Consider the following 144,179-nt stretch of genomic DNA (forward strand, 5'->3'; position numbering starts at 1 on the left):
CTCAATATTAATCTAAATGTTTAAATGGGGAACAATGTGTGGGGTCATTTATAAACTTCTTTCAAGGCAGATTGATTCGCAAAGTGAATATGTTTGCCCTGTGCATGGTTATATTAAAAAAGCTGAATAAGTGTGGTGCAAACAGAATTGCAACTTTTTTTTCACAATGTGAATGTCTATAAGAGCTTTATAAATATGTCAAAAATCGTAAATTGCGAATATTTATGCGCACACTCTGCGACTGAATTACGCCACAACTTTGGAGGCGGAGAAAATATTCGCAAAACAGTTTTGCAAAGTGCGAATTTAAGTTGCTGTCAATGCTATTTTCACGCACAACAACCTCGCACATTGGGTGCGTCGAGCAAACTCCCGTCTCATTTGCGAAAATTTATTCACAATGCGAATTCGCAAAAAAACGGAAAGACGGGCAGAGCAGTGCAATATATTAGCGGTCAGGAAAAAACATGGGCAATACAACCATTTGCGAAAAAATATGCGCTGCACGAACTTTATAAATGACCCCTTGTGGGTCAACTTTCTTGTGAATTTGGAAAGGTGTCCCAGCATTTGTAGCAAGATTAACATGAAATTTAAAAAATATATTATATATATATATAGCTGCCTTGAGTGTTCTAAATGGCTCTGAGTGCAGGAAATACGGCATAGGATTACTGATTTCTTACAAGGTTTGTATCTCCTTGTGCAAGAATAAACTGGTGTGTGGGTCTCTACATTTTCTCACTTAAAATAATGAGCTTCACTGGCTGATCAAGTGTTACCTTTGCATATTTTTGTGTATGTAACGAATAAATTGTAATTGTAATTAAAAAGTATCCATGATTGAAATATACCAATTCTGTTAATGTTAACAATAGTTTTTTCGAATTGGGGTTGGCCCATTAATTTATAATTCACCCACAATGAAAAACCTGTGTAAAAGACTTTAGGTCTAGGCTGAAATGATCCCAATCTGTGTATTAGAAATGGAGCAGGAGCAAGACAAATAATCAATACTTGTATTTTATCTCCTGCAGATAATAATGATTTGTGTCCTGTGTAGCTGAATCACAGGAAAAACAGTGCTCTAATTTAGTTAACCAAAATCCTAATCCAAATATTTGTTTTATCTCAGGTTTTTGTTTTTCCCTTGTGTGCTCTCTGGCTTTAAAGGGATACTGTCATGGAAAATTTGTGTTTTCCAAAACACATCAGTTAATAGTGCTGCTCCAGCAGAATTCTGAACTGAAATCCATTTCTCAAAAGAGCAAACAGATTTTTTTATATTCAATTTTGAAATCTGACATGGGGCTAGACATTTTGTCAGTTTCCCAGCTGCCCCTGGTCATGTGAATTGTGCCTGCACTTTAGGATGGAATTACTTTTTGGCAGGCTGTTATTTCTCCTACTTAATGTAACTGAATCAGTCTCAGTGGGACTTGGCTTTTACTATTTAGTGCTGTTCTTAGATCTTCAAGGGAGCTGTTATCTTGTGTTAGGGAGCTGCTATCTTGTTACCTTCCCATTGTTCTATTGTTAGGCTGCTGGGGGGGAAAGGGAGGGGGGTGATATTACTCCAACTTGCAGTACAGCAGTAAGGGTAAGGCCAGACGCGGAGATTCGGGGAGATTTTGTCGCCTGTCGACTTATCGCCACGTCTTTTGCGCGACTATCTCCCCGAACTGCCTCAGTGTCTTTTCCCCATAGGCTACAGCGCAAAATCGCCTGCGCTAATGCACACGCATTGGCAACTTTAGGCGACTATTGAAAACGCATCGCCGCGTGTGCATTAGCGCAGGCGATTTTGCGCTGTAGCCTATGGGGAAAAGATGCTGAGGCAGTTCGGGGAGATAGTCGCGCAAAAGACGTGGCGATAAGTCGCCAGGCGACAAAATCTCCCCGAATCTCCTCGTCTGGCCTTACCCTAAAGAGTCATTGAAGATTATCAGAGCACAAGTCACATGACTGGAGGCATCTGGGAAATTGACAATATGTCTAGCCAGATTTCAAACTGAAATATAACAAAATTCTGTTTGCTCTTTTGAAAAAATTGATTTCAGTGCAGCATTCTGCTGGAGCAGCACTATTAACTGATGTGTTTTGAAAAAAACATGTTTTCCCATTACAATATCCCTTTAAAGTGGTAGATTTCAGGCATTTTAAATGTCCAGATTAGTGCTGGACGAGTAAATTCACCAGACACTAATTTATGGCGACTCTCCGTGTTTTTCCACACACAATTTAATCTGCAAAACTGCTGTGATGATTCACCAGCGAAAAATCTGGTGCGTCAAAAAAAAAATTGTGTTTTGCTAAGATTCGCCCATCACTTGTCCAGATGTGGGCAAGGGTCTCCCTAAGCTCTTAACAAGGTTGTATAGGAAAACAGTCATGTACAGTATGTTTCAAGGATACCAAGGACCAAAAATAAGGTTAAATCCCAAATCTTACCGTAAATGACCTTCAAGCTGGGCTTTTAGGTGCATGTAGTAAAGCAAATAAACTCTCTTAGGTTAGTGACACACGGGGATATTTGTCGCCCCAGCAATTTTTAAAAAGCAAGTTTCGGCGACAAGTCGATCATCTTTTTGCACGCAAAGACTTCAGGCAAATTCAGCTTCCAAGCGATTTGCAACCCATGGTGCACCTCAGTGCTTTCTCCACCCACACAGGCTGGACATCCTTCAACAAGATCAATGAGCTCAACTGTATCAAAGAAATGCTTTAAAAAAGGAATTTTCTGCTGCATATTGTTGCACAAGTTTTGTGCGTAGTTTCGTATGCGAATAATAAGTGAGCATGTGGTCGCTGGAACAAAGAATGTGAAATTTTCTCCCTAGAAATTACGTCCATATGTTCTTGCATACTTATGACATGCTGCGCACACAAGAATTTGCATACTATCGCGGCTACTCTTATCTCCTACTCCTATCTCCTTGTGTGGTTTGCTACTGCAAATTTTCACTACTTCTGAATAAACATGCTATTTCTGATAAATCGCTCCAAAAAGGGTCTCTGTGCGTTTTGGGACTACAAATTATTTCATTATGTGTGTAGTAGCTGACAAATTACATTTTTTTTCTATGGTAAGACAAAATGAATGACATGTCACTGAAACTCGCTATTAAAAACTCGGGTGACAAACCTCCCCGTGTGTCACTACCCTTACCCTGACCTTCAGGCTGAACCTTCTGTCAATGTTCCAAGCCTCTACAATGGGGCCAATGTGATCCACTGCTATAGAGGTTCCTTCATTTATGGTCACACATCAAGTGTCATCAGTAGCGATGGGCGAATTTGTACCGTTTCGCTGAAAAAGTGAAGTGCAAATTTTGATGCCTGCGTCAATTCTGATACTTGCATCAATTTTGACACCGGCGTTATAGTCAATGGGCATTCGAATAATGTTGACGCACAACTTTTCTGCCACTGGTTCAGAATTGTTTTGACGCCTGCAAATTTTCCCGTACGAATTTTGGCTGCAGTTTCATAAATTTATTCACCGGCAGCAAAACGCGGAAATTCGCCTGGCGAATTTATTTGCCCATCACTAGCCATCCGACTTTACCAACTCAGTGCTTCAGAATTACATTATACTATTGTGGAAAGAATTATATTCTGAAAGTCTCAGTCATGTGATTTGCAACAAACTCACTTTCGCCACAATTTTTGATAAATAAGCCTCTTAGATGCACCTTAACAGGAACATAGACATTCATCTCTTAAAAACTTCAAAGAGGATTCTAAGAGGCAAGAAGAGGTGTTTTTATAAGGATATACTGGTGTTCATTTCCCTCAGAGGTTTCAGTACATTCTTCTTTATAACTCATGTTCAAACCACAACAACTACAAATGATTTACAGACTTCACTCCAAGGTCACCAGGTAGCAAGTCATATACATTTCTCTCTCAAATCCCAGCATCGCTCACCAAGGTGAAAGGCTTTTAATCATATTTGTCAGTTTCCTGATACAGTTGGAGCTTCTCAGTTAAAACACCTGTTGTGATCACCAATCAGAACAAATAGCTTAATCAGATGCTCAGTTGCTTTTATTTGGCAGACCCATGAGCTGAATAAATGGGGACTTTCTAACTCAGTCGGCCCTGAGATCTTAACACAATCAGCCTGCAATCAGTGCAGCACAACAAGTGTCCAAGAAAGGAAGAACAGCATCTTAATGGACCCACTTCTAAATTACAGTCATATGAAAAAGTTTGGGAACCCCTCTCAGCCTGCATAATAATTTACTCCACTTTCAACAAAAAAGATAACAGTGGTATGTCTTTCATTTCCCATGAGTACTGGGGTGTTTTCTGAACAAAGATTTTTAGTGAAGCAGTATTTCGTTTTATGAAATTAAATCAAATGTGAAAAACTGGCTGTGCAAAAGTTAGGGTACCCTTGTAATTTTGCTAATTTGAATGCATGTAACTGCTCAATACTGATTACTGGCAACACCAAATTGGTTGGATTAGCTCATTAAGCCTTGAACTTCATAGGCAGGTGTGTCCAATCATGAGAAAAGGTATTTAAGGTGGCCAATTGCAAGTTGTGCTTCTGTTTGCCTCTCCTCTGAAGAGTGACAGCATGGGATCCTCCAAGCAACTCTCAAATGATCTGAAAACAAAGATTGTTCAGTATTATGGTTTAGGGGAAGGCTACAAAAAGCTATCTCAGAGGTTTAAATTGTCAGTTTCAACTGTAAGGTATGTAATCAGGAAATGGAAGGCCACGGGCACAGTTGCTGTAAAGCCCAGGTTGGGCAGGCCAAGAAAAATACAGGAGCGGCCTATATGCGGAGGATTGTGAGAATGGTTACAGACAACCCAAAGATCACCTCCAAAGACCCGCAAGAACATCTTGCTGCAGATGGCGTATCTATACATCGTTCTACAATTCAGCGCAATTTGCACAAAGAACATCTGTATGGCAGGGTGATGAGAAAGAAGCCCTTTCTGCACTCACGCCACAAACAGAGTCGCTTGTTTTATGCAAAAGCTCAAGACAAGGTAAGCCCCAGTCATTTTGGAACAAAGTGCGCTGGACTGATGAGACAAAAATTAGTTATTTGCATGGCAGAAGAAGAACACCGCATTCCAAGAAAAACACATGCTACCTACTGTCAGATCTGGTGAAGGTTCAATCATGCCGTCGGCTGTATGGCTAGTTCAGGGACTGGGGCCCTTGTTAAAGTCGAGGGTCAACAAAATTCTTCAGGTTAATGTTCAAGCATCAGTAACAAAGTTGAAGTTACACAGGGGTTGGATATTCCAACAAGACAATGACCCTAAACACACTTGAGAATCTACAAAGGCATTTATGCAGAGGGAGAAGTACAATATTCTGGATTGACCGTCACAGTCCTCCGTCTTGAATATCATCAAAAATCTATGGAATGATTTGAAGCAGACTGTCCATGCTCAGCAGCTATAAAATTTAACTCAACTGGAGAGATTTTTTATGGACAAATGGTCAAAAATACCCCCATCCAGAATCCACACACTCATTAAAGGCTATTGGAGGCGTCTAGAGGCTGTTACATTTGCAAAAGGAGGCATATTGCATATTTTATGTTAATCCAATAAACTTTGTCACTGCTGAAATACTACTGTTTCCATAAGGCATGTTATATATTAAAAGTAAATTGCTACTTTGAAAACTCAGCCAATGATAAACAAAACTCCAGAGAATTAAAAGGGGTTCCTAAACAGTTTGATATGCTATAATATACAGGTATGGAACTTGTTATCCAGAAAGCTTGGGACCTGGGGTTTTCTGGATAATGGATCTTTCTGTAATTTGGATCTTCATACCTTAAGTCTACTAAAATTGATTATATTTAGAAAACTGCTTATTTCAGTATGCTAAAGCTTATTTTAATCTTCATATTATTATTTTAATTTCCGGGATAGTTCCCCTTTAATTAAACCCGATAGTCTTCTTTGGCATCCAATAGGGATTAATTATATCTTAGTCAGTTAGGATGAAGTACATGCTACTGTTTTATTACAGAGAAAAATGAAATCATTTCTAAAATTTTTAATTATTCAGATAAAACAGAGTCTGTAGGAAATGGACTTCCTGTAATTCGGGGATATATTCATTAATCAATTTATGTCCTTACATATTTATGAGTTCCTCCTCTAGGGTTGGATATTCCCTGCTGCCATGCATTGAGCAACATATACAGTATAAACCCTCTGCCAGAATATACTGTACAAACACTGTGTACATTTTTGTATTGGCAATTTGTTTTTCCAACACAATATTATATTTTTTGCAAAAGTAGCACATTTAGATGCAGCATTGATTGGGCACAGACCTTGACACCCTTTCCATTATCAAGTGTGATAGTCTAGCACAAAAAGAGCTGAAATAGCATTTTCTTTAAAATTATTTTTATTGCTTTCTAGAAATAAAATATTACAGTTAAATGCAATGTACAGTGATTTGACGTTTGCTTTCCCTTTAATAAAATCTCTCCATGTTAATCATTGTCAGTCATTTTCTCCCACAAGCTGTCAAGCCTGTTTTTTTTTTTTTTGGGGGGTCCCCTCAGGTGAAAATATAGATGGTGATTTTTCCTGTCTGTGTGAGTATTCACTGCAAAGCATCATTACTCATTGAGCCTGACAATTTCATAAAGTGATATACAGTTGCTGTAGGAAGAACTCTGCACTGAGTAACATAGGCACCTGCATATTTACACATAACCAGTGATATCTCTTTTCATGACAGCACAATGCACTGCAAGTAAAGCATCCACAACATGTCTTCCCATGTTGCAGAAATTTCTTTTAGGGGTCCCAAGAAGTGGATGTTCTTTCTTGTACAAAAAGTATCTCAAAGAACAGCAGATAAAGAAAAAAGCTAGCCTCTGGCATGGGACTGTGGGATAGCAGGTATAGTAGGGAGAGATGGTGCCTATAGTAACAGTGGGATAATAGTATCTGGGAAGGGAGTGTGACTGTGGGATAGCAGGTATAGTAGGGAGAGATGGTGCCTATAGTAACAGTGGGATAATAGTCTCTGGGAAGGGAGTGTGACTGTGGGATAGCAGGTATAGTAGGGAGAGATGGTGCCTATAGTAACAGTGGATAATAGTCTCTGGGAAGGGAGTGTGACTGTGGGATAGCAGGTATAGTAGGGAGAGATGGTGCTCATAGTAACAGTGAGATAATAGTCTCTGGGAAGGGAGTGTGGCTTTGGGATAGCAGGTATAGCAGAGAGAGATGGTGCCTATAGTAGCAGTGGGGAAATAGTCTCTGGGAAAGGACTGTGGCTGTGGGATAGCAGGTATAGTAGGGAGAGATGGTGCCTATAGTAACAGTGGGATAATAGTCTCTGGGAAGGGACTGTGGTTGTGGGATAACAGGTATAGCAGAGAGAGATGGTGCCTATAGTAGCAGTGGGGAAATAGTCTCTGGGAAAGGACTGTGGCTGTGGGATAGCAGGTATAGTAGGGAGAGATTGTGCCTATAGTAACAGTGGGATAATAGTATCTGGGAAGGGAGTGTGACTGTGGGATAGCAGGTATAGTAGGGTGAGATGGTGCCTATAGTAACAGTGGGATAATAGTCTCTGGGAAGGGAGTGTGGCTTTGGGATAACAGGTATAGCAGAGAGAGATGGTGCCTATAGTAACAGTGGATAATAGTCTCTGGGAAGGGAGTGTGACTGGGATAGCAGGTATAGTAGGGAGAGATGGTGCCTATAGTAGCAGTGGGGAAAATAGTCTCTGGGAAAGGACTGTGACTGTGGGATAGCAGGTATAGTAGGGAGAGATGGTGCCTATAGTAACAGTAGGATAACAGTCTCTGGGAAGGGACTGTGGTTGTGGGATAACAGGTATAGTAGGGTGAGATGGTGCCTATAGTAGCAGTTGGATAATTGCCTCTGGGCAGGGGCTGTGGAATAGCAGGTATAGTAGGGAGAGCTGTTGCCTACAGTAGCAGTGGGAAGGGACTGTAGCTGGGAGATATCAGGTATAATAGTCCGAGATGGTGTCTATAATAGGCAAATATGAACAACCTGATAATAACCAAAGGCTAATATAATGCTCTTATTTTTTAGCAAGCATATCTGTTTGCATGTGTGTATAAGCAGATAGATAGATATAATTTGAATGAAATACATCATTTTTAAATAATTAATGTGTAGGGAAAAAAATAATTTGCCCCTCGTGAAAACATTATGAGCTTTCCATCAGGTTATAGAACCAAGATCTAAAATTGAATTTATAGTAAAAATGGTCTATGATGGATATTTTTTTCCAACATATTCTTAGGTTATAGTAATGCATCATTAAACATTAATTGTAACATTAAAATTTCCTTTTTATAGAATTTGAAAAGGCCCTATGGATTAATTAAATGCTATGATATTATAGACAGTGCAGTTATTAGTTGTGGTGGGATTTTTGTCAAAAAAAAAAACCATGCTGGGGCTGTTTTATTAATACAAAAACTATTGTTTAACCTATGGCCTTTCAGATGTTATTAAAGTCTAAGCTCCCTGACAGTTTGCGATTGTGGTGGGTGCTGAGAGTTGTACTGCAACAACAGCAAACGGACTACAGCTTGGTCATCATGAATATAATGTGTTACTGTCGCCATTTTGTTTTGCTTTATCAACTGTTTGTAATGCAGGGTATCCCAAACTCAAAACTTACTCCAAAGGTTCCAGTCTCGGCCCACTCGTCTGCCTTTAGCAGCCACCTCCGCTACTCAGATGCTGCCATGTCTTATTGTGGGAGAACTAATGAGAGAGTTCTGAGCAAGCAAGGGCACCAAGCATGGTGTTGTAGAATGGTAAACAAGGTTAAACTTAGTCAAAAGCCAGGCCGGGTCAGTTACAATCAGTCAATACGTTACAGAAACAGGAGACGTAGAAATGGTCGGGGTAAAAGGCCGGGTCAAACAAACCAAAATCACAGTACAATATCAGAATCCAAAATAGTAGTCAAAACAGGCAATAGTCAGGACAGGCAGCAGACAGGACGAGAATCAGGGACAGGCAGGATCAGTAACAACTAGAATACACAGAAGAAAGCACCCAGGAACTTGTATATAGACCTTTACGTTGGGCAATGATTTCCCCATAAACGGAAATTTCTCACCAGCTGATGAAGGCACATTTGGCATTTTACGGATAAAGCTGGAACTAGCCGAACGAAACGGCGCCAAACAGGACGGACGCGGCAAGTGTCCCTGTTGCGGGTGCAACTGGTGTCCCCGTCGTTCTCTTACTAGACCACCAGGGTGAGTTGTTACATTACCCCCCTCTAGATGGGTCCCTTAGGATAATCAGGAAACCTGTCATGGAACTGACGTTTGAGATGGTCAGCATGGACATCAGAGGCTGGTACCCAAGACCTCTCCTCAGAACCATAACCTTTCCAGTGTACAAGATACTGTACAGTGATCTTATTAAGACCTCTATAATCAATACATGGCCTGAGACCACCATCTTTCTTTTGTTCAAAAAAGATTAAATGGCAGTGGATGACGTTAAAGGAGAGTTCCTCAGAATGATCCCCTACAGACATGAGAAGCCTTATGGACACCAACCCATTCCCCAGGGTACTCCCATCAATAGCTAATAACTGAAGTTGCGGAACCAAAGGTTTAATGGGTATACCATGTTTCTGAACATGCAGTCCTTATCCAAATTTAAGAATACTGGGACTAAAATTTCAAAAGAAACAACTTGTTAGGGAGTAGAAATGGCATAACCCAAGCAGGACTCCCCAGACCTGCTTGGGTTCTGCCCTTTCCCGGCTTCTTGGGACAGGTACTGCGAAAATGCCCCCTTTCCTTACAGTAAAGACATAACCCATTAGCCCGCCTATGATCCCTCTCCTCAGACGACAGATGAGTAGACCCCAACTGCATGGGCTCCTGAAAGGGTTTAGGGGCAAAAGGCGAAGGGTTCAGAGCCTGGTTGGGGAAAGTACTAGAGGAGGGAACCGAGGAAATTTCCTCTTGGCGTCTCTCTCTATGCCTTCTGTCTATCTAGATGGCCAGATGCACAAGGGAGTCTAAGAAGGATGGGGTAGGAACACTTTCAAGACTATCTTTGAAAGCTGCAGTGAAACCTACCCCTGTTGTTCCAGCCTGTCTCTACCGACCAACGGCAGAACTCTGTGCAATAATCCTGAACACGCCGCTTGCCTTGCCTGAGATTATGTATAGTAGCATCGGCAGAAGCGGCATGGTCTGGATCATCGTAAATAATAGCCATTGCCTTAAATAAGGCATCCAAAGAGAGACGGGCTGGATCATTAGGGGATAAACTGAATTGCCAGAGCTGGGGATCCCCTTGCAATAAAGATATAACAAAATTTACCCTTGACTCCTCTGTGGGGAAGGAGTAGGGCACAAAACTGAAGTGGAGCTTACAAGCCTCCCAAAAAGCAAAGAACCTGCTTTGGTCTCCGCTGAATTTTCAGGGAACAGAAGTTTGGGCTCCACCATAGCGTTTATGGATGATGCAGTGCATGGGTGCAACAGATTGCTGCTGGATATTGTCCAATCTTTGCAGACATTGGACAATCTGGTCCTGTTCCCCAAGGCACTGAAGTAGGTTTGCCAGAATTGCTTTCGTAGTGGTAGAGGAAGCGGTTGTACCCTCAGCGTCCATGTTCTGGCCCAACATGAGGATATGTGTTTGACCTGGCCTGTGACCCCGACCATTCCTACGTCTCCTGTTTCTGTACCGTATTGACTGATTGTTACCGACTCGGCCCACCGAGACCACCATGGTTGAGTTGTTACACTGTTCCTCAATATTTATATTCAGAACTGACCTTAAAGGAAATACCTGACCAAACAAGCATCAGAACAAAAGGGGAGGGGGGATTACAGAACAGAAAGAAGCCAAAAGGAAGAGCATAAGAAAGAGGAGAGGTAAAGGGAGGAAACAGTGAGACAATGGTTCAATTATCCAAAACAAATTATCAATTATTATAAAATATGGAGAATATGACTAATGGGCATGAGAAAGAAAATTAGCTAAATAGGAGGAAGAGGAGGAAAAATGAAGAAAATAAGAATAAAGACCATGAATGTCAGAAATAATTGTAGGGGAAAAGAAGATTGTATCTGTATTCAGAATATTTGGGGCATCCTTTAAAAAAAGTCAAGAGTCATCAACATTAAAATTATGACTATGACTTTTTCAGTTTTAGCAACTTTCTGGGTCAGACAGATCTCCAAGATACAATAAAAAAAAGGCAGCTGCTTTCTCAGTGGAGACATTTAAAGGGGTGGTTTACCTTTAAGTTAACTTTTAGTATGTTATAGAATGGCTAATTCTAAGCAACTTTTCATTTGGCATTTATTATTGATTTTTTTTATAGTTTTCAAAATGAACTGCCTTCTTCTTCTGACACTTTCTAATTTTCAAATGGGGGTCACTGACCCCATCTAAAGACGAATTCTATTCAGGCCTCTCCTATTCATAGGAGTCTCTTAATCAATTCAATGCATGGTTTCTAATGTAATTTGGACTGTAGCAACCAGATTGCTGAAATTACAAACTAGAGAGCTGCTGAATAAGAAGCTAAATAACTCAAAAACCACAAATAAGAAAAAATGAAAACCAATTTCAAATTGTCTCAGAAAATGAATCTCTACATCATAGTAAACGTTAACTCAAAGGTGAACACTCCATGTGTAATGAGGCCAGTAATGTCCTGCTCACTCTTTTGTAGGGATGGACGAATTTTTTAGCCTTGTTTCGCCGCGGAAATGACGGCCATAGACTTGTATAGCGTCGTGCGTAAAAAAAAAAGACAATTTTTTTGACGCCCATTAGACTTTAATGGGCGTCGGCAACATTTAGCTGGCGGCAAATTTTTTGCCGAACGGAACGGGTCAAATTCGCCCATCCCTACGTCTTTTGTAACACATACATGTGTAGTTTAACATGGTAATATTAGTTAACAGCAATTCTAACAAACTTTGTCAATCCTTTAAGGCATATCTCCATTGGCTTTTTCCCAATTCTAGGCAAATAATAGAGTTGAAAGAGTTATAGAGATCCAGGCAAGTTACGTACATGAAAGAAAAATGTATCAGCTGCCCAAGGCTGGCACTTTCATCCCAGCTCTGCAGCTTTTCCTTTGTTGTTGTTACATTTATAATATTTTGGCAAGAAATAAGAAAAAAAAATAGCTACTCTCCCTGGAGCTTCCTGCTGAGCTTCCTTTTTTGATTTAGCCACTTTGTGTGTGCTGTGGTGGGTTGCTAGGCAACCATGTGCGTAGAGGTTGTTTCTAAGCTTCTTGATCATCCAAAATGGCAGCACTTTTCCCTCCATTTTTAATTATGGTTGAATGACTCTCAATATGGATGTATTTCTTCTCCTGTACACTACAAACAACTGACACCAGGATAAAGAAAGAATAATGTAATCCCTGTGGAAAAAATAAAAGGACATTAGGCAATGGAACTGTGAAGTAGTGTAGTAGGAGCATAGTAGTATTTCTCATTTTCATTAAAGTGGGTGTCCACCTTTAAATTAATTTTTAATATGATGTAGAGAGTGATGTTCTTAGACAATTTGCAATTTGTGGTTTTTCAGTTATTTAGCTTTTTATTCAGCTGCTCTCCAGTTTGCAGTTTCAGCAAATTCCCCTAGCAACCATACACTGATTTGAATAAGAGCCTGGAATATGAATTGGAGAGGCCTGATTTGAAAGATGAGTAATAAGAGCATTTGGTTTTTTTTAACTGGGGTCCCTCATTTGAAAGCTGGAAAGAGTCAGAAGAAAAATAATTCAAAAACGTATGAAAATTTAGAAAATGAATAGTAAAATAATAAATAAATAATAAAATAATTAAATAATGAGAGTGCTTCAATAGGGGGTTTTCTCCCTCTTTTCCCTTTTTTCCGTTGTTCCTGCAGCCGTGTGCGGTGTTTAGTTTAGCAATGGCATTTACCGTACTTACGTGTATATATATATATATATATACATATATATATACATATATATATATATATATATATATATACATATATATATATATATATATATATATATATATATATATATATATATATATATATATATATATATTTATTACCTAGCATGCAACATGTGTGAAACGTTTGTCTCTATTAAACTATACTTCATTCAATTTATTTCGCTTACGTTAGGCACTTTTATATCATATCTGGTGAATATTGTTTTGACTTCAATCCTTTAAGAAAGTTATAGTATTAACGTTCAATATTGTGTTTCCATTTGAGAAGAGAATGTAGCTATTTTAGCACATAGTAACTTTAATTAGTTGCCTTAGAAATTTCAATGGCAACATACTATTGAGAAAGAGATACAATTTGGAAACATCGATTGATATTTAATGTAGGTTTAGGTTATGTGGCTTCATAGAGTTAGATATGCCACATTTTCATTACAGTTTAGTTTTCAGTCAGTTTGGAACATTTTGTGAAAATTGTATTTTATAATTAATGTTTTAAGAAGGTGTACGCTAAGGAGTTAAAGAAATCTAGGGAGAATTAGATATAGTGTCATCTAACATGTCATTCCCGGTTTAGTAACTTAAAAAGCCGTTATGTTACTTTGTTGATTATGCCTATGACTACGTATCGGTGAGATACGAAACGCGTCAGGACTGCATGTTTTAACCGACTGAAATAAAAAGCTGTTTTTACCTACGAGTGGCTCCAGGAGTGCTTGCCGTTTTCTTCACAAATAAATAATGAAGACCAATTGAAAAGTTGCTTAGGCCATTCTACAACATACTAAAAGTCGTGGTCGGACTTTGCCAACTGGACATGGGAAAAAAACCTGGTTGGCCCCGCAGGCCCAGATCCATGATTTGCAGGCTCCTTCCTGCCGCGACCATCTGAAAACCATAGAGCAACTGCACACAAACGCACACGCTCAATGGAGGGGTGGCAGGGGTGGCCGGCTCGGTGCACACGCGCTCGGCGCTAAGGTAGTAGCCCTGGTGGGCCTTGCACAGCTCAATATGACACTGATTGTAGACCCCCCAAATTGGTTGGACGTATATGTAATTGGGTGAAGAGTTTAGTAGATCTGGGTTGTATTTGAACAGACAGGAACATGACATGGTCATAATGAAATCAACTGCTATAAACAGTTGGGCACAAACTGCCAAACTGATACAGGTATCTTCTTTAATAAATGTGACAGTTTCCTGACTGTCAGAAAACCACTGATAAACAATGAAATTATCAGACTTCTGGATTCCCCAGTTCAAGGTTATAAATAAATCTGTCCCGTGGTGTTCAGCAGAATTCAGTATGAAACCATAAAGCCGTGAGAGGTCAACTCAAGGCAATAGCGTTTGAATAGAGATATTGTTATTTATTTTACTCAGATTTTCATATGAAAATCAGGTTTTTAGGTTTGGTTCAGTATTTGGCCAAATCCTTCATGGAAAAAGATTTCATGGAGAATCTATAAATGGGTTTGGTGCAGCTCTAATACATTAATGGACACTCTGAAGGTGATAAAAAATGATATCTCTGTTAGACTTTAGTGCTAGTGCTGGATTTATATCTGATAATGCCCAAGGCATGTCTTCTTTACCCACACCTCTCCACAGGTGCCAATGCAGAAAACACAGCACATTTCTCCCTTTTACACCATGTCATTTTCTGTTGTGTTAATAGCTATTCCGTTTCTTCATCCATGAATGAGTTTTTTATACATAGTAAAGCTTTGTTCTTTTTATTCCTCCCACCAGGCTAAATGTGGCATTTAAAGTAGGGGACAAATATGAATAGTTCCAAGGTGTAATTAAATCCTGCTCATATCAATTAATTCACTTTTCCGTTTTTAATCAGATTGAAAGCTAAAATCAACCTGTAGCCAATCAGAACCTATTAAAATGTTTTCAAAGTAGAGTAACTGAAGCCTAACAAGAAATATGACTAGCAATGCAATATTTTATAAACAGGTATGGGACCTATCATCCAGAATGCTTGGGACCTTTCTGGATATGAGATATTTTTGTAATTTGGATCTCCATTCATTAAGTCTACTAAAAAATGATTTAAAAATTAAATATGCCCAATAGAATTGGTTTGCTTCCAATAAGGATTAATTATGTAATAAGGCTAAAAGCTGCCTATAGACCAAGCCAGCAGCTTATTGGCGGGTGTGTGGTGCCATCTCACGGGCTTTCCCAATCAATATCTGCCTGAAAGTCAGCCAGATTTCGATCGGGCAGGTTAAAAAATCCTGTTGGATCTGAGTGTTTATGTTGGATGCATTATGAGCCATAGGGCCCACGATCGGATCAGCCCGATATCGCCCACGTCAATGTGGGCATATCGGGGAGAGATCCACTTGTTTGGCGACATCGCCAATGAGCAGATCTCTACGTCTATGGCCACTTTAAGTTGGGTACTGTCATTATTACAAAGAAAAGGGAAATATTTTTTAAAAATATCAATTATTTATTTATTTGGTCGATGGCAGATGGCCTTCAAATAATTTGTAGCTTTCTGGATCACGGGTTTCTGGATAACGGATCCTATAACTTTAACTGTACCAGCCCTATAACAGTAATGACCCACCACAGCTGTCCATAATTTAAAATGTAGCAGTCAGTGGCCAACCTGATTAACGACAGCAATAGATGAGCAATATAGTCTTCCTATCCAGCGAAGCCATTACATTCAATTAAATGTGTATGCCTAGATAAAAGGGGTAATGACTTGCAAACAATCTATTTTCGTGTAGTTCTTCAAGGAAAAGGTGTGAAGTGAAGAACGCAAGCAGCCGCAATGAAGATTCATGAATAATGGAGAGGGGAGGAGTATATTAGATCCCTCGCATGATTGTAGGTCAGGACAACTGTGCTATTTGCTTCCGATCAGCGGAACAACTATAACATCTGCCAAAAATCAAAACTCCCATTTGTAGACACAGAGCCATGTGACTTCTCCATAAATAGATAATGTTAGGAAGCAAAATATCAAGCAAGAGGATATCATGTCATCACTTCAGTAAAACTCAGCTGGCTGTGACTAATGTATCGATGGTTGGCTCTGCCTCCATTTTCTATGGGAACAGCAATATAACAAGCTACGGGCAATATAACATGCTATGTACATTAACACATGACAAATATGTGCCTCTTCACACCTTTTTATGCATGTTTCGTATGTCTGTTTATCTTCTCAAACAATAAATCTCACATATTTAACATATGAATCCACGCTAGAGTCTGATTATTCGCAGGGTAGGTTGCACCAAGTCAAAAATTATAGACACCTGAGCCTAGCTACTTTGTGCATAATTATTTCATCCCTTTAAGGACGCATCTTGTATGGTTCATTAACCATCTGATATTTATAGTGAAATTTGTTTAGCAGTGCATAATATATTTAGATTAAGTGCTAATAAGCTGTGCAGAATTCTTCTGATAATGCTACAGCCTTTGCAATGTTCTGGCCTCCTTAACCATTTTAGCCCATTGCAAATTTCGTACATTGACCTCTGACACCCATCCTCTTGAGATCCTCCATCATTTCATCAAGCCCTCATCCCTTCTGGGTCGCTGTTTAGCATCTTCTCAACCCCCCAACAGTTACATTCCATTTCAATTGGATGGAGAGATAGATGATAGAAGATAGATAGATGGATAGATAGATAGATAGATAGATAGTGATAGATCAGTAGATAGATACATAAATAACTACATCAGTAGATAGATGATAGAAAGATGACAATAGACAGTTGATATTTTAGCAGACGTGGACTATGTAACAAAAAGATAGATAGATAGATAGATAGATAGATAGATAGATAGATAGAAAGATAGAAAGATAGATAGATAGATAGATAGATAGATAGATAGATAGATAGATAGATAGATAGATAGATAGATAGATAGAAAGATAGATAGATAATTAAATAGATGATGATAGATAGATAGATAGATGATAGATAGATAGATAGATAGATAGATAGATAGATAGATAGATAGATAGATAGATAATAGATAGATAGTGATAGATCAGTAGATAGATACATAAATAACTAGATTAGTAGATAGATGATAGAAAGATGATGATAGACAGTTGATAGAGCACACTGGTATTTTAGCAGACGTGGACTATGTAACAGAAAAAAGCATTTAGATTTGTGAAGATTAGTACATCAGCTCAGCTTGCTCTTTCCTTCTACGAGTATTCTGTTGTAGGCACCAGGGGATTCTATTACAAATTCCACTGATGCCGACTTCTTTTTTTAACAGAATGACAAGCTCAGCCACGTGCAGCATCGTAACGTTATAATTTTTTTTATTCACCACATTCCGCTCACACAAGAGCAGACACAGAGAAAATATTACAGTCAAAATGTCTAGTCTAGAAGTTGACCTGTTTTACCAATATCTATTGAAATTGTATATTAATGTGGGGCCCCCTGCAGCCACAGGGTCTGTAGTTACGCCCCTGTTGGTTGCATTGATACTTCTCCTCTCTAGGAGAGGTAAACAGACTTGGCATCATGTTTATTTGACTTTGCAGATCAAACTTAATAACAAAATAGTCTATTCCAAAGCACAGGGCACTGCTTCACTCAGCAGGCATCAAATGAAAAAAGTTTTGCATTTGCCCAAACAAAGGGAATGGAATCCAGGAATAAAAATAGACGAAAGAATGAAAGAAAGTGAATCCTAAGCATCTTTATAAGATATTGCAATACATTAACTGAATATTTTCAGATAGTTTTAAAGTTATTTGTAAATATAACAGCTATTGAAAGCAGTGTGTGTCTGTCCCTTGATAAAGGAGAATTCAACCCTAAAGTAAAAAAAACTCTACCCCTACCCTACATAGACCCTCCTCCCCCTGGCCTAGCTGCTACCCCGGGCAAATGCCCCTAACCCCAGATTCTGTCCAGCGGAGTTTAGGGCAACCTTCGGTAATCTTCAGGAAGTAAGTGCCGTATCGTTGCATGTGCAGTTGGAGCAATTTTCTGTTTCGCGACTGCACATGCAGCGAAAGTCACGGAAATTGTCGAAGCACAGCTCTCATTCTGAAGATTACCGAAGAGCTGGAAGATGGCTGCCGCGAACTTCACTGGACAGAATTTTGTACCGAAGGGTAAGTAAAGAGTTAGGGGCATTTTCCCGGGGTAGCACCTTTAAAGGAGAAGGAAATGCAAAATTCAGGCCGGGTCAAACCAACAGTATTGCACTACAAAAGCAGGATCCAAGAGAATGGACAGTAAATGGGCAAAGGTCAGGACAGACAGCAAACTAGGGATGGTCAAGAACAGTCAGGAACAGACAAGACAGACTAGAAATCGCACCCAGAAACGATTGACCTACATTTGGCCATGAACAATTGGCCAGTGGCTCTTTAAATATTTGAATTTTGGGCCGAATGTGATGACGTCAGACACATCATTCGTGGCAGAGGCTCGGAAATATTGCGATGCGTGCATCTATTGCGCATCAGAAGAGGAAGTAGCGGGAGCCGCACCACTAGACCACCAGGTATTCTCACAGCTGCTGAATAAAAGGCTAAATTACTCAATAACCACATAAAAAAAATTAAAGCAAATTGCAAATAGTCTCAGAATACTACTCTCTACATCATACTTAAAGTTAATTCAAAGATGAGCAGCCCCTTTAAGATTTGTCCTACTGGATCTCACTGCTAAAACAATGAAGCAGAAGACAAACTCCTGATGGATCATGTAAGTCACGTGGAAACTATAATATCAGCAATAGAACCAGGTGGGCACAAAAGGACAGATTCTAATAGCAAATACATTGATGACTAAAATTCAAATCATTGGATATAGTTACTCAGAATTACATTTCTTTTATGAGGCTACCTTTGTTCTTTTAGTTTTACATCCCCTTTAATTTGCATTCAAGCCTGCAGCAAGCTGACATGTTATTATAATGTGGGTGGGCGGCAGATATAGAAAAGAAGCTTTATATTTGCTTGGCTCGTAGGTAAACACCTAGCCTGTTGCACATATACCCTAAACTCCCACTAATAATTAGTTTTATTGCAAGATACAAAAAATATATGGGTTGGTTTCACCTCTAATGTAATATTCTCAATCTGCAACTTAACGCATTTCTGCTCTCTTGCTCTCTCTCTTTCAGTAATACAAGACGTTAAATGGTTATCTCCTGAAATGATTCATCTTCTCTAAATAATGCACAGAGGCTTCTTCACTGTGATTCTTGTTTTACCGACAAACACATCTGCTCGGCCTGTGCCTCTCATGCCGGTATCTTCGCAAAGCCAATGGATCCATCCTTCGGGTGGAAGTCAGAAAAATCTGTTTTCGAGTGGCTCTCACCACACTGGCCTTCTGTATTCCCATGCACTACTGAGAGCTCGGGAACTGGGGACAGGCAAGTTGTAAGGGCATGTTCCATGCATTGGTGGTTTTAATGGATACATGCACACAGTTAAGATTATTCATGATTTATATATACTGTATGTTATTTCAATAAACAAATATTATTGGATTCAGTTACAGTACAGACAAAGCACCAGGAAATATGTGAATAGCACGGGAAATAGGAATAGTATTGGCAGCAGCAAATTGGCCTCAGTATTTGCAAGACCTATGGCAGCTGACCCTTGAGACAACTGTAACCAGTGGCACCTCTAGATCTGCTGCCGTCTAAGGCTGCCCCCCCTGCATTTACGTTTTGTGTGCACTGATACAAGGGTGGGGGATAAGGGACACAAGTGTATAAGCCTGGATTTGTGGGAAGGCTCCTATACTCTGGTGAACCATGGGTGGACCTTTGAATTTGATGGAAATTGCTAGTATAATAAACAAACGGGGACTGGACTGGAGAGTCCATAGTGCTGTTCACTTGTTTCCAATATTATGAGTGCAATCTGTCTAGGCTGGGGTGCAGAAAATAATAAAACAACTATAAGCCTGATTTGGCTTAAATTGACAAATACCAACTAGAGGGGTAGAGCATGGGTTACAGTGGACTCTCTTTCACCATGATGGGCTTTCACTAAGTGGAAAGAGCATGTGATTATGTTGTTAAACTACGCCGCTTTACTGCCAAAAGTGTAAAAGAATAGAAAAAGGATGCCAGGGGTTCTTTTCAAAACAATAACACAGGCTTTATTCAATGATAAAGCACCACACATAAGGTAGAGCAATAAATGTCAGGTACAATCAAAGATGTAGCAGATACAGCATAAATGGCACCACTGAAGGAATAGCAGTGGGAGTTGAAGTATACACCTTCCAGGTTGTCAGTACCTCAAGTGGACCAGATCCCTTACAGTAGACGTGGAACAGGGATAGAACAATTACCTAATTCCTGTGATCCCTTCACTACAGGCAAAGCAGAGCCTGGGGGAGAGCTACTCCCTTCTATCCCCCTTGTTGGCACTTGAAACTGTTCTTACTAACTGAAGCTCACTTACTCACTCTCTCTAGAGAGTGTTATAACAATGGCTATTATGGACACTAGCTAAACCTTGTTCACGGGGTACCTGTACCTCAACTTCTCTAAAGGGGTTGTCCCTTAAGGGCCTAACACTGGGGCCTTGTTGAAACCAGGCTCAATGGATCATCCACCCAGATCAACTGGTGCAGGCCAAAGAGGAAGGAACTATGTTACAGTGATGCAGGATCTGGTCATCAACATAGGGCCAATGAATTGGGTTTGCAAAATAATATACAAATATGTTACATGGGTTTAACCCAGCAATAGGCAAATGAGGCACTGGTAGGGAATGAAGCCATAACGGCCATTACACTTATAGGTCCCTACACAACTTTGTTAGTATACAGAGATTAAGGGGGTTATTTATCAAAGGTCGAGTTGTGTTTTTCCTGAAAAATTCTAGTTTTTCGTGTAGTTTCAGTTTGAATTTTTCAGGATAAAAAAATAGAATTTTTGAAGATTTATCATGCCCCAAAGCTGCAAAAAGCTTGAATCCAAATACTGTATACTCCAGCTGAAACCTATCTAGAGAGCAGATTTACTAAAGGGCGAAGTGGCTAAAGCTAGCGACTTTTCGCCAGAAATCACATCACATTTTCGATAGGCACAAACGAATGATCGAGCATCTTCGCTATGAAATGCTCGCACTGCCAAAGGACGCAACTTTGCATATTAGAGAATTAGCATAGTGGTAGCGAATTTGCGTCTGGCGATGTGTGTGAAGCGGTCACTGGCTACAATTCACCCTTTAGTGAATCTGCCCCAAGGTCATGTAGAAGTCAATGGTAGAGGTCCCTTGAACCATTCGAAAATGTTTTTAGCCGTCATGATTTTCTTGTTTATTTCGCTCTAAATCTCAATTCGTGTATTCACGTTTTTCCCCCCGATTGCATTCAATTCTAAATATGTACATTTAAGTGTTTTCATAAATAAGCAAACATTCGAGTTGTGAGTTTATTCGAGGTAGAAAAAAACCTCACAAACCTCGCAAACTCCACCTTTTATAAATAAACCCCTAAGCATGCTTTCTACAATATTAAAAGCTGAAATTCTGGTTAACAACACATAGAAATTCAGCTTTTAAAGTTCCAGTGTAGCTTTTTTGCTTTCCATCATTGGCTTCATCACAGAAATGGCACCAGCTCTGGCACCAAGATTGGACTTTAACATGGTCTACCAGTGTAAATGTTGATGAATAATTTTGAATCATTATTCAATGAGCAATTTCAGTTTCTGCATTCTGTTCTATAACTTACAACCTGTATGTATTTTTAGAACACATACTGGGTTATATTTAACATCTCAAGGTTCTTTTAAAGAATTGCATTTCCAGCAGGCACTGGAGGACTCGAATGAATGGAACAAATAATCTGTCTGTGCTGCATCAAGAGTCGGACCACAAGAGCAAGAGTGAATAGGAGCATGTCTGTCAGTGAGAGGGCAGCCCGCAAGCAATCAAAGCATCTAGAAGACTTATGGGTTTTATATGAAGGTCAATGAGAAGTTGAAATGTGTACGGAAGATGGGTTTGGGCTGCTTTGCAGTGATTTATGATATATGGGGGAAAAAAAGCAATTTAAAATGTATCCTCTTGCCCTTGACCTAATATTTTACATTTGTACAAAGCAGAAGAGCCAAGAGGAGAGTCCAATGGAAGACTAAGTACACGCATCTCAAGGTTATCCCTAATCAAACTAACCCATTTAGGGATTTCTGAGCTTCCTAGAGTTGAGTGGCAAAGGAAGAGAAACCATGGCAACAGTAACTAGGAAATAAATTTTTTTATACTTAATTCAGAATAGTGTATTAGTGAATGTTATTTCTTTCATCATGATTTTGACTTATTGACTGTTAGACACCATGCCCCTCCTGTTCATCACACTGCCCCTAACCTAGTCTAGTGTCACATGATCAGGATTATGAGATCCTCACCAATGGTCACCAGATCCACACACCCCCATACAAGGGAAGCTATCAGTCTGCTAGGAGGATATAGAAAGGTGTCTGCTTTTGTGGGAACCAGGGCCATACTAATAGGGAGAAGCCCATCCCCGCTAATGTTGCTGGGATAAGCAGGGGAACAGAGGGCCGGGGGATTTTGACTTATGCTTAGTTAAATGTATATATCTGCTGATGAAGTACAGATGGCTCAGGGGAAATAGATTAAATAAATACATTTTGAGGTCTGTTACAACTGCATTATAGTCAATCATGTTCAACCTATTGCAGTTTAAGGTTACAAAAAGTTTAAGAAGTAGCAGGAGATTGTAAGAAGCCACCTCAAAGTTCTGTGACCCTAAAAAGAACACAGGCTGACAGTTTATACATTGCAACTCCCAAATGCCAAATTGAATTTCAGCCACATTTATGAATTTCATGGCTTCAGTGTCTCACAATGTTTTCTGAATAATCAAGCCAAGCAAAACCATTTTAAAGTTGACCTGTCACCCAGACAAAAAAATCTGTATAATAAAAGTCAAATTAAACATGAAATCCAATTTCTATTTTTTATTAAAGCATTCATAGCTGTTGTAAGCTCATTTAAAAATCTCAGCTGTCAATCAAATATTGCAGGCATCTCCTCTATGCCTTAGGCAAAAAGGAACAGGGAATAATGGAATTCTTGGGGGCCGATTTTCCTAATGCTCGAGCCTTGAAACTCAAGCTTTTGGGTACAAAATCATGCACGAGTTCTTAAACTCAAGTGTGCTTTCCGCATCCAAATACCTCGGCTTGCTGCTGATCGTTGTTTTCTCAGACAAAAAAATAAGCTTGGCAGGTTTTTAAAAAAAAAATCCACTTGGGGGAAAGAAATGATCGTCAGCAAGTCAAGATTTTTATTTTTTTGTCAGAGAAAACAACGATCAGCAGCAAGCCAAGGTATTTGGATGTGGAAACTAAGTTTAAGAACTCGCACATGATTTTAGTACCCAAATGTTCAAGCTTCGAGGCTCAAGCACTATGGAAACCATGCTTCAGTTTAGGAACACGTGTGATTTTAATACGGAATGCTCAAGTCTAGAGGTTCGAGCATTAGTAAATCACCCCCCTCAGTCTTAAGCACTCTGAAAGAGGAGCTGAGACCTGTGGCCATTATTTAAATGCACCAGCCAGTGTGCAAAGTGCATAAAATGGTTGATTGTTGCGCACTACGTGTTGCAAGGTAAAATACTTTAGTAAATCTTTACTATTCTTGATTATTGATCCAACTAACTTTTCACTTTCATTGATATGATGCACAAGCATAATATCATAGAGCAGTAATAAGGAAACATAATTATAAGGCTATTTTAGCACTGTTATAAAACAGAGTAATACAACCTAATAGTAATTCCAAGTACTGAATCAAACTCAATTTCTTCTCATAAATCTCTGCAAATAACATGTGTGGTCCCATATCAGCAAATATTTCAATCCAAACAAACCTTTAATGGTTTATTTGCATTTCCTAGACAGCAGTTCCCCTTTAACATGCGTGAGCTGCCCGAACAGGCTTTATTGTTTGCGGTTCCTACTGAGGGGTAATATGATTTGGTTTTTAGCAGCGAATGATTTATTCATAAAGCAGCATATCCAGCTGGGGTGTGATAATGACTAACCAAATGACATGGATACAGAGCATTACCGCTGGCAGCACAGGAAAGTATTCCTATTCTGACATTTTGATATCATCTCTCTGTACTAGACAAGGGAATTCTTCTCAAAATCCTGCCGAGAGTTAGGTATCTGCAGGTCAGGGGGTATGAGATGAATAGTGGGTAGTAGGGTGTTGGTGCAGGTTGGGTCTACTCAACTTGAGCCTGGTCCTGGTCTTTAAGCAACTAAATATTGCCTCCAAGAATGGAATTCAAAAATAACCAGCTTTGAGGCCACAGAGAGCAACATCCACTGTTTGGGGATCACTGCTGTAGAGTATTCCATTTATGACACCATTTGGCTTGCCATAAACTAGGAATGGCTGACCATACAACCTATGGACTGCTAAGTCTGTTATTTCCTTGTAACAAAACAAAGGGACAGAGCGAGACTGGAATGTCCGGGGCCCACCAGGACTGACTTCAAGGGCCTGGCTCCCACTCCCACTGTGAGCCCCACCCAATAAGTTTTTGCCTCCCTTTCCACCTATGATCAAGGAGTGAGCTTGGATCCAGGGTAAGGAGAGGAAAGGAGACAGTACAGGTGCAGGAGCAGTCCTCGATACAGGCAGTAGAGCAGTCCTGGGTCAGAGGCACCCATAAAGGCTGAGATCCACCGGGTTTTTTCATGATGTCCCACTGGCCCAGTCTGACACCATAGAGGAACTATGGAAAATTATATAGAAGATATCTCAGCAGGAGACAATAAGGCCAAAACTGCATTCTTAGCCAGCAAGAACTTAAATAATATTAATAATAATAATAATAATAATAATAATAATAAAATAAAAGAGAAAGGAAATCTTTAAAAGGCTTACATATCTTGCCCAGCTACCAGATACCTTTTAATAGTTTATTATTGTGTTGAAGAAATAAAGTCTCCTGGTTAAACGCTTTTCATTCTTCCCAACCATCAGATTCTGCATGAACTCCCAGTAAGTTCCAAGCGCTGCAAGATTTAATGCCACTTTAAAGATGAAACATGCTGCATATTCAGAAACTGGAGCTGATTAATATTGAAAGACAGGTGAGCCAAATAGAGCGAACATATCAAAGTGATAGCTCAGCAAACCTTCCGACAAGCTGCCCAAGCTAAAACTCCTGATAAAGGATAATTTCATGTCTGTGGTGGTGGGGGGGGGGGGTTTGCGGTGGGCACATTAAGGGAACTTGCTGAATGTTGCTTCATTTTAGACAATGTAGCATTAATGAGCATCTGTAATTGGCTATTGTTTTAAAGTGCATTACAAAATATCTGGCTGAATGGGTCATTTGGTAAACGTGCTTTGTTAAATTCTCTCTTTAAGAGAGAGAGAGAGAAAGAGAGAGAGAGAGAGAGAGAGAGAGAGGTATAGGATCTATTATCCAGAATGCTTGGGACCTGGGGATTTCTGGATAATGCTAAATAAATCCCATACGTTATTGCAACCAATACAGTATGTGCCCTAGTTAAAATAAAATACAAAAAGTAGTGTCTTCTTATTACAGAGATAAGGGGAAAATGTAATTATTTGCATAATGGACAGGTGGCTTTCCCGTGATTCAGAGTTCTCTGATTAAAAGGTTTCCAAGGGTCCTTAATTATACTGCTCCGTACTATACACTATATGGCCAAAAGTGTCTGTAAACAACAGTATCAGGACACTCTGCCTATAATGACAAATGTTCAGATGAAACACTGTTGAGTTCCAAACTGCCTCTGGAAGCAATGGTAGCATTATTTGTAGGTAGTACGGGATTTTTACAGGTTAAGGGCTAGTCCACACGGGGAGATAGCGACGCGTTTGCGGTCGCCGCGACCGGCGCAGGCGACAGTTTTGTATGGGCGCCTATGTAAAAACGCCTGTGCTAACCACACGAGGCGATGCGCTTTTCAACAGTCGCCTGAAAATGCCTCGCCAGGCTTTTTCAGGCGACTGTTGAAAAGCGCATCGCCTCGTGTGGTTAGCACAGGCGTTTTTACATAGGCGCCCATACAAAACTGTCGCCTGCGCCGGTCGCGGCGACTGTCGCGGCGCTTTGTCGCCGCGACCGCAAACGCGTCGCTATCTCCCCGTGTGGACTAGCCCTAAACGAGAAGCAAACCCAAAAGTTAAAAAACACTTGGGGGAGCAGGGAGGGGGTCTATGTAGGGTAGGGGGTAGGTTTTTTTAACTTTTGGGTTTGTTCCACCTTTAAAACAGCACATAAACCTAACATGACCAACTGCAATGGCTAGCGACTGCAGTGATGTAAAAGTCACTGAAATCGGATGTGAAAGTGGGTTTGACAGATGCCCATAAGTTTGGTGTAGGTGAAATAATGCTCTGGGTTTGTTTTCCAGGGTTTCAGCTAGAAATCCTGCTCCCATTAAAAGAAAACCAATACGGCTGCAGTTTACAATATTTTTGGAAATTCCATGATTCCTACATTGTGACAACAGTATGGGGGAGGCTCTTTCCCATATAAGCACAATAATGCCCCTCATGTACAATGCAACGTCTGTACAAAATAATGGGAGAGCTTTGGCCTGAACCCCCATGGTATGAATTAGAATGCCAGGGTCTAATCACCTGACTTCTGTGCCCAATCTCACTAAAGCTTTTGTAGCTAAATGAAAACATATTCTACCCACAACAGTCCAACATCAGAGGGAAGCCTTCCTAGAAGGCAGGAGGCTGTTATGGCAACAAAGGGAGAACCACATTTATATTAACTCCCTTGGTTTGAGAATAAGATGTTGGACAGATGTGTGTCTGGATACCATGAACCAAATCATGTAGCTTGCCCATATTACTGGTGTTGTTCCATCTATTGCTGTGTCTTCCCATATGCCTTATATTATGTACTATGCGGCCAGTTGTATTACTCAATATATTATTTGTTTGCTTCCTCTTTTCATATGAAGTTTAGGGTATTTTATTATATTTTATCAACTGTGGTTATTTAGGAAATGATGTTAAATTGATATAGGTTTTATTTCTTGCATCTGTATTGGTGTGAGATAGTGGACAGGAAAGCCACTTAATCCTGTTTTACAGTATTGCAAATAAACAACGGCTCATAATAATTCTAAAGAACCTTGCAAATCCTCTTCTTTATCTATGTGCAGGCATTTTATCCAGAGTATCCTTAGCTTTTAATGCCACATGAAAAGGTGCAAAAAAAAAAAAACAATCGTGTTTCTTTCCCTGGTGAATTTCATCCACAGAAGTGAAAAATAAATATCTGCCAACAGATGGGAAATCATGCATGTTTTTTTTAGATGCTCTTCTAACATATTAATGGGGGAATGTGATAAAAGTCGCAAACAGCAAAACAATTTGCACCAATAAGAATAAAAATCCACATCTCGCAATGTAATATTGTTCCTTAAACTGTTATTGCATTGCGAATTTTAATTGCGCTCTCTTAAGAAGTGCTTGAAGGTGTCATAATCTTTTGCAGCAAACATAACGACTTTTTCAGTAAGAAGTGGTCATAACGATATGTGGTTACGGTGTGCAATGACCAAGGCTGGAATTTGGTGCCATGTTGAAAACAGTCCCAATTAAACTTCTCTATCTTTGTGCAGATCATCCGGTAACCGCTACAAGGCCATTTGAATACTGCCCTGTTTTGATCTCCAAATATTGCTGCATTGGGTATATACAGTGCTACGCAATATGTTGGTGCTATATAAATACATGATAATAATAACAGCAGGAGCAAAATCCTTTAATATCTAGTCAATATATGAAATAAATTACCAAAGGGTCTTCCCGTGACTCCCTACAGGATATAAGCACTGCAATAAGAACAGTAGTTGTTGATGTGAAGAACAAGACTCAGTAGAGCAAAATGGGGATGCCGCCATGAACTCAGCCTTACAGTTGTTACAGCTCCCACCATTGAATCCTATGATTAAGCGTCTGAGGGACATGAAACACGCAAGGTTTGAGATGATTGTTTAAATAAACTTTTTTCTACTTTTTAACCAACAACTTTTGGTCTGATCTGCATGTGGCTTCCTAATGTGCCCAAAACCTTTCATTCTTCTTGCACTGCTCCCACCATTGCCAACAAGAGACTGTCAAGGGGGAGTGGGAGTTATAGGATTATAAAGTGATCAACCATGATAAAAGGTACTAGGATTTAGGAGAAGTCGTTTTTGTCTTTCACAAATAACAGGTCATTGTTGGAGTAGTTTTGATGGATTTTTTTGGACAAAAAGCAGATTGTTGGAATTAGGGATGCACCGAATTCACTATTTTGGATTCGGCCGAACCCCCGAATCCTTCACGAAGGATTTGGCCGAATACCAAACCAGAATCCTAATTTGCATATGCAAATTAGGGGTGGGAAGGGGAAAAAATTTTTACTTCCTTGTTTTGTGACAAAAAGTCACGTGATTACCCTCTCCGCCCCTAGTTTGCATATGCAAATTAGGATTCGGTTCGGCCGGACAGAAGGATTCAGTCGAATCCAAAGCCTGCTGAAAAAGGCTGAATCCTGGCCGAATACCGAAACGAGTCCTGGATTCGGTGCATCCCTAGTAGGAATGAGATAAGGATAAGATGTGATCAGAGACAATATAGGTCTGCTTGTTATGTTCTATGGGCTCAAGTAGTTCAGAGATTGATGGAAGCAAAGAGATCAGAATGCTTTACCAAAATAGTGAGATCAAGAAACCATTTTTTATGAGTTTTAATTGGGAGGGACAGATTACAGTTGAGGACCAAAGATTGAATAGATGGTTTATGTCTTTAATTAAACAGGGGCTGGGACTGCAGGGAAGTTTGGAAAGAGACAGGATTGAGAGGACAGGCAGTAAAATGTGAGGAAACCAGGGGAAAAGGAGCACAAAAGAGACTGATGAGTGCCAAGGGAGGAAGATGGATGGGTTGATAGATATATATTTTTATAATGTCAGTTTTGCTTTTGAAGTGCTCAGCGATATCTTGATCTTGAAGTACATGGAGGGAATGTGGAAGGGTAAAGTCATGAATTTAAGGTAGAGAAAAGTTGTGCGTGGTTTTTTAGAGAGTCGATTAATGATTGTAGTAAAGTGGATTTGTTTGCCTAAGCACAAGCTGATGTTATAGAAGAGCAGTGCGCATATGAAGCTGCAAAAATCTGTCTATGAGGCAGTAGCACCCAAGAGAACATAGGCAACTTTGGAAAGCTCTGGTATGAGCTATATACTAAGGCTGGAGATGTTTGGGTCTTGTGCATCATGACTTGGCAGGAGCAAACTCATTAAAGTCTTCAGTGAGTATATTATAATAATTAGAGGGATCAGGCATAGCTATAAACCAAAGGCATAAGTCAAAAAACTTTAGAGACAGCAGGGACATTAGGATTGTTAATGGGTTTGTTAAATTTACCAGGCAAGTCTCTTGCTCCCAAAATGTATCTATGGGGACCAATTACAAGGTGCATTATACAGGCCACAGTGTCTCAACGAGCCTGCATTATTGAGATAACAGGGCCCATTTAGACATGAAGGGAAAATTACGACAATTGAATTAATTCATTCATGAAAATAATTGCTTTTGTGTGAAAAATAAATGAAATACATTTAAGTGAGCCAGTAATATATTTATAATAATAATATATATTTATAATAATTATACATTTATTAACATCACAATCTTTGTCCTTTACTCCCCAAACACTTAAATATGGACATTTAATATCAATTTTGCACAGGGGGGGACCACAAGTGTCATGTCACCGAAATAAATAAGCAAATGTAATTCTCAGCATCTTTCCAACTGATCTTGAAAGTTGTTTGTAAATTGCTTCTGAAATCAGCACTGTATATGTCTGAGCTAGTCTCTACACTGCTGGTTGTAACTACATGTACCACTGAAACAAGAATAATAGATATATGAAATGTGAAATAGTAGGTGGCATCCAAAATCAGATCATTTACAAGTAGCCAAGTGCAAGTGCCACTTGCCCAAACCCAACGGGGGTTAAATATGCAGTGGAGTGTTGAAATCATCATTCCGGACCAGATAAAAGCCATTAAGAAGTAGCTATTTGTACAAGTGATATAATACTGTATGTAAGTCTCACTTAATAAATGATACATAAGCCAACTCAGTATAAAGCTGCCGGAGTCAGCAGAAAATATTTGTTTGCATATGATTTGCATTAAATCCTCATGAAATTAGTCAAGAATTTGCTTATAACCCACTAATCAGAATAATGCACTTATTTCCAATCAGACTCAATCATTCCTGAACAGCAGGCCTTTCTTGCAGACAGTATCAACCTCTCTGGGTTACATTTCATTCTGCTCAATTTCATATGGAGACCGTGAGTGGCAGAATATTAGCTGATTATTATTTTTTTGATAAATAAATGAAGCTGGGCTCTGGAAATGGCACAGTATATTTATACATACGTATAATTGTATACATACAGATATCCTGTGGGGAGTGAGCAAGGAAGTGGGAATGATAGGATTATGACAGGGCTAGGAAGTAGGGAACCGGAGGAGGGCGTTAGGGATTATGGGTATAATTGTAGTTTTCCTGGGTTGCTGTGGGATGGTTGGTAGGATTGCCACCTTTTCTTACCTTGGAATCCAGAAAGAGGGTGGCACCAGTGACTGCAGAGTTGGGGCGATGATGCAATGGGGCGAGCAGGCCAATGACATGAAGGGGCACTGCTGTGAAGTGGCGGGCCAGTGATACAAAGGAGAGGGCCAATGACGTGGTGGCCTGTGATTGCCCCAGGAAGCAGGGGACAGGCCTGCCAGGTTTTCAGACTTTGTTAACCGGGCAGGTATTTTCATTTGACAGTAGTGATGGGCGAATCTGTTCCGTTTGCAAACGCAATGAAGTCAATGGGCATCAAAAAAAATTAGACGCGAACCAATTTTTGACGCAAGCGACAGTTTTTACATGCACGTTTATTTTGTCCAAATGCATTAAAGGCAATGGGTGTTGGAATAATTTTGATGCGTGGAAATTCGCCTGGCGAATTTATTCGCTCGTCAAGTTCAAAACCGGACAGGTGGCAACACTAATGGTTGGATACATGAGGGGTTAAAGGAGGAAGGAAATGGTGGGGGTGTTCACTTTTTCTGCTTTTCTCTAAAAGCAGCTTATGTACAGTGAAATAGTAAAGAGTATCCCCTGTAGCCAACACAGTTCCCCCTTGCACTGTCCTGCCTTTCTAAACACACAGTCCCACATTTACTATACCCCCAATGTCAACAGCTAAAACTCCTCCGGACCCCATCTTTCCTTAGTACTCATATTATCTCAGAGCATCTTGCCTTACTGTATTGCCGGCTATTTTGTTATACAGAGGGTTATTTGAGAACCTAGCCCCCCCCCATATGGTAAATACACAAAAACAATTGCCTTTCTATTGCATAGTGGAAGGATCTGCTTTAATGGATTTCATTCGTTGTAGGCAAGTTCTGACCTCCCCAGCAGAGAGAGCAGGGTACCGACCCATCTCCCTGATGCACCTGGCGCTCACCTAATTGGCTCTGCTGATGGCCTGTCACATCAGTCTGGACTGAAGAGTTGCATATTTGTTCAAGTAAAACTATAATGCTAAATACAACCAGCCAAGCAATGGACTTATAAGCACCACCGTACTGTAGATACAGACCCATTACACATTCCGGGCATGTATGTGGTCATCCAAAATTCATAGATTCCGCTGTGCAAGCAGCAAGGCATGTCCGCCAATCGCACTACTCTTCATTTTATGTAGCATCACACTGTGGATATTACGGGAGGATTGTGTGAATCTATACATGGGAATGTCTAACTCTGGATTTCCAAGTCTGAACAGGATCATATATTCCAAAAAAGGACAAAGGCAACAGTCCCATAGAACACAATTTAAATAAGAAATGATGCATTTTTATTCTTATTCACACATGTTGGCAACTAAAGTTCATAGGGCAAGGGATACCAGCAAATACACGCCACATGTATGGCCCATGCTTTTGTCACAAGTACTGACCGTGCCACTAGCTAGAACTTCAACCATTAGGACTCATACTCTATCCAAAAGAAAGTAGTAAAACTTAGTTCAGTAATTCCCCATTAAATGACAAGTGATGTCCAAGGTTGCTCAAATGGTAGACGAGCACCGGTGAGAAGTCAAAGGCAGGGTCAGACTGGTTTGCTATAGTACAAGGACATATCCTGGTGGGCCCAGGCTGGTGAGCCCCATTCTGGGAAAATGTTCCTGTAGCCCTTATTCCCATCTTAAAGGGGTGACTCACCATTAGTATGTTATAGAATTATTATATATATATATATATATATATATATATCTATCTATATATATATATATATATATATGCCTTGTGCCCCTGAACCTCCTCCACCAGTGAGCACTATGTAAATGAAAGAGGAAGGAATGGAGGGATCATAGGCCATGCCCCAGGTGGGATTGACACCATAACTAATATAGATAGCTACAATCTTAACCTTTAAGTATGTTATAGAATGACCAATTCTAAGCAACTTTTAAATTGGTCTTCATTGTTTATTTCTTATCGTTTTTGTGTTATTTGCCTTCTTCTTCTGACTCTTTCCAGCTTTCAAATGGGGGTCACTGACCCCATCTAAAAGCAAATGCTCTGTAAGGCTACACATGTATTGTTATTGCTAAATTTTATTACTTAGCTTTCTATTCAGGCCTCTCCTATTCTTATTCCAGTCAATTATTCAAATCAATGCATGGGTGATAAGGTAATTTGGACCCTAGCAACCAGGTCACTGAAACTGCAAACAGGAGAGCTACTGAATAAAAAGCTAAATAACTCAAAAACCACAAATTATAGAAGATACATTTTCTCAGAATATCACTCTCTACATCATACTAAAAGTTAACTCAAAAGTGAACAACCCCTGTAAGCATACAGCATTTGTCACTGATTTTAACGCTAGATCTGGGATAAAAAAAATTGGGTCACTCAAAAGGATGTGCAAAGGACAAACTCTCCCACAAATATTAAAGATGGAAAAACGAAGGACTGTGTTTAACGAAGAGCTATATTTGTCCAGAGAGTCATGTGTCCTTCCTCTGCTGCATCATGTGTGGGGGAGGCTAATTTATTGAAATTAAGCTTATTACAATAATTAGAATGACATGAGCTGTTCTGGTCCAGTTGTTTAGTGAGTTGTTACTAGTTTACACAGCATTCTGCCCCTTATTTTCCCACTCCTGTTCTTATGACTGATTTTTTATTATTCTAATTCCTCTCTTGCTGCTGGGTTGAGCGGTGAATACTTTTCTTCTACTAGAATGATTGTGCTACATAGCCAGTACAGTTTAAGAGGCTGGGTATAAGGACATATAAGTCTTATTGACTGACATGGAATCTGTTTAGGGCAGTGATCCCCAACTAGTGGTTCCTGAGCAACATGTTGCTCACCAACCCTTTGGATGTTGCTCCCAGCGGCCTCAAAGCATATTATTATTTTTGAATTTGTGTCATGGAGTCAAGTTTTGATGTACTTACAAATAGGGAATCACGGTCCAGGATTCAGCTTTTTTCAGCAGGATTCGGATTCAGCCGAATCCTTCTGCCTGTCCGAACCGAATCCGAATTCTAATTTGCATTTGCAAATTAGGGACGGGTAGGAAAATTACGTGACTTTTTGTCACAAAGCAAGGAAGTAAACATTTTTCCCATTCCCACCCCTAATTTGCATATGCAAATTAGGATTCGGATTTTTCGGTATTTGGCTGAATCTTTCGCAAAGGATTCGGGGGTTTGGCCGAAACCAAAATAGATAGATTTGGTGCATCCCTTCTTCCAAACAGAGCCTCCTGTAGGCTGCCAGTCCACATAAAGGCTACCAGATAGCCAACCACTGCCTCTTTTAACATTTGAATATGGCTCACGGTAAAAAAAAGTTGGGGACCCACTGGTTTAGTGCATCCAAAAATACAAGTCCAAGGTCTAAGAAACTGAACCTTATGGCACCTGATCTGTTCTGATGAAATAACAGAATGAGTGCAGCTTCATTACCAAAACCCTGAATACTCAAAGAGGGTCCAACTATTTTTTTTTCAATTCAATGCACAGTGCACCTGCAACATGTTGAAACACCCCAATGAGCACCTACTCAGTAAGCTATACAGTCCTGGCTATTGTCCATTTGATTCAGTTGTATGACCTACTCTCTAGTCTTGTAGTGCATTGCACAACCCCCATTGCCTCTGCCCAATAACGCGTAGTCTACTGAGCACCGATCTTACATTTCACAGCCTCCAAATATTATATCACTGATTTACATTGCACAAGTCTAAAGGTGGCCATACACGGGCCGATAAAAGCTGCCGACAGACTGTGTCAGCAGCTTATTGTCCCGTGTATTAGGCCCCCGGACAGGCTTCACCGATCGAGATCTGGCTGAAAGTCGGCCAGATCTCGATCGGATGGGACAAAAAATCCCGTCAGATTGCGGCCGCATCTATTCGTTGATGCGGTCCCGTGATCCGACCGCACATTGCTATTCGTTAGGATCTGATCGTTGGGCCCCTAGGGCCCACGATCGGATCAGCCCGATATTGCCCACCTCAAGGTGGGCATATCGGGGAGAGATCCGCTCGTTTGACAACATCGCCAAACGAGCGGATCTCTCAGTGTATGGGCACCTTAAGGTGTACGAGCTAGGATACGTGCATCCACAAGCACAGACAATTTTGCATTTATACAAATGATTTAGTAAATGCTCCTATTTAATCACATGCTGCACATCATTGCACACCCATTGCACTGCACAGCCCAACCAGTACTCCTGCCCTATATTTCCACCCAGCAAAGCTTCTCCCAGTGCAATGACTTCAAGCTTGGCAAGAAGAATTTAAAATTTAAAATGGTCTTTTGTTTCCTAAAAGACAAATGTCTTTTAGGAAACAAAAGACCATTTTAAATTTTAAATTCTTCTTGCCAAGCTTGAAGGAGTAATAGGAGTAATTTTTATATTTCTCTTAATATTTTTGACATTTGTAGCCAGCCAATGTCCTTTCCTATCTTGAACTTTGCTGTTGAACTCATTACAGCAAAGCAACTAGAGAAGGCAGAGCTTGTACTTCGTTCCATAATGATGTTATATAAGAAATCTGGGATAGTACACAGGAGACAATGCCATAACCTAGTTTAGTACTCATCTACCTCTGTATCTTATTAGGCTTCTGTTCGACTCCTAGTAGCTGAACGATTCATTCACCTCTCTGTGTCTCGATTACAATGAAGGATGATAGCAATAAAGGGATGATAATGAGGGCATGCCCCGGAATCTGCATATTTAGCACTACTTGAGCCATCGTGTTAGTATTGCAGATGTTAACAAACGCAAGCTCGGCAAAGTTTCCAAGGCTTCCATACGGCCACCCTGTAGGTCACAAGTGCTCATTTCAGTGACTTATTGTTTTAATAACCCATGACGGCCTTATCCGATCACAGCAGGATCTTATTCTGCTCATGGATCATGATTCAGCTAAGTGTCCTCCAAACAAGATCTGTTTAGATGTAGTGCTGGGACTGGACACCACATACATTTGCCCCTTGGTGCCAGGGATCAGTGGGTATAAGATCATCCTAATACCTACAGGGCTAGTGCCGCACTGTTTAATATTAAAGATCAAGGATAGGAACCCTTTGTCACTTTGCCAATGAAGTAATATACTGCATTGGAAATTAGACACCAGTCATTTCTAGTGAGTACATTGAAAAAATGGCTTTATTTGAAACAGAAGTTCTGTTTTGTATTTGCTGTCATCTATGTCTTTAATATATTGTGTAACCAAAGCCCCACTTTGTCTGTTGTGGTCACTGGAGCCTTACAAAATGTATATTATGACCTACTCCAGAATGCTCTTGCAAACATGCATTACATTGGTATTTTAGAAATGATACTGAATCTTCAATAGAACAATACAAATGACTATTAAAATAACTAGATAACCCCATCTAATTTTATGAATTTTCTCCAACCTCTCTCATGGCCATGGAGGAGCTGATTCTCTACTGCATTTTATCACATGATAGTGGTAGGACGGGCAAGAAAAGAAAACCTTTTTATGCTGACTGGAGGCAGGGATGACATGGTGAGCTTTAATAATGTTAGGGGCTATATTACAAAAGCATAGACATTCTGGGCATTTATGGATTCATATTGTATCTGACAACAAGGAGACTGACAGCTCATGTAGGCTGATTATTCATACCTGCCTCAGAACAGATATACAGGTATGGGACCTGTTATCAAGAATGCTCGGGACCTGGGGTTTTCTGGATAACGGATCTTTCTGTAATTTGGGTCTTCATGCCTTAAGTCTACTAGAAATTAATTTAAACATTAAATAAACCCAATAGGCTGGTTTTGCTTCCAATAAGGATCAATTATATCTTAGTTGGGGTCATGTACAAGCTACTGCTTTATTATTACAGAGAAAAAGGAAATCATTTGTAAAAATTTGGATTATTTGGATAAAATGGAGTCTATGGAGACAGCCATTCCGTAATTCGGAGCTTTCTGGATATCAGGTTTCCGGATAAGGGATCCTATACCTGTATACAACATTAGGTATATGCATCATCACTTTTACATTATATGGCCAAAAGTACCCAATCATATGTTCTCAGTTGAAGCATTAACTGTTAAGTTCCAAACTGTCTCAAGAGTATGGGTTTTTAGGGTTGAGCATCCATAGTCTAACATCAACACACTCAATGCCAACCAAAGGATTCTGGAGCACATTTTCTAAATAGATGATTCAAGCTTCACCATCTTGCAGCCAGGTAGACAACTCTATATAGTGATTGCATGGAGAACTCTACGTGTACCTGCCTGCTTGATTACATAATGCTGAAAGTAAAGTTTGGTGGAAGCATAATGTTTTGACTAACATGACTGGCAGAATTGAAAGCAAACCACAAGACTACAATATATTATGTAGTCCTACTATGTCAACAGTTTGGGGAAGGTTCCTTCCTGTTTCAATAAAATAATGCCCCCAAGCACAAAGTGAAATTGTCTACTGAGATGGGAAAGGAAGAGCTTGCCTAGGAATTATTACTGGAAGATATGAAACTCGTAAGGAGACATACCATGGGGTCTGTATATATTTTTTAACACTATATATTAAATAAAAAATTTGTGTTTTTTCGAAAAAGTTTTGAGCTGCAGGATATTTGGTTTTACATGCAGCCTAATGGTTCTGGGGGTTGTATTTTTGCTCTCACTGTTTCTTTTATTGAGTGATGTATAATGCCTGTTTATAGAAACTTTGGCCTACACAGAGCTCTGAATTTGAGCCAGCTGAACCATGGGATTGATTGTAACCTGACTGCAAGCCAGGCCTGATTGTCCTACCAGGACAGTCATCAAGGGGGAATAGGTGGATAAGCTGTCATTTTTGATGCCCTAAAAAAACTACTTTTTCCATGATTTGTTGTGAGAAGGAGAGTAATAGATAAGCATTTTAGCTGCATAATATATTGATGGTATAGTATAGATATACAATGTAAATTGTGGATATATACAAGGCACAATAACATGCACTTTATTGTAGGTTTAATAAAGCACAATAATTCACACTTTATAGTAGGGTCCGGTAGACCGTCAGTCACACCAAAGAATATGGAATCTGAAAAATGCTTCTGTTTTTCGCCATTTATTCTAAAAAAAAATATATATATACTGTATTGCAGTATGTTTTATTACAGTATGTGCTTTTTTGTCTGAGTGTGTGTGATATGTATTGTATGGTCCGCAGCAGGTAAGGAAACATTGTAATATTGTCTCATTATGTATGCTTTGTATGCAGAAGAAATTACAATAAATTGGACTTGACTTGATTTGTTATATTAGAGAGGGCTCCTTATTGGACTTAAGAGGCAAATTTGCATTCAGTTAGTAGCCCTGCAGTCCACATTGTTCAACCTCTCTTTATACAATTGTGACTAAATGGAAGCAAATCCTACGAAAACATTTTCAAGATCTAATGGAAAATCTTGAAGTGTAGAGTCTGTTATAGCAGCCAATGAGACATCAAATTGATCCCCTTGATCTGGGAATGAGATTTTAAACTAGGAGGTGTGTACGAACACAAATGGCCATATATACACGTTTATTTCTGTAACAGAATAGATATAATCTGTAATATTTGCTTATATTCATTCTTCACTTTCAGATCACTATATTGATTTATTTTCTGAGTAGACTTTCCACACTGAACCAGTCTCCTTTTTGAAATATTCCTTGCTGGAATTGTCTAAAGCTTTGGCTTCAAAGGTTGCAAGTGACTCAACGAGAGGAGCTTTTCCGTAATTACATTTACAACACTGTTGTTTCAGAGATTTTCTCCTTGTGAGCTATTTATTAGCAGAGCCAGCTGAGAAGGTTGAAGAGTGTCCAGCTGGAGGCTATCAGAACAGCAAGAAGCAGATTCCTGCCAGGGGAGATTAGCACCTACAACAGAGATGCATTCAGTGCAATCCAGAACAGGGAGCTGTGCAACCCAAGGGAGGCAATGGAGCGGCTATACAAAAGAACTGTGAGAGCAGGGGCATAATTATAGAGGAAACAGACCCTGCAGCTGCAGGGGGGACCAGGAAATACAGGGGGCCCCATGAGCCTCTAATTAATGAGCAATGTCAATGCATATTGGTAAAACATGTCAACCTCTGGGTATGATGTGGGCCCTAAAATTAATTTGCTGTGGGGCCCAATATGAGAGGCTGTAGAAATTTCACCAGAGAGTGAAGAATAGCATTGATTCTCAGGAAAGCCTCTTAGAGCCATCTGTAACTAAGGTATCAACTAACTGGTATCTTACTGGGCCAGCCAATACAAATGGTTATTGACAAGGAATAGCATATGTTGGACAGATGGCAATTTTTTTCCCAAAAGGTGTCAACCCTTGCATCGACCCACAGCAACCAGTACAGCAGCATAAAATTTCAATCGAGTGCAGAAACTGGTTTTATCCAGGCCTATTTAAAAATACTGGTCAACACTTGTCCACACAGCAACGTGGTGCAGCAGGAGTCGACCCCTGTATAATCATAACATCCAATCTTTATTAGCTCATATTATTATTATCAGTTAATAGGAATGACCATGAAGAACAGAACAAAGTGTCCAGTACCTGGGCAGCAACCCAATCAGCGATTAACTTTGTACTTTTTTTTCTGCAGGAATTGTAATGAAAGCAACAATTTGATTTTTAGGAAGTGAGCCCAAAGTGAATTGAACAGAATGTGCATTTAAAGAGACAGTAAATATTAATCATGATTTTACTTACCGGTACATACAGGCCAATTCAATTTTGCTGGGTTTCCTTTTTACAACTTTTGTTAATGATAAAGTATAGTACTTATATGAACAGCAGTATCTTGCTAAACCCAGGATCATGTAAAAAGTACCCCAAGGTAATCCATTTAGGAATATTTATATTGTCTTATGTTGACTGGATGCACAGTGTCAGTGTGTTGCATTTATTAGTGTATCAATACATATTCAATTAAAGCAGAGGTTAGCTAATGAAGTGCAACTTAGAAACCTTGACTCTAAATCGTGAACTTCAGCCAAATGTCCCAAATGAACTCTTTATTAGTTCAGCTAACCAAGGCATGCTGGGCAGTGTGGTTTTGCAACCTACAGGTAGGGGATAATAGATCCCATATATGTATAGTTAAATGCCTTAAAATAAGAGTAACAGCACGACTTGGTTCCAATATCAGCCCAGGCACAACAGCAGGAGCTGCAAGACAGGACTAGTGCATCCATCAAGAAAAGTAGGCCATTGCCTAGGAGGGTGGAAAGGATGCACTATGCTAATCAGTTGATTACATAACATGAATAATAGAGGCCATGCAGTAGCCCTTGAAAAAATATGCATGTGGGTGATGAGAATATTTCATATATCATTTTTACATTTTAGGTTGACAGATCATCAGAACAAGTAAACCTCCAACTTTTAAAAATGGTTGTGGAAATCACTGTTCAAGCATGAGCTCTTCTCTACTGTGCTTTTGGCCACCTGAGTGCTTGGAGTCTTGGTAGACGACAGCTACAACTGGGGGGCAATCTGTAATGTTAGGGCCACCATCATGGAGAGAGAGGAGTGTGTCCTGTTAGGGGTTCAGACCCAGTAGAGGGCCACTGTCAGATGGCACTTTCCAGTTTTGCAGGTTTTGTAAACAGGGGAGCTTCTCAGGATTGGGCAGGCGTTTTATGGATTGTGAGGGGGGTCAGTTTAGGAATAACTAGGGTAGATTAGACCAGTTATTTTTTAATTGGATCCATTCTACTTAGTTAGCAGGTTCATCCTGCAATATGGTCAGTACAAGCTAATATCCCAGCCCTCCTATGGGGGGGAGAGTCCTCCCAACTCATAATATGAGACCTTATTCTTTACTAAAAAAACATTTACTAAGCTAACATTTAGGGGGCAGATGTATCAAGGGTCGAATTTCGAGGGGTTAAATCCCTCGAAATTCGACTGGGGAATAGAATCGAAAAGGCAATTCGGGCGTATTTACGCGCCGGCGAATAGTCGAATGGGCGAATATTCGCCAAGCAAATAGGCGCTCGATCGAATATTCGATCGAAGGATTTTCATTTGATCGAATGTCTTTTTATTCGATCAAAAACTTGGAAAACAAGCCTATAGGACTTTCCCATAGGCTTTTAAAGCAATTCGGTAGGTTTTAGGTGGCGAAGTAGGCAGTCAAAGTATTTTTAAAAGAGACAGTACTTCGACTATCGAATGGGCGAATAGTCGCAGCATTTTTGCGCTTGATCTAGTACTTCGACTATCAAATGGGCGAATAGTGGCAGCGTTTTTGCGCTCGATCTATTAGAATCATTCTACTCAGGCGAATTTACGCCAATTGGATAGTCGAGGAGCATAAAAAAACTACTCGAAATTCAAGCTTTTTTCCCTCTATTCATTCACCCGAGCTTGGTGAATGGGCCCCTAACTGTATAAAGCAACATATGGGGCCCACGGCAACTGTCCTCTCTAGCCCAGCCTAAAAAACTGTTCTCAGGGACTATTATATGGTGTCATTTAAAAATTCACGGCATGTGGCTGCTAGCAGTGTCAATGAAGGGTGCATACGAGTTTCTTGGTTTAGTAGAGTAGCTTTATTGACGCACTGACTTACATATAGATTAGCACCTGAGGATCAAATATAGCATTAACATGCCAGACACACAAGGTCAGTAAGATTGGTGACTTGAATAGGAAAGAAGGTTTAAGGCACAAGCAGAAGTTGATATGTATTAGTGTAGTCTCCTTTCTGTTGTGCAGTACCTTCACTGTATATTACCTAGGTCTATAACTTACTCTATTTGATAAAGTGAATTACCCCAGACCTATGAGTAGTTATTATGAACATACGCCTAATATAGCCATGATATATTGTTTGCTTAATCTTAAAAGCATTAGGGTTAATTCCTGCTGGAATTCGATTTGTGAGATGCTGCTCTTCATAGCCTGAATGTTGTTTTATCATTATCCACCTTGCACTGCTCTGTTCTCTAATAATCCAGTCTCTTACGCTTCAAAGGGCTGAAATGTGCTGAACAAGGGGGGAAACACATACACACTTCATAAGAAGCCCAAAGGGACTTGAAACACCATCGAAAAGGACAGGGGAGGAGCATTTTACAAAGGAGTTTAAATTAAGGCAAAAAGACTTCTACAGAAGCAACACTCCCCTCACCATCACGGTCCTACATTGATTGGGAATCATTTACTCACTGATCTTTACTGACTGAATTTTAAAGCTTCTTTTATTTCTTATTTATACTGGCATCAACCCTTGCTGTATGTGTGTCTCATGAATTCACCCCTATAGCCCAACAATATACAGCAGAAAATCATTATTACATGTCTTGCCTTCAATCAGCTGGAAACACTGAGATGGAGAAGACATGCAGAACAGTTATCCAGGTATGGGGAAGGAGAAGTCATGTTAGGCTTCTTGGCTCTGCTCATGGAGAAATGGATGATGATGGGAGCCTGAGGCAAGGAAGCCCTTAATGAGGAAGGAGCTGTAGGAGTAGGACAATACCTCAATTTCAATGGAAGTTGGGGATGAGTAACCCCATGAAAAAGGTAACAGCTTGTGGTAAAATAGATTCCATGTTCAGTTAAATTTGTTGTAAAAACCAATACTATGTCTGTTTCAACTATGGACCATTATTCATTTGTTAAATAACCACATCACTGAGAGATCAGGTAAGATCGTAGATGTTTCCTTTCACCCACTTGAAAAGGAAGAACCATTGACATTTGCCAAATGTATCCCAGAAATGACTGCTCTTTCAAAAAAAATTCAAAGTGCCATAAAACTGGGTCCTCTTCATAAAAGCATGCCAGCCAAACCACTGAATAAGAGGGCATGGCCTCCATTATATCATTCAAAAATCTCAAAAAAAGATACAATGTTCAATGCTTTATTAACTTAGATGTTATGCCTTTGGGGAAGTAGCTGCTCTGTATGTTCTGTGTTTTGGAGTTATCTCCGTGCTGATATACAGTATATCATAGTAGAGATATTCTAGACGAGAATGGTGTATTGGGACATTCATTTAAAACTATGGAAGGTTTCTTGCCTGTCATGTTAAACGTCTTTTCATATCTCAAAGGCTCACAGCACAATATATTCTGCTTAGCTGGTAAGTCCATACAACTAATGTGTTGCACACCACAAGTTTGAATCAAAGCAAGCTCCTGCATAACCTCAAACTAAATGCTTCTAACGATATACCAGTAACAATTAGCAGTACAAGGACAAAGAAACTGTCACTTGGTAGGAATTTTAAGATAGATAGAGAGAAAAATGCAGGCTATATCATGAAAGCCTTACTGTAAATGGCCTCTGTTGCCCAAGCCATGCATCAATACAAGAAAACAGCCTCCCACTATACGTTGACTGCATTATAGTCCATGGACATCATGACTGCTTTGCATTGAATGCTGAGCCTCATCCATAATTATTGACGCAGAAGCAGTAAGCTAGCATGGTAGCATGGCACATTGTGGCAGTTTTTATGGGTACAAAGTTCAACCTGTTTTTTCCACCTTGAGCCACAAGTTTGACTTTTATTAATGCAACTCCTTGAGTTTATTCACATAGATGGGATGAGTATATCGAATCAAAGAACATAACAGTGCTCTCTAGGGCTCAAATATCATGGCAAAACTGTCAGTATGAACAGACACACTGGACCATGGGTGAAAAAATTGTCTCAAAAAAAAAAAGTTGTTGCCCATAGACTTCAATGCCTTTTGGTGAATTTTCGCTGTTTCGCTAATTTTTGGAGAAGGGAAACGCGTCAGATTTGCCTATCACTATTTATAAGGTAGTGCACTCACAGATAGCCTGGCAACTCAGCAAGAGAAGTTAGCAGTTAATGTCAGCCGAGAATATGAGCACCTTAAACAAGATTTAATATTTAGAATGTAATCTTTTATAACAAGCTGTGATGAAGGAGGCTCAGATTTTGCTGGGGTTGTCTTGCTCTTCAACACGGAAGCCCCCAAATACCGAGCATCTCTAATTGAAATTGTTTCACCAATTGGCAAAGATTAAATGAACAACTCTCAATTTTCCCTAAGAGCTAAAGTTTAGATTCCATATATTTACCCCAATGAGACATTGAAATATAAGGTATAAATTATTGGGTGCAGAAATCATTATCTTATTGATTGATATTAACATGGACTTGTTTAATAATAGTTAAGGGATCGGGTTCCAGTGACACTTCATATGGCCTGTAACCTTAAGCCTCTTATGATGTTGCCTCCATTTTTCCTAATCTTTTTTCTGTAGGTTCGTCTGCTGTAGCTTTCCTCCTCTTTACTCAGGGCATAGTACAAACACAGTATTCCACAATCCTGTCAAGTCCAGGATTAAACAACCATTGGCAATACAGAAAACTAAAGATGCTACCTAAGGGAGGACATGTAATTTAAAACGTGACAGACGCACAGATCTCATAGATGTTGGAGCTGTTGGTAAAGAGGAGGAGGAGCAGCAGTGCAATGAGGCTGTGACCACAAAATGCATATAGACAAATTCATTAAGAAAATTTAGCGTAGGACTGGCCAGATATGGGATGACTTTGACGTAGTTGCCCAGCTTAAATATATTGCAATATATGGACAAACAATCCCTGTTTTGTTTAAAGGGTAAGGCATTTTTCAGCAGCAGTATGCACAAAATGTCTCTGTCTTAAATATTGATAATGGGTTGAGTGCAGAGGACTCTTGTATTTGTCTATATGTATTTTGTGGTCACAGCCTCATTGCACCCCGCCTAATGGTTTTAAAATTTAGTGGTGAGCACAACTTTCCCTTGTTTGTTATAGTTATACAGGAGCAGTGACCAGCTCCATGTTGTAGCTCCCACCCTTCCCAACTATAGTCAGGTGATCCCACTGGTGTCTAATAAAAGGGCAGCCAAGTTTGGGAGTTTTACTTTGAAAGCAGCGAGTAAGTTGCAGGTAAAACTTAGTCCCTTTGTAAAATGTATAATGAAGCAATCGAATTCTTAATGAATCAGATAAAAATTGAGCGTAGGACTGGCCAGATATGGGATGACTTTGACGTAGTTGACCATCTTAAATATATTGCAATATATGGACAAACAATCCCTGTTTTGTTTAAAGGGTAAGGCATTTTTCAGTAGCTGTATGCACAAAATGTCTCTGTCTTAAATATTGGTAATGGGTTGAGTGCAGAGGACCTCTTGTATTTGGAAATTTCCACTTGTCAACTTGGCTTTGACTAGCTTATAAACTGCCCAGGTATGAACATAATTTTTCCTGTCTACTTAACACTGACTGATGCTGCCCCCCCAACTGGTAGCCTTCCCAGTTACCAAACAAAATCCAGTGTATTTCAATTTGTGTAAGTGGCCTTTACCTGACCTTTTCGTGTATTATGTTGTACATTTGTGCGTTACAATTCGCTGTGCCATCAATGTGAACTGTGAAATATGCCTGACTTTTAGCTCTACACTAGTTTCTGTGTAAAATGGGACAATTAACACCAAAAGGACAAGTTCACATCCTTAAGACATTGGTATGAGTATGCCAAAGCTAGTACCATTTGTCATGCTGAGTGTTATTATCCTTAAAATTCTATTAATAATATATCAGTCCTCCAGTAACCGCCATCCATGCTACATTCATATACAGTCAACTATAAATCATTACAGATATTAATATGCCGACATCCCTTATACTTGATCAAGGGAAGAACATGTTTTTGGTTTTCTTTTTACTTTTTCTATTTTCCCAAAGGGATTATATCCTCATAATGATCAAAATGAGCAATGTCTTACTTAGTGTCCTCATATCCTGCCTGGTCATTTCTATGGTGCTTGTTACAGTAAATTAGTGCAATGTGATGAGATGTTTAGCGGATTGGCAGAGTGAAAAAGATAAGACAATGGGAAGAAATCAACGAAAGAAACAGCAGTAAAGATATGGAATGTAATTGAAGCTAGAAACCACATATCAACTGTGGTTGGTGTGGCTAATTTGAAAGTATTAGATATTAATGTTCATCAGAAACTACATTAAACTAACACCTCTCTGACAACAAGAAACATGAAGGAATCGAACACCAGGTCATGTAAGTGAATAGGCAACCCTGACAGCTCTTCACTGTTTGATTAGGATTCTTCACCAAGGTTCATTAACACACACAAGAGTGGGATTATTGTGGGATCAGCTTCTGTTGGACACCCCTTACATTACATAAAGTTTCCTGTAAGGAACCCAACATTCATTTACCAGCACTCAAGCTGTGATATGAACTCTTGACTTGAGGCATCCTTGCTGAGACATCATACTGTCTTAATAAGCATTTTAATCCATGTAATTCACTAAACTATACTACTGCCATCATCCTGAGAGAGGACAGAGGGTTACAAGTTACCCGGCATGGTATCAAAACGAGAGTTGTTATAGTTTGACTGCAACCCTTCTGCATTAAATCAGTGAGATGAATCCTATAGCTGTAAAGTCCAGACAACAGCAACTGACTTTGCAAGAGATAAGTGTAAGCATCTAATTCCCTAAAATTAATTGGATAAAGATCTACCAGACAGAAATAAAAAAAATCATAATGTAAAATCCTCTCAAATTTAATAAAACCCTTGTAAGTTTTACCTACAAAAAAATCCAGGGGACAAAAGTCATCAGTAAATAGGAAGAAATGTAACAGAACAAGAGCCCTATGGGTTATTAACTTCATTTGCACATTCCAGCACTACAGACCCAGACAGCTCATTCAAGCAACAAACCTATTAACTCAATAGACAAATGTCACCTTAAATACCCCAAGCCTGTGCTGTCTTCTGATGTACACAATGACATATACGGTAAATAAAAAGCAAATTACCTTTCGCAGTATCGGGATAAATGTGAGATAGCCATGAGTGAACTTCACGGCTTTTGGTACCCGCACGCCCAGTGGTTCAGTCTGCTTTCACAGTTTGAAATCTAACACTGGAGTGATGAGAACCCTGGAACTCAGCATAGGTATTATGGATCCGATGCACAGGGATAGTGAGAGAGATGTGTGTCTCTCTGTCTGGCACATCCACAGAACTTAGCACACTCCTGATCTGCACCAAGCAAGAGAGAGAGGATGAGAGAGAGAGAGAATATCTCCTTTTCTCTCTCTCTCTCTCTCTCTCTCTCTCTCTCTCTCATGCTCTCGCACACATTGACTCAGATCGCTCAGCTCTATCCCCTCCTAGCAAGACTATACTGTACTGGATTATCAGTGTGTCCCAGGAGTTCAATTGTTCTCAACACTTCTAAAATGGTAATCCACCAGCTAAGGCACCACATCAATAAATACACAATATGATAACTCAACGAGAGCATGGTGCTAGCAGAAATAATAATGAAGGATTTAGGGTTCTGATGTCTTGCCATATAGAATGTATTAAACCTTCCCTCGGACCAGGGTTGCCCACACTGCATTCTCTGGCAATAACCACGGCTCAGTAAGTCCCTGCCAAGTCAGTGCATTAAGGATAATGATATGACAGATTTTAAGTCTGCGGGTACTATGCCCAATAACCACACCACATCTTAGAACTAGAGTTGGTGTCTTACCTGCTGATTTGCTGGCAGGGTGCAGACAGCAGAGAATGACCCAGAACTGCAGGGACAGTCACGGTGTTTCCTTGCTTGCAGCTGGCATGTCCACATGCACCCTTGATTCTCCTGCTCCTTCCTGGCAAGGCTAGAGGCTACTTTTCTAATTCAACCTCTGATTATCTCTCCTCCAGGCACAGGCAGCTCCCAGCAACTCAGTCCCTTGTATCTTCTCACTGTGATTCACTGTAACCCCCACTCCGGCTGCTCCCAGTAGGATGTGACAGTGCTATACACCGTATTCCTCCCACTCACAGGGTCTGGCAGTCTCTTGGGTTTCTATTCAGAGCCTCAGTCTTCTCCTTTCATAAAAAAAACCCTGCAGTTTCCTATCCACGCTGATAGGTGTATTCCTCTGGTCACCAGGCTAAAAACCATACATCCAGTTATTGTCTTTAACAAAAGAAACCATTTTATCCTTTCTTCAGTTTCTTCTTATGACAACGCTTTGGCATCTCCCAGGTTCGCCCTCCTCCTCCAGTTCAGACCTGCCTTGTCCACATAGTGCAGCTGTCCATGGTGCTGATGTTGGCCTCCTGCAGCCTGGGATCCTCACACGTGCTTGCTCTGTAGAGGCAGCTTTCCTGGTCTGCTCCGTGCTCTATTCCTTGGCTGCCGTTCTGCTCTTTCCATGCCTTTGTTTAGTGATTCTCCCATACAGGATTAGGCACAGCTCTCTCTAGTGTTCATTTGTTTCAGCAATGGAATTTTATCTGCTGTTTAGGAATGCACTGATCATTGTCAGCCACTGATGTGTATGTTGGAATGTACAGATGTGCCCAAGCACAGAAATATTATTATATTATGTGATATATGACATATTTATCAATATAATAATATATCACAATTATATAGAGCACATTAATATATATCTTTATATATAAAATTAAATTAACGATAAACAGAGATGTTCTGCAGCGCTTTATAGATATTACATCAGTCACTGACACCTACTGACATAACTGGCTGTGGGAATCCTGCAATTAGTGATGAGCAAATCTGTCCCATTTCATTTCGCTGAAAAATTAGAGAAACTGCGGAAAAATTTGCAAAACAGCAAAATTTCACAAAGTCAATGGGCGTTTTCACGAGGAAAAAATTTTTCTCGCTCCAAATGCATTAAAGTCAATCAGATTATTTCTTATGGCTACTTTTTTGTCCACCTAATGCATTAAAGTCAATGGGTGTTTTTGTCTTATGGTGACTTTTTTGTCCTAATGCATTAAAGTCAATCACTAATTGCAATAGCCCCAGGACTCCTTTGCGTCAATAGGTATTTTCATTAGTGCAATAATTCAGAAGTGTAAGGAACCTTTTTGGATGTATGTGCCAAATAGTGTCAATACGGTTACAGTCTTGTGTGCATCTGAGTTCAGATACACAAGCACTTACCGGTACATAGATAGATATAAAGAGAGAGAGAGACAGAATAGAGCTCAATTACGCCCGATTCTGCAAGTTTCCCTGCAGTCATTTGGGCAAATACCATTCATTAAAGGTACTTGCGCCAATGGGCAATATTTGCACTTCAGTAGAGTTATGCTCAGTTTTGACTTTTGACACAAGGGAACCCTGGAGCTTCTGCCAACTCAAAAACAGGCAGGAGCTCCAGGGCTCCCACAGCTCCCTGCACCAATCGTTTGTTCTATTCCAATAATCCATGGCAACCAATCAGACATTTGCTATCCTATTTCTAGTGGCATTATATCTTTGTAAACTAATTGTTGATTGGTTGTTGTGGGTTACAACATTTTTTCCAATTACCCTTCTATGTGTACTTTGACAACTATGCTTAGCACCAGGACAAACTTGAAAGGCACCTTAGGAATAGCTGTCTGGAATCCTAACCCCTCCCAGTACTGCCCAGTGGCCCCCCACCATTCCGCCCAAGGCCACGTGCCTTTTCTACCTACCACTAGTCCTGGCAATGCCTGTGCTGTATGGGTTTTGTACCTCCTGATAGAAACACAGGATCAAACTGGCATGATTAGCATTTAATAACATTGATGTGATTTAATGCACAGATGTCTAGGAATATGGCTGCGCTGAAGAATCTGATATGTGGCTATTCGGCTAATGCTGGGTACTTACATTTAAGTCTTTTGCATGTATTTGGTACATGGCACAAGGACACCATTCAATTGCAATGTAATGGGTTTCCTACTTGCTTATGCATACATATTTTATTCTTGTGTTACAAACTACAAACAGTTGGGGGTCACTACATCTATTGGATCCAGTGGCATAATTAAAATTCCTGGAAATCACAGCACAAAAAATGTAGCACCCAAAGAAACTTCAGGAAGATGCTCTCCTTTGTAAATATATATAAAAATCGCTAGTCACTCTTGCCACTGTTGGCCTGCTTAGCAGTCTGGGCACACTCAATATTCATCTCAGCTTCCCCATCCAGTGCATTGTGGGTTTTCTTCAAGCTAAAGTCGTGTGAGAGTTTAATTGGGGATATTCATACAGGCACCTCTTCCACAACCTGTTTTTTCACATACTCAGATCCAACCTGAAACCGATTTATCTGAAAAACTGTCACTAAAAAATTTTAAGTTACATCATCAAGGACCAGAAGTGACACAATCGTAAATCAAAATGCAATGTCAACCAAGGGCAAAGGCAAAGGCAAAGGATATGAGGCAGAGGAGCCTACTTTAGGGACCCCTAGACCTTCTTCTGACCAAACAGACAACACCCGACCCATATCTATATAGGTTATTCCACACCAGCATCCTGCAAAATACCAGGAGCCCAGGCCCCCGACAGGACTTTACCAGTAGTATTTCTGCACTGAATGGAGTCAGTTAAGTTGAAGTTCATCCCAGTACAGCTGTTTCCACCTCTGCCTGATCTGTCATTTAAGATCTTCTGTAACTGTAATCTGACTTTGTAATGGCATTTTAAATTCCTCCCATTGCCATAAATGCCTAAAAAATCATACAAATATGAAACAGTCTTTGCTCTGGTTTCTATAGTTACCCGAAGCTCTTGTTGGGTTTTTCAGAATTCTGAATCAATTTAGCTGATCACAAAAAAAATATGTCTACCTTGCCTCAACGTGCCTTTATAATTGAAAAGAAGAATAGGGAATATTGACTAGATTGACCCTTGCACTCAGGGCCAGTGTTACAGAGTCCTAATTAAGCAGGTCTTGAGTTAAAAATGGAAATTATGAAAATCTGGCATGTTTAAGCCTCAACCCACCAGCAGTTAAACTACAACTCTCATCGTAGTCTTGAGCCAGCACAGAACAGCTGGAGGGCAAAGATTAGATGTAGTAGATGTGTATATACTGAATGAAATCATTTAACAGTTGTGATACAATATATTAGGCCGTGTTCTAACAGGTGCAAACTTTGCTTCAGTTCTAGTAAATCATTGCAGAGCCGGGCCAACCCAGCCAGGCGCCCTAGGCAACCTGGCGGGCCATGGCGCCGGCTCTGTGCGCGCTCGACTGCACATGCGTGAACGTTGGCTCCACCGTGCATGCGCGAAATTCGGCTCCACTGCACATGCACATGCGCAGAAGACCATTATGCGCAAGAAGTCGGGGAGAGACGGGAACGGACACGGGGTAGGCGACAGAGCAGGTACGTGCCTGGCGCCCCCTCAGCTTTGCGCCCTAGGCACGTGCCTACTCTGCCTACCCCTAGTTCCGGCCCTGCATTGCAACCTATTGACAGGAAGTATGGGATTCCTGAAACCAAATATTTGATTGGTTGATATGGGTTACTGGACCCGGAGTGAACTATCAACCTGGTATTACGTATTTATTAAGCTGTGTAAAAAGAAATGGTGACAAAATTCGCCACACATTGCCAGGCGTCAAGTTTTGTACTGATTTTCAGTGACCACGTACCTCAGCATACAAATCTGGTGTAACTGTAAGCAGCTGTTTAAAAGGGCTATTTCTTAGCAACTTTTCTACTGGTCATTATTATTTATTTTTTATAGTTCTTTAATTATATGCATTCTTCCTCTGACTCTTTCCAGCTTTCAAATGGGGGTCACTGACCCCATCTCAAGACATAAATGCTCTGTAAGGCTACAAATGTATTGTTATTGTTACTTTTTATTACTCATCCTTCTATTCAGGCCTCTCCTATTCATATTCCAGTCTCTTATTCAAAACAATACATGGTTGCTAGGGTAATTTGGTCCCTAGCAACCAGATTGCTGAAATTGCAAGCTGGAGAGCTGCTGAATAAAAAACTAAGTAACTCAAAGACCACAAATAAAAATGAAAACCTATTGCAAATTGTCTCAGAATATCCCTCTCTACATTATACTAAAAGGTGAACAACCCCTTTAACAATGCTATAAGAAAATGTGGCGATCATTCATTGTGACTCTAACTTACTATGTTACCACTGCCTGCACCTATGGCTCATGATGATGACCAATTAAGTATGTGTTGCATGTGTTAGCCAGCAGTCAGGTAGTTAAACTGGCTGGAAATAAATGGGTAAAATCAGGGGACACAACATAAATGGCAGCAAAACTACTAAAGAACTCAAGGAAACATTATAACCAAACGTTGATAAAATGCAAGTCAATAAAGCACATGCATATAGATCATGTCTGAATGGAATTTAAAACATACACTTTTTAAAAAATGTGTTACTTATCCTTGTCTGCTGGAAAGAATGGACACATTTGTACACAACTGAAGCAGTTATTGACATGGCCACCACAACAAACAGCCATTGGCACTTCCATATTCACACTTCACACATTCACCAGACACACAACCAAAGGTTGAAGGCCACATACATTAGCTTAGCAATGCAGACCCTAAGCTTTGTGTTGCACTCGTGCTCCACAGGATCAATTCCAAAGAAGAGCAATATTGTTAAAAACACACAAATCTTGCATCATGCTCACATTAGTACTAATGTAAAGTTAAAAGCATGGACTGAATTGCCTTATCATATTGGATCACACATCATCATCAGCTCTTACCCTCTATCACAGGGTCCTCAAGATAACAAGTCAGTGTCAAGTGCAAACATAATCACGGTGTAAACCATCCCCGGGTGTATACAGGAAGATATATACAAGAACATAACTCCCACTACAGTAACTGTGAATCACTTCAAGTATCAAACAGCCCACGTTTCTGACCTGAAACCCATTCTCAAAGACTCTCTGTGTCTGTCACTTGGAGACAGTGAAGAAAATGGTGTTTCTATGAAGTTCTATAAAACAGACGGATAAATAAAAACAAGCTACTAACTATATTATCCATTATTTAATCTCTAAACATCACATGGCCAGATATGACCAAGAAACTCATGGAGAGTGTAGCTGGCCGGGTAAAAAGAGATGATGGGAAATACCACCCATGTGTAATGAACTTCATTAATCTGCATTTTTTGCATTTATAAACAGTTTAGAGTTTTTTGGTCATAGGCATGACAAAGCACCTCAATGTCCCGTTTCTAACTTGGCATCTGGATATGGAAGTGTTGGTATGAGAGTTCTCAGGATAGTGATGTAATAAGGCAAGTTAACAACCTAAAAGAACTAAAGTTACATCATTATAACAAAGACTAATAAGTTGCTTTTTCTTATATGACTTTTTCATAAGGAACAGTTTGGTTTCCTACCCTTGAGTCTTGGTTCAGTTTCCTTCACTAATAAAGGACAGCGTAACTACTTCTTCAAACCAACCCTGCCCACACAGTTTCCAACATCTCAACATGGTTTATCAGCTAATCATTGAGAGTAGGGTTGCCACCTGTCTGGTTTTGACCCAGACAGCCCTGTTTTCGGAAGGGCTCCCCAGGTCAAAACTGCTTGCCCTTCCAAATTAGGAGAAATGTGCAGGATTTTCCGTCATTTTGATCGACAAATCACTGATAACCATGCCATAGCCCCACCCTATGTCACCACTCCACCAAATAATGTCACAGTCCAACCCCCTGCCCAAACCTAAAGGTGACAACCCTAATGGAGAGGCAGTTCGATCACTGAAGATGGGCTGGGAACAAAGCACTCCTTTTTAACAGCAGTGGCTCTGGGGGTACAGTGTCCAAAGGCCAGTTAAGGTGACATTTGGGGAGAATATCTACTTGAACTCCTAGAAATTCATCTAACAACAGCTTGAAGGTTAATTTGGGGCTAAAACTTATTTGCTGTCCTAAATATTCTTGGATATTCTTGAGTGAATGACTGAATAGTGTATTTTGTAGATCTGTGCTAAGAAGAATCCAAATAAATGTTGAACCTCAAAAGGCAGAAGTTGAACATTGAACAACAAATAAAAAATATCTCCCACAGCTCTTTAGAGAGTTAGGGCAAAGGTTAGGCAAAGGGAAGGCATTTTTAGGAGATTGTTGTCCCCATTACTGTGGGATACAACTATAAGACATGCAAATTTACACCTACACACAACAGCCGCTACATATTGCACAGTTTGTATAGTTAAAGACAATTTTTGGAGTGTCCTGCTCAAAGGAGCTTGTAGCGGTGGCTGCTCATTTTTTTTAGTTCACTTAAAGGTCCAGCCTTTGGTCAGGACCCCGTTAGCTCATGATATAGAAAAATCTTGGTTATTCAATCATAGTTTCAAGAATACTTGAAACAGCAAATACAAATTCACCCAAAACCTCACTCTAAATGACCTTCAAGTTGGCATCTAAGGTGTATGTAGGTGACAAATCTCAGCCAAATCGTACGCTACTGGAATAGGCCCACAGTTTCAGAACCACTTACAGGCAAGGCACATGCAGCAGAGTGGAGGTCGACCCAAAAATGCAATAGCAGGTATTTTTGGGCTGCCCTCCGCTCCATTGTGTGTGTGCCTGCATGCAAGCGGAAGCTGGAGCACAGAGGGGCTCCGCTTTTCTCAGACTGCAAAAAAATGCAGACTGAGAACAGCAGTGCCCTCACCCTTAAAGAATTTTCAAGTTAACTTTTTGTACATTAGTATGTTTTTTTATAGAATGGCTAATTATAAGCAAATTTTCAATTGGTCTTCATTATTTATTTTTTATCATTTTTAATGGGAAGGAGGGAAAGTGCTTTTAGGCAAAGTAAGGAAAGAAATCATTAATATTTTACTATTCATCAGTTATGTTAAGTGCTATTAAAATGATGGGATCTTAGTCCCTAACTATGGCGTTCCATTACTGCATTCTATGGAACGTTATGTGCAGCATTCTAATTAGGCAGTCAGTACAGGCAGTGCACTAGTTGTCCCAAATGATTTCTCAAGATAACCCACATACTGTAGTTAAAGTTTGTATGCTTCCTGTACTTCCTAGGGGTGGCCTATTTCATATTTTTTTAAACTGGAACCCTGGCTTAGTTGCTCTGGCCCACCTCAGGGTGCTCATACAGTATTGTACAGGCATGGGGTCTGTTATCTGGAAACCCATTATCCAGAAAGCTCCGAATTATGGAAAGACTGTCACCCATAGACTCCATTTTATCCAAATAATCCAAATTTTTAAAGCTGATCTTTTTCTCTGTAATAATAAAACAGTAGCTTGTACTTGATCCCAACTAAGATGTAATTAATCCTTATTGGAATCAAAAACAGCCTATTGAGTTTATTTAATGTTTACATGAATTTCAAGTTGACTTAAGGAATGAAGATCCAAATTATGGAAAGATCTGTTATCTGTAAAATCCCAGGTCCCGAACACTCTGCATAGCAGGTCCCAAACCTGTAATGTATTTATATTTATTTCTGTAGCACCACAAATGTATGCAGTGCTTTACACTCAAAAACGATTATAGTTCTTATAAAATAGGCAATGAGAATAAATACTTAAGGAGTAGGAGTTTCAGTAAATATTTGGAATAAGGTCTCTGCCCTGAAGAGTTTACAATCTATAAGGAAGAGAAGATGGTCAGAAACAAAATGAGATGGGGAAGAAGTAAATAACTCGGTATGAGCTAATACAAAAAATATATATATATGTATATATATAGTGGATAATGTACCCCCTACTGTAATTTATAAAAGATTATGTCACCTCGGGGTTATGTGACTATATAAAAGCACGAGGCCGAAGGCCGAGTGCTTTTATACAGGTCACATAACTCCGAGGTGACTTCTAATATCTTTATAAATTTCAGTAGGGGGTATATAAAGCATTATAATCTACATTTTGTGTGAAATGTCGGGAAGGGGGTGGGCATCCAATTCTGGTAGCCGGCGTCCAAATCCGGAGCACCGGCGCCCAATTCCGGCGAGCTGGCGTTCAATTTGAATGTGATGGCGTCAAATTCGGACTCGCGGCGTCAAATTCAAATGCGATGTGTCAAATTCTATATATATATTTATATATTTAATACATATATCAGCTATGACAAGCAATGAGCGTTCTGCGTTCTGCAGCCACTGGAGTTCAGGTTTGCCTGTATAAGTATTACAACATAATGGCTTTTGCTTACATATAAATGACAAAACAGCACTAAGAATAGAATAGAAAGTGTCTTCTTAGTGTCAGATTTACTCCGTTCCAGTTACACACAGATACCAATTATTTATTTTCATTGCTTGAACTGCCCTGGAGCAGTCGACCCTCACTGCTAATAGTTGCTATGGGTTACTGCACTGGTGTTCATCGGAGACACAGTACTACATAAAGTCATTACAGTTTCTTCATCGGGTGTGAAATATGGATTGGTGACCCACAGCAAGGATGTCATTTTACTCCTAAAAACACAGGAGACCTCATTTACAAAGGGCTAGGTGCAAGTGTTTAGGACCACAAAAAAAGACAGCATGGTCCTTAAAACCCCATGCAATAAAGGGATGCAACAAACCATCAGAGGTCAGAGGTCCCCGACCTTTTTTACCGTGAGCCATATTCCAATATAAAAATAGTTAGAGACAGACACAAAACTGCAAATCATACATACTCTTAGCTGGGGTCATCACAGACTCAAACACACAGTGCATCCAACCCCTAATATGTCTCCTCTATAACTTCAACTACTACTCTACAACAAACTGAGTTGCTATTCCATTTAACTCCTTCCTCATTTCGATGCTCTCCCGGGTAACTGTTAAACTGCCCTTGACAAAAAAATTATGATGTTAAACTTGCCTGCCAATTTTACGTGTAACATCTATACTCTTTTTCCCTGCAAGTTAACTGTTTATATCTCGAATAAGTGATGCCACAACCTATAGTGATGAGCAAATAAATTCGCCAGGCACAAATTTGCGGTGAACATTCGCGTTTTGCCACCAGAGAATAAATTCACAGGCGAAAAATCCGTTGCGTCAAAAAAATTTTGGCACGCGTCAGGATAATCACGCCCATAAATGTTGTCGCAAGTTAAAATTAATCGGACACCCATTGACTTTAATGCATTTGGACAAAATAGGCACGTGTATAAAAATTGTCTCGGTCGTCAAAATTGACGCACGTCAAAATAATTTTGACTGACCATTGACTTCAATGTGTTTTGCAGTAAATTCGCTAATTTTTCGGCAAATCTAAATTCGTCCATCACTAACCACTAACAGTATGTGATGTTAATATCTCTTAAAATCTTTTAAGAATCAATATACATTTAGTTACAAAAAAATTGGGACTACATAAGCATCAAAAAGTTCCTAGGGGTGTCAAATAAGGGCTGTGATTGGCTATTTGGTAGCCTCTATGTGGACTGGCAGCCTACAGGAGACACTGTTTGGCAGTAAATCTGGTTTTTATGCAACCAAAATTTGCATCCAAGCCAGGAATTCAAAAAATAAGCACCTGCTTTGAGGCTACTGGGAGCAACTTCCAAGGGGTGCTAAGTGCTGGTACTTTACTCTGTGCCAGATTTAAAATCTGGCACAAGAAAGAAGTCCTGTTGTGTCCCCAGGCACACCCAAGGGAAGGACATGTGCCGCCACCCACCAGACAGGCAGTGCTGACAAATCAGTTTTGCCGCAACCAGCCTGAAAAAGGGAGGTTGCAGCAGAAAGATGCAGCACAGAGTGAGGGTCTGGGCTGGCAGGGCCCATAAGAGCCGAGGGCCCACCGGGTTTTTTCCCAGTGTCCCACCAGCCCAGTTCGACGCTGGTTTTGCATACAGAGTGAGGTGCAGCTTTTGGGGCTCCATTTTTGGTGTCTTGGGTTTTAGGCTGTGCTCCAGTTTGGAAAATTAGCCTAAAGGTGGTACGCTCCCCATACAACTCATATTTGGTTTGCTTGTCCCATTTATTTCACCATGGGGGTTCATTCATTATGCAGCCACCAAGGGCTTGTGTTGTTGATGCAGAACCCACTGCCCCAACCATATAACTCTTTCTAAAGCATAGCTCCCAACATATGAAAAATAGAAAGAGGGACAAAATGATCGGATTTTTTTACCACCCCCCATTTCATAGCCACGCTCCCCTAAATAGTACATCCATTTTACAAAATGTTGGCAGGTTATGGTAAGTTTGAACCCATTTCTGGGGGTTTTAGGGTCAGGTTTTATATGTTATTACAGTTTTGCTAATGAAGGTGACTTGCCCTTTAAAGGACAACCAAACCCTAAAAATGAATGTGGCTAAAAATGCCATATTTTATATACTGAACTTATTGCACCAGTCTAAAGTTTCAGCTGGTCAATAGCGGCAATGATCCAGGACTTCAAACTTGTCACAGGGGGTCACCATCTTGGAAAGTGTCTGTGACATTCACATGCTCAGTGGGCTCAGGGGTCTACACAAATTATCCAGCAGAAAATGAGGTTGGCCGGTAATAAAAGCTGATGCTACAGGGCTGATTATTAAATTCTGATGCTAATTGCACTGGTTTCTGTGCTGCCATGTAGTAATTATCTGTATTAATTACTAATCACTAACCTTATATTGTGACATTTCTATTCTGTGTACTGTATATTGTGAGTGGGTCCCTGAGCTCAGTAAGTGACAGCAGCACAGAGCATGTGCAGTGAATCAGCAGAAAAGAAGATGGGGAGCTACTGGGGCATCTTTGGAGACACATATCTTCCCTGCTAAAGGGCTGTGGTTGCTCTGGGCTGGTACAGAAGCTCAAAACATAATTACAACTTTTCTAGCCTACTCCTTTAGTTAAGCTTTACTTCTCCTTAAAACTGCAATCTCAGTTCTCCCGAATTTGTATCCACGTGCAGGTGCTGGGTATTCTGTGCTCTCTGCCAAAAGTCTCTTATTGAATTACATTTCAAAAACTTTGTATCTGTTCCTGGTGCCAGTGCAGGGGATCAAAGAGAAAGTCTGGATATTTCAGTAACAACCCCAGGACTGCGGGCTGAGCTGTCAAAATCGGAAAACCCCAGGTCCCTAGTACAGGATTCTGTTCTTATGCCACATGCATCTGTCTGTGTACTGGAATTATGGGGAAAAGGATTTATTGTGGGTAGAAAACATGGCGATTTGTGTGTGTTTTTCAAAAGCAGAACTACTCATTCACAGGCTTGGGGGCAAAATTTACAACAGAACCCCCTGATTTGGACCACCATTCTCTCTGAGTACTGAGGCTGTCCAAATGCCATGTATACTTTCAGCCTTAAATACTTGGATGGTTCTTAGATGGAAATCTGCATAGAGTCAATGATGGAATGTATGATGGAAATAGAAGAATTATGGCTTTGAGACCCTGGAATAATTTTCACATCAGATAAGGGGGTTCTGCATCAGCAATACTGCAATTGATGTGGGAATATCATTAGAGATACAGCCATGGAAACAGTAGCCATGGTTTTTATTTCAAGCTCAGCTGAGTTTTGTGTGTCCTAGCTAAGTAACGGTGAGGTGTCATTAAATATTATGTTATGGGCAATTAGCAGCACATAGGCCTATCCCATCTTATCAAAAAAAACTTTCGGCTGGCAATGGAGTCACCTGTACTGAATCTGAATACATCTGTTGATCATTAGTGATGGGCAAATTTCTGCCGTTTCGATTCACCGGAAAAAATTGTGAATTTCCCGTGAAATTCGCAAAACTTGAATTTTGACGCCGGAGTCAAAATATTTTGTACGCCACTGACAATTCAGACGCTGGCGACAATTCTGATGCCCATTAAAGTCAATGGGCGCCTAGAATTGTTGCCTGCGTATTTTCCGCTGCAATTTTGCAAATGTATTCACCGGCGGCGAAACGTGGAAATTTGCAGCGAATTCTCACCTGGTGAATAAATTCGCCCATCACTATTGATCATTATAAATATGCTTTAAAATTGACACACAGAGAAGTATATATAGCTCATATTGGGAATAAGGGTTATATATTTAATGCCATAACGATGATGTGTATGCCAATATTTAAAGCAACCCTATCAATGAGATATATTGCACTACACATCGTTTAAATGCAAGATTTTGTTGCCCTTTCAGGCTAATGAGCATTGATTACATGGAAATAATCCATATTAACAGAATAGTGGGCACAGAATATTCATGTGGTTCAATTGATTTGGCCTGTGTGTGGCCAGCCAGCCCCCATCCCCTGCACAATGCCATTTTAATTAGCAATGTTGAATTAATTACTGTAGCATTATTCAGTGTTCTGTCAGTCTCACACCATGTTAGGATTTCCAAATGACTGGCCCTTGGACTTTCTTCTCCAATGGACCAACTGGGGGGCATGCCTCCATATATACAGGTGGCTGAGTCATTTGGCACCGATCAAATGTCTAGGGAAGTGAAGATCACACCTCAGTGCTCCTCCAAAGTAAAGCAAAGCTTAAACTGTAACCAAAAGATGTGCAAAGATGATCTATTAGGGGCATGTCAGCAAGAACTCATAGTATGACATATGGGATACTGTCATGGGAAAAACAAAAATTTCAAAATGCATCAGTTAATGCTGCTCCTGCAGAATTCTGCACTGAAATCCATTTCTCAAATGAGCAAACAGATTTTTTTTCATATTTAATTTTGAAATCTGACATGGGGCTAGACATATTGTCAGTTTCCCAGCTGCCCCCAGTCATGTGACTTGTGCTTTGATAAACTTCAGTCACTTTTTACTGCTGTATTGCAAGTTGGAATGATATAACCCTCCTCCCTTCCTCCCCAGCAGCCTATCAGCAGAACAATGGAAGGTAACCAGGTAGCAGCTCCCTAACACAAGATAACAGCTGCCTGGTAGATCTAAGAACAGCACTCAATAGTGAAATCCAGATCCCACTGTGACAAATTCAGTAGGAGAAACAGCAGCCTGCCAGTCTGTGAAAGCACATGACCAGGAAAAATAACCTGAGATGCACCTACACACCAATATTACAACTAAAAAAACTTGCTGGTTCAGGAACGAAATTTTATATTGTAGAGTGAATTATTTGTAGTGTAAACAGTGTAATTTAGAAATAAAAAATGACATAAAAAAAATCATAACAGAATCCCTTTAAGGGCAAACATCATTTAGCTGTCCATGCAGTTTCCAGCATGCAGTTCCCCTCCTTTTACCTAACGTGCAGAGCCAGAGCCAGACCAGAGAGAATAGTTAGCAAAGGCAAGAGCGCCTCCTTGCCCACTCTCCACCAATTTGCAAACAGCATCCCCTCCATAGTCAACCCGTTCACCACATATGCACCAACAGGGTCCAGGTAATTCCTCCTTATGTCAATGGAAGATGTAACTGCTGACAAAGGGGTTGTTCACCTTTCAGTTAACTTTTAGTATGATATAGAGAGTGATATTCTGAGACAGTTTGCAATTGGTATTCTTTTTTTATTATTTGTGGTTTTTGAGTTACTTAGCTTTACTTTATTCAGCAGCTCTTCAATTTGCGGTTTTCAGCAATCTGGTCCAAATGACCCTAGCAACCATGCATTGATCTGAATAAGAGACTGAAATATTAATAGGAGAGAGAATAGAAAGACGAGGGATAAAGAGGAACAAAAACAATAAATGTGTAGCCTTACAGAGCATTTGTTTTTTTGGAAGGGGTAATGAAATCTGGAAAGAGCCTGAAGATGGCTAATTAAAAATTAAAAATGACGGCTAGTAGAGAAGTTGCTTAGAATTATTATATTATTCTATAACATACTAAAAGTTAATGTAAAGGTGAACTACTACTTTAACAGAGAACCTTTCCCCTGCAGTAGCACAGACTTTTTCTATAACATACAGTAAGATTTGTTTAGACGAGAACAGGCATTTAGAATAACTGCTAATTAGCGCTGCAGGATGTGGTTTCATCGTCTGTTCAGCTTGCAGTTTGGTTTGTACCCAAGTCATGTCAGCTATGAGTTAATTCCAGCACTTACAGGAATATTAAATGTGCAACTAATATAGGGGCTGATTCACTAAGGGTCGAATATCGAGGGTTAATTAACCCTCGATATTCGACTAGGAATTGAAATTCTTCGACTTCGAATATCGAAGTCGAAGGATTTAGCGCAAATTCTGCTATCGTACGATCGAAGGATTATTCCTTTGATCGAACGATTAAATCCTTCGTATCGAACGATTCGAAGGATTTTAATCCAACGATCGAAGGAATATCCTTCGATCAAAAAAACTTAGGAAAGCCTATGGGGACCTTCCCCATAGGCTAACATTGACTTTGGTAGCTTTTAGCTGTCGAACTAGGGGGTCGAAGTTTTTTTTAAAGAGACAGTACTTCGACTATCGAATGGTCGAATAGTCGAACGATTTTTAGTTCGAATCCTTCAATTCGAAGTCGTAGTCGAAGGTCGAAGTAGCCCATTCGATGGTCGAAGTAGCCCAAAAAATACTTCGAAATTCAAAGTTTTTTTATTTTGAATCCTTCACTCGAATTTAGTGAATCAGCCCCTAAGTGAGTGTTTGGGAGACCTGATGCAGTTCTGATTCTGGTTTCAACTAAAAATTAAAGTGTCAACAGGTTTGTTCAGAATAAGGAATATCATGCATGAAAAACTGGGAATATTGGGGTTCATTAATTTAGAGGGCACTGTATGTACAAACAGCGATGGGCTCCTACATTGTGTATAGTCTTTCCCAATCAGATATGGTTTAATAATCTACCCTCCAATTACTGCAGGATGTTCGGCACCTACTACTGCCTTTGGGCAAGTACTATTAGCCTAGTCATGCAGAATTCTAAATACTAACCACCACCTGGACCACAGAAAGTTCTCCCAGAACCCGGTTCTGCAACCACAGAATCATACCTGACTTATGGCTGACATGGGGCATTGTAGCAACCCACGTGTGCCCGTTTGTGCTTGGTAGAGAAGTGCTGCCCATGTCAAAAAGTGACTTATTTAAATAGATTTTACATAAAAGTTTATATAATAGTGCCTTATTGTCAAGTCCTATTGTTCGTTTAATGCGACCTGATGACAGCTCTTGCATTGTTGGCCCATAATCGTGTAATGTTATTGATGTATGTCATCCTTTGTTCATATTTCGCAGACTCCTCAGAAAATGAAGGTTGTTATTTGTTACTTTATGGGATGACTGACAGCTGGAGAGAATGATAAATATTCATAGAGGGAAATTGCTTTCAGACACTGTACAGCGAGGCGCTGCCTGTTCCTTTTTCTACCAAACATTGCCAGTGTGGCTTTCGTGGCCTACAAATCCCAGTGATCTTTGAAGAGCCCCTTATGTAGAATAAAACCAGGTGATGTTAGTACGTAAGCACTTTGTATTTATAGAACAGTTCTAAATTCCCCAGTTGCCTTATTCTGATTTCCATGCTGCTCTTGAAAATCCAGCCATCAAATGATTAAAGGAGAACTAAACCCTAAAAATGAATATGGCCCAAAATGCCATATTTTATATACTGAACTTATTGCACCAGCCTAAAGTTTCAGCTTGTCAATAGCAGCAATGATCCAGGACTTCAAACTTGTCACAGGGGGTCACCATCTTGGAAAGTGTCTGTGACACTCACATGCTCAGTGGGCTCTGAGCAGCTGTTGAGAAGCTAAGCTTAGGGGTCGTCACTAATTATCCAGCAGAAAATGAGGTTGGTCTGTAATATAAGCTGATGCTACAGGGCTGATTATTAAATTCTGATGCTAATTGTACTGGTTTCTGTGCTGCCATGTAGTAATTATCTGTATTAATTACTAATCAGCCTTATATTGTGACATTTCTATTCTATGTGTACTGTATATTGTGAGTGGGTCCCTAAGCTCAGTAAGTGACAGCAGCACAGAGCATGTGCAGTGAATCAGCAGAAAAGAAGATGGGGAGCTACTGGGGCATCTTTGGCGACACAGATCTTTACTGCTAAAGGGCTGTGGTTGCCTTGGGCTGGTACAGAAGCTCAAAACATGATGTACAACATTTCTAGACTACTTCTTTAGTTCAGCTTTACTTCTCCTTTAAATAATGATGAACTACAACAATAAGTTGTTTGCTATTGAAATGTATGCCAGTTGTAACAGTAGCAGGGGCACTATATATACCACTATATATATATAAGACCTTCCACCTCTTTTCAATAGGACGATACATTGTGTAACTTAGATAGCAACATGAATGTCATAGTAATTGAAAAAGGAAGTTAAGAACTTTGTTGCACAGTATCTTGTTTTTAACAAGTATATATTAGTTTGTGTTTTTTATGTTATTTGTTGCATGTGGCAGATTAGTATGTTAAAATTGTATAACATTTGACAACTTAGTAGTAGTCGATTTCTGATGATGAGGTGTATACGTCATTTTCAAGTTGGTTTGTTTTCCCGCCAACCTGGGTATTTAATGCGTGTGTTATATGTATTATGTACTTTGAAAAAGGCCTCGGAGGAGGCCGAAACGTTAGCCCTTTACAATAAAAACTTTTATTCATTTTTAAGACCTGTGAGTGCGGATCTTGCTTGTATGTTGGAAATTACGTTTTTTGATACTGCACCCAGGCAACTATAACCTGCTGTCGAGAGTGCCGGCTTTGGGATGGACTGGATTGAACAATTTAGCCTGGCACCCGTGAGTTTCTTGATACTAAAAATAGTGAATTGAACATAACGCTTTTACTTGGATTGGCCTGATAACTACCACTTGGACCGATGTTCCGACATACCTCCTTGAGGTCTCAATGGTCTGGAGTGAGGGCAACATACTCGAAAGATTGAATTGTGTCCCGTGAATATACTGCCTGCTGGATACAGATGATCCGCATCAGTGACGGTGAACCGGTAGCACCGACGGGGGATTGTGTCCGTGCAGTTGGTTGGTGCAGCGCTAATGAGGGGAGATGTGTAGCGCTTTGAAGTCGATGCCGGCACCTATTAAAGCCCAGAGCTTTTCAACCTTTCATCCGCTTGAGCTCTACATTCTGCCAGGACCCGCACTTGAGGGTGAGCGGCGCTTTGTACTTTCGAGCCGCGGAAGCGCGTGATACTGAGAGATCGGGTCCTTATGCATACGGTGAGGTGAGCTTTATGTGAAGTGGAGTCGGTTAACACCTATGATAATGGCACCTGAGAGCGATACTCCCCAGTTTCGCTATGAGCCGTATGTGGACTAATATCCAACCTCACCTCTCTGGTGATTGATTGATATGATCTTTAACACTACACTGAAGTGACTTTCAACCAGATACCCCCAGGATTCTCACATTTGTCATTCTATGGACGATTCTATATTGACTTTTGTAGGGATTTTATTGGGATTTATACATATTTTGTTTAGTGACACAGTGATTTAAAATATAATATTTGCTCTTTGATTTTTTATTTTTTATGCACATGTTCTTCACAGCCTTATAGTAATTTATTGTATTTTTTCTATAGCATTTTTTCTATAGCACTTTTTATTTGGATGTTAATTTTTGAAGATTTTTTAAGGGTTGGGGTGTGGGCTGTTAGCTAGTGGCACTGAAAGGGTTATTTTATTGATCGGGTTAATATTTAACATAGCCACTATAATGTGCTTAGGGGATGGTTAGTATAATTTTTCCTTCATCAACGGCCGGGGGGTGTCACGTAATATATGAAGGGTTTGACAATATTCAAAGGTTGATAGTTTCATTCGGTGGGTTAAATACATATCCGTAGCAGGCGGGTAACTACTGTAAGAATTTTAACTAAAAATGTTTAGAAAAATTTTCTAATTTTAGTTTATTGGGATGTTATACTAGGTAACGATACGCGTATGTTTAAGACTGAGTGAGCCCCAGCACAGACCTTCCACCTCTTTTCAATAGGACGATACATTGTGTAACTTAGATAGCAACATGAATGTCATAGTAATTGAAAAAGGAAGTTAAGAACTTTGTTGCACAGTATCTTGTTTTTAACAAGTATCTATTAGTTTGTGTTTTTTATGTTATTTGTTGCATGTGGCAGATTTGTATGTTAAAATTGTATAACATTTGACAACTTAGTAGTAGTCGATTTCTGATGATGAGGTGTATACGTCATTTTCAAGTTGGTTTGTTTTCCCGCCAACCTGGGTATTTAATGCGTGTGTTATATGTATTATGTACTTTGAAAAAGGCCTCGGAGGAGGCCGAAACGTTAGCCCTTTACAATAAAAACTTTTATTCATTTTTAAGACCTGTGAGTGCGGATCTTGCTTGTTTGTTGGAAATTACGTTTTTTGATACTGCACCCAGGCAACTATAACCTGCTGTCGAGAGTGCCGGCTTTGGGATGGACTATATATATATATATATAAAACACCTATTTGGGCTGCATAGCACACAAATAGTTAAACTGTCCAGCTGGCAGTAGTAGCATGGGTTACACTGTGACTTACACAACAGGGTCAGGGCCTTCGCCATGTGGAAGTATTCCCTCTATGGTGTAGTTTAACTACAACTCCCACAGGCTACTGCGCATGCAACAAAAGACTTGGGTGCCAGGAGGTTCTTAATAAAACAGGAAAACGGTTTATTACTATGCACGAGGCAAGTGACATCAGGTTTAGTACTCACGCAGGAGTTGAGGCAACAGCATATAGAGAGGTCACACAGATCTGCAGGCAGGCTCACCTAGAGCAGACACAGGCTGACACTCCCTAGGGACAGACTTGGCAGGTCTCCCACTTCACCTCTGCGACATATTCCAGTAGTGTCTCTGGATCAACCTCAGGGCAATCACTCTCTCCTGATTCCCTCTCCGCTGGGATCCCTATACTACAGGCAATATGGCCTGGGAGAGAAACCTCCAATCTATCACTCCTGCGTTGGAGCTCAGAACTGCTCTTTCTCTCTGACCTCTCTGCGTTTCTCTCCTACTGAGACTATGACAAGTCTGCCCTAGTATATCTGTTCCTAATTCACGGGGTTTCCTGGTCCCCGACTTAGACACATTCCTTCTTCTGGGCCTTCTGTACTCAGTCCCCCTGAGCACATCCAGCTGGATCAGCATCCAGAGGCGAAAGAGGAAGAGGCCACTCCTTACACACACTATAGTGCAGTGTAGCAGGAAGCTGTCACACCTCTCCTGACAGATCACTCTAAGAAAAAGGTGGGGGCCTTAAAGCTGCAGGGCACATTAACCCGTAGGGGCCCCTACATATATATTCACATATACACACATATGGGTGTAAAGATAGATATAAAGACGCCAGCACTGGGTTGATAAGGAGCTGGGCGGAGGAGATTGCAGAAATCTATCTGTGGTGGGGTCCAAATTGGTGGTGTAACAGTGTTACCAGGGGCTTGATTGGGTGGATGAGGGTGTGACTGCAGGCAGGGATGGAACAATGGAGGAGCCTCAATTTATTGGCAGGTACATTACATTTGTAATACTGGCCCTGGCCTTAGCTGGGGTTTTACCAACAAACTGTGGTGACAAGGTTAAACAGTATGGGTATTAATTACATAAACCCATTGTAATGGAAACCGATACTCACATCCAAGATGGCGGCACCCTGCCTCTCCATGTGGATCCTGTGCTGTGACGCCAGCATCTTCTCGCCCGCCGATTGGTCGCCGGCGTCGGAATAGACGCCAGCGTCAGAACGCCAGCGTCAGCGTCATGCCCTAATTGCGTCCAAACTTTTGGCACCAAGACTGGCCTATTTAAAGGAGCTTGGACACTGCAAACATTGCCCAAGTGTAGGTTTTGGTGTATTCCTGGGTGTGATTATAGCTTGTCTCATTGATCCTTGTGTCCCAACCTTTTCCTGTTTAAACGTATTGACCCTTTTCTGCCTGGATTGAACTATTGCCTGGACTTTGACTATTCTCTTGCCTAATTCTCATGTTACCTCGAACCCCGGTCTAACAACCTGCCTCCTCCTTGGTCCGCCCTCCAACTGTGCCTTCGGGCCCTTACACCCATATGTGTGATAATCTGGCACTAAAGCAAATTTGCCCCTCTGTAGCTTCCCTAATTACCTGATATACATCCAGTGATTATTATGCTCCTTTTTTACCCAAGTACCAGTCACAGCCAACTTACTCCCATTGCCTGATACCTGGTTCTTGTACAAGACAGAACAATACCTGCTCTAAATGGTCCTTGACCCAATGCATGTTAGATGGAAATTAATATTTCAATGTGTTACTTTCCCACTAATTTCCTTTGGTTACATTTATAATCAGGACAATCTGACCTACTGCAGTTATTCCGGCACCATTTCTCTGCATTTCCCATATTTCACATTCATTATATTTAGTGCTGTACAATAGTGGGCAAAACAAATGACTTATAGGGGCATAAAACATGCTGTAATTCTTGCTCTGCCCTACCTTTTCTGGAAAATATTAATTTCATCCCTATAAATAACACAAGAATCATGAATTATTACTATGAGCTTGTAACTATAGACACCTATCTGTGTGGTATTTTCCATAATAGCACATTGCTGTTTGCCTGCTCAGCGCAGTAATTCATGTTTCCTATTTGAGTGTGACCTAATAAGCCCAGACTCAATGTATACTAGCACTATACTCTTTCAGTTGCAAACACTGCTATGGGGCTGAATATGACCCCCAACTTGACTTAGACTGTTTCAGGCAAGGGTTTACTTGCTACTGATATATAGTGGCAATATGTCAGTGCTTCTGGGGAGAACATTGGGGAGAACAAGAAGAAAAATGGAACAATAAACAAAAAGAAGGATCATGGGGTGGAAGCAGAGTCGGACTGGTCGGACCTCCTCTCCTGATCTCCTGGTCCTAAAATAAAAACCAATTTGTGGCACCGCAAAACTCTGTGCGGCTCTGTGCGCATAAGCGATCCATGCAGCTCCGTGTGCGCATGTGCACCATGTGCTTCTTGTGCGCATGTGCAGCTTTGTCGATAAGGGGGGCCAGGGGGTTTGGAGGGGGGCCCTGGACAGCAAGCCCCAGTGGGCCCGGGCCCCCAGTCTGACCCTGGGTGGAAGGGGGGATGGTGGGGCAAGATGAAATGATGATTTGAAGGAGTAGGTATAAGTTTTTTGGTGGGCCTCTGGTGTCTCAGTCCAACACTGGGTGGGATAGAAAGAAGTGGGGGAGAAGACGTGAGGATTGGGGGTGGTGTGATCATTTCTGATTTTCATGTTACGGGTATGGGACCTGTTATTCAAAATGCTCGCGACCTGGGGTTTCTGGTTAATGCATTGTTCCGTTATTTGGATCTTCATACCTTAAGTCTCATAGAAAATCATGTAAACATTAAATAAACCCAATAGGCCTGTTTTGCTTCCAGTAAGGATTAATTATATCTTAGTTGGGATCAAGTACAAGCTACTGTTTTATTATTACAGAGAAAAAGGAAATCATTTTTAAAAATTAGGATTATGTAGATAAAATGGAGTCTATCGGAGACGGCCTTTCAGCAATTCAGAGCTTTTTGTATCACAGATCACATACCCATATGAGCTTCATCTCATATGTTCCAGGGTATGTTCCAGACTGTAATGTTAATGATTGATGCTCCCGTATAAAAGCTTTTACATGTTTTACGTAAACGTGTTTTGCAGTTGTTACCCCATTCTGTAAGGCTGTGGAAAGCCAGTTAACACATGCACATGTGAGCTATAACATATCCCTTTTGCTTTCTCAGATTAATTATACAGGAGGCCCAGGAGATGAACTCTCTGATGCTGGCAGTGGTTGTCAAGCAAGAGATCCTGTCTGAATAACAGAAGCAACTCCTTGGCAGATCAATAAACTACCATCACTTTTTTTCTCTTCATTTTTGTGCCCTTCATATTTTACTCCATTTAACATAAGTAAATATTATTCCTGCTAGGAGGATAGCTATGCAGTGGCCTAACTGTCTGTAAACACAGCAGTTATGTGTCTCTTATGTGCATTCTCTTGCCACGGACTCCTTAAGATCTTTAAGTTATTTACTAATATAAATTGAAAATGGAATGAGCACACACTCCTGAGACACACCAGCGTGTGTATTTGCTGATGTGTCTCAGGAGTGTGTGCAAATTCCACTTTCAATTGATTTGAATTGTTTTCTGGATAAGGAGTCTTTCTGTAATTGGGATAGCCATACTTTAAGTCTGCGAAAAAATCCTAAACTGAATAGAATTGTGTTGCCTCTAATAAGGATGACTTGTATCTTAGTTTGGATCAAACACAGGGTACAGGTAGGGGACCTATTATCCTGAATGCTCAGGACCTGGGATTTTCCGGATAACGAATATTTCTGTGATTTAACTCTTCGTACCTTAAGTCTACTAGAAAATCATGCAAACATTAGATAACCCAATAGGCTATTTTTGCATCAACTAAGTATTAATTATATCTTAGTTTGGATTAAGTACAAGGTACTATTTTATTATTACAGAGAAAAAGGAAATCATTCTTAAAAGTTTGGATTATTTGGATAAAATGGAGTCTATGGGAGACTTTATGTAATTCGGAGGTTTCTGAAAAATGGGTCTCTGTATAATGGATCCCATACCTGTACTTTATTATTATAACAGAGAAAAAGGAAATCATTTTTTACAGTTACTGATTATTTTAATTAAAATGGAATTTATGGGAAATGGCCTGCCCGTAATTCGGCCTTTCTCAATAACAAGTTTTAGTATAACCGATCCCATATCTGCATTGTAATGGGTACAAGCCTTTGCCAATTTAAATGCCAAGGACTGTACCTAAGTAAATGAGCCCTAATTAAGGGGAGGGGAGTGATAAGAGGGCTGATTTCAGTGATGTCTGGAGCCTTTGCAGCAATGCCATTTTTCAAGTCACTTTTTCTCTCGTAGGGGCAAATAATTACACCCCTCTTAATTGTTGTTGCTGCAAATCGCATGTCGTGATTAACTATGCCATCCATTTTGTCCATGCTGGAAGGTAAATTGCTAAATCTGGAACGTCCAAGCTTCACAGAATGAAAAAATTCAGCATATGAGCACTCAGTATCCAGGTATCTGAGAATGATTTTGCAGGCTTGACTATTCCATATCAGGCACGTGCAGCAAGGCGTCTGACAATGACCCATTTCAAGTGCACATTTTCCTTGGAAATAGCTCCGATTTCTGCTGCGCTGCCATCAGAGCTTTGCTCGGAGCTGACACGGCATGGCTGTTGGGAATTCTTTTTATAATAGAAAAAAGCCATATCCTTGTTCGACAGAGGGGAAAACGAAATGCTGCAGAGCGGATATGCCCAAGGGGAAGAACTGCCAGGTGGTGGGCAGCCGTGTTGAGCCTTTGTATTTGTTTGTTACAAGCTGTGGACAGTGTGTGACTCTTTATGACATATTTTTAATCAAAAGGTCTCATACTTAAGGGATTACAAGGAGAACAATACATGCTGCACATGAGTGTTTTTTGGCACAAATGTCTATACACTTTCTTTATATATATATATATATATATATATATATATATATATATATATTTATATACTGTATATATATTCTCTCTACTTTTGACGGGAAGTTCTCCGTTGCTAACAAAGGGCACAGAAACCTTTGGCAAGGACAAAGCAGGTATCACGCAGTGGCTCCAGAAACAGATCTGACCATGAAGAATTATTGCATGGAAGGAACCAAGTGGAGACCTTTTTCTTTTAATAGTATAATCACAGAAACCCAGCATATTATGAGAGTCTGCGACTTTAGTATGTGAATTGATAAACTGGGAACAAGTTGTGGCAACCTCTTCCTTAGTCCTTCTGTGTGTGCCAGTGGATTTCACTTCAACTCAAAATAGCATTAGAGTATGTAGTGTGTCTATACAGCATAGAAACCCATGGGACCCGTAGGTTTACCCGCGGTTCAGGCGGGTTTGGGCCGGCTCCTGCACAAAATCTTTAGGTAGTGGGTGGCCTAGCACTGCTGGCTTATAAATAGAGGGGGGAACGCAGGGCCGGGTGGGCGTTGGGAGGGAGCAAGTTAGGGTCGGGTGTGGGATGAGAATTTCTCACTGATACCACTAATCCCAGAACACTTGGCACCTGCACATAGATACATTTGTGACAATTTAAGATAAGAAAATATGCAATTGTAACTATTTAAGATAAGCAGGTCTCTTGGGAGAACTGAAACTTTGAGCTTAAAGGGCAATTTACCTTCATTAGCAAAACTGTTGTAACACATAAAACATGACCCTAAAATTCCCAGAAATGTGTTCAAATGTTCCATAACTTGACAAATCTTGTGAAATGGACATGGTATTTAGGGGGTGTGGCTATAAAATTGGCGTGGTCAAACATTTGCTACATACACCAGACCTTTTTGTCCCTCTTTCCATTTCTCAAATGTTGGGACGTATAAATACAGTGTGGTTAATCTTTCTTTCAACACTAAAACAAGGGCCCACCTTAAAGAAAAGTTACATGTAACACATGCCCTACTGGGAGATGCTGGGGTTTGATCCCAATTTGACCTAAGGTCTAAGGTATACGACCTGGGGTAATTAAGATACTACATAACCCAATATCACAAAAACCTGTTACAAGTGCAGTAAAGTAAGTCAGTTGCATGGTGGGGAGCTACTCAAGGTACTACCCTGTTTCCAAAACAGTTGGGACACCATGTAAAATGTAAATAAAATGAGAATGGGATTTTTTGTAAATCATTTATTCTCTTAATATTTTATACCTAGTCTGTTTAAATCTGCCTCCATGTTTTTTTGTTCCTGCAACTGAAGCGGGAAGGTCCATAACAGATCAACAGCAGCATGTCCTCCCTTCTGATGTATACTTACAATTTACTGTCATGGACACAATCATTTCAAGATGGTTGATATAGTGCTGCGGAAGTATAGTGGAAACAGCATTCGCATTGGTCAATTCCCTGTAATTAAGCTTTTGATCATCTACTTTAGAGAACAAGGGGCACAGTAGGACAGTTTTAGGGAGGTTGCATCCCCTTTAATGAGGAACTACTACTACTTGGGGATGTTCACGCTGGAGAAGAGGCACTTAAGGGGTGATATGATAACTATGTATAAATATATAAGGGGATCATATAATAATCTCTCTAATGCTTTATTTACCAGTAGGTCTTTCCAGCTGACACAAGGTCACCCATTTCGATTAGAAGAAAAGAGGTTCCGCCTAAATATTTGGAAGGGGTTTTTTACAGTGAGAACTGTGAAGATGTGGAATTCTCTCCCTGAATCAGTTATACTGGCTGATATATTAGATAGCTTTACCATTTTGGAGTCAGGAAGAATTTTTTTCCCCCTCTGAGGCAAATTGGAGAGGCTTCAGATGGGATTTATTGCCTTCCTCTGGATCAACTGGCAGTTAGGCAGGTTAAAAAAAATTAAAAGGTTGAACTTGATGGGTCTTTTTGCAACCTAACCTACTATGTTACTACAATCACATTAACTATTTTCTCTTCCTGCAGGCTTTTTAATAGTCATTTATTTCTTTTTTTGACAGTTTCCCTTTAATTTCAAATTGGACTGCTCCTGTAAACATAACTGATGAAGATATATATATAACGTTTGTTTCCTTTTAATGACAGTAAGAACAATCGTATTTATATTTACCGTCAGATGCAACAAGATCCAGCTGGTTGTTTATTATTTACAATGAAACCATATGTATTCCCATTTGTTTCACGTGCCTGAGGTCTGCTTGTAGAATACAGAGCATCTTTATGTTTCACCAGCAGAGAAGGACATACTCTTCTTCTCTTCTTACCTCACGTATCGTTCCTTCAGTGTCTCCTACAATGGAGAAGCATCTTCTCCCCTTCCTCTTTTTGTTGGGGTTCCTCAATGCTCTCTCCTGGACCCCTTATTATTCTCCCTCTATACTTCCTCCCTCGGCAAACGAATCAACTCCTATGGTCTCCACTGATGATATATCTCTCCTCTCCTGATCTCAACCCAGAACTCCTAACTTGGGTCTCCTCCTGCCTGTACACTACCTCTACTTGGATGTCGCAACGCTACCTTAAATGAAACCTCTCTAAAACGGAAATGGTTCTCTTCCCTCCGACTAACACCATTAACATCCCAGAAGTATCTACCATAGCTAACAATCACCCCATCTCCCCAGGCCCGGTGCCTTGGGGTTATCCTAGATTCTGCCCTGTCCTTCACTCCTCATATCCAGTCACTTATTAAATCATGTCACTTCCACCTAAGGAACATATCCAAAATACAATCATTTATCACACAAGATGCTGCCAAAATTCTTATCCACTCTCTCGTAATATCACGTTTAGACTACTGTAACTCTCTTGGCCTTCTTTTCCAGAAACTGTCACCTCTCCAGTCCATAATGAACAGGCTCATAAACCTCAGCAACCGCTCCTCCTCTGCCATGCCCCTCTCCCAATTCCTGCACTGGCTTCCACTACTTTTAAGAATAAAATTCAAATTAATGACCCTGACATTCAAAGCACTTCATAACTCTGCTCCATTCTACATCTCCGAACTCATCTTTATATACTCACCCAACCGCTTACTACGCTCCTCTACTGACCTGCTACTCAACTCTTCTCTCATTACCTCCTCACATGCTCGCATTCAAGACTTTGCAAGGGCTGCACTCACTTCTTTAGAGAAGCCTACCCTCACTCTGCTTAACTACCAAATGCAACACTACATACAGTACTAAATCTCTCACTCACTTAATTCTGATCTTGTAAACTCCCACACATTGTGCCTTATTCCCTTCCCTTGAGATTCTAAGCTCTTTTGCACAAGGCCTTCCTCACCTTTTTTACCGGTATTGGTTGTGATGTATGTAACTCCATATGTTCTATGTATGTAATTAATGTGATTTAGTTGTATAAACACATTTACTTTACAAAGCTGCAAAATATGCTGGCTCTATATAGATAAATTTTAATAATAATAATAAACATGGCAGACACCTGTACCACTGAGCTCCAGGTGGTGAGCAGATCCTCCGAGAGAACAGAATGTCTTCTTTCATTGGCAATGTGCAAAGCTGTTGCCTTTTCCTCCTCCTCCTCAATCGCAAAGACATGTTTGAGCATTAAAACATTTTCATTTTTCTTATGAGAGGTTGTTGAGCGAACGTCTCCCCTTTCTAGCAGCTGTGAGAGCTCCTTCTACTATCAAAAGGAATGATACCTCTGCTTTTATTATTTAAAGGAGAAGCATGTCCACTTTATATGCATTTGTTTTCCATACATTTACCTTTGACCATTTGCCTGTTGTAGCTCCTCAAATCTTTCCTGTTTGATCCATGCTAGGGTGCTGTTTTGTTGTGTTCTTACATGCCACTATATCATAATGATCTACTCAAGGAATTACTGAGTCTTAAGGGTCATGCATACTACCCATAATGTGTTGTGGATTTGTTGTGGATTTGTGTTTGATGTGCAATGTAAAAGGCAACTGCGTGTTTCTAATGAATCTCATGCAAGTTGTAGCAAATTGTGGGGAATGTTTTATTTTAACCATGACATTTGTGTGTCATTCTTTGGACACAAGCACATTTTGACACAGCTCTCAATGGGAACCCTGGAATTAGGGTAGACCCAAGGTTCCCTAGTATCAATAGGTTGTTAATTCATCAGAGCGGACTGGCCAGGGGTTTTGGAGCTTGACAAAAATACATGGACCTGCCTGGCATGAATATGCATTTGTGTTTATTTTTACAGTTTCAGTAAAGAGGAAGTAGGTTTAATCCAGGACTGGATCCCTCTAATACACCCTAATACTCATGGAAGCCCATATTGGAGGTCCATTAGAGAAAGATCTACAAACTAAGGGGGCCATGGCCAAATGTTAGACCTCCAAGTGAAGCTTGAAACAAACAACCATTGAACTAATGACATGGGGTTAGTTAGCCCAGTGTAATTCTCGATCCATTTTTGTGGGACTAAAAACAAGTTGAGAAGATTTCAAACCAGAATATATCTATAAATTTTAAACACTATAATCTCAGTAACATGACATGAGAGTGCTGGGAGTGCAGCAGCATTCTGATGAATTCTCTTTCATGCGTTATTGAGTTTTTGGTCATCTGCTTAAGAAAAACAGGGGGTGAAGTGGGATAGTTTTATAGACGGTTTAGATATCCTTTATGATACAAAGGTTACAGATTGAAACAGGACATCTTGACAAGCAGTTATAGTTCTTTATGGTATGCTGGCTTCAGGGAATCAAGTGTGGGTTAGAGAGACATTCTCAGTCAGGTTTGTCCTCAGGAATTGCTTTAAAAATGTAGAGAGAAAGGATGAGTCTGACGAGCCTTTGAAGAGTGTTCCAGCCAAAGGCTACATACCCATGGGCATTTGTTAGAAAGTGAGTATAACCATCAAGAACCGCAAAAGGTAATTAGAAGAGAAGAGAAGAAAAGATCAAAAGCCCAACCTAGGAACCCCAATGGCATGTATTTAGAGAAGAGATATGTAGCAGGGGGCTTCATAATTAGAGGTCTTGAATGTTAGTGTTAAGTGGTGTCTGTACTTAATTAAAGAGAAAATAAAGAGCTTGTAAAGAGATTAGCAGCAGACAGGGAAATGACAAATGATTGATGAGTCAACAGGCAGAACCTAGAGCTGGAGCAAGTAGAAAAGGATGGTTGAATGAAATCCCAAAAATAAGTAAATTACACTAGTTCTAGAGAAAAGGCTTGATGTTTTTTGGGAGTTTCTGACACTTTTTTGTTTGTTTTATTCTTTATTTAAGGAAAACAAAAATATGTAGGGGGCTGTAAAAGGGCCGCCTGTGACTGGTGGATACCTAATACAGTGAGATGTACATGCATGGCCTTTACTGTAGAAGAAAATATAAAGTCCCAAAGTTCAATTGGATTCACGGTCCTTATGCCGGCTTTCACTTGTATCCCCTCAAGTCCAAACCGTAATGCCTAGAATAGAAGCCAGCACCACAGGCAATGGACAAAACAAACACTAGTTGCAGACTCAAGAATGTAGTTATACAAGCACAATACTTCTGCAGCTTCTCTCTATCTGCTTTACTTACACACTCAGCATTCTCTCTTGACATCTCCAGGACCTCTGTCATGAAGAGGATGCACAAGTATGCCGTTAGCCATACAGTGTCTAAGCTTTTCCTATAGGCACTCATCTAAACTAAACCTAAACACTCAATTCCCTACCTGGTGCACAATTGCCTCATGGGCTTTACACCAATCGAATGCTCCTCATCAGGACATACCCCCTGGGGAAGGGGGCAGTTGCAGTGTGAGAGGGAGTCACAAATGCTGCTGCTCACTTGCCTCCCACACCTCTGCCAAACTGACCGCCTTTGCCTGGCAGAGTACGACTGCATCAGAGTGTACCTGATGCGATTGTATGTGCGTCAGGGGTCAGTAAAGCTACAGAAAAATCTCTGGGACACCCCATTATGCCAGGCAAAGGCGACTGCAGGCAGGGTTGTAGGAGGCAACTGAGCAGCAGCATTTGTGACAGGAATAGGGGGTCAGGGATGGAGCAGACTTGGTGAGTTTGATTACTTCCCCCGGGGCAGTTGCAGTGTGAGGGGGAAGCGGGGAGGGAGCTCCTTGTGCGCCGATTGCAAATGCAAATTAGGATTCGGTTCAGTATTCAAATTAATCTTTCATAAAGGATTTGATGATTTGGCCGAATCCCAAATAGTGGATTCAGTGTACCCCTAAATTAATCATATAATACTTTTTGTCTATAATAATAAAACAGTGTCTCGGCGGTATGAGCTTAGCGCTGATCCCTGTGCCTTTGTACAGTGAGTGAGCTTTGTGCATGTGCCAGCCTGTTCCCCTTCAATTCTAATCCTTTCCTGCAGCCCCTGAGCTTGGATTCAGGCAAAGGTGACCACAGGCAGCAGAGATCCAACGCTAGGAGGATGAAGAAGAGCTGGAGAAGAAGATGGGGCAGAGGACACACTGTCCGTAGAATAGCCAGGCTGGAGAAATCAAGCACAGCAGGATTGATGGTCACCCTGTCGCCTTTTCTGAAGAGGAGGGGAAGCAGAGTTTCTGTAAATTATTTCTTAATAAAGACTTTGCTATTTTAAAGTATAATTCGTGTTGATGTTTTTTTTTCGTTGATGGACGCACAGCTTCACAGAAGAACCTGAATATTCACAAGATGCCAGACACTTCTATCCCTCTAACAGATTAATCGATTCCTGCTGAGGTCACTGCTTGGTTGCAGGCCAAAGGTTTTAATACACTGTAAGGTATTTCTCCTTGTTGCACCCATGACCTGTTATTAAAGCACAAGGTAAAACATCTTTCCCTATCATCTAGAATGGGTCAGCATGGTTTGGGCTTATAAGTTCTTATCACTAGTTCCAGAATGTGATAATCAATCTGAGATTCCTGTTTTTTCTATGTAATAGGCATTTGCCCAAACTTTCTTCTATTTACATCCTCTTTGACCAGATTTAACATGGTGTTCAGCGGATTTTCAAGAAGAGTTTTTCTGGGAGATGGTGTGCTATCCAAGGACGATGTGTTTTTATAATCATCATAGCACGATGGGTGGTAAATCTTTTCATTCAAGCAAATTGCATTTTGTAGATGCCATTCTTCCTCCTCCTCATCCCAGTACTGTGGCAAATTTCACATATTTCATCTGCTCCGGTCCAGCTGGCACACTTTAAAATTACTTTTCTTTATTGAGTTTTTAATAAGACTTCCTCATGCACCTTCTCAAAGAACTGACTCTTTGCCCGCTCCTCCAAGACAGCTATTTCCTCAAACTCTATCCAGTCTTTTAGACTATAGTACCACCTCCGGTGTGTTATTTTCCTGCTAACATCCTTCTCTGTCCTGTTTTGACGATAATGCCAGTCCAGATGGTCTGCGTACAGATGCAGCCACTTTGGTTTGTCTGTTTGACACAGAATAACTAAACACAGATATCCCATTTATCTCATTTAACACAGAAAACTGCATCACAACATCCCATCTAATTAAAGCATTCACCATTGTGAACAATGGTGCTTTGGTATGCTAATGAAAAGGTTAAATGCATTAAATGAGTTAAGATGACTTTAGATAGCACAGTTTATTCAATTAACCCTGAGTCATGACGCATTTAACTCACAAATCAAAGTGGCTTCATCTGTATATATCAGTTTGCGACTTGTTAAACCTCATGCCACAAGAATAACACTGGATGCCAGTATAGAGTTTGTTTATAACACTGTCATATCGGTGTTTTAGGCCTTCCATATACACTGTCCGTAGAATAGCCAGGCAGGAGAAATCAAGCACAGCAGGATTGATGGTCACCCTGTCGCCTTTTCTGAAGAGGAGGGGAAGCAGAGTTTCTGTAAATTATTTCTTAATAAAGGCTGTGCTATTTTAAAGTATAATTTGTGTTGGTGTTTTTTTTGGTTGATGGTTGTACAGCTCCACAGAAGAACCTGAATATTCACAAGATGCCAGACACTTCCATCTCTCTAACAGATTAATCAATTCCTGCTGAGGTCACTGCTTGGTTGCAGGCCAAAGGTTTTAATACACTGTAAGGTAATATCCTTGTTCCACCCATGTCCTGTTATTAAAGCACAAGGTAAAACATCTGTCCCTATCTTCTAGAATGGGTCAGCATGGTTTGGTCTTATAATTTGTTGTCAATAGTTCCAAAATGTGATAGTCAATCTGAGATTCCAGGTGTTTCTATGTAATAGGCAATTGCCCAAACTTTGTTCTATTTACATTCTCTTTGACCAGATTCAAGAAGAGTTTTTCTGGGAGATGGTGCGCTATCCAAGCACGATGGGTGGTAAATCTTTTCATTCAAGCGCATTGCATTTTGTAGATGCCACTCTTCCTCCTCCTCATCCCAGTACTGTTCAAATTGTTCTTGGCAAATTTCACATATTTCATCTGCTCCGGTCCAGCTGGCACACTTTGAAATTACTTTTCTTTAGCATCTTCTTGAGTTTTTAATAAGACTTCCTCATGCACCTTCTCAAAGAACTGACTCTTTGCCCGCTCCTCCAAGTCCTTTGCCCGCTATTTCCTCAAACTCTATCCAGTCTTTTAAACTATAGTACCACCTCCGGTGTGTTATTTTCCTGCTAACATCCTTCTCTGTCCTGTTTTGACGATAATGCCAGTCCAGATGATCTGCGTATATATCAGTTTGCTACTTCGTAAACCTCATGCCACAAGAATAACACTGGATGCCAGTATAGAGTTTGTTTATAACACTGTCGTATCAGTGTTTTAGGCCTTCCATATGAAAACTAGTGAGGTCTGGGACATCTTGATCATTATCTGCATCTTCCTTCTCTTCTTCAGCTGCAGCGGGTTCAAAAGATTCAGTTGCTTGAGTAGAAGAAAATTTATTCTGTGCACCTTTAAGCATTCCTGTTGAAAGCAGCTTTGAGAATAACTCATTAACATCAAGCTGTCCTAAGTGATTTTCAGGAAATGGAAATGAACCACCTGGCTGCACAAACACTTCTCCCGCAGGCCATGATGGGGGAACATAGTTCTGATCTTGACTGGAAAATGCTGTCTGAGACATTGCAGGAGGGTGAGGCATTCCTCCTAATGGTCCAAACGGTTGGCTTGGTTGCAAGTTTCCTGCAGGATGGTTATTGAAGTTTGCAAACTGGGGTCCTTGGGAATTTGGATTCTTATCATCAAAATAAGGCCCAGATGGTCTAGGAAGTTGGCTTGGAAAACACTGCACTCTACCAGGACCAGAAGGTCAGACAAAATTTGGTCCCTGTGGCAAGTCAAATCTTTGTTCATGCTGCTGAAGTGGTATTCCTGGTTGCTGCATTCCCTGATATGGCATTCCTTGGGCCTGCATGCCCTTAGGTGCAATTCCTTGTGGCACCATGCCCTATGGCGGTATCCCTTGTGGCGGCATGCCCTGAGGGGGAATGCCTTGTGGTTGCATCCCCTGAAGGGGTATGCCTTGTGGCAGCATGCCCTGTGGCTGCATTCCCTGAAGGGTCATACCTTGTGGTTGCATACTTTGTGGCTGTCCATGGAAATGGTTCTAAAGTTCACCATAAGGGTCAGGTTGTTCAAAAGGTTGAGCATTTTGCCTAACACATGGGTGAATATTATCAAAGCATGGTCCTTGATGACTCATGTGAAGATCAAATCTAGGTTGAGGTTTTAGGCCATCAAACCTTTGAGTCAAAGGACCATCAAACCGTGGTTGCACCTGTATTGGTCCATCAAACCATGGAGGAGTTTGATGTCCTGGTGGGCCTTCAAATCTTTGGCAGGTTTGTCCAGGCAGATCAAACCTTTGGATATGAGGCGACTGACGGTCAAATTTATTAACAGGTGTTCTATCACACCTTGGCCTGATCTGCCCTATTGGCCCATCAAATCTCATTAAGGATTGAGGACCAGGTCCATTGAGGCTGATTCACTTCAAATCTTGGACCAACCGGCCCTTCAAACCTCACTGGTCCTAATTGATGTCCTTGAGTTGCCTCAAACCTCACGGGCTGACAAGGTATCCCCTCAAACCTTTGCTGCATTAAGGGTGGTCTAGGAGAACCATCAAGTCTTTGTGGACTAACCACAGCATCAAATCTCTGTGGGACTAATGGCTGCATTCCTTCAAATCGTTGAGGGCCCATTGGTTGTTCTGGGGCCCCTTCAAATCGTGGTGCTCCTAACTGTTGACCTGGTGGTCCTTAAAATCTTGCTGCTTCAATTGGCTGACCTGGAGGGTACCTCTAAATGTTGCATATCTACAGGCTGGCTTGACACTACAGATTGATTTTGCACTCCTTCATATTTCTGCATACATTGCTGACCCTGCCTATACTTTAAACCTTGTGTTCTCAACTTGCTTGGCACCCATACTATCAAAATGGCAATCAACTGGTTGTCCTGGGACTGCATCAAAGCGCTAAGTTCCAACCAAATTTCCTGATGCACAATTGCATGTACAGGAGAACTTTCCCTAACGTTTGCAATATTGGAAGGCTCTTCAAAATCTTTTATTATCGGGGCATCTCTTCTACTTATAGGTATACGCGGTGAAACATCAAGTAGTGGTCTTCTCTCTTCCATCAATGTACTCTTTTGATTAGCATTGTTGCCACTCATCCTGCAATCTACACTTTCCACATAAGGTACCTCTTCAGATTCATCGTACATGGGCACCGGGAATCGCTCAGTAAACATAGGTCTCTGTTTCTCTCGTTAACCTTTGGGAAGTCCAGGTATGGGGGAATGCCTTTGTCTTTCAGAAAACCGATGATTTCTTTTTAGGCATACTGCCTTCCGCTCTCCCACCATGTTCTTAGTCTCTGCCGGAGTGCACCATTTCATCCAAATCCAAGTATTCTGGATCCAAATATCCGCCGCCTTTGTTTTGCTCAGTGGGTCTATCCCACACACTACACCACTGTTTTTCTTCTTGGTACTGGAAAAGATGACGTGTGCCACCACAAGAAGCTCATCATGTGTGAACTTTTTTTTTTGTAGAGTAATTGTTGCCTTATTAGCTGCTCTTGAGGCAGATGCTTTTGTGCCTTGGGGTTAGCGGGAGTGGAATAGCACTTGGCACAGCTGGGGGTGTTTCCTCTGGTTTGTTTAGGAATTTAGGATTCATATGGATTCTAGAAGTGTTCACATTTGGGGACAAAGGCCTAACTGGCCTGGTGCACACTTTGCCCCTATTATACATTACCTCATGATCATTTGGATTCACACAGCAAAGATAATATGTACTCCCCAAGCTATGCCCAGTCAGGGCACTGCTACATTTGTCCAATCAGGATAGAATGGTTAAATGATCAAGCCATAACTGCAAGCTATTTGGGGGGGACTTATAACATCTTATTGTGGTTGTTGGAAACCTGTCTTAAAAAGTCTTTTTATTTAAATGTATGTCTTTCTGTATTTCAATGCATAAAACAAAATTAAAGGGTCTCTCTTAATGGGCTGTATATTTATTTGAATTATATTTGAATTGTGGATCACAATTTATATTTACCTGGACTGAGGGATTGTAAAAAGTGGATGAAAGGTACTATTGAGCTTGTGAAGTTTATGAGTTATTTTATGCCATGTATTTTCAGGTTGACTGTCTGTGTGATATAAAATAACAAAATGACCCTAAATCTAAAGCCAAAATAAAAAATACTGTAGAGCTTTACATGCCAAGTGAAACATGCTACAATACAAAAGAGGTAATTTAATACTTGAAGAGCAGGTTACAAAGTACAAAAAATTATGCAATCTGCCATGTTTTGCACTTTGTTCCCTGCACTGCAGTAGGTCTCCTACACAGGCTGTAAACATGACATCCCCCTCCTGCACAAGTTAGTGAGTGTCGGTGGGTGCCCTATGCCAGACAGTAAGGAAGGGGCTGTTTAATACCCACTGACACTGGCTCTGCACCTCATGCCAGATTTTTTTGTCCAGCCCAAGTTGAAAAACATAGATAGACCCTTTAAAGAAATGCTCTGCCCCTTAGTGCTCTTGCCTTCTGCCAAGGGTCTAAGTAAATTACCCATTATAACTCTCAGTGTAATGAATAAATACATGGCAGTGCCAGACAGGTCCATATTTTATATACTGTATAGACAGCTGAGGGCCAGTGTTTAAGACAGTGCTGTCCAAATATTGTGGTATGATGGAATTTTCCAAGCCTACATGGTGGAGGGCCAGTAATGAAAGCCAGTATTGACCACTCCCTTTTTAAAACCACAACCACTTTGAACTACACCCATGTTAGTACACAAGATCTTAAAACCATACCCACATGTTGGTAGCAAACTGTGCTCACTGAAGGGATATCGCTCCACTCATATGTGAAAAAATGCTTGTCATATTAAGAGATACCCTCAAATCCATATGCCTTCTCGAACCCTAGGGATACAACAGCAACCCCCAGCACATACTTAGCAAACTTAGGGACCCCCTTACAACTAACATTCCACCACCAGGTTTACATGAAGAGCAGAGCAGGGAGAGTAAGACACACATACCAAGTTTACCTTTCACATGCAGAGCAGGCACACAAAGGAAGTATAGGGCAAGCAGAGTATGGCACACCAAGGGAGCATAGGGCAGGCTGAGTAAGGCCCACACAGGCAGAGCAGGGAAGGGCAGGAGACAGAGAAACCTATCAGGACGATGCAGGTAATTGATCATGACCACTCTAAGATGAACAGCATTTACTGTTCTAAGTACAGTGACACAGAGCTAGTGCTACTCATACTGTCTGAGGTATGAACAGGTAACAATGTGGGCATTTACAGTCTTAAGTGTGGGCAATACATGGATCTTATGGGTCAGTGTCTTACAGGTGTGAACAGCGCAGGGAGGATAACAAGTGTTAACAATGCAGGTCTTTTAGAGCCTAAATCTGAGTTGTGAACAATGCAGGGGCCAGTTAATAACAGTTTACACGTGGGAAGGCCTGTGGGCCGCCAGTTGGACAGTACTATTCTAAGGGCCTTTTTTTTGCTGTATTTTAAATATACAAATACTCCCTTTGAGCGGTGCTGAGAAGGCAAAATGTTAATTTACATTAAATTCAATTATGGTAGTGTTGGGTCTAGGAATGGATAACACGGTGCTTTAGCCATTGGCCTCCCTCCCTTCACTAATAAGAAAATACAGTAAGCAACTTCATCCAAGAGCTTGTCAATATACAGTAAAAAAGCAATCATATATGCACTGAATGCAATTTTATTCTATTTTTTAAAACATTCTTTATTATATTTTTTTAAAAACACTTAAGGAAATAACATATCAAAACTATTTTGTCAATATATAAAATTAAAAATGACAAAACAAATGTCATTTTTTTTTTTTTTTTTCACAAAAAGTCATTTTTTCCAGTCTTTATGAATTTATCCAAGGAGGACTCCATGGAGGGCAGCCATCGGAAACCTAGTTTTTATGCCCCTGTCCCTCCCCCGATGGCTGCCCTGGTTCTAGGTTTCTTTCAGGTAGTTCCTGGGATCTGTTTGTATCCTATCACTGAAGAATTTCTTTAGGCAGTTTGGTGGTTTCTCAGTCTCCACCAATTGTTCATCTGCAGATGGTGGATGTCGATCTGTTATTTAACTTTCACATTTTCTTGATTTAGCTTCAATGGTTTGCTAGTATGAAATATTGTTCATTATTAGTCATGAAGCAGGTGTATACATAATAATTTTAAAATTTTTTAATTTTTTTATATTTGCATTTACAATTTTTGTCATTACATGTTTTATGTTATATGCCTTTTTCTGCTTATTTAACGGTCAGCTACAACTATCCAACAATAACATTGTCTCCCATCTCATCTTATGGGTCTCACTCCTACATGTGGCCTAGTTCAGTAACCCACACCCTAACAGTCTATGCCTTTGTTATTTGAAGCCAGAGAATATTGTTTGCATAGGACAACAGATAGTTATAGATTATGCCAATGACAATAACAATAAGCTATTTTTCTTACCTCTCTGAAGATGCTTCATAATGTTCTTCTGTATAAACCTTTCATTGCATATATCTGTGATGAACGGGTGTGACAAGAGCTGCCTTGCAGATGGTCTCTCTGCAGGATTTTTCTGCAGGCATTCATCAATAAAGTAGTGGAATTTTTCACTCCTGCAAAAAGAAATTGAGGCAAAATTATAATTGTTCATGTTATAAATATATCTAATTGTTCAGACTTATGGAAGTCCATGCCAATATAAAGCTCCTAGCCCATTTATACTTTCCACATCATTACTACACCCTATTTTCCCAATCCCTCATCCCTCACTGTAACTTCTCCTTTGCCTATTCTCCTACCCCATTCACCCGGACTCTCTTTCTTATTTGCACAACCCCTTACTCCATTGTCATTTCCTCACTCTCTTCACCCTCACTTCCTTTTCCATTTCCCCAACTTCCCCTCACTTTCTTTTTGTTTTTCATGGAAATCACTCACCATTTGTTCCATTTCAACGTAGGAGCGGCACCACAAATAATTTGTTTGATCAAAGCCTTGTCAGGAAGTTCGTTGTTTGCTATATGATAAACAAATACAATATTAAAACATGCTGACTGCTATTTACAATATTTATAGGGTTCTAAAAGGTGCAAAGTTTGATACAGGTCAAATCACCTATTTCAAGCAATAAGCAGCAAGGGTTACTGCACTTGGCATACTTAGTGCCTTTTATTACATTATGTTGGGGTTAGTTTTTATCATTAATTGATTGTAAACTTTACATAAGGGGCAGTATCATTTTGTTTTACAACATTTACTTTCTAGTAACACACATATATTACGTATATACACAGTCATGCTAAGAATTCCTGAGAATGTACTTACGGACACATCCTTCTGCCATGTGAATGGCTGATATTCCCAAAGACCACACATCAGCCTAGAAAACATGGAGGAAAAGAAAACAATTAAAGAAGACTATACACACGAGACATAATTCTGTTGTCTATCCAACCACATTATGATAGGGGTTCTCTTTAGACTATAGAATAGGAAATATATTAAAAACATGCCACTTTGTACTCATATAAAACAGTTCAAGGGCTGAAGTACAGTGGGTTTCATATCTAAAGAATGACTCCAAACTGAGAAACGTCTGTTTTACACAGAGTTGGAAAATCCAATAAAGTATAAAGAGGGGTTTGTAAAATGTTTGTGCCCTGTACTTACAATACATTATGCTCACTCACTTCACTTACACCTTTTCATAATAGCAAAACTGGACGACACCTTTGCTTTTGAGAGGGGTATGTGAAGTAAGTTGCAAAAACACGTGTATTTACCTCATGTAGGCTACATCCAATTAAATAAAGGTGGCGCTAACTCTAAACTATAAAGGAAGAAAGAAGTCATCACTATACCTTATGGTCAAATTCGCCTTTCTTACGCATGCAGGCAAGTGCCTCTGGTGCTACATATCCCATTTCTCCAGCAGGCCTATCACTTTTTCCTCCCGTGACAGCACCGCCAAAATCAACTGAAATTGTAAGAGAAAAGCATGAATTTTTTATGTTAGTTTGCAAATGCAACGCACCAATAAAAATCATGGCGATACAGAAACATTTGTGGGCAATTTTTACATGAGAAAGAATTAGTGTGCAGATGTGTTGTTTTTGCAGGTTTAGAACTTTTAAAAGGTTTATATAAACATTATTATTGAGAGACAGAGAAATATAAAATTGACTTCACATTCACTAAAACTTCACAACATCCATTCTTTAGTCAGATTCTAAGCATCACTTACTTATCTTTACAACTGCATCTTCAGTAAGCATCAGATTATCGGGCTTCACGTCACAATGTAGAATTCGCTGTTTTCTGAGATGATACAAGCCCTGGGAAAAATATAAAGGAAAATTGTAAATACAATTATTTTTCATGTTCTTGAACTAATAAGATAGAAATGTATTAAATAAATATCCAGAGGACTACAGAGAAGGTTCACATGTGACATACCTGTAATACCTGCTTGCAGATATAAGCAATCCAGCTTTCTTCTAAGGAATGGTTCCTTTTGCTTTTTATTAGGTCAAGTACTGATCCACCATCACAAAGTTCTGTGGTAATCTAGAACACCAATAAAGAACATTTAGTATACAATTTGATTGTTGAGCTTGCATTAGGCAATACTGGTGACATAAGAGTTTGTGTGCTATAATTTACTACAATAAAGTGTACTTGCATTGTTTTTGTTTCTATGTGTTCTGTACTAGAAGTAAAATGTGACTGCCTTGATTTGCAGTCAGTGGGTGTAATTCAGAAATAGGCACATATAAGCATTCAGGGTATGACCGCAATCAGGTATAACTGAGAACAAAGCGGTCATGTGGATTGGACTCTTTCTTATACAATTGGATCATATTTGTATCCAAGCTTGTATGAGAGCTGTTGATTGAGTGTTGGTGCACAAAGTTTCAACATATCTAAACGCTTCCTTACCCATAGCTGTTCATTAATCCGTCTAGCAGGCTTTTGGTAAAATGCGCCATAAAAGGAGATGATATTCTTATGGCCAGAAACCTTCTCAAGAATTTCCAGTTCTTTAAGGATTGTATCTTGATCCTAATTTCCAACAAAAGAAAAGTTAATACAAAAGAAAATTAAATAAATTGGATGCAATTGTTATTTTAAATACCCCAACCTAGTTATGGAGAATTACAGCTTGTTAATTACATATGAAAATGACATAATAAATCTTTCTCTGTTTTTTTTAAAATCTGAACTCTATTGCCTTCTATAAAAGGTATTCCTCCACTTATTTTCACATAGTAACATAGGAATTTAGGCTGAGAAAAGAAACACATCCATTGAGCTCAACCTGTTCAAATAAATGAAACCTATGCGAAATAAGGCTTTTTGCAAAAATGCTTAATATAATATAAATATAGTAACATTACAAAGACACATTACCTTTATTTCCTTTATTATTTTAACGGCCACTTCTTTGCGTTTGATATTATGCCAACCCTGTAACACAAGTAGAGAAAGAAGGTCTGTGATGATGAACTTCATTATGGTGAATCAAACAGATATGTGGATAAGGCACAAGTTTATTGGCAGCCTCAGAAACACAAAAAAAGAACAATACTGTAGAGAGTGTGACCAAGTGGGAGAATTCTGAAATCACCCAGAAGCATGACACAAACTACACAATTGTAATGTTGAATAAAGTATCTCACCATATGGACAACTCCAAAATTGCCTTCTCCGATGGCCTCTCCAAGTTTTACATTTCCCCTGGGCTCCTGAAAAAATAACATTATATTCAAATGCATGATAAATATAATACTAAACTAATATAATGCAGCTGGACAAATAACTTTCTCAACATTAAAGAAGCAGTGATAGTATAAGGAGAAACTGGAAAATGGTGTATAAGGGGAGAAGGTTGAGGGCTGGAATAATTAAGGAAAACTATGAAAGTTGTGCTTTTATTTTAAAAAAAAATACAGTTTTACAACTTACTGGGTATTTGGCAAATGGATCTTTATCATCCTCCTGGGAAAGAGAAAAAATGTTTCATTAGATAATCTGAGTTTATTGGGTGAAACTGCTACAATTATTATATAAAGTACAAGGAAAGGTTTATTTACTGGGGGTGCCAAAATATGAGGTAAAAGTACAGTATGTTTAAAGGATTCAATAAAGTATGTTATGTTATCCAAACCTTGCTAAAGTCTTCTTGGGTACGGTAGGCACACTTTTCTTTTTTTATTTCTTTTCTATTTATTTCTTCCTTTTTCGTGATATTTATATTTGTGGTGCTGTTATCAATTTTCTTTGGTACCTCCTTAAAAAAAGAAAAGAAAGGATTTGTTGTTAAGTTGAACTAAACCCTGAAGTTAAGTTGCTTAAAGGGACAGTAAGGACCTTTCTTTACATTATATTATACATTATATCTACAGTTTTTGTTAATTCTTGAACGAAATAGAGCAAATAGAGCAAAAACTAACAGTTGAAGAGCTTAAGAAATGTTCTATTTTATGTAGCTCAGTGTGATGCTGGACTAGAATTTTTAATTTAAATTAAATTTATTTTTTAATTGTATTCTTAAAATAAAAAAAAATGAATTGCTGCTTACATCAAAGGGCTCTTGGTGAAGCTGCCCAGGTCCTTCTATGTTTTCCTTTATTTCGGATTCCTCACAGAACTCTCCTTGAGGTTCTTCAGATCCATATTCATTTTCCTCAAACATCTCCAAACTATTTTCAGTTGCCTCATAGGGCTCTAGTTGAAGTTGTTCAGACCGTTGACCCTGGCTAATGTCAATTTCAGTTTCTTTTGGAAACTCCTGATAAGTAAAGAAAAAATCTGTGAACCATCTAGTTGAAGAGCTTAAAAGTGTTATAAAAAAACATATGTTCTATTTTATGTAGCTCAGTGTGATGCTGGACTAGAATTTTTAATTTAAATTAAATTTTTAATTGTATTCTTAAAATAAAATAAAATGAATTGCTGCTTACGTCAAAGGGCTCTTGGTGAAGCTGCCCAGGTCCTTCTATGTTTTCCTTTATTTCGGATTCCTCACATGACTCTCCTTGAGGTTCTTCAGATCCATATTCATTTTCCTCAAACATCTCCAAACAATTTTCAGTTGCCTCATAGGGCTCTAGCTGAAGTGTTTCAGACCATTGATCCTGGCTCAGGTCAATTTCAGTTTCTTTTGGAAACTCCTGATAAGTAAAGAAAAAATCTGTGAACCATCTAGTTGAAGAGCTTAAAAGTGTTATAAAAAATATGTTCTATTTTATGTAGCTCAGTGTGATTCTGGACTAGAATTTTTAATTTAAATTTAATTAAATTTTTAATTGTATTCTTAAAATAAAATAAAATGAATTGCTGCTTACGTCAAAGGGCTCTTGGTGAAGCTGCCCAGATCCTTCTATGTTTTCCTTTATTTCGGATTCCTCACAGAACTCTCCTTGAGGTTCTTCAGATTCATATCCATTTTCCTCAAACTTCTCCAAACAATTTCCAGTTGCCTCATAGGGCTCTAGCTGAAGTGGTTCAGGCCATTGATCCTGGCTAATTTCAATTTCAGTTTCTTTTGGAAACTCCTGATGAGTAAATAAAAAATCTGTGAACCATCTAGTTGAAGAGCTTAAAAGTGTTATAAAAAATATGTTCTATTTTATGTAGCTCAGTGTGATGCTGGACTAGAATTTTTAAATTAAATTAAATTTAATTTTTAATTGTATTCTTAATATAAAATAAAATGAATTGCTTCTTACGTCAAAGGGCTCTTGGTGAAGCTGCCCAGATCCTTCTATGTTTTCCTTTATTTCAGATTCCTCACAGGACTCTCCTTGTGGTTCTTCAGATTCATATTCATTTTTCTCAAACATCTCCAAACAATTTTCAGTTGCCTCATAGGGCTCTAGCTGAAGTGGTTCAGACCATTGATCCTGGCTAATTTCAATTTCAGTTTCTTTTGGAATCTCCTGATGAGTAAAGAAAAAATCTGTGAACCATCTAGTTGAAGAGCTTAAAAGTGTTATAAAAAAATATGTTCTATTTTATGTAGCTCAGTGTGATGCTGGACTAGAATTTTTAATTTAAATTTAATTTTTAATTGTATTCTTAAAATAAAATAAAATGGATTGCTGCTTACGTCAAAGGGCTCTTGGTGAAGCTGCCCAGACCCTTCTATTATTTCCTTTATTTCAGATTCCTCACAGGACTCTCCTTGAGGTTCTTCAGATTCATATCCATTTTCCTCAAACTTCTCCAAACAATTTCCAGTTGCCTCATAGGGCTCTAGCTGAAGTGGTTCAGGCCATTGATCCTGACTAATTTCAATTTCAGTTTCTTTTGGAAACTCCTGATGAGTAAATAAAAAATCTGTGAAACATCTAGTTGAAGAGCTTAAAAGTGTTATAAAAAATATGTTCTATTTTATGTAGCTCAGTGTGATGCTGGACTAGAATTTTTAATTTAAATTTAATTTATTTTTTAATTGTATTCATAAAATAAACTGAATTGCTGCTTACATCAAAGGGCTCTTGGTGAAGCTGCCCGGATCCTTTTATGTTTTCCTCTATTTCGGATTCCTCACAGGACTCTCCTTGAGGTTCTTCAGATCCATTACCATTTTCCTCAAACAACTCCAAAGAATTTCCAGTTGCTTCATAGGGCTGTAGCTGAAGTGGTTCAGATGCTTCTATGTTGTCCTGCATTAGAGAGACAATATTATATTATAAAATCAACTCAATTCAGCCACTATAATTTAAAAATCTTAATGATTTCTTTGATAATAGTTATTCCATCCATTGGTTATTGTCTGCTTACCTGATAGTGGCAGGTGTTGTTATCAGATCTCTCTTCCTGCTCACTAAGCTGTTCCTCCTGGTTTCTGCTAACCTCAAAGCTGATCTCCTCAGGTTCACATTCAAATTCCTGGATCAAAAACAGGAAAATGGATTCAACTTAGCAAAGTTAAAACATTACATAGTAACACAATGTAAAAGACAATATCTTTGGCCATACAGTATCTTTATCTGGTTGGTCCTGGGATAGAAGCAAAAATATTTATACTATATCAGTTTAAAAAAATATCCTTAAATAAACCTTGTATATCCTGTAGAGTTTGCAGCTGCCATTTTATTTTAAAGGGCACCTGTTGGCAAAAATTTTAATCCCCAACCAAAGGTGCAGTCTAATAGAGCCCGCATTCTGGTTTGGGATAACAGCAGTATTTTTTTTAAAAAAATGCCCCCCACCAACGCTACGCTACCCAAACCGGGAGGGAGCTCCCGGTGTGAGCAGCCATGTCCGGTCACTCGCATGTGCATAACACACATGTGACATCACTCCCATGTGCATAATGAGCAATTCAGGGCAGCATTTCATTATGTGCATGCGAGTGACCAGACATAGCTACCTGGTAGCAGAGCACTTGCAGGGGCCTTTTATTTTTCAAAAAAAAAAACACTGGTATCCCCAACCGGAATACAATATTGGTAGAAGAAGTACTGCACACACAAAGCAGCAAACTCTGCAGAGCATAACCCTAGTCAAGATTAGTCACATGTGTGACTAATCATATTACCATCATATTACCATATCTAAATGAATTTGGATTTCCTATTCCCTTAAAATATTTTTGTTATTTTTCTTACCTGGCACATCTCAGTGTTCTCATTGACTTGAGGATTATCTGAATTCTCCTGGTTAAGAAAGGGAAAGAGATGTTTCTGTTGAAAAGAAGCTATATAAAGAAGAATATAATACGAATAATATTTTATTGTATTTTACCATATTTTGGCTTACCACAACGACTACTTCATCAGTTTCATTGGGTAGTATCTAGAGTAGAGAATAAAAAACGGTGTTATTGCAAGAATTGAAAAAATTAATAGAATTAATTTAATAATCTCCATCAAACTTTCATCTGTTATATAAAAAAAGTCTAAATATATAGATGGTGCTATGCTCTGAAAAGTATAAAAAAAATCACATTTTATTGTATTTTATTCTATTTCTTAACTTACCACAATGATTTCTTCATTAGATTGATCTTGTTTCTAAGAAAAATAAAACAAAAGGTTTTATCACTAAAGGAAATGAGCACAAATTCATGAGAATAAGTTATAAGAAAACTTCTATCTATATATATATACAGTATCTATATATATATATATATATATATTTATATATATATATATATATAACCAAAGCAATGGTGCACTCCGTAGACAAAATTAATACCTGGGTGCCAGCATGGGAAATAAGCAGTGAAAAAGGATTGCGGCACTCACAGGGTTTTAGTGAAAAAACAAAAAATGTTTTATTATTAAGCCTCAACATTTCGATCCCCCACAGGGATCTTCGACAGGAGCTCCTGACGAAGATCCCTGTAGGGGATCGAAACGTTGAGGCTTAATAATAAAACATTTTTTGTTTTTTCACTAAAACCCTGTGAGTGCCGCAATCCTTTTTCACTATATATATATATAGATAGATAGCACAATCTATTGTATTTTATTATATTTTTCTACTTACCGTGATATTTTGATTGGGAGCTTTATCTGGTTGTTTCTAGTAAAAAGTAGAAAAAAAAAAGTTTTAGGACAAAAGTTTCTCCCTCCATTAAATTATTCACAAAATAATATGTGTGATTTTACAATACAAGGAATTAAGTACTTACCTTGCGTAAGCAAGAGAAACAATTGCAGATAAAACGCCACATGTTTATTCTTTCTATGGAGACAAAGAGAAAGATAATTTGTATAAATATATATATATTGACAAAATAGCTGATGAACACCAGGAATTTCAGTAACAGAAAAATGTGTATGACGTGTATTATGTATTATGTATATTATGTTTCTGATTTGCACCCAGGTTAAGGTTTATTTAAGTGTGTGCCTAAGCCTTCAACTGTATATACTATATACTGTATGTGCTTTAGAAGAATCACTACTAGAAAGCACACTTTTATATGTGTAAAATATCTGCATTGGTAAATTATTGTATGTAGGACCAAGTACAACACCCATTCTTTGGATTTCCACTTGCTCTTTTTCTGAGAGCAAAAATCAAATTCTCTATAATTCCATGGATTCAAACAGATTCACAACACCGCTAGCAGTTTTGAAGCCATACAGTACCATTATTTAGGGGAAGATTTATTCAAATTATGAGCTATTTTTTGTGTACTTTGACTAGGGAATAGTCTAAATTCGATTTGAATTTGAAAAGAAATCAGAATATCGGAATTCATCATGTACTGTGTCTTTAAAAATTCAACTTTGACCATTCACCATCTAAAACCTGTGAATTGCTGTTTTAGCCTATGGGGACCTCCTAGAGCCTATTTAGAGTCAATTGGTGGACTTTGAAAAAATCAACGTTTTTTTTTGGGAAAAACTTTGAATCGAATTCAATCGAATGCGCTATTACTTTGATTCGACTATGATTCGAATTCGGCCAAATACGGACCTATTTGATCGAAAATGGACCTATTTGACCAAAAAAAACTTCGATATGCCCCTTAATATATTATTTTTGATAATCTTTTCATCTGAATGTGCCAAGCTCAAGAATGAACCAGTCTGAGTTTCTATTAGACACTTTGATTCTGTCCATTATGACATCATAAGGACATCCCATAATAAGCCCAAGTGAGGATGAGCTGCTGTTAGACACTTTGTGTCAATTATGACATAAAAAAAAACTTAGACTTAATTTTGTTTGGTCTTTTTGAATTAGAATTTTGAAGTGTTTTCAATTCGAAATTCAACCCTTGATAAATATGCCCCTTAAAATATTATTTTTGATAATGTTTTCATCTGAATATGCCAAGCTCCACTCACCTCAGTTGCCTGATCAAGAATGAACCAGTCTGAGATTCTGTTAGACACTTTGATTCTGTCCATTATGACATCATAAGGACATCCCATAATAAGCCCAAGTGAGGATGAGCTGCTGTTAGACACTTTTATTGTGTCCATTATGACATCATATGGACATCACATAATAAGCCCAAGTGGGGATGGACTGCTGTTAGACACTTTGTGTCTATTATGACATCATAAGGACATTCCATAATGAGCACAAGGGGCATGAAAATTGATATAGTATAGTGAAGTTGGGTTAAAAAAAGTTCAACCCCAGTGCACACATATTAATACAGACCTATTTATACACTCACATATATAAACTATATAAAACATATCTATACTAATTACAGATTTTAGTATCCCAATAGCCATTGATATTATGTTCATCCAAGAAACGTGGTAATAACCGAGCTAGCATTTGCAAAACAGTTCTATAATAGTTCATATTGAAATGCTTTTTACAATCGGCAAATAACCATCTAAAATAATTATAGGGAATTAGCAATTATTCTGCAACATGTATGAACATTATATAAGTAAAGGAAAAGCTGCCATTATAGTATGCATATTAAATTAGCATAGGGAATGCAAATGGAATTCCACAATTAATTTAGGTTGGACCAAGTACAACATCCCCCTTCAAATTAAATTCTCTGTCATTGTAAACATTTTAATATATTTGTAACACCATTAGAAGTCACTAACTTTAAAAATGATCATATTTGCTGAAATTCTTAGACAAATATCTTGAGCTCCACTTACCTCAGTCGCCTCAGAAAGAATGAGCCAATCTGGGCTGCTGCTGGAGACTCTGACTGTGTTCATTATGACATCATATTTTGACATCCCATTATGACATCACAATGGCATCACAGATGCAGTAGTGTCTGCTAGAGACTCTGACTGTGTTCATTATGACATCATATTTTGACATCACATTATGACATCACATTATGACATCACAATGGCATCACAGATGCAGTAGTGTCGGATTTCATCGGCCCATGGGGAAATCCTGAGGCCTTTCAGTTAGCAATTTTTTCATGCAAATGTTTGAGTTGGTTTGTGCTTTAATAAATTGTGACTATTTGTGTTTTCAAAAAAATATTCTTGTGTGTATTTGCAATTATTTTTTTCATGTTTTTCTTAAAGTGCAGAAAAACTAAACTTTAAATATCATGTACATTGTATAACAATAATTTACAGTTTGTGGTTTTCCAACTGAGCTAATGTCGCAATGTGCATTTTTAAATAAGTTATATAGAAGAACTAGACCCTAAATTGAATTGACATGTGGTCAGAGAAATAAAGGTCTTCTAACTTTGTATGAGACTTGTGCTGTGAGTGCTTTCTATTTGTGCACTATAACTATACTGGTGAAGACCCGGCCTTTACTGATTTGAATGGTGTGTGCAGATACACAGAAGTATATATATATATATATATATATATAATAGTATCAAAAAGTAATTACACTCACAGGTCTTTAGTGAAAAAAGACTATTCGTTTATTGCTAATATATATATATATATTTTGGCGCTCTACAAATACATGTTATTATTATTATGTTGGCTTTGAAGAAGCCAACATATAGATCTACTAGTTCAGCTCGTTCTTCTTCTTCTTATTATTAGCGCCCCCCCATTTTCTAAAAGCTACTCCTCCTACAGTTTTAGGGGTACAAGCGCCAAACTTTCCACACCTATTCGCCTTATAGCAAAGTACGTTGCTTGTGCTTTAGTAAGCGATCCCACCCACTGCGCCCGTGCGGCGGACCACTGAAGATGCCTTTTTTCATACTGACTTTGACAGGGAAAATTTTCAAATCGCTGCCGCTCGTACAGTTTTGAAGCTACACTCCCCAAACTCGGACCGCATATTGTTGGTGCCACCCCGAATAAAAATATGTATTTTGGGGGGGCACCCCAAAGTGGGTGGAGCTACAAACAGCCAATGAATTTTTAGCAATTTTCTAAACGCTACTCCTCCCAGAGTTTTAGGAGTACAATTATGAAACTTTGCACACTTGTTCGGCTCATACCCGAATAGGTTGCTTGTGCTCTGTTAAGCAATCCCACCCTCCGTGGCCCTGTGGCGGCCCCCCAAAGACCCCATTTTTTCCCATAGACTTTCATTGGAAAATTTGAAACTTTTGCCACTCGTACAGCATTGACTTCAATGAGAAAATGTCAAACACTGTCATTCCCACAGTGTTAAAGCCAGAGACCCAAAACTTGGCACCATGGGTCACTGGGGTTAAAATTTTGAAAAGTTAAATGTTTAAATGGGAAAAGTTAAAACTGTCGCCGCTCTTAGATTGTTAATGGGAGGGTCCTCAAACTTGGCACAGTTGGTCAATGGAGGACCGGGATCAAAATCTGGAAAAGTGGGTGGAGCCAAAAACAACCAATCAGATTTCTTTGATGATTTCAATGGGAAAAATTAAAATCGCTGCCATTTGCACGTTATTGATGTCATGGACCTCGAATATCACAAATGTGGTCACTGGGTGTTTGCACTTCAAAGATAGGAAAAGTGGGTGGAGCCACCAACAACCAATCAAATGTCATTCATTGATTTTCAATAGAAAAACATAAAATTGCTGCCATTTTAACATGTTAAATGTCATGATTCTGAAACCTTAAAGTGTTATGTCTGGTTCAGAATTAGGAAAAAAAGGGGGCGGGGCAACAACAGCCAATCGGATTTCAGCCATTGACCTTAATGAAAAACGACAAATTGCTGCTATTATTACGGTGTAAATGCCAAGTGTCCCAAACTCAGCACAATTACTCACTGGGTGACAGTGGTCAAAATTTAGGAAAAGTGGGTGGAGCCAATAACAGCCAATCCGATTTTACCTATTGACTTCAATGTAAAAGTTTCAAATACTGCCATTCTCACAGTTTTAAAGCCAGAGGCCCCAAACTTGGTACAGACCATGACTGGGTGACTGGGGGGAAAATTCAGAAAACTGGGTGGAGCTTAAAACAGCCAATCAAATGTTACCTATTGCTAATCAATGTCAATATATAAGTTGCTGCCATTCTTTCACAGTTAATGGCAGGGACATCAAACTTGGCACAGTCGGTCACAGGGGGACTGGGATTCAAATTTTAAAAGTGGGTGGAGCCCAAATCAGGTTTTTTGATTGATTTTAATGGTACAGTTTGATCTGCTTCGATTTTCAGTTTTAAACCAGATTCAACCAACTTTGCGTACTCTCTATGCACCATTGGCGACTGACTGACACCTCTTGCGTTTCAAAGCCAACATCTTGTGGTTTCTTCAGAAACGACACCATCTAGTTAATAATTATAGTTATATATATATAATACACAAAAGCCATAAATATCCTGTAAATTATATCCTTATAAACAGTGAGTTCTGATGTCATCAGTTATAAACGGTGAGTTCTGATGTCATTTCTGTCACATGACTCACTGAAACTTGTGTATTATAATAAATAAAGTACCCCCAGTTGAAAAATATGAGGATATTAGAAGTTACCTCGGAGTTCCATGACCTGTATAAAAACACTCAGCCTTCAGCCTTGTGTTTTTATATGGTCATGAAACTCCTCGGTAACTTATAATATCCTTATATTTTACAAGAGGGGGTACTTTATTCACTATATTATAAGATATACATACATATATATTAAACTTATAGAACCAGTAGTGATCTAGGAGTTCAAAGTTGTCACAGGAGTTTCCCATCTTGGATATTTCTAGCTGTTGAGAAGCTAAACTTGGGGGTTATTGCAGAAAATGAGTTTTGCCTGTCATACAAGCTGCTGTTACAAGGTTGATTATTAACTTGTGATGCTGATTGTGCTGGTTTGTGAGCTGCCACATACTAGAGTCCTGCAGCGGGTCGGGTACCCATGGGATACCCGCAAAGACCTGCTGTACCCTGCGGGTTGCGGGTAAAAGTTGCGAGTATAGATGCGGGTCGGCAGTTCTGCGGGTCGTGGAGTCGGCCCGCGGGTATTCTCAATAGCAATTTTTACTCCTTTTTTCTGATCACGCCTACTTCCGATGATTTCCCTTCTTGTTTACAATGGCAGCACTTTCTGATTCTTGATGGTCAGCGGGTCGCGGGTCCAGGTTTCAGATATGGTACTTGCGGGTAGGGTCGGGTAGCGTGTAAGAATGCGGGTTGCGGGACCGGGTTGCGGATTGCAGGTTGCGGGTATGGGTCGTGTACGGGTTCCAAATAATTGACCCGCACAGGACTCTACCACATACTAATTTACTAATTAACTGCTAGTTGATCCAGAGGAAGATATAATAATAATAATAATATTAAAGTTCCCAGTTAATAATCAAGGTAATAATTTGTGCTTCTGTTAACAGAATATTTTAAAACATTTACATACAAAACCTTTGTGTACAAGTATGGGATCTGTTATCCAGAAGCCCATTATCCAGAAAGCTCCAAATTACTGAAAGGCCATAGACTCCATTTTATCCAAATAATCCAAATTTTTAAAAATGATTTCCTTTTTGTCTGTAATAATAAAACAGTACTTTGTATTTCATCCAAACTAAGATATAATTAATCCTTATTGGAAGCAAAACCAGCCTATTGGGTTTATTTAATGTTTATATGATTTTCTAGTAGATCCAAACTTCAGAAAGATCCATTATCCATAACTTCAGGCCCTGAGCATTCTAGATAACAGGTCCCATAACTGTAATTGTTTTCCTGTATCATAAGGTTTGATCAGCAGTATTTAATTGATGTTGTGATAGTAAGAAACTGAGCTGCATCTCTTATATTATCAGTTATGTATCAGGGAGGCTGATGTAACCATTTTCGATATATCTGGAAAAACCTTGAATAGGGATAAATAAAGAGGTTTAATCTGTTACTAAAATCTTACATTTCTGTTCATGTTTACAAATCTGGCATTTAAAAAAAACACACACATTGACCGCACATTGACTTCTATAGAAGCTTGTCAGGGTTTAGTTGGCAAATTGTATGAATTCTAATAATAAATCCATGATATTGTATTCAAATTGTAATAACGTTGACCCCTTGTCAGGGAGCCGGGAGCTCCCTCCAGGGAGGTAGTCAGGATCAAGGAGGAAGCCCTCTTGAGGGAGCAAGGTCGCGGTGTCCAAAGGGTTAATCAAAGGAGTAGTCAGAATCCAGGCAAGAGTTCACGGGCAGACAGATAACAGCAAAGTCCAAAGTCCAGGCAAGGGTCAGGATAATAATCAGGAACAAGATTATAGCAATAGTAGCTCACAGGGAACCCAGGATAAACTCAGGGAAAGTTTCCTATACTTGGGCGCCATTCTGGCGTCTTGGTAGCGTTTTATATTTGAATTTGGCGCCATTGTGATGTCATTGACGTCCTTGCGCCGACGTCGGCGCGCTGACGTCATCGTGCCAGCGCCGCTACCCACGTGGCGGGCATGGGCGCCGCCATTTTGGGAGCGACGCCGGCAGGGGAGGACGCGCCGCCCGGAGCTCCTGGAACTGCTCCGGGCGGCGATCGTGACACCCCTATATGAATCTTTTTCAGTACTGCAGGCGATATTGCTCATGCTTCAAAATGCATCAAAGAACACAGTAGCGATCGTTTACGACAACAAGCGCAGTTCTTTTTGCACAAATTTCCCCTCAATCCATTGTGCATGAAATCCTCATTATTAAAGGTACATGCGTATAGGTGTGCTCAGCACCGCTCACTCATTACTAAATCCTGTTCCGTATTAAGCGCCCAGGGCCACTCCTGCCATGAGGGAAGGTGAGAACCTTGCGTCAGGCATCAGTGCTTGATACCAGGCGGTAGCCCCAGGGTTACCTTAGTGTCCTATGTCAATAGGTTCAGCTCATTAGAGACTAAACAAACTGGCACACAAGTCAACTTCGCAACAAAACCTGAAATGTCATCAGCCATGTAAAGTGGTAAAAGTAAATAATTTATTTTTATAATGGAAATAGTTAAGCTATGCTGTAGATCATCAAGCAGGAGGCACTAGGTCCACCTGTGAGCCTATATAAGACAGTGCCTTGTTGGGGCACTTCCATTTTTGGCTTGTAACATCTAGAATCAGCATTAGACCAAAGTGGTCAGACCCTTGTGGGAGGTCAGTAACATTAGGGCTAGCTAGTGGACAGTAATGGCAAGTAAGTTCACTTTAGGAATGAAAGTTAGAGAGGGCTAGTGTGCACGGACAGACTGTTGTCCCAACAAGGATTAATAGTTTGGGCTAGCTCTCTGAGGTGAATAGGATTAGGGATTTGAGTGTTCAGGTGTAGATTAGCGGAGATACTATGGAAGAAGCTTGGGCATTGTATGTGAGGTCACAGCAGAGAATCAGGGGTAAGAGCTCCTTAGCAGGAGGCCCCAGTACAGCTAACAACTCTCCTGCCAGTGCTCCTACAGGACAAGGGCCCTGGAGGCAGGGGCGATCCTTGCCATTTTGCCACCTGAGGCAGCCTTCCTTTGCCGCCCCCACCCCTACTCATGGCGCTCAACTTTTCATCGCCGGAGTGGGTCGGGGGCGGTACACGTCGCTAGTGCAGATCGCTCTCTGCACTAGAAGAGCTGAATTTCCGGGTTGAAAACAAGACAATATGGCTAATGCATAGGACGACCATCGATCCTGCAGTGCTTAATTTCTCCTGCCTGACTATTCTACGGACAGCGTGTCCTCTGCCCCATCTTCTTCTCCAGCACTTGTTCATCCTTCTAGCGTGGGATCTCTGCTGCCTGTGGTCGCCTTTGCCTGAATCTGAGCTCAGGGGCTGCAGGAAAGGATTAGAGTCCAGGATCAGCACTAAGCTCATACCACCGAGAAACGAGTCTGCTCCCTCCCTGGCCCCCTATTCCTGTCACAAATGCTGCTGCTCACTTGCCTCCTGCACCCCTGCCAAACTGACCACCTTTGCCTGGCAGAGTGCGACCGCATCAGAGTGTACCTGATGTGATTACATGTGTGTCGGGGATCAGTAAAGCCACAGAAAAATCTCTGGGACACCCCATGTGCCAGGCAAAGGAGACCGCAGGAAGGGTTGCAGGAGGCAAGTGAGCAGCAGCATTTGTGACAGGAATAGGGGGCCAGGGAGGGAGCAGACTCGGTCAGTTTGATTACTTCCCCCGGGGCAGTTGCAGTGTGAGAGGGAAGTGGGGAGGGAGCTCCTTGTGCGCCGAATGCCAGTGAGGACTCGTGTCTCGGCGGTATGAGCTTAGCGCTGATCCCTGCGCCTTTGTACAGTGACTGAGCTTTGTGCATGTGCCGGCCTATTCCCCTTGGATTCTAATCCTTTCCTGCAGCCCCTGAGCTTGGATTCAGGCAAAGGCGACCACAGGCAGCAGAGATCCAACGCTAGGAGGATGAAGAAGAGCTGGAGAAGAAGATGGGGCAGAGGACACACTGTCCGTAGAATAGCCAGGCTAGAGAAATCAAGCACAGCAGGATTGATGGTCACCCTGTCGCCTTTTCTGAAGAGGAGGGGAAGCAGAGTTTCTGTAAATTATTTCTTAATAAAGACTTTGCTATTTTAAAGTATAATTCGTGTTGATGTTTTTTTTTCGTTGATGGACGCACAGCTTCACAGAAGAACCTGAATATTCACAAGATGCCAGACACTTCTATCCATCTAACAGATTAATCGATTCCTGCTGAGGTCACTGCTTGGTTGCAGGCCAAAGGTTTTAATACACTGTAAGGTATTTCTCCTTGTTGTACCCATGTCCTGTTATTAAAGCACAAGGTAAAACATCTTTCCCTATCGTCTAGAATGGGTCAGCATGGTTTGGGCTTATAAGTTCTTATCACTAGTTCCAGAATGTGATAATCAATCTGAGATTCCTGTTTTTTCTATGTAATAGGCATTTGCCCAAACTTTCTTCTATTTACATCCTCTTTGACCAGATTTAACATGGTGTTCAGGGGATTTTCAAGAAGAGTTTTTCTGGGAGATGGTGTGCTATCCAAGGATGATGTATTTTTATAGTCATCATAGCACGATGGGTGGTAAATCTTTTCATTCAAGCGCATTGCATTTTGTAGATGCCACTCTTCCTCCTCCTCATCCCAGTACTGTGGCAAATTTCACATATTTCATCTTCTCCGGTCCAGCTGGCACACTTTGAAATTACTTTTCTTTAGCATCTTTTTGAGTTTTTTATAAACCTTCCTCATGCACCTTCTCAAAGAACTGACTGCTCGCTCCTCCAAGTCAGCTATTTCCTCAAACTCTATCCAGTCTTTTAAAATATAGTACCACCTCCGGTGTGTTATTTTCCTGCTAACATCCTTCTCTGTCCTGTTTTGACGATAATGCCAGTCCAGATGATCTGCATATATATCAGTTTGCCACTTGGTAAACCTCATGCCACAAGAATAACACTGGATGCCGTTAGGAGTTTGTTTATAACACTGTCGTATCTGTGTTTTAGGCCTTCCATATGAAAACTAGTGAGGTCTGGGACATCTTGATCTTTATCTGCATCTTTATCTGCAGCGGGTGCAAAAGATTCAGTTTCTTGAGTAGAAGAAGATTTATTCTGTGCACCTTTAACCCTTTCCCTGACAGCCATTTTGTCCTAGATGCGAACATCTACTGCCAAGCAGTTTTTAGATATTTTGCACTCTTTCACTTTAAGGGCCTTTCCTGGGGCGGTCTTTTAGTTTACCCAGGAAAACAATATATTGTTTTATCCCAGGACAACCTGAACTTTCAAAATATGCAAGAAATTGGTGTAATTCTACTTCTGTAAAAAAATATAGACTTCTAGACGTCTAATAAAATGAAAAAAATCATGTTTCACAAAGAACAATCACATGTGTCAGAAACATAATTTATTTTATGTACGAGAACACAGCCGATTTGGAAAGGTCTATGTCTCCTGAACGCGGCAATACCAGATATATAGTTTTATGGAGATTTCCCACTTGTATAGATCAAAATCTACAAGCAGTACACTGCCAAAGTTCCAAAGCACCGCTCCCCAAACAGCATACTTCTGATTTCCAGGTCAAACATTCCACTAACAGTAGGTTTACCCTAGAAAACTACTCATTATTAGAAAGAACAGATTATGGTGAATCAAAAATGGGTAAATATATCTTTGTACTCTAAACTACCAAGTTGCAATTGTTTCCTAAAGTTATAATGTTTTATAGAAATTGGTGAATTTTTTAAAAAATGACCTCAAAGCTTCCACTCTACAGCATCATATCTCAAACACATCATTAGGTATCAAAAACACCCCAAATATGAAAGCCTGAGGTCCACTGAACAGTTTGATGCCCAATATGTATAGGTTTACCTAAGCATGTGGTATATAGGGGCCCTAAAATGTAGACACCCCATTTGAGCTATCAGTTCTGTAATTCGAGATACTGCATTTAAATCAACACATTTACATAGTTTGGGGGGGGCAAAGTTAGAAAAAAGTACGTTCACCCCAAAAAACCATAAATTTTCGGAAAGTACACATTCGTCTGAATCCAAATTGGGTATGCATGTCTTTCTACTCCAAAGCACCAAGCCGCAAACCCTTCCCAAATTTGGCAATTTTAGTGCCATTTTCTAAAATCACCTCAAAACTTCGAACCTGCAACATCGTATTTCCAACATACTATTATGTATCAATATAAATCACCCCAAATATGAAAACCATATATTTTTGGAAAGTACACATTCCCACGAATCTAAATTGGGTATGCATGTCTTTGTACTACAAAGTACCAAGTACCATGCATGTCTTTCTACTCCAAAGCACCAAGCCGCAAACCCTTCCTAAATTTGGCAATTTTAGTGCCATTTTCTAAAATCACCTCAAAACTTCGAGGTGATTTGGTGATTTTGGCAACATTTCCAAAAATCATCTCAAAATTTCGACCCTGCGGCATTGTATTACCTACATACTTTTAGCTATCAAGAGAAATCACCCCAAATATGAAAACCTAGGGTCCTCTGAACAGTTTGATGCCCAATATGTATAGGTGTACCCAAGCACGTGGCATATAGGTGCCCCAAAAGGAAGGCCCCCATATGGTCTGTCACTTCAGGTACTGCAAAATCAACACATTTACATAGTTTTGGGGGGGCAAAAGAAGAAAAAGGTAAGTTCACCCCAGAAAACCATATATTTTCGGAAAGTACACATTCCCACGAATCTAAATTGGGTATGCATGTCTTTGTACTACAAAGTACCAAGCCGCAAACCATTCCTAAATTTGGTGATTTTGGCGACATTTCAAAAAATCATCTCAAAATTTCTACCCTGCAGCATCGTATTACCCACATACTTTTAGATATCAAGAGAAATCACCCCAAATATGAAAGCTTAGGGTCCTCTGAACAGTTTGATGCCCAATATGTATAGGTGTACCCAAGCACGTGGCATATAGGGGCCCCAAAAGGAAGACCCCCATATGGTCTGTCATTTCAGGTACTGCAAAATCAACACATTTACATCGTTTTGTGGGGGGGCAAAGGTAGAAAAATGTAAGTTCATCCAAGAAAACCATATATTTTCGGAAAGTACACATTCCCACAAATCTAAATTGGGTATGCATGTCTTTGTACTCCAAAGTAACAAGTCGCAAACCATTCCTAAATTTGGTGATTTTGGCGACATTTCCAAAAATCATCTCAAAATTTCTACCCTGCAGCATCGTATTACCCACATACTTTTAGATATCAAGAGAAATCACCCCAAATATGAAAGCTTAGGGTCCTCTGAACAGTTTGATGCCCAATATGTATAGGTGTACCCCAAGCACGTGGCATATAGGGGCCCCAAACGGAAGACCCCCATATGGTATGTAATTTCAGGTACTGCAAAATCAACAAATTTACATAGTTTTGTGGGGGGGCAAAGGTAGAAAAAAGTAAGTTCACCCCAGAAAACCATATATTTTCGGAAAGTACACATTCCCACAAATCTAAATTGGGTATGCATGTCTTTGTACTACAAAGTACCAAGTCGCAAACCATTCCTAAATTTGTTGATTTTGGCGACACTTCCAAAAGTCGTCTCAAAATTTCTACCCTGCAGCATCATATTACCCACATACTTTTAGGTATCAAGAGAAACCACCCCAAATATGAAAGCTTAGGGTCCTCTGAACAGTTTGATGCCCAATATGTATAGGTGTACCCCAAGCACGTGGCATATAGGGGCCCCAAACGGAAGACCCCCATATGGTATGTCATTTCAGGTACTGCAAAATCAACAAATTTACATCGTTTTGTGGGGGGGCAAAGTTAGAAAAATGTAAGTTCATCCCAGAAAACCATATATTTTCGAAAAGTACACATTCCCACAAATCTAAATTGGGTATGCATGTCTTTGTACTCCAAAGTACCAAGTCGCAAACCATTCCTAAATTTGGTGATTTTGGCGACATTTCCAAAAATCATCTCAAAATTTCTACCCTGCAGCATCGTATTACCCACATACTTTTAGATATCAAGAGAAATCACCCCAAATATGAAAGCTTAGGGTCCTCTGAACAGTTTGATGCCCAATATGTATAGGTGTACCCCAAGCACGTGGCATATAGGGGCCCCAAACGGAAGACCCCCATATGGTATGTCATTTCAGGTACTGCAAAATCAACAAATTTACATAGTTTTGTGGGGGGGCAAAGGTAGAAAAAAGTAAGTTCACCCCAGAAAAACATATATTTTTAGAAAGTACATATTCTCATGAATCAAACAAAGTAAAATACATCTTTCTATACCAAAGCTATACTAAATATACAAAAGCAAAGCAGAATATTCAATAAAATCACAGAAAATGCAACAATGATAAAATGTAGCAAATAAATATGGTTATACAGGTATATACACTTGCAAATGTATGTATGTGTGTATATGTGAGTATATGTGTGGGTATATGGGTGTACAACAGTAAGTGGGAGAAAAAGGGAAAAGGTGAAAAAAGCAAAAAAATAAAAAGACAAGTGTAATAATGTAAAATAAGTGCAATAAAGTAAATTTTATACCTGGGGGACAGGCAAAGTCTTTCTCAAGCACCACTGGAGGACCGCAGCAGGAAAGCTCCCAGGAAGATCAGCGCCAGCATAATAGAAGGGGGGCAGGATTATATACCCCAGAAGCAGCCACGTGTCAGCTGACGTTGGCGCTGCTTGGGGTCATGTGGGAGGCGATCGGTGGGGCCAGCAGGCGATGAAGGACCGACGCTCATTGCCTAGGGGGTGGCCATGTGATCTGCGGCATTCCCCCCCCCCCATCGCAAGCCACAGATCACAGAAGAAATCCAAATTAGACTGACAACTTACAAGGTACGTGTCAGCCGATGTCGGCCATCTTGGGGTTGGGTGCAGGGGGGTGATCGGTAGGGTCGGCATGCAATCTAGGAAGCAGCCATGTGTCAGCTGACGTTGGCGCTACTTGGGGTCATGTGGGAGGCGATCGTGGGGCCAGCAGGCGATGATGGACCGATGCTCGTTGCCTAGGGGGTGGCCATGTGATCTGCGGCATTTCCCCACCCCCATCGCAAGCCACAGATCACAGAAGAAATCCAAATTAGGCTGACAACGTACAAGGTACGTGTCAGCCGATGTCGGCCATCTTGGGGTCGGGTGCAGGGGGGTGATTGGTGGGGTCGGCATGCCATCTAGGAACCGGTGCTCATTGCCTAGGGGGTTGCCAAGTGATCTGCGGCTTTTTCCTGCGCTCCCCAGCCGCAGATCAAAGAAGAAACACAGAAGTGCCAAACAACATACTAGGTACGTGTTTGGCAGTCTGAGCCCTTGCCTGCCAGAACGTACGGGGTACGTGCTTGGCAGGCAAAGGGTTAAACACCTTAGTGACCCCGTACAAGTATTTCCAATTAATAACAACCCCCCCAACCAAGTTTACCTTTCACATGCAGAGCAGAGCAGGCAGAGTATGGCACACAAAGGAAGTATAGGGCAGGCAGAGTATGGCACACAAAAAGTATAGGGCAGGCAGAGTATGGCACACAAAGGATGTATAGGGCAAGCAGAGTATGGCACACCAAGAGAGCATAGGGCAGGCTGAGTATGGCTCACACAGGCAGAGCAGGGAAGGGCAGGAGACAGGGAAACCTATCAGGACCATGCAGGTAATTGATCATGACCACTCTAAGATGAACAGCACGTACTGTTCTAAGTACAGTGACACAGTGCTAGTGCTACTCATACTGTCTGAGGTGTGAACAGGTAACAATGTGGGCATTTACAGTCTTAAGTGTGAGCAATACATGGATCTTATGGGTCAGTGTCTTACAGGTGTGAACAGCGCAGGAAGTATAACAAGTGTTAACAATGCAGGGCTTTTAGAGCCCAAATCTGAGGTGTGAACAATGCAGGGGCCAGTTAATAACAGTTTACACTTGGGAAGGCCTGTGGGCTGCCAGTTGGACAGTACTATTCTAAGGGCCTTTTTTTTGCTGTATTTTAAATATACAAATACTCCCTTTGAGCGGTGCTGATAAGGCAAAATGTTAATTTACATTAAATTCAATTATGGTAGTGTTGGGTCTAGGAATGGATAACACGGTGCTTTAGCCTTTGGCCTCCCTCCCTTCACTAATAAGAAAATACAGTAAGCAACTTCATCCAAGAGCTTGTCAATATATAGTAAAAAAGCAATCATATATGCACTGAATGCAATTTTATTCTATTTTTTAAAACATTCTTTATTATATTTTTTTAAAAACACTTAAGGAAATAACATATCAAAACTATTTTGTCAAAATAAAGAATTAAAAATGACAAAAACAAATGTCATTTTTTTTTTTTTTACAAAAAGTCATTTTTTCCAGTCTTGATGAATTTATCCAAGGAGGACTCCATGGAGGGCAGCCATCGGAAACCTAGTTTTTATGCCCCTGTCCCTCCCCCGATGGCTGCCCTGGTTCTAGGTTTCTTTCAGGTAGTTCCTGGGATCTGTTTGTATCCCATCACTGAAGAATTTCTTTAGGCAGTTTGGTGGTTTCTCAGTCTCCACCAATTGTTCATCTGCAGATGGTGGATGTCGATCTGTTATTTAACTTTCACATTTTCTTGATTTAGCTTCAATGGTTTCCTAGTATGAAATATTGTTCATTATTAGTCATGAAGCAGGTGTATACATAGTAATTTTAAAATTTCTTTATTTTTTTATATTTGCATTTACAATTTTTGTCATTACATGTTTTATGTTATATGCCTTTTTCTGCTTGTTTAACGGTCAGATACAACTATCCAACAATAACATTGTCTCCCATCTCATCTTATGGGTCTCACTCCTACATGTGGCCTAGTTCAGTAACCCACACCCTAACAGTCTATGCCTTTGTTATTTGAAGCCAGAGAATATTGTTTGAATAGGACAACAGATAGTTACAGATTATGCCAATGACAATAAGCTATTTTTCTTACCTCTCTGCAGATGCTTCATAATGTTCTTCTGTATAACCCTTTCATTGCATATATCTGTGATGAACGGGTGTGACAAGAGCTGCCTTGCAGATGGTCTCTCTGCAGGATTTTTCTGCAGGCATTCATCAATAAAGTAGTGGAATTTTTCACTCCTGCAAAAAGAAATTGAGGCAAAATTATAATTGTTCATGTTATAAATATATCTAATTGTTCAGACTTATGGAAGTCCATGCCCATATAAAGCTCCTAGCCCATTTATACTTTCCACATCATTACTACACCCTATTTTCCCAATCCCTCATCCCTCACTGTAACTTCTCCTTTGCCTATTCTCCTACCCCATTCACCCGGACTCTCTTTTTTATTTGCCCAACCCCTTACTCCATTGTCATTTCCTCACTCTCTTCACCCTCACTTCCCTTTCCATTTCCCCAACTTCCCCTCACTTTCTTTTTGTTTTTCATGGAAATCACTCACCATTTGTTCCATTTCAATGTAGGAGCGGCACCATGAATAATTTGTTTGATCAAAGCCTTGTCAGGAAGTTCGTTGTTTGCTATATGATAAACAAATACAATATTAAAACATGCTGACTGCTATTTACAATATTTATAGGGTTCTAAAAGGTGCAAAGTTTGATACAGGTCAAATCACCTTTTTCAAGCAATAAGCAGCAAGGGTTACTGCACTTGGCATACTTAGTGCCTTTTATTACATTATGTTGGGGTTAGTTTTTATCATTAATTGATTGTAAACTTTACATAAGGGGCAGTATCATTTTGTTTTACAACATTTACTTTCTAGTAACACACATATATTACGTATATACACAGTCATGCTAAGAATTCCTGAGAATGTACTTACGGACACATCCTTCTGCCATGTGAATGGCTGATATTCCCAAAGACCACACATCAGCCTAGAAAACATGGAGGAAAAGAAAACAATTAAAGAAGACTATACACACGAGACATAATTCTGTTGTCTATCCAACCACATTATGATAGGGGTTCTCTTTAGACTATAGAATAGGAAATATATTAAATACATGCCACTTTGTACTCATATAAAACAGTTCAAGGGCTGAAGTACAGTGGGTTTCATATCTAAAGAATGACTCCAAACTGAGAAACGTCTGTTTTACACAGAGTTGGAAAATCCAATAAAGCATAAAGAGGGGTTTGTAAAATGTTTGTGCCCTGTACTTACAATACATTATGCTCACTCACTTCACTTACACCTTTTCATAATAGCAAAACTGGACGACACCTTTGCTTTTGAGAGGGGTATGTGAAGTAAGTGGCAAAAACACGTGTATTTACCTCATGTAGGCTACATCCAATTAAATAAAGGTGGCGCTAACTCTAAAATATAAAGGAAGAAAGAAGTCATCACTATACCTTATGGTCAAATTCGCCTTTCTTACGCATGCAGGCAATGGCCTCTGGTGCTACATATCCCATTTCTCCAGCAGGCCTATCACTTTTTCCTCCCGTGACAGCACCGCCAAAATCAACTGAAATTGTAAGAGAAAAGCATGAATTTTTTATGTGAGTTTGCAAATGCAACGCACCAATAAAAATCATGGTGATACAGAAACATTTGTGGGCAATTTTTACATGAGAAAGAATTAGTGTGCAGATGTGTTGTTTTTGCAGGTTTAGAACTTTTAAAAGGTTTATATAAACATTATTATTGAGAGACAGAGAAATATAAAATTGACTTCACATTCACTAAAACTTCACAACATCCATTCGTTAGTCAGATTCTAAGCGTCACTTACTTATCTTTACAACTGCGTCTTCAGTAAGCATCAGATTATCGGGCTTCACGTCACAATGTAGAATTCGCTGTTTTCTGAGATGATACAAGCCCTGGGAAAAATATAAAGGAAAATTGTAAATACAATTATTTTTCATGTTCTTGAACTAATAAGATAGAAATGTATTAAATAAATATCCAGAGGACTACAGAGAAGGTTCACATGTGACATACCTGTAATACCTGCTTGCAGATATAAGCAATCCAGCTTTCTTCTAAGGAATGGTTCCTTTTGCTTTTTATTAGGTCAAGTACTGTTCCACCATCACAAAGTTCTGTGGTAATCTAGAACACCAATAAAGAACATTAAGTATACAATTTGATTGTTGAGCTTGCATTAGGCAATACTGGTGACATAAGAGTTTGTGTGCTATAATTTACTATAATAAAGTGTACTTGCATTGTTTTTGTTTCTATGTGTTCTGTACTAGAAGTAAAATGTGACTGCCTTGATTTGCAGTCAGCGGGTGTAATTCAGAAATAGGCACATATAAGCATTCAGGGTATGACCGCAATCAGGTAAAAGTGAGAACAAAGTGGTCGTGTGGATTGGACTCTCTGATACAATTGGATCATATTTGTATCCAAGCTTGTATGAGAGCTGATGATTGAGTGTTGGTGCACAAAGTTTCAACATATCTAAACGCTTCCTTACCCATAGCTGTTCATTAATCCGTCTAGCAGGCTTTTGGTAAAATGCGCCATAAAAGGAGATGATATTCTTATGGCCAGAAACCTTCTCAAGAATTTCCAGTTCTTTAAGGATTGTATCTTGATCCTAATTTCCAACAAAAGAAAAGTTAATACAAAAGAAAATTAAATAAATTGGATGCAATTGTTATTTTAAATACCCCAACCTAGTTATGGAGAATTGCAGCTTGTTAATACTATATGAAAATGACATAATAAATCTTTCTCTGTTTTTTTTTTAAATCTGAACTCTATTGCCTTCTATAAAAGGTATTCCTCCACTTATTTTCACATAGTAACTTAGGAATTTAGGCTGAGAAAAGAAACACATCCATTGAGCTCAACCTGTTCAAATAAATGAAACCTATGCGAAATAAGGCTTTTTGCAAAAATGCTTAATATAATATAAATATAGTAACATTACAAAGACACATTACCTTTATTTCCTTTATTATTTTAACGGCCACTTCTTTGCGTTTGATATTATGCCAACCCTGTAACACAAGTAGAGAAAGAAGGTCTGTGATGATGAACTTCATTATGGTAGAGAGTGTGACCAAGTGGGAGAATTCTGAAATCACCCAGAAGCATGACACAAACTACACAATTGTAATGTTGAATAAAGTATCTCACCATATGGACAACTCCAAAATTGCCTTCTCCGATGGCCTCTCCAAGTTTTACATTTCCCCTGGGCTCCTGAAAAAATAACATTATATTCAAATGCATGATAAATATAATACTAAACTAATATAATGCAGCTGGACAAAAAACTTTCTCAACATTAAAGAAGCAGTGATATTATAAGGAGAAACTGGAAAATGGTGTATAAGGGGAGAAGGTTGAGGGCTGGAATAATTAAGGAAAACTATGAAAGTTGTGCTTTTATTTTAAAAAAAATACAGTTTTACAACTTACTGGGTATTTGGCAAATGGATCTTTATCATCCTCCTGGGAAAGAGAAAACATTTTTCATTAGATAATCTGAGTTTATTGGGTGAAACTGCTACAATTATTATATAAAGTACAAGGAAAGGTTTATTTACTGGGGGTGCCAAAATATTAGGTAAAAGTATATATAAAGTATGTTATGTTATCCAAACCTTGCTAAAGTCTTCTTGGGTACGGTAGGCACACTTTTCTTTTTCTTTTTTTATTTCTTTTCTATTTATTTCTTCCTTTTTCGTGATATTTATATTTGTGGTGCTGTTATCAATTTTCTTTGGTACCTCCTTAAAAAAAGAAAAGAAAGGATTTGTTGTTAAGTTGAACTAAACCCTGAAGTTAAGTTGCTTAAAGGGACAGTAAGGCACCTTTCTTAACATTATATTATACATTATATCTACAGTTTTTGTTAATTCTTGAACGAAATAGAGCAAATAGAGCAAAAACTAACAGTTGAAGAGCTTAAAAAATGTTCTATTTTATGTAGCTCAGTGTGATGCTGGACTAGAATTTTTAATTTAAATTTATTTTTTAATTGTATTCTTAAAATAAAATAAAATGAATTGCTGCTTACATCAAAGGGCTCTTGGTGAAGCTGCCCAGGTCCTTCTATGTTTTCCTTTATTTCGGATTCCTCACAGAACTCTCCTTGAGGTTCTTCAGATCCATATTCATTTTCCTCAAACATCTCCAAACTATTTTCAGTTGCCTCATAGGGCTCTAGTTGAAGTTGTTCAGACCATTGACCCTGGCTAATGTCAATTTCAGTTTCTTTTGGAAACTCCTGATAAGTAAAGAAAAAATCTGTGAACCATCTAGTTGAAGAGCTTAAAAGTGTTATAAAAAATATGTTCTATTTTATGTAGCTCAGTGTGATTCTGGACTAGAATTTTTAATTTAAATTAAATTTTTAATTGTATTCTTAAAATAAAATAAAATGAATTGCTGCTTACGTCAAAGGGCTCTTGGTGAAGCTGCCCAGGTCCTTCTATGTTTTCCTTTATTTCGGATTCCTCACATGACTCTCCTTGAGGTTCTTCAGATCCATATTCATTTTCCTCAAACATCTCCAAACAATTTCCAGTTGCCTCATAGGGCTCTAGCTGAAGTGGTTCAGACCATTGATCCTGGCTCAGGTCAATTTCAGTTTCTTTTGGAAACTCCTGCTAAGTAAATAAAAAATCTGTGAACCATCTAGTTGAAGAGCTTAAAAGTGTTATAAAAAATATGTTCTATTTTATGTAGCTCAGTGTGATTCTGGACTAGAATTTTTAATTTAAATTTAATTTAATTTTTAATTGTATTCTTAAAATAAAATAAAATGGATTGCTGCTTACGTCAAAGGGCTCTTGGTGAAGCTGCCCAGATCCTTCTATGTTTTCCTTTATTTCAGATTCCTCACAGGACTCTCCTTGTGGTTCTTCAGATTCATATTCATTTTTCTCAAACATCTCCAAACAATTTTCAGTTGCCTCATAGGGCTCTAGCTGAAGTGGTTCAGACCATTGATCCTGGCTAATTTCAATTTCAGTTTCTTTTGGAATCTCCTGATGAGTAAAGAAAAAATCTGTGAAACATCTAGTTGAAGAGCTTAAAAGTGTTATAAAAAAACATATGTTCTATTTTATGTAGCTCAGTGTGATGCTGGACTAGAATTTTTAATTTAAATTTAATTTTTAATTGTATTCTTAAAATAAAATAAAATGGATTGCTGCTTACGTCAAAGGGCTCTTGGTGAAGCTGCCCAGATCCTTCTATTATTTCCTTTATTTCAGATTCCTCACAGGACTCTCCTTGAGGTTCTTCAGATTCATATCCATTTTCCTCAAACTTCTCCAAACAATTTCCAATTGCCTCATAGGGCTCTAGCTGAAGTGGTTCAGGCCATTGATCCTGACTAATTTCAATTTCAGTTTCTTTTGGAAACTCCTGATGAGTAAATAAAAAATCTGTGAAACATCTAGTTGAAGAGCTTAAAAGTGTTATAAAAAATATGTTCTATTTTATGTAGCTCAGTGTGATGCTGGACTAGAATTTTTAATTTAAATTTAATTTATTTTTTAATTGTATTCATAAAATAAAATAAAATGGATTGCTGCTTACGTCAAAGGGCTCTTGGTGAAGCTGCCCGGATCCTTCTATGTTTTCCTTTATTTCGGATTCCTCACAGGACTCTCCTTGAGGTTCTTCAGATCCATTACCATTTTCCTCAAACAACTCCAAAGAATTTCCAGTTGCCTCATAGGGCTGTAGCTGAAGTGGTTCAGATGCTTCTTTGTTGTCCTGTATTAGAGAGACAATATTATATTATAAAATCAACTCAATTCAGCCACTATCATTTAAAAATCTTAATGATTTCTTTGATAATAGTTTTTCCATCCATTGGTTATTGTCTGCTTACCTGATAGTGGCAGGTGTTGTTATCAGATCTCTCTTCCTGCTCACTAAGCTGTTCCTCCTGGTTTCTGCTAACCTCAAAGCTGATCTCCTCAGGTTCACATTCAAATTCCTGGATCAAAAACAGGAAAATGGATTCAACTTAGCAAAGTTAAAACATTACATAGTAACACAATGTAAAAGACAATATCTTTGGCCATATCTTTATCTGGTTGGTCCTGGGATAGAAGCAAAAATATTTATACTATATCAGTTTAAAAAAAATATCCTTAAATAAACCTTGTATATCCTGTAGAGTTTGCAGCTGCCATTTTATTTTAAAGGGCACCTGTTGGGAAAAATTTTAATCCCCAACCAAAGGTGCAGTCTAATAGAGCCCGCATTCTGGTTTGGGATAACAGTATTTTTTTTAAAAAATGCCCCCCACCAGCGCTACACTACCCAAACCGGGAGGGAGCTCCCGGTGGGAGCAGTTATGTACATGTCACTCACATGTACATAACACACATGTGACGTCACTCCCATGTGCATAATGAGCAATTCAGGGCAGCATTTCATTATGTGCATGCGAGTGACGAGACATAGCTACCCGGTAGCAGAGCACTGGCGGGGGGCATTTTTTTAAAAAAAAACTACTGGTATTCCCAACCGGAAACAATATTGGTAGAAGAAGTGTATTGCACAATTAAATCAGCAAACTCTGCGGAGCATAAACATAGTTAAGATTAGTCACATGTGTGACTAATCATATTACCATCATATTACCATATCTAAGTGAATTTGGGTTTCCTATTCCCTTAAAATATTTTTGTTATTTTTCTTACCTGGCACATCTCAGTGTTCTCATTGACTTGAGGATTATCTGAATTCTCCTGGTTAAGAAAGGGAAAGAGATGTTTCTGTTGAAAAGAAGCTATAATAAAAAGAAGAATATAATACGAATAATATTTTATTGTATTTTACCATATTTTGGCTTACCACAACGACTACTTCATCAGTTTCATTGGGTAGTATCTAGAGTAGAGAATAAAAAACGGTGTTATTGCAAAAATTGGAAAAATTAATAGAATTAATTTAATAATCTCCATCAAACTTTCATCTGTTATGTAAAAAAACATCTAAAAATATAGATGGTGCTATGCTCTGAAAAGTAAAAAAAAAAACACATTTTATTGTATTTTATTCTACTTCTTAACTTACCACAATGATTTCTTCATTAGATTGATCTTGTTTCTAAGAAAAATAAAACAAAAGGTTTTATCACTAAAAGAAATGAGCACATAGGCAAATTCATGAGAATAAGTTATAAGAAAACTTCTACATATATATATAGATATATATATAGATATATATATATATATACATATATATAGATATATATATATATAGCACAATCTATTGTATTTTATTATATTTTTCTACTTACCGTGATATTTTGATTGGGAGCTTTATCTGGTTGTTTCTAGTAAAAAGTAAAAAAAAAAAGTTTTAGGACAAAAGTTTCTCCCTCCATTAAATTATTCACAAAATAATATGTGTGATATTACAATACAAGGAATTAAGTACTTACCTTGCGTAAGCAAGAGAAACAATTGCAGATAAAACGCCACATGTTTATTCTTTCTATGGAGACAAAGAGAAAGATAATTTGTATAAATATATATATATTGACAAAATAGCTGATGAACACCAGGAATTTCAGTAACAGAAAAATGTGTATGACGTTTATTATGTATTATGTATATTATGTTTCTGATTTGCACCCAGGTTAAGGTTTATTTAAGTGTGTGCCTAAGCCTTCAACTGTATATACTATATACTGTATGTGCTTTAGAAGAATCACTACTAGAAAGCACACTATTATATGTGTAAAATATCTGCATTGGTAAATTATTGTATGTAGGACCAAGTACAACACCCATTCTTTGGATTTCCACTTGCTCTTTTTCTGAGAGCAAAAATCAAATTCTCTATAATTCCATGGCTTCAAACAGATTCACAATACCGCTAGCAGTTTTGAAGCCATACAGTACCATTATTTAGGGGCAGATTTATTCGAATTACGAGCTATTTTTTGTGTACTTCGACTAGGGAATAGTCTAAATTCGATTTGAATTTGAAAAAAATTTAAGAAATTAGAATATCCGAATTCATCATGTACTGTGTCTTTAAAAACTCAACTTTGACCATTCACCATCTAAAACCTGTGAATTGCTGTTTTAGCCTATGGGGACCTCCTAGAGCCTATTTAGAGTCAATTGGTGGACTTTGAAAAATCAACGTTTTTTTTGGGAAAAACTTTGAATCAAATTCAATCGAATGCGCTATTACTTTGATTTGTATGATTCAAATTCGGCCAAATACGTACCTATTTGATCGAAAATGGACCTATTTGACCAAAAAAAACTTCAACTGAAATATGCCACGTAATATATTATTTTTGATAATGTTTTCATCTGAATGTGCCAAGCTCCACTCACCTCAGTTGCCTGATCAAGAATGAACCAGTCTGAGTTTCTATTAGACACTTTGATTCTGTCCATTATGACATCATAAGGACATCCCATAATAAGCCCAAGTGAGGATGAGCTGCTGTTAGACACTTTTATTGTGTCCATTATGACATCATAAGGACATCCCATAATAAGCCCAAGTGAGGATGAGCTGCTGTTAGACACTTTTATTGTGTCCATTATGACATCATATGGACATCACATAAAAAGCCCAAGTAAGGATGAGCTGCTGTTAGACACTTTGTGTCAACTATGACATAAAAAAAACTTAGACTTAATTTTGTTTGGTCTTTTTGAATTAGAGTTTTGAAGTGTTTTCAATTCGAAATTCAACCCTTGATAAATATGCCCCTTAATATATAATTTTAGATAATGTTTTCATCTGAATGTGCCAAGCTCCACTCACCTCAGTTGCCTGATCAAGAATGAACCAGTCTGAGATTCTGTTAGACACTTTGATTGTGCCTATTATGACATCATAAGGACATCCCATAATAAGCCCAAGTGAGGATGAGCTGCTGTTAGACACTTTGTGTCTATTATGACATCATAAGGACATTCCATAATGAGCACAAGGGGCATGAAAATTGATATAGTATAGTGAAGTTGGGTTAAAAAAGTTCAACCCCAGTGCACACATATTAATACAGACCTATTTATACACTCACATATATAAACTATATAAAACATATCTATACTAATTACAGATTTTAGTATCCCAATAGCCATTGATATTATGTTCATCCAAGAAACGTGGTAATAACCGAGCTAGCATTTGCAAAACAGTTCTATAATAGTTCATATTGAAATGCTTTTTACAATCGGCACTAATCATCTAAAATAATTAAAGGGAATTAGCTATTATTCAGCAACATGTATGAACGTTTTATAAGTAAAGGAAAAGCTGCCATTATAGTATGCATATTAAATTAGCATAGGGAATGCAAATGGAATTCCACAATTAATTTAGGTTGGACCAAGTACAACATCCACCTTCAAATTAAATTCTCTGTCATTGTAAACATTTTAATATATTTGTAACACCATTAGAAGTCACTAACTTTAAAAATGATCATATTTGCTGAAATTCTTAGACAAATATCTTGAGCTCCACTTACCTCAGTCGCCTCAGAAAGAATGAGCCAATCTGGGCTGCTGCTGGAGACTCTGACTGTGTTCATTATGACATCATATTTTGACATCCCATTATGACATCACAATGGCATCACAGATGCAGTAGTGTCTGCTAGAGACTCTGACTGTGTTCATTATGACATCATATTTTGACATCACATTATGACATCACAATGGTATCACAGATGCAGTAGTGTCGGATTTCATCGGCCCATGGGGAAATCCTGAGGCCTTTCATTTAGCAATTTTTTTATGCAAATGTTTGAGTTGGTTTGTGCTTTAATAAATTGTGACTATTTGTGTTTTCAAAAAAATATGTCGCAATGTGCATTTTTAAATAAGTTATATAGAAGAACTAGACCCTAAATTGAATTGAATTGTGGTCAGAGAAATAAAGGTCTTCTAACTTTGTATGAGACTTGTGCTGTGAGTGCTTTCTATTTGTGCACTATAACTATATTGGTGAAGACCCGGCCTTTACTGATTTGAATGGTGTGTGCAGATACACAGAAGTATATATATATATATATATTATATATATATATATATATATATATATATATATATATATATATATATATATAATAGCATCAAAAAGTAATCGCACTCACAGGTCTTTAGTGAAAAAAGACTATTCGTTTATTGCTTATATATATATATATATATATATATATATATATATAGGCGCTCTACAAATACATGTTATTATTATTAATAATTATAGTTATATATATATTTTAAGATACACATACATATATATTAAACTTATAGAACCAGTAGTGATCTAGGCCTTCAAAGTTGTTACAGGAGTTTCCCATCTTGGATATTTCTAGCTGTTGAGAAGCTTAACTTGGGGGTTATTGCAAATAATCAAGCAGAAAATGAGTTTTGCCTGTCACACAAGCTGCTGTTACAAGGTTGATTATTAAATTGTGATGCTGATTGTGCTGGTTTGTGAGCTGCCACATACTAGAGTCCTGCAGCGGGTCGGGTACCCGCAGGTTACCTGCAAAAACCTGCGGTAACCTGTGGGTTGCGGGTATAGATGTGGGTCGGTGGTTCTGCGGGTTTGCGGGTCGCGGAGTCGGCCCGCGGGTATTCTCAATAGCAATTTTTACTCCTTTTTTCTGATCATGCCTACTGATGATTTCACTTCTTGTTTACAATGACAGCACTTCCTGATTCTTGATGGTCAGGGGGTCGCGGGTCCAGGTTTCGGATATGGTACTTGCGGGTAGGGTCGGGTAGCGGGTAAGAATACAGGTTGAGGGACCGGGTTGCGGATTGCAGGTTGCAGGTACGGGTCGCGTACGGGTTCCAAATAATTGACCCACACAGGACTCTACCACATACTAATTTACTAATTAACTGCTAGTTGATCCAGAGGAAGATATAATAATAATATTAAAGTTCCCAGTTAATAATCAAGGTAATAATTTGTGCTTCTGTTAACAGAATATTTTAAAACATTTATATACAAAACCTTTATGTACAAGTATGGGATCCGTTATCCAGAAGCCCATTATCCAGAAAGCTTCAAATTACTGAAAGGCCACTCCATTTTATCCAAATAATCCAAATTTTTAAAAATGATTTGCTTTTTGTCTGTAATAATAAAACAGTACTTTGTATTTGATCCAAACTAAGATATAATTAATCCTTATTGGAAACAAACCCAGCCTATTGGGTTTATTTAATGTTTACATGATTTTCTAGTAGATCCAAATTTCAGAAAAATCCATTATCCGTTAAACTTCAGGCCCTGGGCATTCTGGATAACAGGTCCCATAACTGTAATTGTTTTCCTGTATCATAAGGTTTGATCAGCAGTATTTAATTGATGTTGTGATAGTAAGAAACTGAGCTGCATCTCTTATATTATCAGTTATGTATCAGGGAGGCTGATGTACCGTATATACTCGCGTATAAGCCGAGTTTTTCAGCACCCAAAATGTGCTGAAAAACTCAAACTCGGCTTATACGCGGGTCATACCTTTCCGCGGCCCCAGCAGGACTGCCTGTGACTGCCTGTGTCGCCGCCCGGAGCAGGTCCAGGAGCTCCGGGCGGCGCGTCCTTCCCTGCCGGCGTTCGCTTTCAAAATGGCGGCGCCCATGGCCGCCACGTGGGTAGCGGCGCCGGCCGCTACCCACGTGGCGGCCATGGGCGCCGCCATTTTGAAAGCGAACGCCGGCAGGGAAGGACGCGCCGCCCGGAGCTCCTGGACCTGCTCCGGGCGGCGACACAGGCAGTCACAGGCAGTCCTGCTGGGGCCGGGTCACGTTTTACTGTGACAGAGGGAAGGACAGAGGGAAGAGGAGCAGACGTGAGTGCCGGGGTGGGGAGAGCGACGGGGTGGGGAGAGCGACAGATGGGGAGGGCAGGGGGGGGAAGTGGCAGAGGGAAGCAAACATGAAATGGGGGTGGCAGAGGGAAGCAAACATGAAATCCGGGCGGCGACACAGTCAGTCACAGACAGTAACAGGTACCTGCCCAGTGTCCCCCAATTGTTGCGGCCGGGTCACATTCACATTTTGAAATCTGACATGGGGCCCCTAGGCTTATACACGAGTCAATACATTTTTCCAGTTTTCTTAGGTAAATTAGGTACCTCGGCTTATACACGGGTCGGCTTATACACGAGTATATACGGTAACCATTTTCAAATTAAAGCTTTTTTTAAATTCAATATTGCGATTGAACTTGATTGCATTGTTTTATCTTTTTTCTCCACTGCTAACATATTTCTGAAAAAAACCTTGAATAGGAAAAACTAAAGAGGTTTAATCTGTTACTAAAATCTCACTTTTCCGTTCATTTTTACAAATTTGGCATTTAAAAAGAAAAAAATTAAATATTGGGTGTTGTAAATACACCGCACATTGACTTCTATAGAAGCTTGCCAGGTTTAAGTTGGCAAATTGTATGAATTCTAATAATAAATCCATGATATTGAATTCAAATTGTAATAATGTTGACCCCCATATGGATCTTTTTCAGTACTACAGGCGATATTACTCATGCTTCAAAATGCATCAAAGAACACAGTAGCGATTGTTTATGACAACAAGCGCAGTTCTTTTTCACAAATTTCCCCTCAATCCATTGTGCATGAAATCCTCATTATTAAAGGTACATGCGTATAGGTGTGCTCAGCGCCGCTCAGTCATTCCTAAATCCTGTTCCGTATTAAGCGCCCAGGGCCACTCCTGCCATGAGGGAAGGTGAGAACCTTGCGTCAGGCATCAGTGCGTGATACCAGGCGGTAGCCCCAGGGTTCCCTCAGCGTACTGTGTCAATAGGTTCAGCTCATTAGAGACTAAACAAACTGGCACACAAGTCAACCTCGCAACCCTGAAATGTCATCAGCCATGTAAAGTGGTAAAAGTAAACATTATTTTTATAATGGAAATAGTTAAGCTATGCTGTAGTTCATCAAGTAGGCAGCACTAGGTCCACCTGAGAGCCTATATAAGACAGTGCCTTGCTGGGGCAACTTTATGGTGGATTCATCACACAGGGACATTTGCAGTGAGGATGGCAGAAGTTTCTTCTCACTAAGGTCATTGGTCCACTTTACTCCTACCTCCTTGACTTGATAAAATGCATCTTTGAGAATTCATAACCTGTGCAGTTCATGAAATGGCTATCCTATACAGGTTTCTTAAGAGAAATATTTACTTTTTTCTAATACATAACAGCAAAGCTCACTCACTGTACAAAGGCGCAGGGATCAGCGCTAAGCTCATACCGCCGAGACACGAGTCCTCACTGGCAATCGGCGCACAAGGAGCTCCCTCCCTGCTTTCCTCTCACACTGCAACTGCCCAGGGGAAGTAATCAAACTGACCGAGTCTGCTCCAGGCAGGAGAAATCATCCACAGCAGGATCGATGGTCGCCCTGTCGCCTTTTCTGAAGAGATGGGGAAGCAGAGTTTCTGTAAGTTATTTCTTAATAAAGGCTTTGCTATTTTAAAGTTTAATATGTGTTGGTGTTATTTTTTCGTTGTATAGTATCGAATTTTTTTTGATGTTAATGGTCCTTTAAGATGATGGGATCTACTGGGGGTGTCTTCGGAGTCACAGATTTTCACTGCTAAAGGGTTGGGAATGACTTGTTATTTCTAGCTACTTCTGTGTTAAGCTTTAAGCACTAAGCCACTGTGGCACCCAGGGCACATTGACCGCCACTGTCATCCAGTGGGAAAACATCATTATTTGAATTTTTCTAACGATTTATTTTTTTCCTGTAAAATAAGACTACGCTGTATAAATCCATATTGATGGCATAACAATTCTATTTGGTTTATTTTATGTTTAAATCATTTTTAGCAGACTTGGAGATCCAAATTATAGAAAGATCTTTTATCTAGAAATTCCCCAGGTCCTAAGCATTTCGAATAATAGATCTCATACCTGTACAGTAACATTATAACAACAGATGAACAAATCAGTTCAACACAATGAAATAAAGGAAGTTGGAGGAGCCTTATTCAGGTTTAATTTGCTTAGTAAAGACAAATATCTCATATTCAGCAAAGACAAATGAAAATGAAATCCAGAGGCCTGAGGAAATGAGCTAATTACAGAATGGGGGGTCAAGACAGGCCAAGAAGTTCTAATCTGCTGTCAGAATCGGTGTCTCTGTGATTAAAGTTCATTTGCTATGAGTTCAGTTGTGCACAGTGTGCCAGTGTCAGAGTTACTATAGTAACACTGGCCTCCTAGTCATTTTAAGATTTTTCATTTCTCCCTTTGTGTAAATGCAATGTCATTACACTCAGGTTACTCGGAGCATTGGACCCCCTGTACCACTGCAAAGCAATAGAGGGTCCTTCCTACAGTGCCAGCTTCAAGGCATTTGTTATTATTTGAGTTATTTGTTTTTTTATTCAGCAGCTGCCTAGTTTAGAATTTCAGCAATCTGGTTGCTAGGGCTCAAATTACCCTAACAACCATGCATTGATTTGAATAAGAGATTGGACTATGAATAGTAGGCGGTCTGAATAGAAAGATAAGTGATAAAAAGTAGCAATAACGATAAATTAGAAGCCTTCAGGTGGGCGATACCGGGCTTATCCAATCGTGGGCCCTAGGGCTCGACGATGGGATCATAAGGAGGTGAAAATCGAAGACTGCAACCACAAACCTTGATCCAATGGTATTTTTAAGCCAGGGCCAATCGGCATCTGGCCAACTTTCGGCCAGATATCGGGAAGCCTGTCAGAAGGCCACATACACTGGGCAATAAGATGCCAACTTAATCTGTCAGCAGTTTATAACTGCCCTTGTATGGTGGCCTTTAGAGAGCTTTTGTTTTTTAGATGGAGTCAGTGACCCCCATTTCAGAAGAAAAAGGCAAATAAATAATTCAAAAACTAAAAAAAAAATGAAGGTCAATTGGTAGAATTAGCCTTTCTTTGAAGGGGTAGTACATTTGTGTGTGTTAGAAAATGGCTAATTCCATACAACTTTTAAATTGGTCTTATTTGTTATAGTTTTTGCATTAGTTGCCTTTTTCTTCTCACTCTTTCCAGCTTTCAAATGAGAGTCACTGACCCCATCTAAAAAACAAATGCTCTGTAAGGCTACAAATGTATTGTTACTGCTACTTTTTATGACTCATCTTTCTATTCAGGCCTCTCCTATTCATATTCCAGTCTCTTATTCAAATCAATGCATGGTTGCTAGGGTAAATATAACCATAGCAACTAGATTGCTGAAATTGCAAACTGGAGAACTTCTAAATAAAAAGCCTAGTAACTCAAAAACCACAAATACAGTAATAAAAAATGAAACCCAATTGCAAACTGGTCATACTTAGGGGCAGATTTATCAAAGGTCAAGGTGAATTTTCGAATGAAAAAAATTCAAATTTCGAGCTATTTTTTGTGTACTTCGACTAGGGAATCGTCCAAATTCGATTTGAATTTGAAAAAAATAATTTGAATATCGAAATTTATCATGTACTGTCTCTTTATAACTTCGACTTCGATCATTCGCCATCTAAAACCTGCCGAATTGCTGTTTTAGCCAATGGGGGACCTCCTAGAACCTATTTGGAGTCAATTGGTGGACTCTGAAAAATAGAAGTTTTTTTGGGGAAAACTTTGAATCGAATTCGAACGAATGCGATATACCTTCAATTCGTACGATTCAAATGCAGCCGAATGCGGACCTATTTGATCGAAAACAGCCCTTTTCGACCGAAAAAAAACTTCAACTTAATCTCGTTTTGGTCTTTTTGAATTCGAATTTCGAAGTTTTTTCAATTTGAAATTCGACCCTTGATAAATATGCCCCTTAAAGTTATCTCAAATCTCAACAACTATTGATGGGCAAATTTGCATTGAAATTGCGTGTTTCGCCACTGGCGAATAAATTCGCAAAACTCCTGCGAAAATTCGATGGCGTTAAAAATTTATAGATGTGCTTCCGAAAAAGTCGCTTGCGTCAAAATCGATACGCGTCAACACTGTTAGGACGCCCATTAACTTTAACGCCGCCATCAAAATCGATGCGAGCGACTCTTCAGAAGCGCATCAAAATCGATGCAGGCGTCAATTTCCACTATTTTTTTTTTCGCAGGAAATTCACTGATTTTTCAGCAAACAGAAACAGGAGAAATTCGCCCATCACTATGTACAACCACTTGAACATACTAAAAGTTAACACAAGGGAGAACCATCCCTTTAAAGATATATCTCAAATCAGCTGAATAGCTGATCCAACGTCCCAAAATTGCAGATCAGTTTAACCTTGTGTTGTCCTTTTGCTACAATATTTTCATTCTGAACAAACATACTTCACAACGAAAAAGTGCTGTGTGTGCAGAGCAAGGCCAAGTAATATTGGAGCACAGGGAAATACTATTTATGCCAGTCTGCAACTCCCTCTCCCTTACTCATCCCCACTAAAGTTCATGTGCTCCCCACTCCCTGGTCCACACAGTTCTCTTCTAGTGGTGGGCGCCTCGTTTTTTTCGCTAGCGAATTTTCACGCCTGTTTCGCCAATTTATTCGCCGGCGGTAAATAACGTGAATTTGCGCCTGGCGAATAAATTCGCCCATCACTATTCTCTTCCTCTCCAGCTAATAGTTAGTTAGAGACACAAGTTTCTGTTACCTGTTCCTAGTCCAAGACAAGTGTGCGTTAAATTGAAATGTATTTAAAATCTAGATAATTCAAGACCATATAAATAAGTGTCATTGAAAGCCGTATATGTCCTGTACTAATATCTGCACTGCTGGTTCTGACTAGTAGTAGAAAGCAGCTCATTAAAGACGTATGCGATGAATCCTGCAAGGCTTTGCGGGAATGTGAAATCTAGGAGAAACGCTCAGTTTTTTTTTTACTCTTTAGAGCTGCCAGAGAGAAGTTAATAACACATTTCTGCACCCAGTAAATGCTGAGGCTTTTGGCGTTTCACAGTCAGCAATTCCTTCCAGGAATGAAAACAGTACGAAATGTTAAATGTATAATTTTTAATGCGATTTTCCGTGACTTTAGAAGGTAAAATGCAGCTTTCTGAATGAGCTTATTGTATCCCAGATATGGGAACTTACCAACTGAGCAAGGATGCCAGTGTTTAGTAAAAGGGTTGGGTGGGTTCTTTATCCTATTTGGTATGGGGATTCCTAAACTGTGACTCCTATAACAGCCCGTAGTACAACAGTAGTTAGTAGTAGCTGATACATAAGAGGTCATATGCTACTCAGACGAATTCCAAGCTAAATCCTGGATTCAGAGCATAAGATGTATAATACAATAGCAAATCATTGTTCTTCATACTATACGCAGACTTTATGTTTTTGATGATTGTGTCTCTTTAAGAAAGGATGGCCTAGGCTCTTTATATGTGCTAATACTTTCTATAATTCATGGCAGTTTAACTGAGCCCTATTAAAATATACATGGGAAGCCTACTTACTGTGAATGTAATGTATGCAAAGGCAGAATAGATAATACCATTACTGACAGACCAAAGAGAAGACAGAATGCTTCATATGCATAAATGTTGAAATGTAGTAAATAAAATGTATTTTACTTTTTGCAATAATTTCCCTTATTTATACAGTCAGTGCTTATCAGTCTGGCCTGTCCTACCCTATCTTCTGCTCAGAGCTTCTCTTCCCATCTTCATCTAGAATTTATCATTTCCATATATTATATATATATTATTTATATATATATCCTTCTGTCCTCTTCCTTCCTTTTCCCTATACAGCAGTCTCTCTGGAAAACTCTTGATTGGCTGTCACTTAGATTATTAAACATTACAGTCTGAGAGATGTAGAAAATAAATTAAGCAACATCTATGTCAAAAGTAGCTCTAGAGTCGTGCAAGCAGTAATGAGGCAAGATGGGATTTTCAGTTCTGGTGACACCTCCACATAAACTGTATTTATAGTTTGTACAGTGCCAGACTCCTAAACCCAGGAATCACCAACCTTTTGAACCCGTGAGCAACATTCAGAAGTAAAAGGTGTTGGGGAGCACCGCTAGCTTGAAACATGTTCTTGGGGTGCCAAATAAGTGCTGTAATTTGCCTTTTGGTAGCCCCTATGTCGATTTTCCAAGCAAGGAATTTAAAAAGAAGCTCCTGCTTTGAGGCCACTGGGAGTAACATCCAAGGGGTTGGAGAGCAACATGTTGCTCACGTGCTACTAGTTTGGGATCACTGCCTTAGCCCAACAGTTTGGTCCTTGAGCAAGAGCTTTGCTCTAATGCACCCTGCTGCTGTCTTCTTTTAGATAAACCCCAGTAGTCATGACATGATGCCAATAATCATGGTGTACATGCACATATGACTGGCAGGGCAAGGAAGAAGGCAGTTCCAATGCAGAAACTCATCATGGCAAACTGGATATGAATAGGAGATCCTGAATAGAAAGATGAGTAATAAAAAGTATCAATAACAAAACGTCTGTAGCCTGACAGAGCATATATTTTTAGATGGGGTCAGTGACCCCCATTTGAAAGCTGGAAAGAGTCAGAAGAATATAATTCCAAAACTATAAAATATGACCAATTTAAAAGTTGTATAGAATTAGCCATTTTATAACGTACTACAAGTTAACTTAAAGGTGAACCACCCCTTTAACATTCCACATGTTGGAACATCAGCCTAACGGCCAGACCCCCTCCTCCAGAGCCGGGCCAGACAGGGCAGGCGCCCTAGGCAACCTCAAAAATAATTGGAAAGCCAATACCTTGTCTGCTACAAACGGGTGAATCCCAAACTTTATTCCATGGTGCTCACAACACTTCAATGTTCAAACGTGTCGGCACCGCATGGCCCTTCCTCAGTGCCCTAGGCAAACTGCCCGGTCACGGCGCAGGCTGAGTGCGCGCATGAGCGAATTGGTGACCTTGTGCGCATGCGCAAGTTTGCACTCGCGCACATTGGCGTGCACAGAAGCGCAAATTGTAATGTGCGCATGCGCTGAAGCGTGAATCGGAGTGTGCGCATGCGCGGTAGCGCAAGAAGATGCCGAACTGCCACGCGTAGTTGGGGAGAGAGGGGACCGGACATGGGGTAGGCGACAGAGCAGGTACGTGCCTGGCGCCCCCCCCAGCTTTGCGCCCTAGGAATGTGCCTACTCTGACTACCCCTAGTTCCGGCCCTGCCCTCCTCATTAGGTTTGTGGTACATTCCACAGCTGTACTTTTCGGCTGATCAGACCCAGATTTGTGGGAGGGCCACACTGTTCCGGACCGAGGATGGCACAAATCAAGGGGAAGCATGCTGCCCAGTTGCTTCTACATTTTTTTTTTACAAAGGATTAAGAATTGGGAGAGTTTGCTGCTTAAAGTAATATCAAAAAATTAAATTTTTTAAAGTAATAAAAATATAATGCAGTGTTGTTCTGCGGTGGTAAAACTGGTGTGTCTGCTTCAGAAACACTACTATTGTTTATAGAAATAAGCTGCTGTGTAGCAATGGGGGCAGTTAATTAAAGGAGAAAAGGCTCAGGTTACACATCAGATAGCAGATAAGCTCTGTAGCTTTTTTCAATTTCCGCCATTGCTACGCAGCAGCTTGTTTACATGAACTTCAGTAGTGTTTCTGAAGCAAACACATCAGTTTTACCAGTGAAGGGCAACTCTACATGTTTCTTGGTGTTACTGTTACTTTAAATCTTCTGCACACTATTGAAACTGGAGGTGTGCGTAGGAGCAAAAGAATAGGGGGAGCAGAAGCGAGTGTGCAGGCGTTTGAGGGGCAGCTGCAACTTCCAAGGGGGACTTTGCCTTGGGGCACCCAGCTGGCCAAACCAGGCCTGCGACTGATAGCACATGAGGAGGGTTGACTGGGTAAAGTCTTACTCAGTACCCCCTAACTCAATTACTACAGTTGTATATGTGCAACATGGTATAACAAGCAGTACATATCTGTGCACATGTGTGTGTGTGTTATTTGTACACTCCTTGTTCTTAGCCTTCCTTCTATACATTCATCACAGAGTTGAAACCTGGCCAAGCTAAAAAGGAGCAGGGACATGTACAAGAAGGTGGCAAGAGAAGAAGGGAATCCTGTGCAATGGAGAACACACAAGCGGTTAATAGGAAGCTAAGGCTAGATATATTTCCACTATAGATAAACTATTTCTTGAACTCCTGCATCCATCACTTTCCATAAAGCACAAAAGCCTAATTAGTTAATTGACCTTCAGTATAACTGACTCACACCAGTGAACCATTGAGGGGTTTTGCCCAATAATTACTCAGAAAAGAGAACAGAATAAATGAGATACCTCCCAGCTAAAAGGTGATAAAAAGAGTTCATATTTTTGAAGATTATCGAGTGACCTTTTACATGGCATTGGGGTAATAAACCCAGTTTAATATAGCATCAGACATGCAACTGAAATATAAACACCTTTTTCAGCACTTTCTCAAGAAATGATGCAACCCCCACACTGAAAATGCTAGCCACTTTAATTGTATCCATTTTGATGAATCAGATGTAATTGTTGCACATACAACTCAGACAGTGGCTGGGATAATGATAGAATTATGGGGGGCAGACTGCATTGTGGGTAAAAAAAAAAAAGCCAATTTGCTAAAATTGCACACTGAACACTTTCAGTCAAACCAAATCCAAATATTTATGCCCGATTTTCAGAAAAATTCTGGATGACAAGTTTGAAACAATTAAAAAAACTCATCAGTTTAAAGGTGTGGTACCTTTTATCCAGAATGCTTGGCAACTTGGGTTTTCAGGATAAAGGGGTTTTCTGTCATTTAAAACTCCATACCTTATGTCTGCTAAAAATCATTTAAACCTTAATTAATCCCAATAGGATTGCTTTGCCTCCAAAAACAAATTATTTTTGTTAGGATCAAGTGCAAGCTACTATTTTAATATTACAAAGAAAAAGGGAATCATTTTTAAAATTAGAATTATTTGATTGAAATGGCCATCCCTTAATTCCCCTGTTCAAAAGTGTCAACCCTATAAAAGTGTCAACCATATTTGGCAGTTGCATATTTATTGGGCTGGGGTGGTGGTGACATGTGGTTGTCCCAAAGTACCCCCTATCTTGCATGTTATTCAGACAAATAACCACAGGGTTCAGGAGAGCTCTGTAGGTTCAAGGTTCAGAGTACAGTCATTGCACTGGATGCAAGTGCCCTGAGCATGTGCAATTAGGGGGCAATTTTGCAACCAATAGTGTTCTTGCATCCAGGGCAAGAACAAAGGAACCCTAAAATGTACTTACACTACTTAACCTGCTGCCTTATTCACCAACAAGTTATTCCAGAGGGCATCGCTTGAGATTAGAAGAGGCTCATTTACAAGAAAGTGCTAATCTGTATAATTAACGCTGATGTATGTATAAAGATATAACAATAAATACCATGACCTTAGGCCTTGAAGTAATTCCTGGGTTCCGAAAGTGGGTAACATCTTACTGGAACCTAATCAATTGGATACTAATGGCGTTAATGACGCCGCACCCCAGAAATGATGCTCCCTGATACTAGACTAGTTGCTACATGTTTTTCTCTCCATTTCTCCATGTAACTATGCATAGTTTGTATGCTGAATAAAAGTTCTGTTTCACAGTGTGCGGTCTGTAGATCAGTTTAACATTTAAGGAATGCTCTGGGCAGGAATCCACTCTGCCTGTTGTTAGACTGCCTGTCTGACTCAAGATGAATTTCATCACAGCGCAGCTCGTTCTGACTCCCGGCCATCTGTTGCTAATCAGGTGCTCCCAAATGCAGCTTCTGGCAAAAGTACTTTTCGAATCTGAAAGGCAGTCAGTCAGTCACTGAGGAGAGGAACATTACTCAAGCCAAGGAACTGCACTGTTAGAATGTCACTCCAGTTAAAATTGTGAGATACTCTACTCTATCAAAACACACATCTCCCCCCATCCAGCTTTTCATCCACTTTGAGTATTCAAATTAAGTGGTTCCTAATTGAACAAATATGTCCCCAGTTTCTTAGTTGAGCCATTTTGGGCAGGTGTCCTATATACACATGATATGCTCATTTCATGGGTATGTTTTGATTTGTATAGAATCCATGATGTACCTATTCGTCTAATACCCATAAGGCCTGATTGATGAATGCAAGCACTAAAATGGACAATGTATGCATCCATACATTATACTTTGAAATCAAATGCACCCCTTCAGCCTGGACTTATCAGTATTTACAGGTTTTACTTAGTGGGTCATATCAATATCCACAACTAACTTGCTCCAAGTGAATCAGGAGTGAATGATGATACTGGTTTTGCTCTAGAAAGTGATGCTATTCTTATGCAAATGTGCCAAAATCCAGTTGTGATGGAGGCTAGTTAATGTACAACTGGCATTTTGCTAGCATTCTGGGGAGTAAAAACAGTGAAATGCGGGTATGAAAATGCACATTTCTGTCCAAATTTTGCACATTGCTCTAACTGAGACCTATAATGTGCATATTATTTTACAGGTGGGGTGTACAACAAACGCAAGAAACAAACACAAGGTTTACAAAGTGCAGGAAACCGTGGAAACTGCAAAAAAAAATAATGATTTGAAAAGGTCACCATGGTGCATGAGGAATAAGGAGTGGATGGGGGAAGCATGAAGCATCCCCCTCCTGCCCCTTATCTTGCACATAATTCAGATGTACAATTTAAGGTGGCCATACATGGGCAGATTTAAGCTGCCGAGGTGGTAGTTTAACTGCCCATGCATGCAGCCCTTCAACTGACCTGTCCAATCGATATATGTAGGGTCAGCTTAGGGGTCCAGGGCCCACCCAGGCTGCCACCTCAGGAGCCCCCACGCCCCAGCTGCAAGCCTCCCTCCACCAAACCCCTCGTGTGCCTCATTATTTTTGCATCCTTGATCGGGACCAGGGGGGGAGGAGGACAGGAGCAGTGCCCATATTTGAGCCAGGGAGTCTAGGCAGATGGGGACCATTAGATCATGTGCTCCTCATCCAATGGCACCGATCTCAAGGTGGGCACATAGGGCAAAGATCCTCTAATTTGGTGACCTCACCAAACTAATGGAACTTTTAATGTATGGCCAGCTCTAAGTGCACCTAGGCCATAGTAAATGAGCCCTAATACTGTATGTGCAAATAAACTGACTGCACAGGTGCCAACACTCTGGACATGCAAATGAAGTGAGGCATTCGTTTTGTTCTAGAACTGTCCTATCCAGAATAACTCTAGAGGTCGCTTTTTGCCATATGTTTATTGGCCCACAGTGCAGATGGCAGACCGGCAGACAGATTTCCAAGGGGGACTTCAGTTGGATGCAGTGATATGAAGCCTTAAAAGTGTTAAATCAGGAAGGTACAAGCAATGTCCTGTGGGGAGAGAGATGCCACCGGGCAATGACTCGCACAACCTCTACAGTAATAATACAAAGTGCAGCGGAGTGTGACAGGCACAAAGACAAAACTAAACACACAGCAGACATCATGATAAATCAGGCCAGTCACCTCGGCTGAATGCTTTGGTTCAGGGCATTTTTTATTGTTTTAAAGAAGAACTGCTATGTTATTCTGATATCAGATAGGAAACATTAATGGGACATAATAGGGGTGAACAGGGCCGAGGTAGCAATGGGGGCAGTATACATGAAGCAACTAACAAGTAAGGACAATGGCGAGTGGCGAGATTGCGAGCAAAAAATCTCCTGAAAATGCATCGCCATTGGAAACGGTGTCGGACTGGGATGCCAGGGGCCTACGAGAAAACCTTAGGCTCCTCTCCTCACTCAACCTCTTTATTCTCCTAGTCTTTTTTTCTCTACATACTATAATCTATTCTTCCATTATTAAGCCTCTTCGTTTCCTTAGAGAAATAGGGAATGGCCATGAAATAGGCCAAATGGTTAAAAGCAAGAGGGCCCACTGACACCTGGGCCCACCGGGAGTTTTCCTGGTATCCCGATGGGCCAGTCCGACGCTGATTGAAAATAACTGAAATCACTGGCACTAAAATCAACATATTGCAAAGTCGCCAGAAGTTGCCTCTGGAGGAAATTTCGGGGTAACTACGCAATATGTTGGTTTTGTCGCCAGCGATTTCTGCTATTTCCGATGGAGATGGGTTTTCAAGAGATTGTCGCCCGCAGTCTTGCATAAGTAAACAAACCTCCCCATCGCCACTGCCCTTAAGGGTCTGAGATTAAAATCTGGAAGTGAAATCTGGCAGTGATTGAAGGGGATGGAACTTGGTCTGACAAGGGGATGCCAGGTCCAAATTTTGCACCATGTGCATAGTGATACATGAGTGATGGAAGCGCAACCAGTCCCTGTGAGTCTATAGTGATTATATCACTGCCCAGCATACTCCAATTGCTGAACTGTATTTTGCCCGTATAGCTAGCTCTTGGCTGGTTTCCACTTTGGATTAAAGCTCCTTTTGAAGTCCAGCGTTTTCTCAGCCTCCCTTCCCTTACCTCAAAACAAGATTGTATAGAAACTGCCACCCTGCTATATGTCCCAGAGCATCTAAAATTGGCTATACAAGTAGTCATTGGTGCACCTGCAGATTAGGAAATGTAGAAGAGCCACAGCTCTATTTCACTTCCTGCTGTTATAACTATTGACCCAAAGGATCTAAAGAATAGAACATTAGCCATACATATGACCCATCCTCTGTTATTCATCCCATTTGTTGATTGGTTAGATGACAAATTGGTCTGTGTATGGCCTACTTAGTGCTACAAATAAGTGTGCAACCCAATTCCCACCCTAGCTTCCAGGCTGAGCTTCCCATCAGATATGAGCCCCCTTAAGAACAAGGACTACCATGTACAGTTTGCATCCATTGATGGTTATATGATGGTATCTTAACCCCATTCTTAAAGGTGGCAATGGAGGCTAATACTCTGAAGGAAAAACAAGAAGGTTAAAGCTCCTGCCACCACTTCCTACTGTTAGCAGAGAGCTAACAGGTGACTATATGAAGCACATGATGGAAAATTCACAAAGTACACCTCAACAACCAAATGTTACAGAGGAAACTGGACTGCGAAGGTCAACAAAAAGGATACTATCTCCCAGATACTCTTATAAAGCTTACACACAAGAAATATTTGAACCAAACTCCTGGGAAGAGATCAATCAGCTACCAAAAAGTGAAGCCAAAAAATGGCAAGTTTCAGCACAAGAGGAAATTGATTCCTTGAATAAAAATGAAATATGGACTTTGACTCAGTTACCTCAGGGTCGCAAAGCAATAGGTTGTAAGTGGATATTTAAAGTGAAATACAATGCAAACGGAGAAGTTGAGCGTTACAAGGCTAGACTAGTCGCCAAAGGGTACTCACAAAAATTTGGTCAGGACTATGATGAAACTTTTGCTCTAGTAGGGAAACATACAACTGTGAGAACACTCTTATGTTTGGCAGCCAGCAAAGGTATGCAATAAGTAAGACACCTAGATGTGAAAACTGCATTTCTTTATGGTGAAATTGATGAAGACCTATACATGGAACAGAGCCAGAGCCTGGAATGAGAAAATAAATCAAGTCCTTTTACATGGAGGATTTTCCAGAAGCAAGGCAGATCCATGTCTTTACAGTATGAAAGAAACCAACAGATGGATATATGTATTGATCTATGTGGATGGTGTGCTAGTCTGTTATGAGCAAGAAGGGGACAGTGATGATATTGTTCAAAGCAGGTCCGGACTGAGAATTAAAATAGGCCCTGGCATTTCAGGTACACAGAGGCCCAAACAGCCCCCACCAGCCCACTAAATACTGATTTTCTATGGCTCCTTATAGCAGCCCCTCTGGCATTTGACAGAACCCACAGATTGCCAGTCCGGGCCTGGTTCAAAGACTAAAGGCAAACTTTGAAATGAAGGATTTGGAAAATGTAACACATTACCCAAGGATCAATTTGAGAAACTGATTGAAAGAATTAATCTTGTGGCATAATCTCTGTGTTTCCAACACCTACTAAACTTTATTGTAAATGCTCTACCTATGGCAGACACTGCCAGTGAGTTACCAACTCCAGCACTTTGAAGAGGTGCCAGTCCTTGCTAGTGGGTGCCATAGGCACCATGTTTCCCATGCTATTTAATAGGAAGTCAAGGTGATCAACTGAGTTTGGGTTTAATAAATAATTGAAAAAACAAAAGCAGCATAACATATGAATGAGGAGAGTGAAAGGGCTGCCAATTAATGGGGGGGCTTCAACACTATTACTTTATATATTTATAAAACAGAAACTTTGCAGCATACCAAAAAACCCATAGCCATGCATCATTTTCTTCTGTCTCCTCTCAGCCCACCCTTTTATACGTTCCTCTCCCCCTGCCAAGTCTGCTGTATTTTTTTGGCCTTTCCATCCCCTCTCTGGCTGCAGAATAGCAGACGCTTGGAAAAAAAAACACTGACATTTCCTGTGTTTTAGTAAGTCCTCATGTGAGCAAATCTACTGAGAGAACAAAGGAGCAGAACTTCTGAGGAGCAGAGGGGAGACAGACAAAACATTTTTAAAGGTGTCCTTTTTTAACTTTTGGCTTTTATTTTTGGATTTGCCCATCATTGACCTTTTCTGTTATGAGAAAATGTTCTTGGAAGGAGTGTTACTGGCTGCATTGTGCATGAGCCTAGTCCCCAGCATCCTGACACAGGAGGAGGCAGCAGCAAAACCACTTGGACTGGGGAACGTTACAGAATCGGTGGTATTCATTGAGAAACGAGGGGACACACCAGATGTCATCATAGATACGTATCTGCGAAAGGTAAGAAGATGGTACCATTTTATGGAGCTAGTTACCCTTAATCCCTTGTCACCACTTCTCACTGAAATGCCTGGAAAATGTTTAGATATTGGGATCAAGACACTTACTCAAGTGTTGCCTGTCTGTCACCTCCATGGTTTTCCATGCTTTCCAATGAGAATGCTTCTGCAAATCTCACTTCTTCAGCCAAGTCTACTAATTAACCTCTCAGCTCCTTTATGGAAGTCTTTATCCCTAATAACTAAAATAACTGGATTTTTATATCCTGTAACTGTGCAACTGAGTCGAGTATCCACTTATTATTCTCTTAACGACCACTCAAAGCTTGTACATCACACACCCACTTGACTTAAAATAGAGCCCTTAAATGTAGGGCTGGGGCTCTGTCTGATGTGCAGATTCAATATATTTGTCTGAAATTAGTCATCTCTCTAGATACCAGAGAGTCAAAAAAAGAAAATGCATGCTATTTATTATTATTCATTTAATAATAATAAAGTAAGTCAAGAAGGTACCCTTATGATTATATGTAACAGTTTCTCAACTAAACTGTAGGGGTGCACCCTGTTAATATAGAGATGGCTTGAGCCCAGTTGATTGCATCACAATATGTTATTTATATGGATCATGGACTCATACAACAGAACATGTGTTGTGTATGTTTTAGCCATATTTGTAGCAGTTCTTTTGTAAGTGTATGGTTAATACTGTTAAATCCACCTAGGTTGTTGATTGGTCAGTGTTTTCTATTCCATGTTTTCCTATCAAGCAAGCAGGACTATAAATGAGGGCCAGTATTAGGTTTGAAATCCTTATGAAGAGGTAACAATGTCTGGTAAACAGGACTTGGGGCCAAAATCTAGATGTAGTTTGTATGTGATGACCACGTCTTATCAGGATTTAGGGACAAAGTCTGGTTGTAGTCTATATGTAGTGACCAGTCCTTTTTAGAATTTTGGGCCAAAGCATAGTTGTAGTCTATATGCATTGACCACCTCTTTTCAGCACTAAGGGACAAAATCTGGTTGTAGTCTTTATTTATTGACCAGTACTTATTAGAACTTGGGGCCAAAGAATTGTTGTAGACTAGATGTAGTGACCACCTCTTAACAGAACTTAGGGACTAAGGGGCTGATTACCTAAAGGACGAAGTGACTTACGCTAGTGAAAATTCGCCAGATTGACATCATATTGGAATTTCGCCAATTCCCTAACGGGGGCAGTTGTCCCTTTGCTAGCGAAGGAGATAGACGCTAGCGTTGAATTTTCGCTCTGGCGAACAGACGTAACTCCACAAATTCACTCAGACTTGCCTTCGCCAGCTCAGACCAGGCAAAGTGCAATGGAATGCATAGGACTTCCTCAATTTGTAGTGCAAAATTTTTCTAAGTCCCAAAAAATGCCATTTCTTTTTTTCTGAGTGATAGCCTGCAAAGGTCTGTACATTTTTTTTGGGGTAACTGGGTTATAACATATGGAACATAAACTATACACTGGGCTCATGTGTAGGGCATTATAACAACTCTATTTTATTTATTAAAGGAATTGTTCAGTGTAAAAATAAAAACTGGGTAAATAGATAGGATGTGCAAAATAAAAAATGTTTCTAATATAGTTAGTTAGCCAAAAATGTAATGAATAAAGGCTGGAGTGATTTGATGTATAACAAGTCAGTCAGATCACTACTTCCTGCTTTTCAGCTCTCTTGGTTTACACAGACTGGTTACCCTGGTTACCAGGCAGTAACCAATCAGAGACTTGAGGGGGGGGGCACATGGGTCATATCTGTTGCTTTTGAATCTGAGCTGAATGCTGAGGATCAATTACAAACTCACTGAACAGAAATGTCCCATGTGGCCCCCCTTCAAGTCGCTGACTAGCTCAGAGTTATAGAGCTGAAAAACTGGAAGTTGGATTCTGGCTGTTTTATTAGACATCTGTACACTCCAGTCTTTATATATTACATTTTTGGCTAACTAACTATATTAGAAACATTTTTTATTTTGCACAGCCTATCTATTTACCCAGTTTTTATTTTCATGCTGAACTATTCCTTTAAGGTTCCCTGGACTTGTGTAATGTAATGTATTTGCTGCAACATATACGTCCATGTAAGTTTATCATTTCCCGCCGTATGCAAATTAGGCAACGCTAGCGCATCTTCGCTTTGATTGCCGAATTAACACTAGCGAAAATAATCCAGCGTTCGGCACCCTGGACGCAACTTTAGGGAATTGGCGTTGTCCTAGCAAATTTATGCCTGGTGAAGTGTTGCGATGGCTGCAAAGCCGTCGCTGGCAAATTTTCGCCACTTAGGGAATTTGCCTCAAAGTCTGGTTGTAGTCTGTATGTAGTGACCACCTCTTATCAGAACTTACGGACAAAGTATGGTTGTAGTCTATATGTAGTGACCAGCCTAACTGTAGTTCATACGTAGTTACCACTCTTTAGAGTTCTTATTAGAACTTGGGGCCAAAGTCTAGTTGTGCTCTATATGTAGTTACCACTCCTTAATAGAACTTGGGGCCAAAGCCTAATTGTGGTCTATACTGTACGTAGTTAACACTCCTTATTAGAACTTGGGGCCAAAGCTTAATTGTAGTCTAGAAAATACAGATATAAAATACATACACGTACATACAGACTACAACGTATAAGAACTTGGGTTAAATACTAATTGTAGTCTATACATAGTTAACACTCCTTATTAGAACTTGGGGCCATAGTCTAGTTGTAGCTGTATATAGTGACCACCTCTTACCAGAATTTAGGGACAAAATCTGGTTATACTCTATATGTAGTGACCGGTCCTTATTAGAACTTGGGCCAAAGTCTAATTGTAGTCTATATGTAGTTACCACTCCTTATTAGAACTTGGGGCCAAAGTGTAGTTGTAGTCTGTAGTTACTATTCTTTTTTAGTATTTGGGACCAAAGTCAAGTTGTAATCTGTAGGGATTTACAAAACCACTGGCACACAGGTAATACTGGCAGGTTATACCTTGCTTAAATGTATTGCAGCATGCTGCAATAAATTTAAGCAAGGTATAACCTGCCAGTAATACCTGAGTGCCAGTGATTTTGTATTGCCATTGGGAAGGGAGGTAGCCGATTCCTCCATTGCTGTGCACCAAGGGATCGTTTCCTGTGAAGGCCAGGGTGTGCGAGTACTTTTGGACAATTGTCTATATGGATTTACCATTCCCGTTACTACTGCCAATTAATTAAAGAAAGTTAAAAAAAATACCAAATGCACTACACATCACCATCTGATGACCGGGCATCGCCCTGTAAAAAACAAAGTATTTATCAACCTAAGAATTAATTGTCAAAAACTAAGATTTACATACATTTGCTCTTTAGTTTGAAACCAAAGAGTGATAAAAAGTGATAAAAAGCTGTTCTTCTGACAAAAATAGCAATTTATTTGAGCTCCCTGCGTGAACTCTACAGTACAAAGCTCAGGGGAGTATTGCTAAAACTAGAAAGGCAGTTTCTATTTATACAAAAAAATCTCCATGATACTAAGTATGATCAGTAGGTCTCAGCACGTATACTGCACTGAATTTCTGAAATTAAGTGTAAATGTCTAATGTAAGGTTTGTCCTTCTTAGATCTTTTTTGGAAATGAAGAGGTAACTGTTCCACAAACAGATAGTCCTCATATACTGCCCAACACTGATGCTCCACTAATCCATGATGTTACAACAGTTTCTATTATACAAAATGAAAAAGGTATTGAGCAAGATATAGAGGAGGAGGAAGAAGAAGAAGATGAGACAGAAGAAGAAGATGATAAACTGGAAGACAGCGTGCCAACAACTGCAGCACAACCCTCAACAACTGCTCCACTGGATGATAATTTCAATTATTTCAGTGAGTACAAAATCTTTCTCCATTCTGTCCCTACTATACCTGCTATCCTACAACCAAAGTCCATTCCCAGAGACTACTATCCCACTGCTACTATAGACACCATCTCTCCCTACTATGCCTGCTATCCCACAGCTACACTCCCTTCCCAGTGGCTATTATCCCACTGTTACTATAGGCACCATCTCTCCCTACTATACCTGCTGTCCCTCAGCCACAGTCCCTTTGTATAAACTATTATCCCACTGTTACTATAGGCACCATCTCTCCCTGCTATGCCACACTCCCTACCCAGAGACTATTATCCCACTGTTACTATAGGCACCATCTCTCCCTACTATACCTGCTGTCCCTCAGCCACAGTCCCTTTGTATAAACTATTATCCCACTGTTACTATAGGCACCATCTCTCCCTGCTATGCCACACTCCCTACCCAGAGACTATTATCCACACTGTTACTATAGGCACCATCTCTCCCTACTATACCTGCTATCTCACAGCCACAGTCCCTTCCCAGAGACTATTATCCCACTGCTTCTATAGACACCATCACTTGTTGTAACTAAGGTTTGTGTATTTAGATAAACTGGAACTTTAGCAACATAAATATTTCCATCCCTACAATCAACACTGGCTTAAAATACCAGACGTATGTAACAACGCTTATACTGTAATTTATATTCTTTTTGCTGATATAATAACCAACTGCTCTGGCTACTTTTTTCCATATTTTTCCACTGTAAAAACAATTCTGGGTTCACCACAGTATTAGGGCAGTTTAGGGCATAAGATAATTTAACAGGCTGGATATACATTGTGACTGCATTGAGGGCTGATCGTTGGAGTTCTACTGCTGTATGAGGAAGATCTCCATCCTGCCAATTCCTGTGTCTGCTCTGCTGGGGGTCAGCTTTCCAAAAATGTTCAGCTGTTAGGCCTATGGCACATGAGGCATAATTGCAATTTCTGGTGGAAAACAGCAGAAGTCAAAGCTACCTGTGTTTGCAACCATTCTGCACCACCATATTTTTCTATATTGGAACCCAAGAGTTGCCCCTCTGATATTGCCCCCCTAGACACATGCCCTTGGCTGCCTATATAGAAAATATTTCCCTGCCTCTCTGTCGATGTGCCTGAAGTACCATGTATTCTATGGGAATTTATTACATATACGTGGTCTTTTGTGAGTTAAGTGGCTCCTGATAAAAACTAAATATAGCATGTGAGTGATTTCATTTAGAAATTAAGGAGACTGGAGGCTCTTCAAAGGTTATTTAACATCTGGAGAGCAGCTGAATGCTTTTGCCAACTTTATATGAATTCAGTGGAATTTGTTTTGCTGGTTATATTGATTTTCTTGTGGAATTCTGCTAGTAAAAAAAATTAACCAAACCAGGGGTGTAACAACAGAGGAAGCAGACCCTGCTAGAATCTCAAAATACTCCATCTAAAACCTGTCAAGGTCATGTAGGAGTCAGTGGCAGAGGTCCCTTGAACCATTTGAATTTGATGTTAATAGCCTTCATGATGTTCAAGTTTTTTTCAAAGGGTTTTGCCTGAAAACTCAAATAATTTGAATGACTCAAGTTTTTTCCAGCGGAAAACTCAAACGTTCGACCTTTCATAAATGACCCCCTTAGTATGATATAGAGAGTGATATTCTGAGACAATTTGCAATTGGTTTTCATGTTTTTTTATTAGTGGTTTTTGAGTTATTTAGCTTTTTATTCAGCAACTTCAGTTTGCAGTTTTGCCAATCTGGATGCTAGTGTCCAAATTCTCCTAGTAACCATGCAATGATTTAAATAAGAGATTGGAATATGAATAGGAGAGGCCTGAATAGAAAGATGAGTAATAAAAAGTAACAATAACAATACATTTGTAGCCTTACAGAGCACTCGTTTTTAGTGACTTCCATTTGAAAGCTGGAAAGAGTCAGAAGAAAAGGGCAAATAATTAAAAACCTATAAAAAATAGATAATGAAGACCAACTGAAAAGTTGCTTATAATCCCCCATTCTACAACATACTAAAAGTTAACTTAAAGGTGGACTACCCCTAAGGCTTCATTTTTTATTTTTTATACTTTTTAAATTATGTTTTCTTTTTATGCCTCTTTCCAGCTTTCACTGACACTGACACTGACACTGTCACTGACATGAGCAGGCAAAAAAAACTATTGATCTATGAGGCTAAAATTTTTGTCCTTATTGTTACTTATTATTATTTATATACTTTCTATTCAGGCCCTCTCCTATTTACATTCTAGTCTCTTGTTAAAACCACTACCTGGTTGCTAGGGTAAATTGGCCCCTAGCAACCAGATAGCTTCTGAAATTCCAAACTGGATATTTGCCGGAAAAACAGCCAAATAATTAAAGAAAAAACACTAAAAATAAAAAAAATGAAGACTTAATGTAATTTGTCTCAGAATATTGCTGTATATCTCATAATAAAAGTGAATTTGCAGATGATGTGATGGGTGAATTTCTTGCATTTCATTTAGCTGAAAATGCTTTTCAGCTTTTCAGAGCACAATGAGCATGTGTGTGTCACTGATACACCTAACACAATCCAAGATGGGGAGCTCCTGTGCACAACTCTGAAGGCCAGGACCATTACTGTTAGATGTTGAACTTTAGGCTGGTGCAGTAAGTTCACTGTATAAAATACAGCATTTCTAGCCACAATTATTTTTATGGTTTAGTTACTAGCAGGACACACTGTTAACAATATATAATACTACACAACATGCTGTCAGTTTAAATTATTTATGACATTTGCAAGGTTATAGTAACCTGTAGGGCAGAGACACACTCTCAGATTCGGGGAGATTTAATCTCCTCTTCTTCGGGTGACTAATCTCCCCGAACTGCCTTTCCTTCGGCTAGAATGTAAATAGCTGGCGGGATGGCACTCGGAGCAATACGTTTTCCGAAGTCGCCCGAAGTTTCCTCATGAGGCATCTTCGGCGACTTCGGAAAACAAAATGCTCCGGGAGCCATCCCGCCAGCGATTTACATTCTAGCCGATGGGAAGGCAGTTTGGGAAGATTAGTTGCCCGAAGAAAAGGAGATTTGTCGCTGGCCGACTAATCTCCCCGAATCTGAGCGTGTGTCTCTGCCCTTAGTGCTTGCATGAGAGAGTGTATTTATTCATCATCATGACTGCTTCCTTTCAGCAAAAGAAACAGCAGCCCTGTCTTGCTTTATTGCAGAGATTCTAGATAAGCAGAATGAAAGCACAGAATGAAAGCTAGTGTATATAAAGCTGGGCATATAAGTCACAGATAAAACCTGCCAATGGCCTGTATGCTTGAAAATCATGCTGATAACTATCAGGCAGGGCCAAATCAGTATGTTAATGCAGTCCTCTACCCAGGGTCGGACTGGGCCCGCGTGATAACGGGTAAAAACCCGGTGGGCCATGCTGACCCAGAACAAAACCTGTTTACTGTGAGCACAGGCCCCCACTACCCCAGATGTCACCCCTTTATAGTCATTCCGACACTTAATCATAGAGCCTATGTGTCGGAATGATACGAAACGCGTAACGCTGTATCCTTGTGTACCGAAATAAACTACTAAATTATCTTACAAGTCTGTCTGGAAGATTGGTCTTTGCAAGTGCCTGCTCTTTTTTTCCTACGCTTATCCGCTCCATCAGCTGAAGGTTCAGGGCGGTGCACCTGGACCGCTTCCTGCAATTGGTGAGTTTTTACATCTTTGAGACCCGAGAACTTTTATTCAACTGCTATCGACCAGTGTTTATTATTTATTAAACCCCCCACTGTGATAAGTCCCCACTGGCCCCCCTGCACAGTCTTACCCCTGAATTCCGTCCCCTCTAGAAATAGTGACCGCACATGCAGAGTGGCCGCATTGGAGCTCACGGGTGCCAACTTCTTCTCTTCGGTAATCTCCGTGAAGTGAGCAGTGTATTGGCGCATGTTGGAGCAATCTTCCGGTTTGCGGCAACTGCTCATGCGCCGAAAGAGAAGGAAATTGCCCAGGGGAGGAAGAAGACATTGAGGTTACCGAAGAGAAGAAGATGGTGCCCATGAGCTCCGCTGAGCTCACTCTGCATGTGCAGTCAATATTTCTAGAGGGGACAGAATACAGGGGTAAGGCTGTGCAGGGGGGGTCAGTGGGGACTTTTCACAGTGGGGGGTTGAATTCTCCTTTAAGAGGGTTGTGGCTCTGTCAGGGGGCCTGGAGAGGGGTTGTGGTTCTGTCAGGGGGCCCAGGGCCCTGTGGCAAAAGCCCTGATGGGCCTTGGACCCTCCAGTCAGACGCTGCTTCTATTCATGGGTATTCATTGGCCTGTGCAGGATGAACAAATGATCAGGCGAACAGGTGAACAAACGATCAGATTTAGTTTGAATCATAGCAGGAAGAATTACACTATCCACAAAAGGTCAATTATTCTGCACCAAGGTGTTTGATTTATCTGTGTGAGTGGAGGAGATAATAACTTAGCTGAGGCAGAACATACATAAACCTTTAACATGCATAAAAACATCTAATGTGACATGGAACAAAGCACTGTAATGCTTCTGTAAGAAATGAAAAGGGCATAATAAACAGACAGGTAATTATGTGATGACAGAAGCCCGTTAACACACCCAGGTGGTCATAGATCATTTTGGTGATGGACCCGCAGCTAAGGTTTATTTCCCCTGACATTTTATGCTGTGCCAAAGCATATGTATCCTGTTTTAGATACTGTGCAGTTGCAGGATATAATCTTAATCAGTGCTTGATTGAAACTGACGAACTCCCCGGGAAATTATGCAGAAGATCAGCAGTTTGTAGGAGCTTAAATTCCAGGCAGAATATTTAAGTAAAATCTAATTAGGATCATATAACTGCCTTGCCTGCTGAGAAAGGACGGACACAAACATGTCCTTTAAACAGCGTTGTGTTTGAATAGAACTGCACGCACCATGGC

General features: G+C 39.7%; 1 protein-coding gene, 2 long non-coding RNA genes and 1 pseudogene across 3 annotated transcripts in view; 1 reads left to right on the forward strand and 3 right to left on the reverse strand.

Moving 5' to 3' along the window:
• Positions 1-12,277: 12,277 nt before the first annotated feature.
• LOC108695902 lies at positions 12,278-87,525 on the reverse strand (annotated as a pseudogene).
• Positions 87,526-87,811: 286 nt separating this feature from the next.
• On the reverse strand, positions 87,812-88,832 carry LOC121395776. The gene is made up of 3 exons (XR_005962673.1): positions 88,368-88,832; positions 88,082-88,147; positions 87,812-87,869 (listed from the first exon to the last, which is right to left on the reverse strand). It is a non-coding gene; the product is annotated as an uncharacterized LOC121395776 (long non-coding RNA).
• Positions 88,833-111,584: 22,752 nt separating this feature from the next.
• LOC121395777 lies at positions 111,585-112,104 on the reverse strand. The gene is made up of 3 exons (XR_005962674.1): positions 112,067-112,104; positions 111,782-111,847; positions 111,585-111,642 (listed from the first exon to the last, which is right to left on the reverse strand). It is a non-coding gene; the product is annotated as an uncharacterized LOC121395777 (long non-coding RNA).
• Positions 112,105-135,001: 22,897 nt separating this feature from the next.
• clec11a.L (C-type lectin domain family 11 member A L homeolog) overlaps positions 135,002-144,179 on the forward strand; it is a 15,493-nt gene continuing 6,315 nt past the window's right edge. The window contains exons 1-2 of the mRNA XM_018226327.2: positions 135,002-135,357; positions 138,971-139,232. Of these exons, the coding sequence (XP_018081816.1) occupies positions 135,181-135,357; positions 138,971-139,232 (439 nt within the window). The 5' untranslated portion in view covers positions 135,002-135,180. The remainder of the gene's footprint in view (positions 135,358-138,970; positions 139,233-144,179) is intronic.

This window comes from Xenopus laevis, chromosome 7L, assembly GCF_017654675.1.
Source record: "Xenopus laevis strain J_2021 chromosome 7L, Xenopus_laevis_v10.1, whole genome shotgun sequence".
Classification (NCBI taxonomy): domain Eukaryota; kingdom Metazoa; phylum Chordata; class Amphibia; order Anura; family Pipidae; genus Xenopus; species Xenopus laevis.